Raw genomic sequence first — 144179 nt, 5'->3', positions numbered from 1 at the left:
GTTGATTTTTCTGTCTTGCCATTTTCAATTTTCTTTCTTTGTTCTCTATACTTTATGTTTTTGTATATTATGTGATGTGAGGAGTTTATTTTCTGGTCCTGTCTATTTGATTTTTCTTTTTCTTTTGCTAATAGGTATCTTTCCTTGGATTTGGGACATTTTCCTTCATGACTTTGATGGAAATATTGTCTGTACCTTTGACCTGTGGTTCTTCTCTTTCTTCTATAACTATGATTCATAGGTTTGGTCTTTTTAGGATGTCCCATGGTTCCTATATGTTTATTCTTATTTTGATTTTTGGTTTTTTTGGGGTTTGTTCATTTTGTCTATAGAGTTTGCATTTTCTTTGTCTAAGTCATTTGTTTCCTCTACCTTCTTTTCAAGACTTTATATTCTCTCTTGTACTTGAGCCAATCTATTGGTAAGACTTTCCTCTAAGCTTTCTGTCTTATAAAAGTTTGTCACTTTGTATATTATTTAAATTTGGCATTTCTCAGATACTCCATATTTTTCAAATTTCTATTTTCACACATTGAATTGCTTTTTAGTTCATTCACCTGTTTATGTTTTCATAATCTTAATTATGACATTTATTCATATCCTTTTTGAATGTATGTATAATTGTTATTTTGAAGTAATTGTCTTGTATATCACTTAAGTTTCTTTTCTTGCAGAATATTTTGATGGAGGAGTTATATTGTCTTGATTGTTCATGCTGCTTGTATTTTTGTAATGGGACAGAAAATGAGAAGTGTTAGATCATTGCTAGTGTTTTATGGTGTGGATATCTGATCACACTTTTGTTGAGTGGGTGTTTGGATCTTTGCTGTTTCCCCAACTTGTCAGATTGTGAGCCAATTGAATTATGCTTCATTTTTCTTTCTTGTAACCACTCTGTGTTGAAATGTGAATAGGTGTCAGAAGTATTCTCAGCTCATTTGAGGGGTAGGTGCAACTTCTGGCCAAGAGTAAATTCTTTGTCGGCTTCTACTGCCTATGTTCATAAGTCTATGGTGGGCTTACTGGGTCCTTCAGATGGTCCTTAGGTCACAGAGGATGGGACCACAGTGTCTGCGCATAGATGGTATTCCATAGGGAAAGGGCACAGGATGCTGCATCATCCTCATGTGGAAGGATGGTGTGGAAGCCAGGCTAGGGTCTCCTTTTAATGTCACAGGACACAATATGGGCTAAAGCAGTATGATGGGTTGGGATGGTTGTCAGGCTGGGAGGAAAGACTGGGTCCTGGTAGCCTACTAGATATTCTGAGTCTGCCTTCCTTATGTCTCAGAATGGTGTTTCAGTCAGAGTGGCTGACAGATTGGTGTATAGACCGATTGGGTCAACGGTTTCTACCAGGCGTTATCTGGAAATAGTTCCAGATCTTTGTGTTTCTCCACCTTAAAAAAAAAAAAAAAACAACCCAGGATATCTCTTAGTGAACCCATAAATCACTAATTAGCTACGTTGGCTAGACAATGTGCTTCTTCAAGAGAAGACTTCCTGTCTCCCTTTCACATACTTGAGATGCAAGTGAACACCAACATGCCTGGCTTTACAGGGTGCTATGGATCCAAACACACTTGTGTAACATGTTAACTGATCTATCAATATAGCCTTCTCTAGATATTATGGAAGCCTTGAGAAGCAGGTAGTAGCCATTTCATTACATTTGGGGGAGAATCTGCCCAAGAATTAAGTGAAAAAGGGGACAGAGTTACTGTGATGGAAAGGGGACAGAGTTACTGTGAGTAAGATGGAAAGAAGCCAGGTACCACTGAGCTTATCTGGTGCTATGGCCTCATGCAGCTATTCACTCCTACCAGAGCCTTTAGCAGTGTAGCCAAGCATTCATTTCTGTTTAAGCCACTTTGAATTGGAGTTTGTAACATTTAAAACCCAAGTCTACTTAGAGTTGTTAAAGTAAAAGGCCAGACAAGAGACTTGAATTAAGATAGCATTAGTATAAATGAAAAGGGAATGAACAATTAGTTGAACTGGGAAATTAATAATGTGAGCTAGCTATGGTTAGCTTCAGAGGAAGACATAGTAGGATTGATAGAATTATCTTGCCACAGATAACTTACCCTGTTATTCATTTTTCCAAGTTTTATGGTAATAGATAATTATGACATTGACTATCATTAAACTTATAAAGCAAGCTACAACTATACATACAGGTAATATATTGGAAGGATAGATTTATGTATATGCATAAAAATCTGGAATACTATGTGCAGAAATATTTATTTACACTGCTTGTCATTGATAAGTGATATCACGGGTATTATCATTCATGCATCCATCTGTATTGCACAAATGTTGTTTAGTGGCAATGCATTATTTTGTAATAAAATAAAAATAAAGGCTTAGCATAGCCAACAATGCTATATTTTTCTTCCTAGTGACTGAAGAGAGCAAGTACGGATCACAATAAGAGACAGAAAATTCTCCTAGAATTAATCACCTGGGTGGATGTCATGGAAGGGGGAGCAGGGAGAAAGCCTGCCTCCCAGGATCAGGAAGGAGGGCATAAAGAGTCCCAGGCTTGGGGAACACAGTCTGAACCAGGAAAATTGATGTCCTCTCTTCTATTTTCCTCTCTTGAGATGATGATTATTGTTATAATAGATTGTGTTAACTTCTCATCAAGGAGAATTAAATAAAGACTTTAGAAAAAAACTGAATGCCAGAAAGGTTTAAAATGAAAGTTGTTCCTTTTCTCAGGTAAAGTCAGATGTCTATGTAGCCAAGATTACTCACCCCTGTGGTTATGAAGACAGCTCTTGATAGCTGCTTGTATAATGCAGCTGACCAGAATCCATTCATTGTGCTGGTACATGGCTCCTGTTGCTTAGCAACAGGAATAGAATTGCTATGTGTGCTTCTCAATAGCTGTAAAGCCCTGTTCTTTATTCTCTCTATAAAAAAAAATAAATAATTAGAAGAAAGAAGGGGAAACTACCATAAGAAACAAAAGTAGGGAAAAGAGCCAACTGGTCTTCTAGATGCAAAGTACACGATTTGTAACTTTAGCTAGGGAAACAATTGTCAAAATAGTTTTATCCCCCAGTAGGAATTGATTGACAAGTGAAAGCTCCCAGGTCAGCCTTTGATTGGGCAGTGTGGAAGAATGTTGTTTCCAGGAACAGCAGCATTTCTCTAACAAGTATCCCTCTATGTGCTCGTGAAGAAGGGAAGCTGTCTCATTTTATCTTGGCGATTTCAACTCTTTGTTTGAAGGACCTCTTATTGAGATCGATTCTAGACTCTCTGGCTCTCTTTTCATCTCTATGCAACTCACAATTTGACTTTTTTTGCTTTGTTTTTTTTTCCAAGACAGGGTTTTTCTATATAGCCTTGACTGTCGAGGAACTTGCTCAGTAGCCCAGGCTGGCCTCAAACTCAGAGATTTACCTGTCTCTGCGTCCCAGATGCTGGGATTAAAGGAGTGTGCCACCACCACCCAGCACAATCTACAATTTGTATTTTCAGATTTTGTATCATTAAGGATGGTGAATTCTTTCAGTTTCTCTAAACCAGAACCATATGGAAGAGTTCCTAAGAGTAACACCTAAGTGAACTAGCATGTATGTAGTCTAAAATCACCCTAAAAAGTTCCTGAAACTTGCGATATATAGTCTGTGCAAATGAAAGCAAAGATGCTCTCTCTCTCTCTCTCTCTCTCTCTCTCTCTCTCTCTCTCTCTCTCTCTCTCTGTGTGTGTGTGTGTGTGTGTGTGTGTGTAAGCCCCCACACTCCATTGTTTTAGTGTCAGTACAAATTCCCCTTTCCTTTCTTGTGAGCTGTATGCAACAATTGGCAAGTGGCAAGTGCTTGGAGAATATACGTTGTTTGAAATTTTCAATATGTTACTCTCTGACTGACAAGGGGAGTCCCAGTGTCTGTATCCAGTGATGGCAATGGAACTGGGCTGGAAGAAGACACAATAGATACCAGATCTTGTCTCATCCTTATCTGGGAACCTGAGATCCTTCAGTGAATAGTGAACAAAATTGCCTGCAGCATGACAGCGTCCTCTCTTGGGGTCAGTTAATTGAGTATACAATGCACCACTCTGATAAAGATCCCTGCCTGCTCTCTCCAGCATCTTACTGATTTTTAGGCTAGGAGAGTGTCCTACTTTTATCAGTCAATAAATCAGTCAATAAACAATTACTCATGGTTATCCCATCTCTTTAACACAGAACTGAAACACTGAATGCTTGAACTGAATCTTAAGTGGGTGGACACAATCCCTACATGACATATGACTCACAATACAATGCACATTTTTGAGTAGCTGTATTGTTCCACTTTCTACGTGTATTCCAGGTCTACTGTGATCCTTTGTTTCCTCTTAAGTTGTATTTTCTTGCCACTAAGGGCGAGGTCTTCCCTATCTTATCACATGACTGACATAACATCGCTACTGACCCTCAGACTAGATATCACTTTCTGAAGGATAGCCTGAGCTAACTGTCTTTACACTGACATATTTCTTAAATGTTTTAAATGATACCTCTCATTTTAGTACTTATGAGACTTTATGCCCAGGTTTTCCTGCAAAGCATTATAATATTTAAAGATAAATGCTCTCATGTTTTACCCAATTTCTTAAGGTAATATATGCTCAGCAAATATTAATTCAGTGATGGCTGATGTAAACGACTTTCACTATTGGCTCTAACATAGCTTTATATACATAAATGGTTATGGGTACCGTCTTTCCTCCAGTGTGTATTATAACTTCTTTATCAGAAATCAGTGGTGGTAGAAACATGGATTTATGCCTCAGTCTTCAGTTTTATTTCATTGATCATTGTGTCTATTTGACACCAATACTATACTATTGTTATTACTCTACCTCTGTAGCATACCTTGAAATGAGGGTTGGCGACACCTCCAGTAGGTTTCTATTCATTTATTAAAGTTCGACGTCGTTTGGGTATCCTGGGCCTTTCATGTTTCCATATGCATTGATTTTTTCCAATTTGTGGGAAAAATTGAGTTGGGATTGTGTTGAATCTGTGAATTTCCGTATTGTGCCATTTTCTACGTGTTTTCCATGTGATCATTTTCACAATATTATTTCTGCTAATCCCTGAGCATGGAAGGTCTTCCCATCTGGAATGCTTTTCAATTATTTTCTTCAGTGTTTAAAAGTTTTCATTGTGTAAGTCTTTACTTTAGAGTTGTTCCAAGATACATTTGGAGGTCTTTGTGAATTAGATTGCTTCCCCAGTTTCTTTCTTGGCATGTTTGTCATTGGTTTCTGGGAAGGCTGTTGATGTTTGTGTGTTGATTTCATAAACTGCTATTATGTAGAATATATTTATCAAAATAGGTTGTGGGAGATTTCAGTGGGCTCTTTATGAGTCTTTTGTATATACAATCATCAATTACCTGCAAATACAGATATTCTGAATTTTTCCCTATCTGTATCCCCTTTCTCTTTTGTACTTGTTCCATGGCTTTAGTTAATTAAGATTTAAGCACTATATTGACATCTATTATCTCCTTTGGGGTGTGGTTTGTTCTTAGGTTTCAAAGGCTGCCTGCAGATGCAGCATTAAATTACTAAAATGAAGTCACTCCATGGTTTTGGTGTAGGCACTTTGTGTTATAAACTTCCCTCTTAGGGCTGCCTTAATCCATCTCATAAATTTTGATGTGTTGTGCTTTTTTCACTCAATTCTAGGAGTTTCCTTCTTGATTTCCCTCTGGGTCCACCTTTATCCAGCTGTTTGCTAAGTTTTGCTGCATTTCTTCCATGAGTTTGTGTACTTTCTGTTATTTGCATTACTGTGGACATCCAGATTGATTCTGTTGCAGTGAGATAATACACAAGATGATATTTCGGTGTTCCTATGTTTATTGAGACTTGCTTTGTGTCCTAATATGTTCTTAGCTTTGGAGAAAGTTCTGTGGGTTTATGAGAAGAAAGTGTCCTCTTTAATGTTTGAGTGTGGTGGTTTGTATATGCTTGGCCGAGGGAGTGGAGTGTGGTGGTTTGTATATGCTTGGCCAAGGGAGTGGCACTATTAGGAGGTGTGACCTTGGAGTAGGTGTGTCACTGTAGACTTGAGCTTAAGACCCTCATCTTAGTTGCTTGGAAGTCAGCCTTCAGATGAAGATGTAGAACTCTCAGCTCTGACTGCACCATGCCTGCCTGGATGCTGCCATGCTGCTACCTTGATGATAGTGGACTGAACCTCTAAAACCTATAAGCCAGCCCCAATTAAATGTTGTCCTTTGTAAGATTTCCCTTGGTCATGGTGTCTGCTCATGATAATAAAACCCTAACTAAGACAAGTGGAATATCCTGTAGTTGTCTGTTAGGTCCATTTCAAAAAATGATATTATGATGTCATTTAGCACAGGAGTTTCTCTGTTTGGTTTTTGTCTGTATAAACTGTCTATTGATAAGAATGTGGCATTGAAGTCACCCACCACTGCTCTGTAGGGTCATTTTGTGATTTTGGATATAATATTTGTTTTATGAAACTCTGTGCCTTGCATTTGATGCATAAATGTTTAGAATTATAACATGTTTTCAGTGAAATTTTCCTTCAATAAATATGAAATATTCCCTGTCTCTTCTGATTAATTTTGCATTGAAATCCATTTTGTAGGAGATCAGACACCTATACCAGCTTCTTTCTTTGTTCCACTTGCTTGGTGGACCATTTTATCTCTTTCTACCTTAAGGTGGTATCTACCATTATTGGTAAAATGTGTTTCTTGGGGGGTAGACAGCAAAAAAAGATGGATCCATTTTACTAATCCACTTTGTTAGTCATCTTTTGTTGCAGAAATTGAGACTATTAGTATTGAGAATTCTTAGTGCATGCTTACTAATTCCTGGTATTTTGTCATGGTTGTATTCTTTTCTTCAACCTCTTTATGTTAACTGTTCTGGGACTATATATTCCCTGGGACCTCTTGGGTATGTTTATTATTCTCTTCAAATCAAAATATACTTTCCTCTGTAGAGATGGTTCTGTGGCTGTAAATTCCTTAAATCTGCTTTTATGTGAAAAATCTTTCTTTCTCCTTTGCTTTTGACTGATAGTTTGTTGTGAATAGTTGTCTGTATTGGCATCTGTGGTCTGTTTTCTAACTGAATATGTAGAAGCTTGCCTGAGTTTTGAAGAGATAAAGGTGAATGCCACCTCTAGTGCCCTCCCCAGACACTGCAGTGCCCGTGTTGCCTATGGAGCTGGAATTTCCTCTGAGTTGATGCACAGTGCTCTTCCATGGTTTCATAGTTAGGTGCCTAGTACCTGTAACTGTCCAAGCTTCCTAAAGAGTCCAGAACTGACTAATTTCCTTCAGGGAATCTTCTTGATCAAGATAGCTTAAAAATGCATTTTGGTATTGTGAACAGAAGTTACAAATGCAAGCTGATTCTCCCTGTGTGGCCACATCTGTTTTCTCATATTTTAAATTGTTCCTATGAAAAAGAACAAACATTGCTTTCTTACGCCAGGTGGGTTTCTTGAAGAGCTCTATCTTTTATATATTTGCTTTTATTTTTTTTTCTATTATAAGCATTCGGTTTTTATGAGCAGGTAGGGAATAAATGTATGGGAAAGCTTGTTCTTTTATAACACTAATCCATGTATGAAACATGGAAAATGGAAGCTCATGTAAAGGCTTTTTGAAATTGAATGGAGATTGTTGTAAAGGGCATTGCCATAGCTAAATAGAAATGGTCAAGATCTGGATTTGGTCTAGCTTTGTTCCTGACTGTGTGTCTTACTTAGGGTTATTATTGCTGTGTTGAAACCAAATGACCAAAGCAAGATAGATATAGATATAGATATAGATATAGATATAGATGATATAGATATAGATATAGATATAGATATAGATATAGATATAGATATAGATATAGATATAGATATAGGATAGATAGATATAGATATTACATGCTTTATTTATTAATTCATTCTGTGTACACTCACATGCACACTGAGGCCAGAGGAGGATTCTAGATGCCCTGGTCTGTTCACTCTTTGCCTTACTTACTTTATATAGTACCTTTCTTTAAACCTGGAGCTGGGCTGGTAGTGTGCCAGCCCCAGCAATTCATCCCAACATTGTACACAGGTTATTGGTACATCCTGCCATGCTTAGTGTTTTATGTAGGTGCTGGGATTTGAACTCTGATCCTAATGCTTGCACAGCGAACACTTTTAACTCCTGATCCATACCCTAGCCCTATTATACTGTTAGGTGAAATGTTTCAAATGAAGGTAATTCCCACATTATTTAAAAGTAGAATATTGTGCCCACTGGCCCCTGGTATACTTGTTCTGTTAAACATGAAGAAAAACAGTGTTAGTACCAAAAAAGATGGGGTAATCTTCCATGCTAAGAGATTTGCATGGAAAATAGATTTTAAAGTCAGATTAATGATTTTTTTATGATATATAAAATATCTGGGGTGACTTCAATGGATTTAAAAAATTGAATATTTGAGATATTGTTCATCTGGAAGCATTGTGGGGGTGGATTAGAAAGAGATAAAAAACCAAAGCCATATCAAATTGCCAGTGACTATGTATTTTAATTTTGAGTTTGGGATTTACTTGGAAGACCATGAGGGTTCAGAATGGAGTTTTAAGCAGCTAAGTGGTGTGATTGATCTCATTAGAATATCAAAAACACTTGGCTGCAGTCTAGATAATGATTTACAGGATGTCAAGGTTTTAACAGAAGAAAGAACTAGAAAGTTTAAGTCTAGTATGAGATTTCAAAATTACAATGGAGCTGGGTGATGGTGGTACACGCCTTTAATCCCAGCACTTGGGAGACAGAGGCAGGAGGATTTCTGAGTTGGAGGCCAGCCTGGTCTACAGAGTGAGTTCCAGGACAGCCAGGCCTACACAGAGAAACTCTGTCTCAAAAAAACAAATAAACAAAAAATACAATGGAAGCATGTAAGTTAGGAGAAGAAGACAAAATGAGGAAAAAGATATCAAAGGATGCACATGGTAGCCCTCAGACTTTGGAAACACTAAAGATAGTGTGAGGTACCCAACATGATATTGCAATTTGGATCAGCAGACTGGACTCAAATCAGGAAGTTTGGTGAAATATGAATAATAAAGATCTCCATTGTGAATATATATTTGAAGTTCAAATTTACATTATTTTCATATTCTGGGAACCCTAGTACACAACAGAAGATTGGGATATTGCATACAGCACATGTTCTGCTTTTTAAGAAATGTCTAGAGTCAGGCCCTGCAGAGCAGAGGATCCAGCCCTGAGGCCTCTGGTGGGAGCCTTCAGGCCTCCACTTTGGGATTGGGAGCAGCCTGGGCCACTGCACCCAGTCTCCAGGCAGTGCAGGAGGTCAGCTGTGCACCAGGAGACCAGCTGGGAAGAGGAAGCTTGCACTGGTGAGTCCAGCATTGACAACAAGACCAACTAACACCAGTGAGAACTAGATGGCAAAAGGCAAACGCAGGAACATTACTAACAGAAATCAAGGCAATATGGCAGCATCTGAACCCAATTCTCCATTAGCAGCATGTCCTGGATACACCAACACTCCAGAAAAACAGAAATGGATTTAAAATCACTGGTCATGATGCTGTTACAGGATCACATGAAAGACATAAATAAATCTCTTAAAGAAATTCAGGAGAAAATGGATCAAAAGTTAGAAGCCCTTACAAGGGAAACACAAAAATCATTGAAAGAAATTCAGGAGAATTCAGAAGTCAATAAGAAGGAAACGCAAAAATCACTTAAAGAAATACAGGAGAATTTTGGTCAACAGACTGAGGTCATGAAAGAGGAAACACAAAAATCTCTTAAAGAATTACAGGAAAACACAAACAAGCAAGTGAAGGAGCTAAGCAAACCCATCCAGTATCTAAAATAAAATAAAAAGAAAAAACAACTAAAAAAATCTCAAAGGGAGACAACTTTGGAGATAGAAAACCTTGAGAAGAAATCAGGGGCCATAGATGGAACTATTAACAACAGAATACAAGAGATAGAAGAAAGAATCTCAGATGCTGAAGATACCATAGAAACCATGGACTCAACAGTTAAAGAAAATGCAAAATGCAAAAAGCTTGTAACACAAAACATCCAGGAAATCCAGGACACAATGAGAAGACCAAACCTAAGAATTATAGGCATAGATGAGAGTGAAGATTTATAACTTGAAGGGCCAGCAAATATCTTCAATAAAATTACGGAAGAAAACTTCCCTAACCTAAAGAGAGAGAGAGATGCCCATGAATATACAAGAAGCCTACAGAACTCCAAACAGACTGGACCAGAACAGAAATAATCCTGTCACATCATAATCAAAACCCCAAATGTACTAAGCAAAGAAAGAATATTAAAGGAAGTAAGAGAAAAAGGCCAAGTAACATATAAAGGAAGACCTATCAGAATCACACCAGACTTCTCACCAGAAACTATGAAAGCTAGAAGATCCTGGGCAGATCTCATGCAGACTCTAAGAGAACACAAATGCCAGCCAAAACTACTATACCCAGCAAAGCTCTCAATCACCATAGATGGAGAAACCAAGATATTCCATGACAAAATCAAGTTCACCCAATATCTTACCACAAACTCAACCCTACAAAGGATAATAGGAGGAAAACTCCAATACAAGGAGGGAAACTTCACCCTGGAAAATGCAAGATAGTAACCTTCTTTCATCAAACCCAAAAGAAGATAACCAATCAATTATAAAAGATAACATCAAAAATGACAGGAAGTAATAATCACTATTCCTTAATATCTCTTAACATCAATGGACTCAATTCCCCAATAAAAAAAACATAGACTAATGGACTGGATATGTAAAGAGGATTCTACATTTTGCTGCATATAGGAAACACACCTCAGTGTCAAAGACAAACACTACCTTAGAGTAAAAGGCTGGAAGACAATTTTACAAGCAAATGGTCTCAGAAAACAAGCCAGAGTAGTCATTCTAATATCAGATAAAATTGACTTTCAACCTAAAGTCATCAAAAGAAACACTGAGGGACATTTCTTGCTGGTCAAAGGAAAAACACACCAAGAAGAACTCTCAATCATGAACATCTATACTCCAAATGCAAAGGCACCCTCATTCATAAAAGAAACTTTACTAAAGCTCAAAGCACACATTGCACCTAACACAATAATTATGAGTGACTTCAACACTGCACTTTCCTCAAGGGACCGATCAGGAAAACAGAAACTAAACAGGGACACAGTGAAACTAACTGAAGCTTTGGACCAATTAGATTTAACATACACACACACACACACACACACACACACACACACACACACACGCACACACACACACACACACACACACACACACACACATATATATATATATATATATATATATATATATATATATATATAAACATTTCACCATAAAGCAAAATAAAGCAAAAGAATATACCTTTTTCTCAGCACCTCATGGTACCTTCTCCAAAATTGACCATATAATTGGTCACAAGACAGACCTCAAAAAATATAAGAAGATCAAAATAATCCCATGCCTCCTAGCAGATCACTATGGAGTAAAAGTGGTCTTCAATAGCAACAAAAACAACAGAAAGCCCACATACACATGGAAACTGAACAATACTCTACTCAATGATACCTTGGTTGGGGAAGAAATAAAGAAAGAAATCAAAGACTTTTTAGAATTTAATGAAAATGAAGACACAACATACCCAAATTTATGGGACACATTGAAAGCAGTGCTAAGAGGAAAACTCATAGCCCTGAGTGCCTCCAAAAAGAAAATGGAGAGAGCATATACCAGCAGCTTAATGACACACCTGAAAGCCCTGGAGCAAAAAGAAGCCAATTCCCCCAGGAGGAGTAGAAGACAGGAAATCATCAAACTCAGGACTGAAATCAATCAAGTAGAAACTAAGAGAACCATACAAAGAATCAACAAAACCAGGAGCTGGTTCTTTGAGAATATCAATAAGATAGATAAACCCTTAGCCAGACTAACCAAAGGGCACAGAGAGAGTATCCAGATTAAGAAAATTAGAAATGAAAAGGGAGATATAACGACAGAAACTGAGGAAATTTAAAAAATCATCAGATCTTACTACCAAAGCCTATACTCAACACAACTGGAGAATCTGGAGTAAATGGACATTTTCCTAGACAGATACCAAACACCAAAATTAAATCAGGATCAAATAGATCATCTAAACAGGCCCATAACCCCTAAAGAAATAAAAGGGGTCATAGAAAGTCTCCCAACCAAAAGAAGCACGGGACCAGATGGCTTCAATGCAGAATTCTATCAGACCTTCAAAGAAGACCTAACACCAATACTCTTCAAACTATTCCACAAAATAGAAACAGAAGGAACACTACCCAACTCGTTCTATGAAGCCACAATTACACTGATACCAAAACCACACAAAGATCCAACAAAGAAAGAGAACTTCAGGCCAATTTCCCCTATGAATATCGATGCAAAAATACTCAGTAAATTCTTGCCAACTGAATCCAAGAACACATCAAAACAATCTTCCACCATGATCAAGTGGGCTTTATCCCAGGGATGCAGGGATGGTTCAATATAAGGAAATCCATCAATGCAATCCTCTACATAAACAAACTCAAAGAAAAAAACCATATGATCATTTCATTAGATGCTGAAAAAGCATTTGACAAAATTCAGCATTCTTTCATGCTAAAAGTCTTGGAAAGAACAGGAATTCAAGGCCAATACCTAAACATAGTAAAAGCAATATACAGCAAACCGGTAGCCAATATCAAACTAAATGGAGAGAAACTTGAAGCAATCCCACTAAAATCAGGGACTAAACAAGGCTTCCCTCTCTCTCCATATCTTTTCAATATAGTACTTGAAGTTCTAGCTAGAGCAATTAGACAACATAAGGAGGTCAAAGGAATACAAATTGGAAAGGAAGAAGTAAAATTATCACTATTTGCAGATGACATGATAGTATACTTAAGTGACCCAAAAAACTCCATCAGAGAACTCCTACAGCTGATAAACAACTTCAGCAAAGTGGCAGGTTATAAAATCAACTCAAGCAAATCAGTTGCCTTCCTATACGCAAAGGATAAGTAGGCCAAGAAAGGAGTTAGGGAAATGACATCCTTCACAATAGCCACAAAAAATATGAAGTATCTTGGTGTGATTCTAACCAAACAAGTGAAATGATCTATATGACAAGAACTTCAGGTCACTGAAGAAGGAAATTGAAGAAGGCCCCAGAAAATGGAAAAATCTTCCAGGCTCGTGGATTGGCAGGATTAATATAGTTAAAATGGCCATCTTGCCAAAAGCAATATACAGATTCAATGCAATCCCCATCAATATCCCAACTCAGTTCTTCACTGAGTTAGAAAAAGCAATTCTCAAATTTATCTGGAATAACAAAAAAACCCAGGATAGCTAAAACTATTCTCCACAGTAAAAGAACTTCTGGGGGAATTAGTATCCCAGACCTCAAGCAATACTACAGAGCAATAGTGTTAAAAACTGCATGGTATTGGCACAGGGACAGGCAAGTAGACAAATGGAATAGAATTCAAGACCCAGAAATGAATCCACACACCTATGGTCACTTGATCTTCGACAAAGATAGCCTTTTCAACAAATGGTGCTGGTTCAACTGGAGGTCAGCATGCAGGTGAATGCGAATTGATCCATTCTTATCTCCTTGTACTAAGCTCAACTCCAAGTGGATCAAGGACCTCCACATAAAACCAGTCACACTGAATCTAATAGAAAAGAAACTGGGGAAAACCCTTGAGGACATAGGCACAGGGGAAAAGTTCCTGAACAGAACACCAATAGCTTATGCTCTAAGATCAAGAATTGACAAATGGGACTTCATAAAATTGCAAAGTTTCTGTAAGGCAAAGGACACTGTAAAAAGGAGAAAACGGCAACCAACAAGTTGGGAAAAGATCTTCACCAATCCTACCTTGGATAGAGGTAATATCCAATATATACAAAGAACTCAAGAAGTTAGACACCAGGGAACCAAATAACCCTATTAAAAAATGGGGTACAGACCTAAACAAAGAATTCTCACCTGAAGAAATTCGGATGACTGAGAAACACCTTAAGAAATGCTCAACATCATTAGCCATTAGGGAAATGCAAATCAAAACAACCCTGAGATTTCACCTCACACCAGTCAGAATGGCTAAGGTTAAAAACTCAGGAGACAACAGGTGTTGGCGAGAATCCAGAGAAAGAGAACCATTTCTTCACTGCTGTAAGATGGTACAACCACGATGAAAATCAGTCTGGTAGTTCCTCAGAAAACTGGACATGACACTTCCGGAGGACCCTGCTATACCTCTCCTGGGCATATACCCAGAGAATTCCCCAGCGTGCAATAGGGACACATGTTCCACTGTGTTCATAGCAGCCTTATTTATAACAGCCAGAAGCTGGAAAGAACCCAGATATCCCTCAATGAGGAATGGATACAGAAAATGTTGTATCTATACACAATGGAGTACTATTCAGCAATTAAAAACAATGAATTCATGAATTTTTTGGGCAAATAGATGGAATTGTAAAATATCATCCTAAGCGAGGTAACACAATCACAAAAGAATACACATGGAATGCAATCATTGATAAGTGGATATTAATTAGCCCTGAAGCTCTGAATACTGAAGATACAATTAGCATATCAAATGATTTCCATGAAGAAGGAAGAAGAGGGCCCTAATCCTGGAAAGACTTGATCCAGCATTGTAGGGGAGTACCAGGACAGAGAAAAGGGAGGAGGAAAGATAGGAGAATGGATGGAGAGAAGAGGACTTATGGGACATATGGGGATGGGGGAACTGGGAAAGAGGAAAGCTTTTGGATTGTAAACAAAGAATATAGAAAATAAAAATATAGAAAATAAAAATATATAAAAAACATATAGTATGAAAAAAAAGACATGTCTAAAGAGACACTTCCTGAGCCCAAAATTTTCACAAAAATGAACTCCTTTTTTAAAACATATCTTCAGAGAGGTATAAAATTCATGACCCAGGAATCAAATAGTACATTAATGTGAGAGTTCAGAAAGTCAAGCATATAGAGCCTGAAAGTGAGGTGGTTTCCAGGGTCTGTGGCCTGGTGTGGAATCAGATGCTGGCTACACGGAGCAATGTTTCAATTACAGCAGAGGTAAATCATATCTGGAGGTCTGGCAGGCAGCTAGATGACTGTACTTAGCAAGAAATTATGTATCCTTGGGACTCATCACACACACTATGAGCATCGTAAATATGCTAATTAGTCAGACTTAATAATTTCCTAGTACATATGCCAAGACACCATGTCAATTTCCATAAAAATACATCATTTGTTTGCATTATCACCTCATGAAAGGGAAAATAAAGCTTTAACAAGACAAAATATGCCAAAGGAAGGCACAAAACACTGGCCAAGCTGGAAAAGTTGTTTGTAAACCTATAACCACCAAAGAATTAGTACCATGGGTATCAGGTAAACCCATAAGATCATTTAAAAATTGAAACAATCCAATCAGAAAATGAGAAACATGATAATCCTTAAAGGAAGGAAACAGAATGACCAATAGGTAAAATTTAAAGGCTCAGCTCTCAAAGAACATGTGGAAATACCAACCCTGACACAATGAGGTACAATCGCACACCCACTGTACCATCAAAAATAGATAAGCCAAAGCCACTAAGTGTTGATAGAATGTGAGGGAAAAGACTCTGACTCAGGAGGGAGTTAAGCGGTCTGAAGAGGACTTTGGAGAACTTTTCACTAAGTACTGTTTTGATGTCTGCTTTGAGGGACAGTTGAGGGTAGGACTACATACCCAATAACTCAGCCATTCCCCCTCTGGGTTTTCACACTAAAATAAACTCTTGAACTTTTGTATAAGATTGTCATTGTAGCTTGGTTATGACATCTAAACAGTGGAAATGAATTATGCATCCCTAACAGGAAAATGGATTAGTGAACTGTAGTTTTGTCCTAGAAGTCAATATTAACCAACTCAGTTCTACTCGCATATTACAGACATCTCCAGAAGATGGAGTAAAATCTCTGCCAAGGATGTTATCAGTGTGATGCTACTATTTCCAAAAGATGACACAACATGTCTTGTTCTTATGTATGTGTGTAATAAAAGACCCTACACTTAACTGACTTGAGTGTACCAGAAGGTGAGGGAGGGGAGACTCGGCCACATACAGTTCTTTCCCAACCCTCAGAGTCTAAGAACGTCAAAGTTTGTTCTTAGTTTACATTTCTTAGGCCTAGCTGTACTTTTTGGGATGTCTGAAATGTTGTTTTATTAGAAATTATTTCAAAAGATTTTACTGAAGCATTTCACCAGCAATTCCTCATGTTGACAGTGGGAAAAAATGTTGGTTATGTAATGGTAGATTGACGGAAGCTTCAGCTGGGAGACTCTGAGATACTTGGTGGCAGAGTCAGGATTAGATAGATTCAAATCTTCTGGCCTTAGCATTCCCCCCCCCTTTTTTTCCCTGCTTTCCAGGCTACTTTTCTACATGGTTGAAATTACCTTAAAGTTCCCAAAAATCTCTCCAGAAAAGTTAAGGGAGGAAATACCAAAGATGGTCACGCCCTTGCTGAGGCCAGCAAGACTAGAAGAGGACCACAGGGATGAGGGAACTGTCCAGAAATAAAGGGCTGGGAACTCTGAGAATGCAGCCTTGATCCAGGCTGCAAGGTTGAGTCTGGGTCACTGTTGGCTACTTCTGAACTAGATTTCCCCAGGGTTTCAGGTGGGAACACAGGGCCCAAGAGCAGCAACTAAAGAAGGAACACAACCTGATTGCCCTTAGCTCCACATTGTCAACGTTTTTTGACAGCTTCCTTAAGGAAGTAGCTTGGATCCCAACTAAGCCTACCTGGAAAGAATAAACAGTGGTTAGTTATATAAAGTGGAGGCAAGGAAAGATACAGGTACAAATTAGTTAAGGGAAACTGAGCTGCAGGTCCATCTTGATGTGGGAAAAGCAGGCCTCCTACCTCTTGGGCTTCTGATAAGGGAAAATGTCCAAGGAAGATGGGCTCAGCTCAGGAAATGCCCATCACCCGGGTTTCCTTCGACCTCAAAGAATTCCTGGCTTGCACCAAATTCACTCTGGTATTAGATGCCCAGGTATATAGTCCAATCCTAGTTGTACTACTAACTTACTCTATGACCTTAAATGCCTCCCCTCTAGGTGTCAGGTTTCCCAGCCTCAAGTGACAGCAATGGGCACAAACTATTTCGAATTTATTCCAGCTTTGATGTACTAGGGCACTTAAGTATCTTCAGGACCCTTATTCATTGCTACAGAATAATAACTTTGGTTTATTTGCTCACTGTTAGTTATATGCTAATCTACTGGTAGTACTGGTAGTTCTTCAAAGCATCCTACTCTTAATACAAAGGTAGCTTCTAAGGATCAAGGCAGTGACATAAGTTCTAGTAGCAGCCAGGGGTGTCATAGTAGCCAGGAATGATGGGATGGAGAGAGCACAGAAGAGTTGTACAGTGCATGTGTCCTCCAGAAGGATGGGCGTAAAAATGTCTCAGCCATACTGCAATAAGAGTAAGCAATGAGAATGTCTCATGAGATTCTGCAACCGTCATAATCAGCTTCTGACGGATATCAGGGAATGTGGGGTGAGAAAAGTAGGGATATTCATGAGCTCCCCTGTTATCTCTACCACCCGCACCTGGCTTTGTAGCAATTCAGACCATGATGGACCTCACTGCGGTCCCCATCTCCAAACATATTGGTAGAATTTGGTTATTTGTCTCCCGAGGCAAGTCTGGCTCAGCGCTTTCCTTCTGTTCCTTCTGAGTGCACTGTGGTAGCTTGGTGCTGACATACCTTCTACATTTTGTATTCTGTGAAATTAAAGAAAAGTGGTTTCAGGATTCATTCATTTCATCCTCTTAGCCTCAAAATAAAATAAAATAAATAAAATAAAATAAAGCCTGCCAAGCATAGCTCACAAATATTCATCAAGTTTTATCTCGGGAGCCTAGAATTTTAGGGCTAATAGAATCACACAGCATGCGGTTGACAAATATTAGGTGCCATCTCTGGCTCCAAGAATTGCTGTGTCCTGTGGAGTACAGCAATGAACAAGGCAGGAAGGTCTTCTGTCCTCCTAAAGAGCAGCCACAATAATGTGAGACTATAAAACATAATCTAGTAGCTTGTATGAACAATGAAGGAAGAGGAGGCAGCAGAAAAATAAAGATGAATTGCAATCATGACTGTTCAGTGCCAAACTCAGTAGCCAGGAGCGGGAGTGCCCAGCTGAAGGGATAAAATCAAGGTCACACTCTGAGGACAATAGCAGGGTGACAGAGGGTATCAGAAATGAAGTGAACACAGGGATAGACCTCAGAGAGCGGCCCACACTCTTATCCCTAGGCATGATGAGAACTGCAGTTGTTAGATTCTGGGAAAGAAGGGGTCAGTTTTCTCTAAGAGTGTAACCCAAGACTATTTCGGACAGCACAACTGCCTTTGAAGGTGTTTTTGCTTCTCGATTTTGTTTTGTTTTGTTTTTAAATGATAAAAAGTTGGGTAGATAGGGAAGAGCAGTGGGTGGACCTGGCGAGGTGGATCTGGCCAGAGTTGGGATGGTGAATCTGATCAAAATACATTGTTTGAAAGCCAAAGCTCTCAGCTCTGAAAACATATGTATGAGTAACATTATACTGGCTCTACAGGCTATATTTAGAAACATGAATGTATATAAATATATGTATAAGCATATATTTATATATATGTATAACAATTAGTGAAAAGCTAGGCTGAGATTTGAAGGACTGTGGGGATGGGTATATGAGAAGGTTTGGAGAGAAGAAAGCAAAGGGAGAAATGTTGTAACTACCTTTACTCTCAAGAGCAAAATTAATAAAAAAAACTAAGAAAAGTGAATGAGTGAATGAATATATGAATGAATGAAAACATTTGCCTAAAGGACTAGAGTAAACATTTCTCCCAAAATGAAAAAAAGTATATAAATCATCAATGGGCATCGTAAAATATGCTCAACATCTTTATTAAAAAGGAAATGAAGTCCAAACCATCATTAGAAGACTATTTTGATTTTAAAGATAGTGAGCACTGGCGAGGTTATAGAGAAACCAGAGCATGCGTGCTCTACCACTGTTCTGTGAATATGAGTGAGAGAATATTCAAGACAACTGATTTTTTTTTTTTTGGATTTGGTTTTTTGAGACAGGGTTTCTCTGTACAGCCCTGGCTGTCCTGGAACTCACTCTGTAGACCAGGCTGGCCTCGAACTCAGAAATTTGCCTGCCTCTGCCTCCCAGAGTTCTGGGATTACAGGCATGCACCACCACCACCCGGCTGACAACTGATTTTTATGTATCTGCTAGACAAATGGTAACTCCCACCAGTTAGCAATAAAGCTTAGTGCTGAGCTTGTTAATGAGATAGATCTTGCTAGAAGAGAAAATGGTGGTTTTTGGAGATGACTTTATTATCAGCACTTGTGGTGTGGCAATATGAATATAAACACATATCCAAACCCACAGGATATGAGAGGCTCCCAGGACCCAATGGGAATGACCTTAGCCAAAATGCCCAACAGTGGGGATATGGACCCTGAAGAGACCACCTCCAGTAGATAGACAGATCCCTAGTGGAGGGATCAGGCCAGCCACCTACCTTCAAAAGTTTTGTCCCAGAATTGTCCGTGTTAAAGGAAATGCAGGGACAAAACTGGAGAAGAGACTGAAGAAAAGACTGTCCAGTGACTGGCCCAATTTGGGATCCATTCCATGCATGCACACCAAATCCAGACATTCTTACTGATGCCATATTGTGCTTGCAGATAGGAGCCTAGCATGGCTGCCCTCTGAGAGGTGCTACTAGCAGCTGGCTGAGACAGATGCAGATACTTACAGCCAATCATTGGACTGAGGTTGAGGACCCCTATGGAATAGTTAAGGGAAGGATTGAAGGAATGAAGGGGATGGCGGCCCCATAAGAAGAACAACAGGATCAACTAACCTGGACCCCTCAGAGCTCCCAGACACTAGGAACCAAACAGCACACATGGGCTGGTCAATGGCCCCCGGTACATGTGTAACAGATGACTGCCTCGTCTGGCCTCAGTAGGAGAGGATGCACTTAATCCTGTAGAGACCTGATGCCCCAGGGAAGGGGGATGCTGGAGGTGTGTATGAGATGAGGGTAGGTGGGAGGGTGGAGGTAGCACCCTCTCAGAGGCAAAGGAGAGGGGGTGAGAAACTCTGGGAGGAGGAACTGGGAAGAGGGGCAACATTTGGAATGTAAATAAAATAATTTAATAAATTTTAAAATTAATTTTAAGCATGCAATAGTGGGTGCCATTGTGGCACTGCACACATGTTTATCATTATACTTTATTCTTACTCTTATCCTCTGTTACCCCCCTATTACCAGTCCTGCTCCTGTAAAAGTATGGTCTTTTCTATACCTCCTTTGTTCTTTATAACACAGAGACCTTTATATTTTTTTAGTATAGGTAGCACTAGATGGGCAGATTCTGAGCTATTCTGACTGTGCAGGCCTGACCTACTTCCCAGCCATGTGGCCCTTTACCTGCCATCTTGGTTTTGCTCTGACCTCCTATGTCTTCATGGTAACTGCCCTGCGCCTATCTGAGACCCTCTGTCTCTATTTTAGGGCACAGAAGTCCTTCCTTATCTTCTTCTGCCCATCTATAGGCTGATCAGCAATTTATAGACCAATCAGAAGATGATGGAGAACAATGTTTTACAAAATACTGAGTCAGGGAAATGTTTCATTTTAACGACAATCCAGACTGCAGTCATATCTCTGCATATAGAAATCAGCATTTGAATGCACAGTGCACAAAAACACCCCCCCCAACAGGCTTGATCCCTTCCTCCTTCCAAATAATATTCCTTCTGTTCTCAGGTCTTTGGTAGATTAGATAATAGACAGATAGGCAGACAGATATTTCAAGTTACTAGGTACAAGTGAATAAGGTCACCACAGATGCAAATTTAGAGTTAACCCAGAGAAGTCTAAGGAAAAGAAATTTCCTGCAGGTTACATGTTCTATATAAAATCCAGCAAAAAATATTAGAATGAAGTGGAAGGGTGGAAGGGGAAAAGGTTGGCCATGCCCCTGGGGCATAATTTAAAGAAAGAATGAGGATGAATGAATACTTAATATACTCCTCTAGTAGTCAGATTAACTTGGTAGTAACTGATCATTCTGCATATGAAGACTCTCCTGAAGGCAGGGAAGAGGACATTGGTTGGCTAATACCAAATGCTCAGCTCTGAGAACGTACACACAGGGAACATTATATAGACTAAGCAGGTCATATTTAGGGACAAATATGTATATACAAAACCATGTATGTACGCATGTATTCATATGTGTGTGTATGACAACAATTAATAAAAAAGCCATGAATAAGAAAGAAGGAAGAGTATATAGAAGAACTTAGAAAAAGAGGAAAGGAAAGGGGAATGTAATTATATTTTAATTCACCATGTCAGACATAAATTCCCTCCTACTGGGCAGGCTTTAAGCCTAATTAGACACCCATTGGTGACTCTCAGGCTGTATGTGACACTATTACATCTTTCAAAATATCTTACCATTCTGGTCATTGTGGTTTCTATGATTTGTACTCGAAAGGGTTATCAATTATGTTGCTTTCTTGGCAGTTTTCATAGCTCCTTCTGGTATTGTGAGATGTAGTTCTTAGGGAGAAATCTTCCAGATTGGTTCCTGTTCTACTTATCCTAATACTCTGTTCAAAAAACTGTACTCTCTTTAGCAATAGGGTTTTACCTTCAATTTCTGGTAGGCAACCAAGGGTCATCTCAACAGACTAATATATTGGGGGTGGGTCCCTTGCACTCACCTGACTAACAATTTAAAAGGGCATTTTCCAGGATACCTGTTTATATATTAATACACACACATATGCATGCATGTAATGGTAAGTAAACAGAGAATAATATGATCTCCCATGATCTTTTAAAGCTCCTTTAGGGTAATTTATACATCTTTACTTGCTTTGGGTTGCTCTTGCTCTCCCTCCTAAAGTACTCAAGGCAAGTCTCCCTCTCCCACCCTGTCTTTCCTGGTTCCTCATTTATATCAGCGGTGTTCTGCTATGCCCTCTCCAGAGCATTCCTGTCCCCATCACGGTCCCTTTTTATTTTCCTAAAACCCAGGCTACACACTCACATCTAAAAGTTCCGAGCTAGATCCACTCCAAGGAGATGTATTGTCTGTCTTCTGGCTCTGGGTTACATCATGGAGTCTAATAGTTTCTGGTCCCATCCATTAGAGGCAAATTTCATTTTTCTTTACAGCTGAATAGTAGCCACAGTGTTTATGTACTTCATTTTTACCTTCTCTTTGCCAGTGGAATGACCTGTAGGCTGTGTTTGTCTCCCGGCTGTTGTGAATGGAGCAATAGGGAATTGGCTGAGCAGTCGTCTGGGAAGTAGGATGTCGAGTCCTTTGAGCATTTGCACAGGAGTGGTATTGCTGGGCCACAGAGTTGATTTTAGGTTTAGGGTTTTGGGGATTTTTCCATTAACAATGAACTCCAGGGTGGCCGTATGAGTCTGCAATCCCACCAACAGTGTGTGTTCTTAGCCACTCTGACAGAGGTAAAGGTAAAATCTCAAAGTGGCTTTCACTTGCATTGCCTTGACTGCTAATGGCTTTATTTCAAATGTTCTTTGAGAAATTTCTTGTCCATTTTAATTCTTTTGGAGACCATTCTTTCCAGATCCACAGGTATTTTTTTTTTTAGGAAAAAAAATATGAATCACTTTTTTTTGACTCTTTGTATTTTGAGTTCATTTTTATACTTAGTATATTTTATATGTTCTTTTTATATTACAATATATTGATATTAACCCTCTGTCAGAGGTATGGTAGACAAAGATTCTCTTGCACTCTGTGGATTTCCTCTTCTCTTTGAGAGGTCCCACCTGTTGGCCTTGATTTCTGGGCAAATAAAATCCTAGTCAGAAAGTCCTTTCTAAGCCTCTATCTTGTACAATACTGTGTATTTTCTCTTTTGTTGCTTTCAGGTTTCTCATTGAGAAGAGTAGTCCTTTTAGAGTTTTTTTTTTTTTTTGGTATAGGGTGATAGATATATGTCTAATGTTATTACCTCATGTGGAAATCTAATTTTTCAAAAACCATTTGTTAAAGATGTTGCCTACTTGGCATCATTGTCAAATATAAGATGGCTATGGTTTCATGAACTTGTGTTTGGGTCTTTGGTGTTATCCCACTGACCCAGTGACCCACATGACTATATTTTTATGCAGTACGTACCTGTTTTTATTACTATAGTTTTGTAATATAGCTTGAAATCTGTCTAGAATTATGTTTTTTGCTCAGGATTGCTTTAGAAATCTAGAGGCTTTTATGGGTCCATATGAAATGTAAGACTTTTTGCCCTATTTCTTTGAAAATTTTTGTGGGTGTTGTCTTAGTCAGGGTTTCTATTCCTGCATAAACATCATGACCAAGAAGCAAGTGGAGGAGGAAAGGGTTTATTCAGCTCACATTTCCAAATTGCTGTTCATCACCAAAGAAGGTCAGGCCTGGAACTCAAGCAGGTCAGGATATTGGAGCTGATGTTAAGGCCATGGAGAGATGTTTATTACTGACTTGCTTCCCCTAGCTTGCTCAGTTTGCTTTCTTACAGAACCTAAGACCACCAGCCCAGGGATGGCAGCAGTTACAAGGGGCTCTCATCCCCCTTGATCACTAATTAAGAAAATGCCTTACAGCTGGGTCTCGTGGAGGCATTTTCTCAACTGAAGCTCCTTTCTCTGTGGTAACTCCAGCTTGTGTCAAGTTGACACACAAAAACCAGCCAGTACAGGTATTTTGATTGAGATTCCATTGAATCTATAAATTGGCTTAGATAGAATAGTTATTTTCACAATATTAATTCTATCAATCAGTGAGCATAGAACATATTTCCATCTTCTAATATTTTTGTGGCTGGTGAAGCCAAAGATGCTAGAGGAGAATCTACTACTGTTTACTGTGCTAAAGACAGTGGAGCCTGGGAGAATGGAGTTGATAAGTGAGGCAGACTGAAGACTCAGGAAATCACCTACTTCATTCAGAACAGCTGGCAATTTACAGTCTCAGGGTTAAGAGAAATCACATGAGAAAAATGTTCAATCATAAGGCCAAGCCACATGACAGGCAAGCCACAGGTGAGGGACAAGTCAGGCATGGCAAAACCATTTTTCTTCCATAGCAGCATATAAAAAAGTAACAGCAGCCAGTAGCAATGAATAATCTGAAGTAAACTCACTTTTACCTGCTACACCTGGGAGGAACACAAAACCATAATCCAAGAACATTTCCTGTGTTTTTGAAGAAACTGAGGTCACAGACTCTTATTGTGTTGGTTTCTTTGTGCTCTTTTACAAGCACTCAGAAATCCCCTCACATGACTTCATTCTTGGTCCATGTTTTGACATACCTCTATCGCTTTCTTAAGCCAGTATAATTCTCAGCTACATTCTTAATTCTCATTCTTATGTCCATAGATAAGTATAGCCTTTATCCTCATTCCTCCCATCAAAGAAGCTCTTTTCAGCAGAAAGAGATCATTATAGAAATGTACAACTGGTATCTATGTGCAGGACAACTGACCACAGGGTACCTACCCATCCCTAGTTGATACAGCCACAACACAATGCCTACACCTAAGGATGAAGGAACATTATGACAAAAGAGGTAGAAATGTTTAAATAAATGAATCACCACACCATGTCCTGTGACACCGTGTCTTCTACACATGGAAAACTGTACCCATGAACTTGCAACAATGTGATCGCCTAAACGAGACCTGAAATATGACACTGCTAGTTGATACATCAGTGTGCCTGGGGAAATCTCACAATGCCCCATCCCTAAGTAAAGAGCTGTAGATAATCAATGACTGTTGAGAAAAAGAGAGTTTGTCTTCTTCAGGGATGAGCTCTTTAAGGTTATCCAAGCCCAAGTGGTCAATGTTAATAGATAGATGGATAGATGGATAGATAGATAGATAGATAGATGGATAGATGGATAGATAGATAGATAGACATATAGACACTAAGTGAATTTATCAGGTTTTGTTTATAAATTTTATGTATGCATACAAATGAATAATGATAATAATGATGATGAAGCAATAAATTTGAGAAGGATTGAGGGATACATGAGCAAAGTTTGAAAAAGAGGGACAAATGATGGGGAAATTTTAGAAAATTACATGTGTCTCTCTCTGTGTAAAGAGTGCCTGGAATTTGATCAAACACAACTTTTAGTTCAGAAATTAGAGGACAGGACACCACTATAAATTCTACACTGTTTGAAGGACAACTAGGCTAATTAGTGAGAAAAGGGCATCACGATTCTTCAGTAAAACTGCCATGCTTTCGACTTTATGTAGGAATTCCACTAAAATGGCCTTTCCTTCTGAGGCATAGATGGCAGTTTCAAATTGTAACAGCAGTTTTTGAGGGCTCCCTAAGTATTCTCCACTTTGCATTCTTTCCATGATCTTCCTCATATGATAATCAGACAAGCCCAAGAAGCTTACACTGTGGTGTCTGTTATATCAAGAGAAGCCCCAAATCCAGAAAGCTTCAATAACTTGCTCCAGACAAACACTAAGCATTGAACCCAAGGCAATTTGCCCCCAGAGGCTGTGTTCTGGTAACTCAATACCCTTCTTCTTGGGAGGGAAATACATTTTTCTTAAAGGGAGAGATTTATATACACAAAATTCCATCTTATCAAGTGAAAGTATGTGTATTATCATATAATGTAAGACACTTGCTTGAACCTATCTCTCTCTCTCTCTCTCTCTCTCTCTCTCTCTCTCTCTCTCTCTCTCTCTCTCTCTCCCTCTCTGTCCCTTTCCCTCATCTCTCTCTGTGTAAACCTAATTACCTGTAACAATAGACACCAAACAGAAGCTTGGAATCAGGTGTTGGATGGTGATCAAGGTGAAGTTTAGGTTTCTTTGAAATGCTTACATTATTATAAATGATTATATTATTAATTATATTCATAGATTATTTTGAGTTGCATATAAAGTAGGTCACAGTATCCAGTTTGGAAAATACATTTTTTCCTTTGTATTTATACCCACCCACTTTCCCAGCAGAGGTAACTGCACCCCACACATAGAATCTATTTTATTCCTGTGTGTTTTTAACTATTTTGAGCATATTACACATGCGTTTTAGAATGATATTTGATATTTTTAATGTTTTTAAATTTTGACTACGCAAAATGCTACTTATTGTCTTGGAACAGTATTCAAAATACATTATATTTTAAAGTGGAAATATATGTGTATAATATCTCAATATTGATATTTTCATCACTTATTTGTGAGGGTTTACTCTATGACAATGATTTTTTTATTCTCCTGTTAATAAATATGTGGATATTTCCCAGTGTTGTGCAGCTGCAGAAACATTTCCATGATCATATTACATTAGATTCATGTGTGAATTTCCTTGCATTTCTATGCCCAGCACTAGGTGTTGGCTGTGTTTACCTTTATTTAGCAGTGACAAAATTCTCTCCAATGTCATGGTGCACTTTCTAGATGTTTGCAGAAGCTCAATTGTCTCAGGTCTTTTAGGCATTCTGGTCTTCCAAGTCAATACACAGTCATTCTAGATTATTGCCTAGCCAATTTAATTAACAAGAAGAATGTGTTCATGTTTTACCCGTGCACGTAAAATGAAAGAAATGGGCAATGAAGACGAGGAGAGAGAGAGGAAGAAAAAAGAAATTAAACAGGAAAAGAAAGGGATCTAGATGAAGGGAGCTTTGTTGATTGCCCAAGGACTGCTGATCTTTCCGGTTAGTCAAACCAGTGCTAGAATTAGAACTTTAGTGGCTCTGAGCTAGAGGATGAGAAAGATACAGACAAGAGGCACTTGTTAGAGTCTGCCTAGAAGCTATCCTCAACAGGACCAGTGTGATCACTTGGCCATTCATCTATAGACGAGCCAGGGCATTTCCTAGAATGCTTGAAGGTTTACCCTTGTTGTTTATATATATTAGTTTTTTATAGAGTTTCTCCTTGAAGTTTGGATCAACCCTTCTATACTGACATTTCAGTAACAGAAACCAGAAATTTTACTTTATGCCCCGTGACAATAGCAAAAACAAAACAAAAATTAATTTGGTGGGTGATAGGACTTCGATGTAAGATGGAATACATAGAATGGGAACAGAACTGCCAGGTATTATAGGAATTATGATCCTTCAAAACCAGCATCTCATTACTAGCCCTGGCAGGAAAGGTGGTATTGTAATAAATTCAAGTATGAGGGAAGAAGAAAATACTTTCATAACACACTCACTTGCAGTGATTTTTGTGTTACAGTAACACAAAGTTATTTAGGGAAGAAGTAAATGAAATGAATCTTAAGGAACCTGAGTTTATCTGAAAACATCCCGCAAACCCCCTTCTCTTCCCCTGTCCTCCCACCCACCCCTTCCCACTTCCCCGTTCTGGTTTTGCTGAATACTGCTTCACTGAGTCTTTCCAGAACCAGGGGCCACTCCTCCTTTCTTCTTGTACCTCATTTGATGTGTGGATTATGTTTTGGGTATTCCAGTTTTCTAGGTTAATATCCACTTATTAGTGAGTGCATACCATGATTCACCTTTTGAGTCTGGGTTACCTCACTTAGTATGATATTCTCTAGCTCCATCCATTTGCCTAAGAATTTCATGAATTCATTGTTTCTAATGGCTGAATAGTACTCCATTGTGTAGATATACCACATTTTTTGCATCCACTCTTCTGTTGAGGGATACCTGGGTTCTTTCCAGCATCTGGCAATTACAAATAGGGCTGCTATGAACATAGTAGAACATGTATCCTTATTACATGGTGGGGAGTCTTCTGGGTATATGCCCAGGAGTGGTATAGCAGGATCTTCTGGAAGTAAGGTGCCCAGTTTTCGGAGGAACCGCCAGACTGATTTCCAGAGTGGTTGTACCAATTTGCAACCCCACCAGCAGTGGAGGAGTGTTCCTCTTTCTCCACACCCTCTCCAACACCTAGCAGCAGAGTTTTCTATAGGATAGTTTCCCAGTGGAAGACACTTGCCTTCTTTCTGTTTGTCTCTGGATACTGAGAATTGGCATTCTGTGTTATGAGTGTCATCTCATGACACCGTGATAATGGAGAACTTATCCCCAGCAGTCTTTTCAATATCACATTCCAACTGCTCTTCCTGGGGTCATCGCTGTAATATGAGAAGAAGAGTGTTATTGTTTCTCAGTTTGAGCTGAATTTTACCTTCCCCTAGATTACATGGATGCCCCCATTCACACTCTTCAGGGCTCAGTGATTGTGAGCTCTGAGTCTTTGGTATCCAGGATGAAGTTCCAGTTTCCTTGACTCTGTCATTTGTGATACATAAAACAATTTCAAAGTCTGTCCTGTTTAATATAACCCTCAGTGGTGCTCAAGTTGGTAAGGACGATTCTCCTTCAGGATAATTCTCAGCATATACATTGACCTCTAGAGCTTTACCTTTCATACTATCTTTAAATACTATTGCTCAGTGGAGGGTCGCTGTGTTCTAAGGTGAGGAGGATGAGGGTCAAGGCATAGACCATCATCAGAAGAGAAAGACACAGGAGTCACAGTGCAGGAGGGGCATTCTGGAGATGGAAAATAAGACCTGGAGGGTGGAATGTTTCAAATTAAAATGGCAGAGACTGTGACCAGTGGTAATAAAACTTTAGGTGTGAACACTGGAGAAAACCGTCTTAGAAAGTATGCAGGACAAGTCTGTTGTATGGATGTATGTCCAGAAACGCATGGTTCACAAAGAAGTTCTCAGAAACAAAATAAAAACAAACAAACAAAACCACAAGACCTTTATATTCATTTACATTTCCCTCTTATTTTATCTTCACAAATCATAAAACTAATAGAGACTATTATGTTAGGACGTCATAGAAATGAAGAGTTCAGACTCTTGGATGAGGAGAACCTGTGTTCACTTCCTGAATTTCCCCCTTTCCATTCTATGGCTTTAGACATAGTAGTTCAAGTCTTGAATGCTGCTGCTCCTACTGTAAATCAGATATAGTGACAGTGCCCGTCTCTATAGGCTTGTTGTGACAATAAAAATAATGAATGTACTAATAGCACTCTTTATGACTCAAAGTAGCATTCAATAATGAGAATTACTTTTCCTTATTTCAACATTATTAAGTCATAATGAAGCCTTGGGGATTAGGAAGAAGCCACTGGATCCCAATGGGATGCTCTGACTAAATTATGTAACAGTGTTCATTGCAGCTGGGCATTTATTGTCAAATCATCACACAAGATTCCTGCATCAGCAATATTTCTGGGGAAGTGTTTCTACCCTGTAACTTATTCTGGGAAAGGACAACAATAACACATGCAGGATTCCACAAATCAGTTTGCAAATAGCTATTTGGCAAATCAGATATTCATGTGATAATGAAATACAGCCTTTTATGGAAGATGTTTATCACAGCTGTCAAAATTCTTAAAAGACTGTGAGAGAATCTTGAAGCTAGAACAGATCATTCTAATTTTGTTGGTAGTAAAATAGTCTTTGCTTCTGCTTCAGTCTTTCCAACTGGGCCATCATTTGTAGCCAATAGTCAAGGCTGTAAAACAATGCACTGGATGTTCAAGAAATAGAACTTATCAAGATTTTGAAAACCACACTTTTTATCTCATTGTTTCTTACTTGAGAACGACCACTAATTTCCTCTTTTGTAAGATAACTTTGCAAATATCTCTTTATGATATTAAAGAGAAGTAGGTCGGTAAGTGGCTTAGTTTATTATGCACAGATTAAAAACTTCAATGTAGTTCACTAATTAGAATATTTAAAAATTTTAAGTAATTTATAATGTAATTACATATGTAATATAAATGCCCAGGTTTATCTAAAGTTGAAACAGCAGAAAGCCCTAAAACATGTGCATGTGAGGATTAAGTGCCCATGGATGGAACAACTTCCCACAGCCTAAGGCATGTGCTAGATTAGTAGCTCTACTACTGCGACTGCAGGTGACACATAGCAAACAGAGTGACAGCACATCATTCCTTCAATCTAGTTAGTGTAAATAAGGAGCTGTGTAAAATTCTTCATATTTCCATGTAGAAGAAGTTGAATTCTAGAGTATTTCATTTACACAAATGCCTGGGAATGCATGTTAGTCTCAAGGAGAATGGAGGATGTATTTTCTTTATGCATCCACTAAAAACCATGTTAGATGGGTATACTGATTTACACAGAAGGAAAACCTTTCACCTGGCCAAGGTCAGACCTCAAAACTCAACTGACTGACACACTCACTCACTCACTGCACTGTTGTTAACCCTGATACTCAAGATGGGGCTATATGATCAAGCCCTCTCCACTGACAATGTTCTTAAGTCAGTCTGTGGCTTCCCGCTGAATTGATAAGGCACAGCTCCTGGAACTCTCAGATTTGCCATTCTGATTTCATTCAGGTATGGTGCATCCCTCTACTCTCTGCACTCCAGTCATGCAGTTCTCTCTTCTGTTGGACCAAGGCAAGGGGGCTCTCACTGCTGCACTAGCAGCCTCGTTCCTGCCTCCTGCCTGCTTTCCAGCAATGCCCATTCTCCTTCCAATCTCACCTCTATGACTTCTGATTTCTCACAGGACCACTAAGGTCAATGCTTCTCTCACACTGTCCACAGTAGCTGCCAGTTTACACATATACAGTCTCTAGTTTGTGTCTCTCTTCCCTGATGGCTTCCGGATTCTCCAAGGGAAGAACTGTATGTGTTTTCTCTTCTTAGTGCCTGAGAGGCTACATATTTAACTACTTTGTTGGGTGCATGCACCCATGGACATGAAATGATTGAACTAGCAAGTAGACAAACATGCCTGTGACTAACCTCACATTCCTTGGCCAAACCTCTCTTTTGAGTCAGTGAGTTTGTTTGTTTTCTGCTTAGACTCTAGCTACCTGGAGAAATTAATGATTTAATATATGACCCATTTGGCAAGAACAATGTGTTAACCTTCTAGTTTTATGGGGGAAAAAGTTACCAACAGCTTGTGAGTGTGCAAAAAAATCCATGAGTTGATGGGTTTCACAAGAACGAGAGTCTTTCCTTTTTCTCCTGGTGAACACATAGTACATGAATATAAAAATTCTTAAAGCAACAACTTCCTTATGCTACATCAGTTCCTCGCATTAAAACTTCTGTTTGGGCTAGAGACAAGGATGCAGCAATCCCATTAAAATCAGGAAAGAGATGGATACTCAATATTACCATTCCTTTTTAATATAGTATTTGAAGCAGTAGCTCAATCAGTTAGAAAAGAGAAGGAAAACAAGATACAAGAGGAAAAAATAAGTCAAATTAATCCTATGCTGGGATTACATAAGAGATACTAAAAATCATCATAAAACTTCTAGAAATGGCCAATAGTTTCAGAAAAGTGCCAGGATAAATTATTTTTGCATATAAATAAGAAACACACCTAGAAAGAGATCATGAAAACATAATTTACACTAACCTCAAAAAGCATCTAAGAATAAACCCAACCAAGGAGATAGAAGACCCATAAATAAAAACCTTAAATCTCTCTACAGTGAGATTGAGAAAGACACTAGAAAATTGAAAGACATGATATCTTTATGAAAATATTTAACATTAACTGATATTGTGAAAATGATCACCACACCAAAAGCAATTTACAGATTTGGTTCAATGTTAATAAAAAAATCACAGGACATTCTTCACAGAAATAGGAACAAAAACATCCTAAATTTCATATGGAATCATGAAAGACTCTGGATAACCAAATAATCCTTTGAAAATAGAAGAGGGATTGCTGTAGCCAACTGAGAGATATACTATAGATCAATTGTAGTAAAAACAATGATACTGGCACAAACATCATCCTATAGATCAGTGGAACCAAGTTGAAGAAACAAATATGACTGCATGTAACTAAAGCCATCTGACATTTGTCAGAGATGCCAAAGATATATGCTGGAGGACAAACAGCATTGTCAACAAATGGTAACAGGGAAACCAATGTCCCCAGTAGAAGAATAATATTAGACCTGTAGGTATCAGCTTCAACAAAAACTGACTCCAAATGGATCAAAGACCTAAATGTGAAACATCAAAACAAATCAGTTTGGAGGTTCCTCAGAACATTGGACAGAGCACTACCTGAGGACCCAGCTATACCACTCCTGATGCTCCAACATGCAATAAGGACACATGCTCCACTATGTTCATAGCAGTCTTATTTATAATAGCCAGAAGCTGGAAAGAACCCAGAAGTCCCTCATCAGAGGAATGGATACAGAAAATGCGGTATATTTGCACAGTGGAATACTACTTAGCTAATAAAAACAGTGACTTCATGAAATTCTTAGGCAAATGGATGGAACTAGAAAATATCACCCTAAGTGAGGTAACCCAATCACAAAAGAACATATATGGTATGCACTCACTGATAAGTAGATATTAGCCCAGAAATTAGGAATACCCAAGATATAATTCACAGACCACCTGAAGCTCAAGATGAAGGAAAACCAAAGTGTGGATTCTTCGGCCCTTCTTAAAAGGGGGAACAAAATACTCATGGGAGGAGATACAGAGACAAAGGAAAAGGTATCCAGGGACTGCCCCACCATTCCATATACAGTTACCAAACACAGACACTATTGTGGATGCCAACAAGTGCTTGTTGACAGGAGCCTTATATAGCTGTCTTCTGAGAGGCTTTGCCAGTGCCTGACAAATATAGAGGTGGATGCTTTCAACCAACCATTGGACTGAGCACAGGGTCCCCAATGGAGGAGCTAGAGAAAGGACTGTAGGAGCTGAAGGGGATTGCAGCACCATTGAAGGACCAACAATATGAACCACCAAGTACCTCAGAGCTCCAAGGGGCTAAACTACCAACCAAACAGTACACATGGAGGGGCCCATGGCTCCAGATGCATATGCAACAGAGGATGACCTTGTTGGACACCAAAAGGAGGAAAGGCCCTTGGTCCTGTGGAAGCTTGTTGCCCCAGTGTAGGGAAATACCAGGACAGAGAAATGGGAGTTGGGTAGGTTAGTGAGCAGGGGCTGGGATGGGATAGGGTGTTTTTGGAGGAGAAATGGGGAATTTTGGAAAGAAATGGGGAAACACTCCTCTGCTGCTGGTGGGATTGCAAGATGGTACAACCACTCTGGAAATCAGTCTGGCAGTTCCTCAGAAAACTGAGCACAATACTTCCGGAGGACCCTCATATACCACTCCTGGGCATATATCCAGAGGATTCCCTAGCATGTAATAAGGATACATGCTCCACTATGTTCATAGCAGCCCTGTTTATAATAGCCAGAAACTGGAAAGAACACAGATGTCCCTCAATGGAGGAATGGATACAAAAATTGTGGTATATGTACACAATGGAGTACTACTCAGCCATTAGAAACAATGAATTCATGAAATTTCTAGACAAATGGATTGGAGCTAGAGAACATCATCCTCAGTGAGGTAACCCATTCTTAAAAGAACACTCATGGTATGCATGCACTGATAAGCGGATATTAGTCTAGTAGCGTGGAATACCCAAGACACAATCCACATATCAAATGATGTCCAAGAAGAAGGAAGGAGTGTCCCCTGGTTCTGGAAAGGCTCAGAACAGCAGTGTAGCAGAATACCAGAACAGGGAAGTGGGAAGAGGTGAATGGGGAAACAGGGGGAGGGAAGAGGGCTTATGGGACTTTCGGAGAAGGGGGGGGGATCCAGGAAAGGGGAAATAATTTGAAATGTTAATAAAGAATATATCGAATAAAAAAAAGAAAAAAAGGAAATCATCAACACCATTTAAAAAAAAGACTATCATTTTTAGCAATTTGGAGAACGCATATCAAAACAGTTTTGACAAAGCTCAATCAAACCATCACCACCAAATGTTGGAGAAGATGCAGAGAAAATAGAAACCTTATTCATTGTTTAGATTGCAAACTGTTGCTGCCAGTCTGGAAATCAGTATGGAGAACCCTCAAAAAAATCTAAAAATGAGTCTACCCTGTGACCCAGCTGTACCCAGAGGACTCAAGAGTCTACCCCACAGATGTTTAGTTGGCCATATTCATCGCTGCTTTATTCACAATAGCTAGGAAATGGAATCAGCCAAAATGACCCACAACTGATAAATAAATAATAAAAATGTGGTTCATATACACTGTGGAATAATCTTCAGCTGGATAGAAAAATGAAATTATAAAATTTGCTGATAAATGGACAGAGTCCAAAAAAATATCATATCGAGTGAGGTAACTTGACTAAGAAGACAAACGTCCTGTGTTTTCTCTTGTTTGTGATTCCAAATCCCCAGCGTTCAGATGAAAGTGTATATATAACCTGGGGTAATTGTAGGAATCAGAAAAGGTAAAGGAAACCATATTGGGAACAGAATGAGAGAGGAGCCAGGGGGAATAGCAGGGTACAAATTAAAGTGGAAAATAGGGAAAATGGGCAGGAGAAACATACCCAACTATGAAAAATCACAATGGCCCACATAGCATGCATGATATCCGTAAGTGGGCAAGAGTGGCACAAATACCTTGGTGGTAGCCAATATCTCTTTAATTATACTTAAGACCTGTTCAACAGTAGGGAAATCTCACCATGTACCTAACTACCTGGGGTTAGAGAATTCATGGATATTGTAAGAACACCAGCAAATAACACTTTACTAAATCAGTATAATCCCTAGCTACATTTTAAGTGCTTATCCTTATGACTCCAGAAGAGTGTAGTTCTCACCCCTCATCAAAGACACTTCTTTTCCAATAGACAGAGCTCATTATAGAAAACTACAGTGAAACCATATGACTGTGGTGCCTAGTAATAATTGATATATCTACAACACAACCCCAGAACCCAAGGTCCAAGAAGCACTGAGGAAGAGAAGTCAGAAAGATTATAAAAGCGAGAGGAATATAAAGTTTGTTGTGAGATTGTATCTCCTAGAAAGTCAGAGAAGCCACACCCATGCAGTCTCCTCACTTTGGTTACCGAAATAAGACCAATACCAAAAGACATGCTAAGATGGAAGGAGAAAAGCTTACAAGGCCTTATTCCTAGACAACTACAGGCAAGTAAGGAATGCTGAAAGGGAAAGATATAGTCTTCTCCAGGGTAGAGGCCCCACCCCCATCCCAATTGGTTATCTGATACAAAGTGGTCAGCCCCGAAATAATATACATACACATAACATTATATGGAATGAAAAGGTTGTATTTACATATTTATGTATGTAAATATTTATCAACAATTGCATATTTTACAATTGAAGTAAAAGGAAATCATAAATTTGAGAGAGAGCAAGAACATCACACAGGAGGATTAGGAGGAGAAAAAAGGGGAAAATTGATATAATATGTTTAAACATTGAAATTGCTATAAGCTATTACATATGTTTCTGTAACATAAAAAAGGAGAGCTTGGATGAGCTACCATTACTCTTTCCTCATCTTCCTCTGCTGTTTCCTTCCATGCCTTCTGTTAAGTCTGCATGCATGGTAGTGTATGTATATGTAGGTAGAGACACACATGTAGATAGTGAACTGATAATTTTGAGACTCTCCTTAAACCTTTATGCCACATTAAGATGTTGAATGCTTCCTGTTTTCTGTCACACACTTTCCCATTGAAGGCCATCATTTCCAGGTCCACTTTCTTTCTTACGAACTTTCAGCACCTTCTCCCCTTATCTATTCTATCACAACTTGGAAAGGCTCCTATATGTTCTTTTCAGCTCTTTGTCTAAATGCTATTTGTATTTGTCATTTCAACAGCCCTTAGTCAAATGACAACATCCTGTCTTAATGACCAATCACTGACGAGGCTGTTTTTCTTGCTATGGTGTGAGCTAAATAATCAGGACAAAGGTCAATACCATTTGTTCATACCTGAAATGAACAAAAAGTGTAAAGGACAGTAGCTAGCATTTATAGGTTACATGCTACTTACAGGATTTATACATACATACTACCACGCTATATTTTATGTCTTTTGTATGCATTTCCTTAAACTCATAATATCTCAGTGTCCAGGGCACATCTAGGACATATACTTCCAAATATTTCTGTTCTTCAGGTTATAATACTAGAAAAACTTTGTCTTCTCTGGAAGCTATAGTTATCTCTCCAGGTGTATGATGCCCAACAACCAAGAGTTATACATCTAAGAGACAATTGGTGACCTTCATGTACTTAACTCAAGAAATAGTTTATCCAACTGTTTTGTTTAATTAGGTCAACTAAACTACAAATCAACAAATTGATGTTAGAGCTAAACTATATCACAGATCAACTAGATTTTAACATGTATCTATAGAATACTCTATCTAATATAGGTACAGTACACATTCCTCTTCCTAACCACTGAAACTTTTGATAAAATCTATTATATTATAGGCCACAAATCAATGCTTAACAAATACAATAAAATCGACATATTTCTTTGTATCTTATTAGGTCATTGTGTAGGAAAAGTAGAAACCTACAGTAAAAGAAAACACAAAGACTCCGCACACACAAAGAGAAGTAACAATACACTTTTAGCTGAATAGTAAGCCATTGATAAAGCACACGAGAAATTTAAACATCCTCAGACTCAAAAGAAAATGACAATATAGCTTATCAAATGTCTGGGAGCTCAGACAGTTCTGAGAGAAAAGACTATAGTTATTATTATTAAAGTAAAATAATCAGATATTTCTCAGATAAATAATGATGAATCTCAGGGTCCTGGAAACAGAACAAGACAAACCTAAATGCAGCAGATAGCAAGACATAGTAAAAATCAGGGTGGAGGATAATGAAAAAGAAAAGAAAATAATAACATTAAGACAATCATACAATGGTTATTCATTTGCAAAAGTAAACAAGATGGTCAGTCCTCATATAAACCAAGAAAAAAAGAAATGGAGGACACAAATTAATAAAATGAGTGATGGAAGCAGGGAATGTTATAATGAATCCCAGTGAAATCCAGAAATTCCTTAGAAAATACCTTTGAAAAATTAAAAGGAAAAATTACTAAACACGTCTTACAGTCCGAAACAGAGCCACAGCAAGCAAGAAGACTGAAGCAGCAATAAAAAGCCTCTCCACAAGGAAAAGCCTAGGACCGGGAGGATCTACGGCTGAATTCTATCAGATCTTCAAGTAAACATTCACACTGGTGTTTCTTAAATGATTCTACAAAGAAAAAAATGAAAAGTAAAATACTGACAAACTTATTCTTTACTGTCAGTATTACCCTGATATTCAAACCAAATAAAAACACAACAGAAACGCAACCTCTGGACTTGTTTGCCTAGTAAGCACAGATGCAAAATTTTTCAATAAAATATTTGTAAGCCCAATTCAAGAACATGTGAAAAGAATCATACACACTTACTGGGTTGGTTTGATCCCACCGGTACAAGGCTAGTGGAATGTGCACAAATCAATAAACCTATTACAATATGTATAATAGACCTGAAGACAGAAGTTAGATGATCATCTGAACCAATAAAATGCTATTGAAAATGTTCAGCATACCGTCACGATAAAAGTCCTAAGGATGCTATACACAGAAGGAAGGTATCTTAATATAATAATGATAGTACACGCTAGGACTATAGCCAACACTATACTAACTGGAGAAAACCTGAAAGCATTTTCTCTATAATTTGAAGCAAAACAAGAGCCTCAATTTTCTCTATTCTTATTCAATATAGTGCTCAAATTCTGAGCTATAAATAAATAAATAAATAAGAAAGAATATACAAATAGAAAAGAAGTTAAATTGTCATTACATATGAAAATCAGTATTCTATATTCTGATAATGAACATATGTAGAAAGAGCAAACAACACTAATTACAATGTCTAACCAAGGGTATGAAAGACTTCTCTATGAAATTGTACAGAGGTCTAAAAGATGAAAAGATTTCTCAAGGTCACAGATTGGCAGAATTAATGTTGTAAAAGTATAAAATGCCAATATTACCAAATGCCAAATTAAGTATAGGTTCACATTACCAAAAGTATCTAGAAACGTAATATCATCTCCATACGATTGTAAGAAAAAGCAATCCTGAAATCTCCAAATAGACATGAAACATAATCTCAAATTATAAGCCTGTAGTAACAATAGCAGCATTGCATTCTAAACAATAATGGGTATGCAGGTCCAGCATAAATCCATACATAAATCCATATAGCTTCTACCATGTAATTTTGACAAAGGTGTTGCAGTGACTAATCTTCACTGTCAACTGAATTTAAAATCACCATGGAGGCACAACTCTGTATGTGTCTATGAGAGTCTTTCCAGGAAGGTTACAGTGAGGTGTGAAAACCCACCCAAATGTGGGTGGCACCGTCCCTTGGGCTAACGGAAATGGAAAGCCACACTGATTTCTCTCTGGTTCTTAACTGTGGGAGACAGCGTGACCAGCTCCCTCGCTTGTTTATCATGACACTCTCGTCATGGTAGACTGTGTCTTCAACTGTATCCAAAACAAACTCTTCCTTAAGTTATGTTTTTCAATTATTTTGTCACAGCACTAAAAAAACTTTGTCAAGAACACATTGGAAGAAACCCCTTTTAAACAAAGGGTGTGGGACACCTGGATCTTTCCATGCAAAAGAATAAAAGTAGATCTAAGTCTCTCATTTTGCATTAAGGTAATTCAAAATTAATTAAAGACCTTTGAAACTTTGAAGGGGCTAAAGGAAAATACTTCACAGTCTAGGCAGGGGCATGGATTTTGTGCAAAAGACTTCTCCATCATAGGAAACCGTCCAAAGAATCAACAGATAAAATTCTAAGAGATTAAAAAGCTTCCGGACAGCAAAGACACAGACTATGAAAAAGAATAAAGCAAATTTTTACCATCAGACAGAGAGTCTGTATCTAAAACACATAAAGAACTGCAAAAAAAAAAAAAAAAGTTTCCCATAACTTCAGGAACACAATTTACTCATTTGCAAAAGAACACCACAGGGGAATACAAGGGATTTACTTGCATGTAATGAAAAATTAGTTGGTGCCTTACCATAAAGAACATATTCTCAGTAGCTGAAACACAGGCAGCTTATTGTCAGAGGAATTAACCCTGCCAAAGCCACCATTCCCCAACGATACAATATTTTCCTCTGCTCCAGGAAAGTTTTTAATGTAAAAATAATGTGCGACCCTTATGATATAATTGCCAATATGCAATTAGCACCACACGTGGTAGACTTTGTAAATATGCCCGATTCGAATGAACAACTGTGAAAATTAAACATCAAAATAACTTCCAGTCAGTCAATCAATGGGCTGGTGAACTGAACAGACATTCTTAAAAGGAGACTATACATGGCAGATAAATATTTTTAAAAGGGTCAACTTCCTTAGCCGTCAGGGAGAATGTGATTTACATCAGTCAGAATGGCAACCACGAGAAAAGCAAGGGCAGCAAATACAGCTGGGGATGTGGGAAAGGGGGCGCTGTCATATACCGCGCATGGGGACAGAAGCCTCCAGAACCTCTGTGGACGCCAGTATGCAAAAGCTCTGCAAAACAACTAAAAGTGGAACACCGTGTTGTCCTGCTGTACACAGTCACAGGGTTATACCTAAAGGACTTCAGTCCCACCACAGGGGTTCTTACATGTCTGTGTTTATTCCTATATTATTCGCAATAGCTAAGAAATGGAGCCAGCCTAGGTGTCCATCAACAGACCGGTAAGGAAAATGTGGTACTCTACCTGGCAGCTACTTGTATTGAGTTTAAAGCAGACCTAGATGATGGTCTTAGAGAGTTCACGCCTGCTCCAGTCTATGATCTCAGCTCACTATTCTCTCCATTTGTTGCTCCAAGCACAGGCGTTCCCAGGCCTCCTTAAGTTCCCAGAGTGAGCCAAGCGCACTCTCAACTCCAGCTCCCTCAGAAGGTGCTGCCCCCTCACCCTATACATGGCACATAGATGAACTTTTAAATGTGGCAGAGGAAGGCCTTGTTGGGCATCAGTGGGAGGAATGGCCCTTGGTCAGGTAAAGGCTCAGCAGAGGCCCCAACAAAGGGAAACCGAGCGGGGGAGGTGGGAGTGTGTCGGGTGGAGGGGCATATATGTGGAGGCAGGGGGAGGGAGGAGGGTTGGGTGTCTTTGGGGACAGGGGAAATTGGGAAAGGTTTTACCATGGCAATGTAAATGAAGATGAAATTCTGTTTTTTAAAAAAAGGTATAAGTGGCACATATGTCCTTGATTTGAGATGAATTATTTATATTTAAATCTCTCAATAAATACAAAATAACGTTTTAAAAAAAGAAAAAGAAAAAAAGAAAAATGAAATCATGACACTTGCTGGAAAATCCAAGAGTTACCAGTCATCATGTTAAGCAAAACAAGCCAGATCTCAAAGATGAATCCCTCATGTTTTTCCTTATGGGCAGAACTGAGGTTTTAAGTTTATATATGTGGAAATATGTCCATGTGTATATGTGTGAAGAGGACATGAAAGGGGACCATGAGAGGAGAAGAAGAGGCAGGCAGACATAGACGGGACAGAGAGGGCACAGGAATACCTATAGATCGTGAAAGCAGAGGGGAGTTGATGGGAAGAGGTGAAGACATGAAGGCAGAGCAGCTGTCCAGGGAAGGCTGGCCTCGGCATGGAGAAGAAGAACACATGCATGAAGACACTGCTAACTTCTAAAGTTAATTTTAAAACACAACAAGTTGTGATATGCAATTACAAGGCCCTCCTGAAGCATACAGGACAGGAACAATATGGGAGTCATGGGTGACTGCCCAGCCAATAGGATATTTGATCCTGGACTAAAGAAAATGTGGCAGCTTGACAGGGAAAGGGGAAAGATAGGAGTGGCTGAAAGCAAATGGCACCTTAGGTGGGGGAGGGGGTTCTATATTTTTCTGTGGTGGAGCTGGTTATGCTGCAATGTCAAAAATAAAACTAGAGAGTTAACCAGGTCAGACTTTGGTGTTTTACCAAAACAACAATGGAAAGCTATCAAGGGAGTTTTAGCAAAGGGGGAATTAGTATTTTAATTTTATGTGAAAATTTCCCAAATTTTGACTTCAATAATATGACTTGTTGTGAAAAAGCAAGAAACCGGAACACTGAATTAAGAGCTAGCTCATTCGTTCATTAATTCCTCCTGTCTGTATTCCACAAATTCTTGTTTTACCGCTGATAGGATTTGTTCATGGCAGTGTTTTGGGAACTAGAAACAAATTAACATAATAAACCAAGTTACTGCTTCTGTTAACCCCATATCTGGTTCTCACTTGCCTCTCTGTCTCCTTCTGTCTGTCTGTCTCTGGTGCTCATGGGGAGGCATACCAGGCGACTGCTACAAATATCGATATAACACATGGCAAAGGGATTGAGAGTGAGGAGGTTTACTTTAAATGTGGGTGGCCAGACACACTCTCTGTCTGCAGAGGAGAATCTCACAGAGACCTGAATGAAGAGAAGAGGGTGCTGTTCAGATCCTCAGTGGAGAGATCCAGGTAGATAGGAAGCGGAGCTGGGGGTGAGAGGGCAGCGCCTTCTGAGAAAGCTGGAGGTGAGAGTGTGCTGGGCACATTCTGGGAACTTAAGGAGGCCTGGGAACCACTGTATCTGGAGCAAGGCACAGAGGGGAGCGAGCAGTGAGCTGAGAGCACAGAATGGAATAGGAGCATGCTTCCTAAGACCACCATTTGGGGCACGGCGAAGGCTTTGGGTGTGGCTCTCCAGGAAGTGATGGTCGGACATGTCAAGGGTGGTAAAAACAGAAGTGATACGTCCCATTTTTAACATTTTGCAAAGAGAATGGATGATTGCGCTGTGTGTGGAAAGTAGTAGAAACAGGATTGCCAGTTTGGGAGCATGAGAGAAACATGCAACCGTGAAGTTGGGTGCTACAGAATGAAAACTGATCAGAAGATGATAGAGGGCCACACGGAAGGTGATAGAAGGCCACACGGAAGGTGACATCTAGAAGACAGAGTTCTTGTCCTTTTTTTTGTTTGTTTGTTTTGGTTTTTATTTTTGTCTTTTTTTTTTTCAAGACAAGGTTTCTCTGTATAGCCTTGACTGTCCTGGAACACTCTGTAGACCAGGTTGGCCTCGAACTCAGAAATCCGCCTGCCTCTGACTCCCAAGTGCTGGGATTAAAGGTAGGCACCACCACTGCTGGCCAGAAGATAGAGTTAAAAGAATTTGCTGACATGTGTGAGCATTAGAGAACGAGGTCTATAAAGAACTACCCCATAGCATTTCCTGATCAACTAGAAAGGTGGGTTTGCTATGTAGGAGGCTGGAAAGCAGTCAGAGGCAAGAAACGCAAGAGTTAAATTGAGGCTATAATAGATCTCAGCTGACCAATGGGCAGCAGAGCAAATGGGTAAGAGGATGGATGTTTATGACAGACAAAAGGGGTTGACGGAAAGTTGGGGAGAAACAAGAGGCTGAGTAATAAGGTAGAAAGAGGTGTGACACTTTGTCTCTGGCTCAGCCAATAGGAAGGTGCTACTCAGGTAAAATGAATGACACAAAACAATATACACACACACACACACCTACCCCTTCACTGGCTCCCCTAATCTTATTGTTTCTACACAATATTCTTTGATATTTTTATTTATATTTTAGTATTTTGGGATGTGGTCTTCTAGCTGGCCTAGAACTCACTCTGTGGCCTAAGCTGGCCTCAAACTTAAGATGGTCTTTCTGTCTCAGCTTCTCAACATCAGACATTATACCCATGTGCCGCCACACCTGTTATCCGTATTCTTCCTTCCATTCAATTTCTCTCTGGTTCCTAAGGATGGAGGGCCATCAAACTCTTCTGCATAAGCAGCCCTAGAGTGCGTAGTTTCAGCTTAGCTGGCCATAAAGCTCCTAAATAATCATTGGACTCTGTCTATGTTGTAGGAAAGTCACCATAAAAATCCCTAAAGCCATGAAGGGTGATGTTTGTGTTCTAGTGAAAGCTGTATTTACGAAAATGCAGTGGACTGAACTTGGCCACCGCTGTTGTATGCCTGTGTCCACAGCGGGAGTAGCCTTAAGCAAGGGTGTATTTTGTTTTGCTTTCCCTTCTTTTAAATAGACTGGGAGCAGGTCATTAGCAGACTAGGGGAAATCTTCTCTCAGTTGAGTGCTTCTCGAAGTAAATGATTGACTATAAGACAGAGGCCACATACAGTTCCCATTCTCCTCAATCCCACACTGGCATTCTTACAGATAAGGTAATCCTTTCAAAGAAACCATCAGCCCAAAGCTGAAGAAACACCAAACGTTTAGCACAAACGAAGATATTTCTGTACCGAGTAGGCATTTCCCCAAACAGTTGAGGGTAAAGACATATTGGCAAAATAAGTCAGAGATTCTATATGGAATCCACAAATAAATATAAATGTGTCTCTGCAACTACTCACTTTCTACTTCATGAGGAATTTCTTAAAGCAATAGAACCGCTTTTATGGTCTAATTTATGAACACGGTCATTAAGCCTTTCATTTCCCAAAGGAATGGATCCAGGATAGTTAACTTTCTGCAGTGGAGAGGATCCGCTCTCCTGGATTGTTACCGAATCAAATCTGCTCTGGCTTTGGCTAACAGACGCATGCATGGCTCAGGGAACAGCGCCTTTGATCATGATATCCTCTGTATTTCTTCTTTCTTTTGTAATTTTTAATTCTGAAATGCTGTGTACAGACAGAACCTCTTTGAACTTTGAAGCTCTCTCATGCCCAGTATGTATGATCTTTGGTTTCAAAAACTCTATTAAGAGCTTTCAGGAGAGTGTCAGCTCCAGTTCAGAATTACCTGTCACCACACAAGTACCAGGTCCCTACTTCTCTTCAAAATCAGTGAGAATTATTTTATTACTATAAAGAAATTCCATTATATATAATTTCTATCTCATAGGACTTACTCTCCTTTTCCATACTATTTTGTATATCCAGCATGTTTTTTTTTTTTCTGGCTAATAAGCACATTAAGCTGTCACCATCAACCTATTTTTCCTAAGCTCTTAGACCAAAGCTAAACTTCAGCATGTCTTTTCTTTATTCAGTTCCAAATTAGCATGCAGGGAAATAGCATTGAACTTACAATCAGAATACATGGGCTTAAATTTCAGCTCCGCCATTTGACAGATGTAGGCTATTGTCTCAGAACCAGGTGGCTACATAGTGATATCAGATGGTGTAAGTGTGAAGATGGAATAAGCCAGCATAAAAGAGAGAAAAACCTTCCCTTCGTGCATCATCTCCCATATGGAGCCACGCAGGCGACCATTGTAAACATCTACCCTACTTCCGAGCAAGGTTCTCAGCGAAGAAGAAAAGCTCTTGGGAAAGATGAGAGGATGCAGATTCAGACCAATGGCACCTTTTCAAGTATTCAAGTCATGGTCCTCGGAGTTCATTTCACAAGCCAGTGGCATCAGCATCACCTGGGAACTGGCTAGAACTGGCCTCTAGCCCTAAAGTATCGAACTGGAAATTGTTATGAGTGGGCCCAGCAATGTGAGTTTTAATCAAGACCTCTGGGTCTGCTGAGGCAGAAGTGGAACTATGGGACGCCCCCCACCAGAAGACATCTCCCTCCCACAATATTAGCTATTTATTTGTTTTTTTTAAAGGCACCTGAGGAAAATCATTCTATGGAAAAATTAACTAAGAGACCTCAACATTTATTAAAACAACACAAAGTAACATACCGCATAAGAAATAATATCTCTCCCAGAAAAAAATTGCTAATTAAAAATTTTAGACTTACTTGTGACTGTAACATTATCTAGAATGTGGAAATAAACCAAGACTTAACAAAGGAGAGCACCGGGCTGTGGTGGCAAACACCTTTAATCTCAGCACTTGGGAGGCAGAGGCAGGCAGATTTCTGAGTTCAAGGCCAGCCTGGTCTACAGAGTGAGTTCAAGGACAGCCAGGGCTATACAGAGAAACCCTGTCTCCAAAACACCAAAAAACCAACCAACCAAACAAACAAACAAAGGAGAGCACACAGAGACTGTTCATTCTGAAGGTGCTACAGCAAGAGGGCCAGCCTCCATGCCTTGCATTTAGCCAAGACTCAAAGATAAGCCCAAGAGCAGAAAAATGCTGATTGGAGCAAAGCCTTCAGAGGTGTCCTGAGTGGGGACTGCGGGTGAGGAAATCAGGAGATGCACTTACAGGAAGCATGGCATCTTTGGTAATTGGCTTGGGAGCCTAATTGTCTTATGTTGTTAGTAAGGAGAAGGAGAAACTAGGGAAGCAGAGAGTTGAACAAGCCTTATGCCTTCAGGCGTGGATTCCGCAGATTTTGAGCTAGAATTGTATTTATACATAGACTGGTCATTGTAGGGTTGGTCTCTCAAGAAGCTGCAAGGAAAATATGCATTTGTGTAACAGAAATATACTTTTAAAATATACTTTTAAAAGATACAGTTACATTATTGCTTATGTTATTAGTTAACAATTACCATCTTCTTATGTTCTACTTATGTACTACTTTAAACTGGCGTTCTTAAAAGTAATTTACATGAGAAATATTTCTAGCACAAATATGAATAACTCTCCTATGCATAGTCCAATGGTCATAGATTTATTAATGGGAAATGCTAAAGAACACACATTACATAATTATAAAAAAATATGCTTTCAAAGTAAAAATTCAGAGGACAAAGTTATATATATATATATATATATATATATATATATATATATATATATATATATATATGTAGCTGTCTTTGGCTACTCTTTGGTTCTTTCTTTCACCCTCTCCAACCTTTTTCTTTCACCTGTTCGAAATCCTAACACTAGATAAGAGAAAAAAGGATAGAGAGGAAAGGGAAGAGATCATTGAATGAAGTCAGGAGTCAGAATCATTAGCTTACTTCCTACTGATTAGGGGCATCCAATTTCTTGGGACAAATTTGATCTTCACTATAAGTACAACTAATTTCTTCTTGTTTCCTCTTTATACACAGCTTAACAAACTGTGACCAACAATAACCAACAACCAACCAACAGCTCACCATATGTCTTGGGGATCCCTATTGTTTATATACCCCCTAAAAAGGCCTCAGTATTCCAAATGTCACACAACTACAGAAATTATCTACAGCTAGCAAAATCATGGCCCCTGCTGGAGCACGAGGAAACTCATAGTCAGCTGCTACGGACAATCTGAAGCCACTCCATATCCCATATCTAGGATTAAAATAAAATCATATTCTTATAACATTTCTCTGTTTTTTAAATAAACTAAAATTCCCAACTTGTCACTACAGGCATGGGTTATGTTTTCAAAGCTGTAAGTACAGAAGGCATTGTGTTTTGAACCCAACCAACTACATAGAAACTGAGGGCAGAAGGAGAATTTTTTTTAAATAAATTATATTCCAGAGGCTCTGCCCCTATCTGAGAAGGTATTGATTATTAATAGCTGCTTTGGGAGAGTGGGCTTTTATTCCAATGAACAATGGTTAATGCAGAAACTTATAGATATATCTGATCATAGTACTTTGAATAACTGATCATGGTGTGCTTCATAAGGAAGAGAAAGGATATGAAAACCAGAGGAAGGAAAGGAATACTAAGAAATGATGTCTTCTAAACACATGACCCTCAAACCTGTAGACTCACAGCAGCCATGGTTACTTGCCCAAGACCTATATAAGACTGGGCATTCGTGGATGACCAGCGAGGGGCTCATGAGTCCATACCTCTCCTAATGAACTATTGGCAGTTAGTGCCTGCTGGCCAAGGGAAGTCTGTCTTTTTAGTGGTATGATCACTGGTAAGTGGCCTGTAAATATAACCATTGGTAAGTGGCTCACACTCATGTTCTTGCAAACAACCCCACTTACGCTCAGTAGATCATAAAATAATAAAATTATAAAGACGTGGAAGTATAAGTGGGACTTACATAACTCCAGATAAAGTTAGAGATGCTGAGGCAGAGTAAGGGAGAGGGGATAAATTTGATTGAAATATATACACATATGGTATTGTCAGATAAGTCATTTGAAATAACAAAGAAAGAAAAACAATAAGAACAATAGTAACAAAACAACTACATCAAACAACATAACAAATCTAGTATTTGATATCTTAAAGAAAGACATCAAGAAAGGAAGGAAGGACAGAAGAAAGAGAAATAATCGGAATGTATGATGGTGTGAAGAGACAGTGAAATCTTAGGCTGTCTGAGCCTGTTAATTTGCTTCAGTCAAATAAAAGTAAGTTTCTAGTATTTTCTTGACAAGAGTTATAGCTTGGGATGAGGTACTTACCTGAGCTGACTCCTGCTCTCCCACAGGGTCAGGGTTGGATGCTCTACCTGCCAATGTCAGTCCTTAGCTTCAATCCCAAGACAATAAAAGATTTGTATATCAAAAAGAGTCATAAAAAGAATTTATAACAAGTTTTTTTGTTTGTTTGTTTTGTGATCTAGGAATAGAGAGATCTGAATCTAGGGAGAGGGAAGCAAAACAAAATAAAACAAAAGCCAAAATGCTATCTAAAGGTGATTGAAGGTGTGATGAAGATGAAAGCCGAAATCTACATTGCATTAAGCAGACTTGTTTAAGTCAGTATGTTTTTTGCATTTTTAACAGACTCACTTAAAAATACATTAAATGTATTTATTGTATTTAGGAATGCCCACTTGGGACTGGAGCCTTCTCCTGAAGGGAAAGAATTTTCTCTCCTTCTCTCAGCAGTCATCAGTTGACTGTAGCTGTTCACTGAGGGAAGGGACCTTGTGAGATTTCTCATCCCGCATACTGTTGTCACCGTCAGGCTTTGCTTAGGTAACCATGGATTGAGAGTCCATGGATCCAGCTTCCCTGTTGTATCTAGAAAATACAATCTTGTAGCAGCTATGCTGGTCTTCTGGAACTTATAATTTTTCAGGCCCCTTACACAGTATTCTCAGAGCTATAGGTGTATGGGTTTCAGTGTAAATGGATTATAGAGACTAGACACTCCACAGTCGGTTGTTCCATGCATTTTGATCAGGTGTGGCTTTCTGAAAAGCTCTATCTCTGATGCAGAACAAGCTGCACTGATGAAGGGTAAGAGCTATATTTGCCTGTGGACATAAGGGTAGATATTAAGAATACAACTGGGAATTTTCCTGAATTGGAGAAAGTAGCAATGGCCACACCACACCAACAATGGATATATACCTAGGTTTACAATACTGGGCATGGTTACCTCCAAGGTACATACCAATATTGAACCTTTGGGAATATCTTTTTCCCATTCTGTAGGCTGTCCAAGAGCTTCCTAATTTCATGAGGCCATTTGTCAACAGGTATTTATTTCATTCAGAGCTGGAAGAAAGTCTTTGCCTACGTCTTGAACCATCAGCCCTAACTTGTCCTCTGATATCTTTGGTTCTACATTAAGGTCATTGAAACATTTGGCAGTAACTTTTGTAGATAGTGAAGACAGGATTTAGTTTCATTATCTAGGTATACATGTCCAGTCTTCCTGGCACTATTTGTTGAAGTGGTTATCTTTCTCCCCCATGTACATTTTGTCATCTTTGCTAGAAATTAATAGGCATAGGTGCATGGGTTTATACCTGGGCCCTTTATTCTTTCTTACTGATGTACAAGTTTGTTTTTATGCCCAATACCAGGCTGTTTTTGTTGTTAGGAATCTATATTACAACTTAAAATTCTCTATAGTGATACCTACAGTATTGGTTCTTCTTACTCCAGATTATACTGGCTATTTCAAATTTTTCATGCTTCCATATGAATATTGCAAAACTAAAACAAAGTATTTCATTCGACAACAATGCATTTTATAACTGTCATACACAGTGGAAACAAAGACAATTTATCAATATTTTCAAACTCTTTGGAATGTTACTCTTTGAAATTCAGGGGTAATATAGTCAATTCCCTGCAATCTTCAAAAATTATTTTACAGGTAAAATCTTCATACTGTATGATTATTTGGTTAGCTAAAGTTCTTGCTTAAAAGAAAAAGTACACTAACATTCAGTGACAAACTAAATCATTCTGTTGGTGGCACTTCCCATGGCGCTCTGTATTTAGTTTATTGAATTTTTCATTTCCAGTACTTCAGGTTTTGTATCCAGTATCTCTGTTGCTATCAATCTCTGTCCTGACTTTATTTGACTCAGTATCTATTTTCTGCTGTTCTAGTTGTGTGCTAAAACAAGAGAGTTTTGCTGGCATCTTTCCTCTCTCTGCTGCAGCGACAGGCAAGGTTTGCCTTTTCTCTCTCCCTCTCTTCTTTTCTCTTTAAAGTCTCTGTTCCTGAGAGGGTGGTGCTTGTTTTCTGAGGCTCTCTCTTAACCACAGCTGTCTGGGCACCCTCTTTCACCTGGAGCTCCCCAGAGCATGCAGAGTGGACTCTGCATTTTTCCTGTTCTGCTTTTGTTTCTCGTTTGATTTGCTAGTGGACTAGAGATCTTTGGCCATCACCTACCTCTTGATTCAGCTTCGCTGAGTTCACGACTGTGTGTTCACCATCTTCTAATGTTACAGTTTTTGGTTGACTGCTGACAGGTGAAAGAAGGAAGTGCTGTTTTCCTTATCTGCATGTGAGTGCACCGAGATTGTGAGCTGGGGAGGGGTTAAGAAAGAAGCTGGATAGGAGCCTTTGAGCTGCCCAGGACCCTCTGGAGTATGCACTGTGTATTTTCAAAGATGTTTCCTCTGTATATGGTAATCCTAAGATGTGAATTAGCAGGCCCTTCCTCTGGCAAAGATTTTTGTCCAATGCTAAAGGTCTCTTGTCAGCATAATATTATTGTGATGGTCAGTTTGTAAATACATAAAAGAATTGTTATCTTGCCTGATCCATTCTCGGTTTTACCCCATAGTTATTGTACTCTGCTTTTCTCTATTCCTTTACACATATTCTCTTTGACAAGTTTTTTTCTGAAGGATACAGGTTAGCCTGGTTTTCGATGTTTTGATGCATCAGCCTCAGACACCTGGGGCTCTCTTAGACTATTTGATTGGTTTTCATTAGCCATTATTTTTTTATTTGACTTTCATCCAAAGCTGCCTCATATGTGACCACTGCCCTCACTTTCCACCTTTCTATTTACCTTTCCATCCCTCATCCCAGTTGCACTGAGATCTTCTTTCCTTTCCACCCATGCCCACAGCAACACAAACTGCTATCAAGAACCTTATTTCCCATCTTTCTTCTACGATGCCGCACTTCTCTGGTGCTCCGCAGATGCTTTCTGCTTGCTTTCTTCTTATCTTCAACTGCTACCATCTCTATATCATGTTTAGGTCAAGACTCTGACCCCTTCTTGGATGTTTACATTTCTCGCCAAGGTAAATCCCATATGTGTTTCCTGTGAGGCTATCCCCTTTCAGTTGTAGCTACAAGCACCTAGTTGCCTATTGAACATGTATACTTGCAGCTCTTCCCAATATTTCACACCTTATTTTTCCATCTAATAAAATTATAGCATCTTTCTATGTATGCATATTAGAAATATGGATTTGTTTTACTTATCACCATCACCCATGCCATTATTCTTTTTCCATATTAGATATTAAATAACATATATGTGCCTGCTACCCCTTTTGTGGTAAGCACTGTCTTCTTTGAATCTACCAATATGTTAAACTTCTTTTTTCATATTATTGAGATTATAAAATAGTTCCAGCATTTCACCCTTCCCTTCTCTCCCTCCAAATCTTCCCATATATCTGTGGTGGTGTGAATATGCTTAGCCCAGGAAGTGGCACTATTAGGAGGTGTGGCCCTGTTAGGATAGGTGTGGCCTGTTGGAGGAAGTGTTTCACTGTGGGAGTGGGCTTTGAGACCCTCTTCCTAGATGTCTGGGAGTCAGTCTTCTCCTGTTTGCCTTTGGAACAAGATATAGAACTCTCAGCTTCTCTAGTGCCATGCCTGCCTGGATGCTACCATGCCTTGATGATAATGGATTGAACTTCTGAAGATGCAATCCAACCCCAATTAAATGTTGTCCTTTATAGAAGTTGCCTTGATGATGATGTCTCTTCACAGCAATAGAAACCCTAACTAAGACAATATCCCTCCTGACTCTCTTTCAAATTCATGGCCTCTTTTTGCATTGATTGTTGTTGTATTCATAGACACAGACACAGACACACACACACAGACACAGACACAGACACAGGTACACACACACACACACACACACACACACACACACACGCAGACACACAGACACACAAACACATATATCACACTCATATATATGTATATACACACACACACACACACACACATATATATATATATATATATATATCCCTAAATATGATACTCTTAGTTTGTCTATTGTTGTATGCATGCTTTTTTTGGCTGACCATTTGGCACCAGACAACCAGTTCATCTTCTGTGGGAAGACCACCTCTCCTGTCTCAAATGAGTCACCCTCCTCTCTCCTCAGGCACATATGACAACAGTTGATTGGATCCCATTTCAGATGACTGTGAGTTACCATGTGGATGCTGGGAAATGAACTCAGGACCTCTGGAAGAGCAGTCAGTGCTCTTAACCGCTGAGCCATCTCTCCAGCCCCCCTTTCTCTCCTCATAGCTCCAATTCCACTCCAAGCACTGTGCCCTTTGACTCTTTGAGACTCACCTGACAGCTCTTCTGATTTGTTCTCAGGTTCATTCCCATATGACACTGTTCTGCTCCTACACTTTTGCATCTTCCAGTAGGGCATTAGCTTCCCACCAGGAAAGACCGGCCCTCAGAGTCTACTCCTTGGTACTTTTGTGGGTTCATTTCAAGTGCTTGACTCTCTGAGAGAGAACCCAAAAGGTTTTCCTGTCTCGAGGCATTTGTACATAATAAGCCTCACGCCTTTATTTCCTCTACGTCTGAGTCCTCTGCAAAAGTCATCTGAATGTCATCTGTAGACTTCCTGGACTACCTAACATTTTCCTTCATTTAATCACACTATACTACACCCTCGTGTTTATGCCCTTTAGAGTTTTGTAATTCATACGTCTGGAGAGATGACTCACAAAGATCTAAATCTAATCCCCAGCATGTACATTAAAATGCCAGGCATAGTCCCATGCACCTGTAATCTCAGCAGAGGTGAAGTAGATATGGGAGGATACTTGGGCTCTGTAGCATGTTATAATAATGGAACTGGTGAGCTTCAAGGTCAGCGAGAGAACCTGCTTCAGAACACAACGTGGCTGGGTGTTTGAGGACAGCATCTGAGGTCAATGTCCAGCTACTGTGCGCATGCACACCTGCATGCAGCTTCATCCTCCCTCCACAAAATAGAAGACAGCGTGAGAAGAGCATCCGTGTCACACAAGGTTAAAAAGCCAAAAGCATGTGCTTCACCTGAGAATTATAAAACCAGAATCTGTGTTTGAGAAAGGAAACTCGGTGAATTACAAACATCAAAGTGAGAGAAATACTGAGCATTTGTTCTGTGAATGTCCACTTCTGTCTTCTGTTTTCACCATAGTATGAACTTCTTGGGGACAAGGCCCTTGTCAATATCCAGCACAGCACTTAGTATGTAGTTGCCCCTCAGTATGTATTTGAGGGACGTTAAGACATTTGATCTAACTTTTGAGGCTCAGGGGAAATAAGTGAATGATTTAAAGTCACATGGCTTATTATTAATAGAGCCAATGTAGAAGCAAACGCCATCTGTAGCATAATCCATACCTTATGTTAGTGCATGCACAGACTTCTGCTATCTGTAACAATTATTTGTATTAATGTTGCTCTTTGACATTTGGTTTTATTTAAACTAATCTATATAGAGAACTCAGAGCTAGTCTTTCCGTTTTCTTTTACTAAGAACAGAGAAAATGTTAAATCCAGCCAGCAAGTTTATAGAATTTCTTCGTTAATGGGTCAAAAGATCATTGAAAAGGAAATGAAAGAAAAATTTCTCATAGGAAAAGCTGTCAAAGAAGCCATTTAGCATAAATGGCGCCTCTGTGGTGAGAACTGTCTAATTGTTCTTGAATTAGTACTCCCGCAGGGTGTCAGAGGCAACCCAAGGATCTAGCATGGATTTTGAAAGAGTAGCTCCTAATTTATTTTATTTATTGTTTCTGGAATTTATACTTATTTTTGCCTAATTATAAAAATTCTCTCTATGGTTAAATTGAGCTTATTACTCACAATTTAAAGTTTAGCCTCTTCCAGCTCCTAATTGGTGTGACACAAATGAACCATGATATTGAACCTCTGGCCCACATTCTTTAAACACATACTCTATGCAGCCAGAGGCATCCATCACAAACACTCTGAACGTGTTTTCTCTTCGTAAAAGAAGAAAATCAGCAAAACAAAAGTGGTTCTAGTGGGGAATGAGAGCTATGTAGAAAATGCACCTGCTAAGGGTATATTCCCATCATCCATTGCAGGTAAGAAAGTAGCCTAAATACCCAGCCCAACTGGCCACTAGCACAGCAGTCCTATACAGTAGCATCATGATGTATACTCATCCATATATTCTTTTTGTATTATAACAAAACACAGACAGTTGATCAGTAAAATGTTAAATAATGCCTATAATCAAACATTTCTGTAATAAGAAGTAATAATAAGTAATAATGGTGTCAAATTATTATCATCAATACTATTACCAGAAATTTTCCAGCAACCCAAAGGATAACTCTTACCTATTAAGTAAAAATTCCCACTACCCTGCAACTCCAGGCTTGAGGAGTTATTAATTTACCTTCTTTTCTTATGATAGTCTGTGATTCTAATATAAGCAGAATCACATATTGGCTCTTTTCTTTCTGGTTTGTGTCACCCAGTATGATATCTTCAGTGTATATCAATATTGAAGCATGTGTCACTCCTTCATGCCTTTTATGGAAACATAATAATATTCCAATACATATATGTGTTTACATATCTATTACATTCTGATTTATTTACTGCCTGTTCATGGGTATAAGCCACTAGATTATGTCTACCGGCATTTATCACTAATGCTGTTAAGAATGGGTATAAAACATTCTGTTTGTATTCCTGTTCTCAGTTCTTTGGAATATGTATTTACAATTGAATTTCTGGGTTCATGTGGTCATTCTGAGAACATACCGAGCCTTCTATAATCCCATCAGAGGTACATGTAGATCCAGATTCCTTTCATTCACGGTTACACTTGGTTTTGTTTATTTTGCTCTGTTTTGACTGTAGTCATTCTAACAACTGTGAGTTAGTCTCTCAGTTGAGCCAGGTGCTAAGTGAATTTTGTGTCAGAAATTCAAAGCCATTCCAGGAAGCCATTGCCGTTTCTCCTGGCAATGAGAAGTTCTTATCTCCTTCTTCAGTGAGCCTCAACCTTGGTTACAAATCAGAATAACTTGGAGCTTCAAAAGTTCTGACATTCACACTACAGACGAGACCAATTAAGTCAGTTTTCTGGGTGGGGCAACACCACCAGCATCTTAAAAATGTGTGTGTGTGTGTGTGTGTGTGCATTTGTACCCAAGGAGGTATAGGGGTGCGTTTGTGTGTGCTTATATGTGTGAGTGCATATGTATACACGCACATGCACATATGGTTTCACCTAGTAAATGCTTGGCATGGTGGTGCTGCCTATGACTGGAGGATAGACAGGTAGATTCTTTTGGTTCCCTGGCCTGCCAATATAGCCCAAGTGACAAGCTTTAAGTTAGTGTTAAACTGTGTCTCAAAAAACAAAACAAAACAAATAAGCAAAAATAAAACAAAGCAGATAAAACCCTAAAAACAATGGAGAAACAACTCTGCCCTCCTCACATGCTCACATAGGAGAGTACACTGCCACACTCCTGTGCACACATGCATGTTCCTCTTCAAACATGAAGATGGCAGCCTCCTAACCCCACAGAGAGCCCCATCTCCCTACCCTTTTTGGAACTAACACCACCTATTTTCTTACATATCTTCTTATTTTCTGCTTTATTTTTCTTATAGACACACTAGGCCCATATTAGAGTTGAATGAATAAATACATTAATCTACTCTTATTTCAAGTGGAATATTCATTCTGATAGTTAAAAAAAAAACCCTTTAAAAGTCTTTTTGCAGGATCGCCTATGTTTTAGGTAAGAGCACCTCTATTCTTTCAAAGGATACTTAAGAATATGAAGAATATGCCTCTATTTGTGGACTATTACATGCCTGTCACTCAGCAAATTAGCATGTGCCTACTCAGTATGCATTGCATATGGCTATGCACCACACACACTACAGACCAGAGACTTTACTGCCATTGGAAATTACAATGAAAATACAACCAGATGGCTCTGTGAGGGAGATTTATAGAACAATTCTGAAAGTTATGTCAGGCAGTCCACAATATGAAGAAGGAGAAATGTTGGTTGGTTACTGCACATCATCTAAGGGTTGAATTTAAGCATGTGGGAATGACAAGTAGCAGCTGAACAGACAGCATGTTCTGTGATGAGTGGGCACTGGCACTGCAGAAATGGAGCCCTAAAGTGCCCAACAGCTCTCCACCTTCAGTTTTCTATGCTGACATGTTTGGTTTGTGTCCAACAGTTTAAAAACCTCTTCAAACTTCTTTAAAGGATGTTTTTATGACATTATGAACATAACTGTTTCCTGCAGTTTCAGAGCAGCCTGCAAATACTGTGCTATTATTGACAAGGAACACTCCAACCTAATAAACAAAATCCTGAGCTTATACTGGCAAAAAATAATTTGTCAAGTCTAATCAGGTGCTGAAATTGTCAAGAACATGAATGTCAAAGGGACATTAGGGGTCATTGAAGCAACATATCATGAAGTAGAAGATGTCCCAGGGTCTTTTTTCCTGTGGGCTTCACAGAATGCTGAGATCATTTGTGAAATGTCACAAGAATACGTGTTGAGTATGGCTGTCCCTTCCTAGACAGACAACCTATAAACTGTAGCATTTGATCAAGCTAGAATAGGATATAGAAACACATAGCCCTTGTGTTCATGTAGACCTTGGTTCCAGTGACTTCCGTTCATTGATCACAGATCATCTCCTCCATCTGATAATCGAGAATCATGAGCTGAACACACCTCAATGAATAAAACAGCTGAGGTCTTCGTGTGATAGAGCTTGCACTGTAGATGAGTCAGGTATGCAACACAGAATACCAAGTACATACCTGATTAGTAGGCAAGGTGAGTCTCTGAAGGAAAACAAAAGATAAGCAGTCAAGGCTAGCTATTCACCTGCTCATCCCCCCCTCTTATTCTTCAGCCATCTGGGGATGCCATCAAGTGACAGCAGACCTTGGCAAGTTCAGGTGCATAATCCATGCTGCTACTGCTAGTTGATGATGGTGACATGACCTTCCTGAAGACTGAGGGAGGCAAATGAACGGCCTTTCCAATGTGTCTGATGCTCCCTCACATCTGTGCATTTTGTATTTCCTTGACCTCCAGTTCCAACGAGGGTTTCGGGTCCGTGGAGAAGGTCGTTCTGCTCACATTCCTGGCAGTGGTTATCCTGATGGCCATCCTGGGTAACCTGCTGGTGATGGTGGCTGTGTGCAGGGACAGGCAGCTCAGGTAAGCAGCACAAGGGGACCTCTCAGGAAACGTGGGTGTCAGGGGATCTCCCAATAAAGTTGGCTTCAAGCAATTCCCATTATAATTTATCATGATGATGAAAAACATTCATGGGTAAAGATTCTGAAAAACAGAAAAGGGATCACATATAATTCTACAATCCCAACATAGCCATAAGAACACTTTGGGATGCTTCCATGCTATCTGGAAACACACATACATACACACACCCACCCACACATACACACACACACAGGGATATATATATATATATATATATATATATATATATATATATATATATATATATATATATATGCTGATTGCAGCAGTTCAGGAAATAAATCATAACTAATGATTAATGATTGATTTATGGAATAAACACTGGATCTACCACATTTTGTACCTTACCAGCCTCAACTGTAGCTACAATTATAATCACCTAAAATATTTTTCAAAACAATATGGTATGGTAGTGGTGTGGCCTGTGTAATCATCTGGAGATAGTTATTTTTCAAAATTATCCATTGTTAAACATCAAATTTTAACTGGCCATCTTGTATCTTAGGTAGCAAAATTTAGTGGAGGAAGATAACATACACCCACATTTTTTTTTTTTTTGTCTAATTGATCTGAGTTGAACCCTGGGCACTGAAATTCCCTAAAATTCACAAGGTATTTTTAGTTCATGGCCTGAACTAAGTAACATCAGACCATGAAAGAGGAAGTGAGGCAGAGTTAGCCTGCCTCTAAGCAGGACATGCCCCGACCCAGTGAAAAGGCAGAGAAAAAACAACACAGAACTTTGCCTGGAGTCGCATGTGGTGGGTACAGAAGCGGTCACCCTAGCTGCTGAGAATGGTACAGCTTAACACTGTCTGAGGGCAACACCTTGAGAGGGCTCCCTGGAGTGCCCAAGCCGGGACTAAAGGAAGGGTGGACCCTGGCAAGATGAGTGAGCAGGAGAAAGCACAACTATGTGGAACCTCAGAATGGTTCTCAGTCTGCCCATGGCTGGCCTCTGCTCAGGCCAGAAGGGCAGAAGAGAGAGGCAGAGAGGGCTTTGGGGCATGGCAGGGGTCTGGAGAAGTCAGAAAGGCCAGAGCACAGAGAATCTTCTCGGCCATGGTGCAGAAGGGAAAACTGAGTCTCGTGGATTATGTTTAATGTGTGGTTTCTTTCCTCTTCTACCTCCCTTTGTTCTCTCCTTCCACTCTCCCTGATTCTCCTGACTCTCCCCACCTTCTCCCCACACCCTTCCCCCACCACCTTGCCTATACCTTTTTCCTCACAGGAAAATAAAAACCAACTATTTCATTGTGTCTCTTGCCTTTGCTGACCTGCTTGTTTCGGTGCTGGTGATGCCCTTTGGTGCCATTGAGCTGGTCCAAGACTTCTGGGCTTATGGTGAGAGGTTTTGTCTGGTCCGGACCTCTCTGGATGTCCTACTCACCACAGCATCGATCTTTCACCTCTGCTGCATTTCCCTGGACAGGTAAGAGCAGAGCAATGTATGGACCACATTCGACACTAGTGACCTAACAAATATCACCTGGGGTCTTTCTTTCCTTTCCCAAGTCATCACACACAATTAGTCCCAGGGAGACGGGTGCTGGGAGTTCAGTGATTCTTCACCAGGGCAGTCGCTGTGGAGGTCTCCTACTCAGCCAGGTGCTCTGAGAGATACTGAAGACCCAAAGGTTGGCATGGACTAGCCATCGCTTGCAAAGTGTTCTGTGGAGATAGGTATTCTCAGACAAGTTGATTTCCAGTTCTGTATTGATGGCTGGAACAAAAGGCTAAGGGGTCCAGGTGGCAAGAAGTAGTACTTCTGCCCAGGAGGCTGCGGGCCAGTTCAGAACGATATCACTCTGTTTGGACATGACCTCCTCCTAAAATATGCCTGTGTAGTAAGATCTAGCTAAGTTCATGGGATTGTGGGAATTTTTCCCCAAGAAGTTAAAATTGACAATTAAACCTCCAATAATTGGTTTTTTAAAATTCTAGTTTAGCGTTCTATCCCAAATGTAAATTATTTGTCTGTTTGTCTGTCTGTCTGTCTGTCTGTTTTTCATACTTTAGGGTACCTAATGGTTCCCCTTTGTTTCACTTGTTGCAGATACATGCTTACTAGCCCTCTCCAGTCTCTATTTCAGGTCATTTTCATTGAATGACAAACAAACAAACAAACAAACAAACGAAAATACTTTAGAAGTCAGATGACTCTGGGAGCATATGTGGCTTAAGGGCTAGGACCCAGGAGGAAAAGTGAGCTAAAACTTTCTCGAGCTCAGACTGTTGAGGGAAGTATCTCATTTTCCCATACGTCTGCAGACCTCCTTCCCCTGCCTTGGGAGAGAGGCATTTCTTAAACTGAGAACTTAGAAAAATAATCAGCCAAAGTCAGAGGATGTTATATCATAGAAAAGATTCACCTTTAAACAGTAAAATCGTTTCTTAGAAAATTATTCATATGAGGCAGGCAGGTCCTTAAGAACTGAAACCTGCTTGACAACAGCAGATTCACCTCCTGTCGCATGAGGGCGCTAATGAAACCGGCAGGTGTGACAGCCTCCGCTGTTACCACTGGCTCCTTGTTTTCCTGTCAAGAACATAGAGTTGAATTGCCTAGGTTCTGTGTATATATGTATGTATGTATGTATGAATGTATGTGTGTATGTATGTGTGTGTATATATGTATGTACATATGTATGTGTGTGTATATGTATGTATGTATGTATGAATGTATGCATAATGATACTCTACTACATGCGTAGAGAGAGGGGGGCATAAATGAACTGTTGGCCAACAGTAAGACCTACCACGTATCATAATTAGAAATTTGTGTGTCTTGGCTTATTTACAATTGGGCGTCAGCATATGAAAGGCATTTTAAAAACTGTATATGCTATATGAATTTCATATTTCATAAAATAAAATATGAGAAAATAGAAAACACGGGGAAATCCTAGAGGGTAGCCTGCGTATGAACATTGCTACAGTGATCCTTGAGATTAGACGTAGTATAATACTGACACTTAGAAAAAGACGAGGCTGGGGATCAAGGGAAGCTGGGATAAAGTGAGATTTTGGCAAAAGCCAGGGGAAGAAAATGAGCCATGCATGGAATAAAAATGGGAGATGTTTCAATTTTTTTGCTATAGAGAATAGAATCTGGCCATCCCCAGGGCAAATGTTAAAAGGTCTGCCGTCGGGGAGGGGTCAGCTTCAGATCTCCAGATCTCAGCTCATATCCCTCATGAACATTTCCTCAAGTAGGCTCAGGATGTAGTGAAGCAGTTAGGAATTGGCCATTAAATGCCATCTGTTTTAAAATTTGAGAGATTTAACTTTAAATATCAGCTCTGTCAGGTTTTTGCCTCTAAGATTGGCAGTGGGTTAATTATGCCTTTCTGAGTCCCCGTTTGGGTTTTTTTGTTGTTGGCTTAGTTTTTTGTGTTGTTTTGTTTTGTTTTTTTGATCTCAAAAACAGAGGGCAAAGAATCGATCTTGGAGGACTGAAGTTAGGGACAGAAGTTAATCTACCTGACCTGGATCATTGTCTACTGAGACACAGTACAGCTGGGATTGGGACTCAGCTTCTCTTAATACACCAGCACATCCTGTAATTGCTCTTACTTGCTGTATGCATCTATTTCCCCTTACACAATCAAACAAATGGCCGGCTTGGAAAACTGCTACTCTAAGCATTGCAACTTGCCTGGAACTTTTCAACAGCTACCTCTTGTTTTGCGATACCACCGACCACACTGATTGCTGTAGAGAATTTCTAAATTTAATTAACTTAATTTCCAATCCAACTTAATTTAGAATTTCATGCATACGTATTGTATTTACTGTATTTTTTATTGCACCCTTTCCCTACTTCAGTTCCTCCCCTTTCCTGCCCCCATGCCCTCCAGCACACACATCCAGCTGAGTTCATTCAGTGTTACTCCTATGTGTATGTGTTTAACCCTGATGTGACTCATCATTGGATCACCCATCAGAGGGTCATCTCTGGAGAAGCCAGTCTTATTCTCTCAGTCATCCCTGACTGCCTGGAGCTCTTCTTCTGAGGGTGGAGCCTTATGATATTTCCCCATCTTTGTTGGCATACCAAATTGGTGTTACCATATGTAGGTCTTCGTAAGTCAAATATATTATTGAGATTTCATGGGCGTAGTAGCTTCCCTGTCATATAGAGAAAACACGGTCTTGCAGAAGATATAGCCTGGGCTTCTGGCTCTTACAGTCTCTCTGTCCCCTCTTCTGCAATGTTCCCTAAGCCTTGACTATAGAGGTTGCATTTTAGATATCTCGATTGAGGTTGGATCCCCATAGCCTGTTACTTCTCTCCATCTTAATTAGCTGTTGATTTCTCAGTAGTCCCCATCTGCTATGAAATTAACACCGTTTTCTGATGAGCAGGTGAAGGCTACATTTATCTTTTTTCCTTATTTTATTAGACTTCTCTAATCTCAGATTTGTCCTGCCCTCATTCTGCTACGGTCTCTGAGCATCAGTGGTGTGTGTGTGTGTGTGTGTGTGTGTGTAACGAGAGGAGGCACAGGTATATCATTCATAGCTGAGCACTCCTTGGATACTTATTCTCTGCCCTCTGACGAGTTGTGAGTTTGTGTGTTAGTCGCCATCCACTGCACAAAGATATTTTTCTGATGAGTTGTGATAACGGAGACAATTGATGAGTAAAGGAGAAATTCACGATTTCTATCTCTATGCTGAGCTTCCCTTCACCCCCTTCGCTGGCCCTGTCTCCATGCTCTGGCCACTTTGACCTATCTTTTCTTCCATTGTTTTCCAGGCACTGGCTCCTCTCTGTGCCTGGAGAGTTGCTCCTTTGCCCACTACGTAACTGTCGGATTTTAGCTCAGTTCTATCTTCCCTGCGGCAGAAGTCCATCTCTAATCTTCTCAGACAGATTCTTTGTAGAACTCACTGCATTTTTTATTAGCTGTAGTTCTGTGCTTTCTCACACAAAGTCTCTTTTTCTCCCTTGTGTGAGGAAGCCCTGCTTGATGAACAAGGATGAGAGAATGTTTGAACTGCTGGAATTTGCATCTAATGACACTTTTGACAATTAAACAGTAGCTGCACATAAATATTTATTTAGGTATTTGGCAAGTTTTCATTTTCTTCCCCATAACTGACATTAGAAACTTCAACATCACAAGAAAGATGGGGACGGTTTTTGTCTTTTCTTTGTCTCTAGTCCTATCCCAAGTGATAGCCTCACAGAGTGGGAAGGCCCATCTGAAACATTACAGGCAATGCCTTGCCTTGAACAATATGTTTTTTTTTTAATAATCTAGCCTCCACTTTTGCAGTGTCCCTCTTAGAATCACATGTGAGGTGGGTCAAGGCAGAGATGGTGTTCCTTGGGCAGACCAGGGGCCCGGGAGCCAGATGATGTCCTTGTTATCTGCCTGAATCCTGACAAGACACAGTGCCCTCCCACTTCAAGGAGCTGTGAGTATTCTAAGAAAGGATAATGCCTTTCAAGAAGACTCACATTGATTCTTCATTTTTGCCTAGATTATTGGGTCCTGGACCCAGGAAAAATGCAGAACATCTTTACTATTAAAAGATCTATTTCTATATCTACAATTCTTATGCTTCTTGGTACTTTGACAAATGAATCATACTACTGAAAATTTAAAATAAGTTCAAAACTAAAATTAGTATGTTTCATATAGTTTGAGTCATGAGGTCAAACACTGTATTGTCTGAGATTCTATTGAGAATGAAAAGCAACCAAGTTGCTACTTTTGAAATGACGCCATTGAATCTCCTGACAAATAATATATGCTGAGAGATGTAGCTGTTATTTGAGAGAAAGTAAGTTTCAGGCTTAAATGTTTCTCACAATTCCATTCATAAAATAAGTGCACATATCTGAACATATAATATGAAAAAATATTATTGAAGGAGGGATGGGGAGAGAGACTGACTGAACAACCATGAGTTGAAGGTGTAGAGGTGCCTTTTGGAATACCCACAATCAGACAGTCTTATCCCCTGGTTTCCTCTACATTGACCAATTATACTTTGTTCTTCCACTAGATTCTTTTTTTCATTTTAATATTTTTATTTTCTATATTCTTTGTTTACATTCCAAATGATTTGCCCTTTCCCAGATCCTCCCTCCCCATATGACCTATAAACCTTCTTCTCTCCACCCATTCTCCAATCACCTCCTGCCTTTTTCTCTGTCCTTATATTCCCCTCCAACGCTAGATCAATCCTTTCCAGGATCAGGACCCCCCCCCATACTTCTTCATGGGAGTCATTTGTTATGCGATTTGTGCCTTTGGTATTCAGAGCTTCTGGGCTAATTAATATCCACTTATCAGAGATTGCATTCCATGTGTATTCTTTTGTGACTGGGTTACCTCACTTAGGATGATATTTTCCAGATCAAACCATTTGCCTAAAAATTTTGTGAATTCATTGTTTCTAATTCCATTGTGTAAATACATTTTCTGTATCTATTCCTCCTTTGAGGGACATCTGGGTTCTTTCCAGCTTCTGGCTATTATAAATAAGGCTGCTATGAACATAATGGAGCATGTGTCTTTATTGCATGCCGGGGAATCCTTTGAGTATATGCCTAGGAGAGGTATAGCAGGGTCCTCCGGAAGTGTCATGTCCAGTTTTCTGAGGAACCACCAGATGATTTCCAAAGTGGTTGTATCATCTTACAGCCCCACCAGCAGTGGAGGAGTGCTCCTCTTTCTCCACATCCTCACCAAAACCTGCTGTCTCCTGAGTTTTTGACCTTAGCCATTCTGACTGGTGTATGGTGAAATCTCAGGGTTGTTTTGATTTGCATTTCCCTAATGACTAATGATGTTGAGCACTTCTTAAGGTGCTTCTAGGCCATCCAGCTAAACTTTTAAAGACTTACCTGTTCTAACTCTGTTTCTTTGAACATGTTTGCAACCTATCTTGTATTTGGCTTTAAATACAATTACTTCTGAATGTCCATTTTACTTTGTTCTATCTTTCTTTGCTTTTCTTCTTTCTTTGCTTTTCTTCTTTCTTTCTTTCTTTGTTTCTTTCTGTTCTTCCTTTCTTCCTTCCTCTTTCTTTCTTTCTTTCTTTCTTTCTTTCTTTCTTTCTTTCTTTCTTTCTTTTCTTCTCTCTCTCTCTCTCTCTCTCTCTCTCTCTCTCTCTCTCTCCTTCTTTCCTTCTTCATTTTACATACTTATTCTCATCCCCTCTCCCACAGTCCCTCCTCCCATCCCCCCACCTTGTCCTCTGAGAGGGTGGAGTTCCCCCCCCCCCCACCTGTGTATCCTCCTTTCCTGGCACATCAAGGTCTCAGGGCTAAGCATAGCCTCTCTCTTTGAGATCAGACAAGGCAGCTCAGCTAGAAGAACGTACCTCACAAAGAGACAACAGCTTTTTAAATAGCCCCTGTTCCAGTTGTTGGAGACCCATATGAAGACCAAGCTGCACTTTTGCTACAAATGTGCAGGGGGGCCTAGGTTCATTTTGGGTATGCTCTGTGGTTGGTGGTTCAGTCTCTGCAAACCCCAAGAATCCAGGTTAGTCTTTCTGTATCCCTAATCTCTCTATGACTTTTAACATGAAGGGGTATTGGTTTGTTGTCAAAGGCTTTTTTAGCATCTAATGATATGCTCATGAGGGTTTTTTTTCTTTTAGTTTGCTTATATGGTGGATTACATTGATGAATTTTCATATATTGAAACATCCCTGCATCCCTGGGATGAAGCCTACTTGATCATGACAGATATTATTTTTTGATGTGTTCCTTGATTTGGTTTGTGAATATTTTATTGAGTAGTTTTGCAATGTTCATAAGAGAATTTGGTCTAAAATTCTCTTTCTTTGTTGAGTCTTTGTGTGGTTTAGGTATGAGGGTGACTGTGGTTTCATGAATGAGTTTGGCAGTGTTCTTATGTTTCTGTTTTGTGGAATAGTTTGAGGAGTGTTAGCAGTATCTCCTCTTTGAAAATGTGGTAGAATTCTGCACTAAAATCATCTGGTCCTGGGTTTTATCAATGACTGTTTCTATTTCCTTAGAGGTATCGGGCTGTTTAAATGGTTTACCTCGTCTAGATTTAACTTGGGTGAGTGGTATCTGTCTAGGAAATTATTCACTTCATTAAAGTTTTCCAAGTGCAATCTTTTTGTATCTGTTTAGGCTAGCTTTGTGACCAACTATATGGTCAGTTTTGGAGAAGGATCTATGAGGTGCTGAGAAGAAGGTATATTCTGTGCTTGGATGAAATATTCTGTACATGTCTGTTGGGTCTATTAGTTTCATACTGTTGGTTAGTTTCATTATTTCTCTGCTTAGTTTGTCTAGATTACCTGTCAATTGTGAGAGTGTGGTGTTGTAGGTTCACTGGAAATGGCACATTGCTCAGGGCAGCTGTAAATACCCCAGGGGATTCAGCAGGCAGGGAAGGTGGGTACAGGAAGGGAATCTAACCTGTGTGATTCTGGATCAGTGAGTCTGAAGAAGGTGGGCAGAGAGGTGGTGGGACAATGGAGTCTGCTCAGGGTAGCTGAGGGTACCACAGAGAACTCAGCATGCTGGAAAGATAGATGCGATGCATTAAGGGAGTCCCATTTTACTTTATTGAAGAGACCATTTCCTCTAAGGGCGACAGTATTTTCCTTTGCTAACTGTCTCCTGCCATCTTGAAACTTGATATATTCTACCTACAAAACCTTCCACAGCTCTCCAGTCCCAGGTTTGCTTTGAAACAAAGTTCCTTGTAAAACATATTCTTCTCACTCCAGGGCTGCATATTTCATCGTGTGCAAGAGATAAGTTGTCTTTTTTGCTTAATGATCTCCCTGAAGCATAACTAAATCGTGAATGTATAAATCAAATGTGTCAATCATTGTGAGCTTGTGTCGCACAGTTCCATTTGTTTTTCCAATATATATGAGTGACTTTTGCAAGGAAGGTGAACAAGTGTTTCTTCTTTTCATATACTCTTCCCAGACATGTCCATGCAGTGTACCTGTCACATTTGTTGAGTTGGATTTCATGGCACAATGTATGAACTATGATTTTTATGTTCATTTCATCAAATATTCATAGGGTGCTTACTAATTGCTGGGAGCCCTTCTGGACACTGGATTTATAGTGCTGAATGACAGGAAAGGCTCTGGATTGCAGAGCTTTTAGTGCAGGAACACAGTGATAGCAGATAGCAGAGAATGGTACAACTACAGACAGCTGAAGAACAGTGAGTCAATCCCTGGATCCTGAAGTGATCACCTCCTGTTGCTAGGCTGCACCCCCAGTGGAAGGATGAGGACATCAACCACCCCCCCCAACACACATACACACACACACACACACACACACACACCTCTTGACCCCAAATTTGTCCTGTTTACAAGAAATGCATGGACAAAGGTGGAGCAGAGAATAAAGGAATAGCCAACCAATGACTGGTCTAACTAGAGAGCTATCCCATGGTCAAGCACCAATCCCTACACTATTAATGATGCTCAGTTGTGCTTGCAGACAGGAGCCTCGCATAACTGTCCTCTGAGAGACTCCATTCAGCAGCTGACAGAAGCAGATATAGAGACCCACAGCTAAATAATAGACAGAACACAGGAAGTTTTGTGTGCAGGAATCGGGGGAAGGATTGAGGGACCCAGAGGTATAGGAACTCCACAGGAAGACCAACAGAGTCAACTAATAACCTGGACCCTTGGGGGCTCTAAGAGATTGAACCACCAACCAAAAAAATCACACACAGGCTGGACCTAGGCCCCCTTGCGTATTTATAGCAAATGTGCAGCTTGGTCTTGATGTCAGTCCTGAACATCTGGAATGAACAGCTGTACCTAAAGCTGTTGCTGGCCTGTGGAATGCATTTCTTCTAGCTGCATTAACTTGTCTGGCCTCACTGGGAAAGGAGATGCCTAGTCCCAACAGAAACATGACTTGCCAAGATGGGGGGGGGGGGGCTGGGGCAGTGATCAGGATTGAAGTGAATACATTAATAAATTAATGGAAAACAAAAACAAAATAAGTAAATCCCCAAAGCGGTTGGGGTATGTCACTCCCTATGGCAGGGAGGGTCTTCGGGGGGGGGGGGTAAGACTGAAACTAAGTCCTGACACATTAATTATGGACTAAATGTGTTTTAGCCTTTAATTCTCATTGTATTTGTTTTGCATTTGTATGGACCATTCATTACCTATAAGCGTGTCAGCTCATCTTGGCTTTTTTTTTTTTTTTTGCCAATTTCTCCCTATTTATGGATGCCAACAGAGCCAGTTTGATCTCATCCACTATGTGCTCTTGCTACAGACATATAAAGTAGCTGTCCCACACATGTTTGCCTGAACATAGGGTGCTCTGAGATGCGCCTTACTTTGTATTACAATTTTGGTGTTATTTTTCTTTTCTTTTGATAAATTTGGCTTAAGAGTGTGGCTAAGAGTGTGGCTAAGATACTGCCTAGCTGCATCCCAACCTGAACAAATATGAGTTTCATCATCTTGGAAAAGCTACTGGAATTTTCTGGAGTCCACCTAAATTGTAGAATTATGTTAATAACAGAAGCTTCCTCTGGGAGACTACAGGAGTTGAGGGACATAAATGAGTGAGTGTGTGTGTGTGTGTGTGTGTGAGATGTATAAGCAGGTACCATATACCCAATTCATCTAAATGATTTTAACCTTACTATTTGCTTTGGAAATTTTCCAAATCCAAAGTCCTGGTGACTTCTGTGAATGATGTCCTGGGCCTTGACTCTTCAGTCTGATAGCTATTCATTGTTGGAGAGTTAAAAGATTTCTCAGTCTCCTGTGCCTTCTCTCTTTCCTTTGAAGAATGTGTTTATCTGGTGGCTCACTTGAACTTTTGTTTTTGTTCTCTCAATTTACTTCTGGGCCCAAGGTCCTCTGTCTGTCTCTTAGGAAGAGTACCTGTTTCAATCAAACCCAACAGGTTAAAAGTGGAAATTTCCATCATGCCTTAATAATCTTTTCTACTTGTTACATCAAAGGATTCGAAGTATTACCTTGTAGTTACAGACATTGGATACAAAATAGAACCTGCTTCTCCTCACAAAATGTACTTGAGTGTGTGGCATATGCTGTAGATAATTGAAGTACTAGAGAAGAAAGCAGCAAATACAATGTAGTTAGAGAAACACCATGGAAACAGCAATGATACAATGTGCAGAAACGGGAAGCCCATCCTGGATCTGGAGACCAGCACACATTCAGAAAGCTGGCCTAAAACATGGCTGGACCACTGCATGGAGGAAGGGCTACTGCCCAGACACACACACACACACACACATGTCAGTGTGTGTGTATGTGTATATATGTATATATGTGTATATGTATATCTGTGTGTATGCATATATGTATATGTATATATGTGTATATGTATATCTGTGTGTATGCATATATGTATATGTATATATGTGTATATATGTATGTATGCATATGCATGTATATATGTGTATGTACAATATATGTGTATTGCATATATACGTATATATACATGTATATGTATATATATGCAATACACATATATATTCTCTCTCACACACACATACACAGGTATAGGTATTGATATAGATGATAGCACTGTTTATCCTTTTGTGATTAGGTATGAATATAGAACACTGACCCCAGAACTTATAAGCAACAGTATATATTGCATCTTATATGCAATGAACTCCATCATTCACAGTCATTTACAACAGCTTATTTACTGTTTTGTGTCTTAGACTCTCTCAGTACTAGAAGAGATGCCGATCCAAGTATTTTCTTATAATTTGGTAACTAGCTTAGTACATAGGTGTATGTGCCAGGAACTTCCTATGTTTTCAACATATTGTCCCATCTGTTCTCACAGCAAGTGGATGGTGTAGCATCATTATACCACTTCACAACTGAAGAAACTGTCTTGAAGAGGGTCAATAGCTAGCTCTAAGACTAGAAGGTATATGAGGAAGTCCATAAAGTAAGGACATAAAGGATGTCAGTGCCCAAGTGTGAGGAGACATGAGGTTGACTGCTAAAGTCTCTGCTGATTGTAAAATTCCAGGATTACTGGTTGGTCTGGGTGCTTCTCCTTTACCCGTGGTTAGAAAGCAGGGGAAGGAGAAGGTAGAATTTTCCTTAATTGCAGGAGTGGTGAAGACATTAGCTTGGGGCTTAAAATATACTGTCTTCTAAGACTTGTCAAAGTAAATTGTGTCCCCGGAGACATTTAAAAGCAATTACATCCCTCATTTGCATGTGACTGTGGTTGGAGAAGCTGCAGGTTGTCTGCCAAAGGGGACTTTCATGGAGTTTTGTGAGCAAACTTTGAAGTGTTCGCATAAGAACTTACTTTGTGAATTCCTTTGCTACATTCTAGTTAATTCTGGCCATCTGGAACGTAATTTACCATTAGAACATTGATTCAATCACTTTGTGAAAGTATTTTTTGGTTAACTAGAAAATGTCCTAGGAATGGCTAAACAACAGAACTTATATAGTCGGCTACTCCTGAGATAAACCACAATTCTGTTTGCTAAATAACATCCATTTAGCCTGAGAATCAACAACCCCTGTCTTTCTTGGTAGTAATTCTTTGTTAGAAGGACATGCCTGCAGGACTGACCTGGATGGGCATTTTCAAGTTTTGTGATCTCTTCTACATTAATAAACTCTTTTAGAAGAATTACACCACTCCTTCTTTTCCTGCCTCCTTCAATTTTTGTGTGTTTAGTTTTTGAGATGAGACTATCTTGAAACAGATGTTCTGATCCTTTGGCTCCTACAGTCTTTCTGTCGTCTCTTCTCCTGTGTTCCCTGAGCCTTTGATACAGGGTTGTGTTGTAGATCTATCCACTGGGCAGGCAGCCATAGCCAGCTCTTCTCTATAGCTTGAGCAATTGTGGTTTTGTGTTGGTCTCCATCTACTGAAAACAGAAGCTACCTTGATGTGGGGAGAAAGCTACACTTATCTGTGGGTATAAGAATAAGGACTTAAAATAACTTGTGTTCTCATATTAAATAAATAAATGTGTTTTAAAAAGAAAGGATAAGTACTTAGAATGCGGCTAGAAATCACACTGCTTTGAGAACATGATAACAGTTCTTTTCTATGTTTCATGGCCTCACCAGTTCTTATTTCTTCATCTTTGAAATGGATACATTTGTGTATTTTGACCTTTGAAAACCTCATGAGGGGCTGCTAGAAAGTTATTCCAGTCACTAAAGTCACATGTTGTGCTCGCACAAGGGCTTAAGTTCAAACATCAGAACTCATGTGAAAAAGCTGGGCATTGTGGCACACACCTGGAATCTCAGGGTTGGTGTTGGGTTGGGGGTGAGTAAAGACAGGCAGGCCCCTGGGGCTTGCCAGTCAGCCAGCTGATACTATTTGATGAGCTCCTTCCTTTTCCCATGAAAGGCTCTTTAAAAAATAAAAACAGGTGAATGGCAATTAAGATTGACCTCTGGACTCCTCTGCAAACATATAAATACAGACACACCTACAACACACACACACACACACAAGTTATGAGTGTTGTATAATATTTTGTAAGTATTGCCTTTGGTGAGGACATGAGTGGTAGGGGTTACAATCAACTCAGTCAGTATATTAGGTAATCTCAGAACACTTGCCAATTTGACTAGCAGCTTCTCACTTATGATGCTACCTAGCGAGGATCCTGTTATACCACTCCTGGGCATATACCCAGAGGATTCCCCAGTAGGTAATAAGGCTACGTGCTCCACTATGTTCATAGCAGCCCTATTTATAATTGCCAGAACATGGAAAGAACCCAGGTATCCCTCAACGGAAGAATGGATGCAAAAAATGTGGTATATATACACAATGGAGTACTATTCAGCCATTAGAAACAATGAATTCATGAAATTCTTAGGCAAATGGATGGAGCTGGAGAACATCATACTAAGTGAGGTAACCCAGTCTCAAAAGATTAATCATGGTATGCACTCACTAATAAGTGGATATTAGCCTAGAAAATTGGAATACCCAAAACATAATCCACACATCAAATAATGTACAAGAAGATTGGAGGAGTAGCCTGGTTCTGGAAAGACTCAGTGTAGCAGTATAGGGCAATACCAGAACAGGGAAGTGGGAAGGGGTGGGTGGGGGAAAAGGGGGAGGGAAGAGGGCTTATGGGACTTTCAGGGAGTAGGAAGTCAGAAAAGGGGAAATCATTTGAAATGTAAATAAAAGATATATTGAATAAAAAAGAATATACCTAATTAAAAAAAGAAAAAATGATGCTACCTAGCATATTTTAGAGGAAGATAGTAATATAATGAGAAAGTTTCATTAAAAACAAAATAAAACACACAAAAAACTTTTCTAGAATTTTTGCTTGAAATTGAAGATTTTATGATATGAGGAAAGATACTCACAATATGTCAAGTGGACTTTTGAGAGTTCTGCCTTGAGGGTACAAAAAAACCTTCAGCATTTATGTCAATGTTGTGAGTTTTAGGTAAGAATTTCATATTTTGTCAGGCAGTGATGGCATACATCTTTAATCCCAGCACTCAGGAGGCAGAGGTAGAGGCAGATCTCTTAGTTCACGGCCAATTTGGGCTACAAAGTGAATTCCAAGGCTTTTTATTGGGGCATTGAGTCCATTGATGTTAAGAGATATTAAGGAATAGTGATTGTTACTTCCTATCATTTTTGACGTTATTTTTTAAATTTGATTGCTTAACTTCTTTTGGGTTTGATGAAAGGTTACTATCTTGCTTTTTTCAGGGTGAAGTTTCCCTCCTTGTATTGGTGTTGTCCTCCTATTATCCTTTTTAGGGCTGGGTTTGTGGATAGATATTGGGTAAACTTGGTTTTGTCGTGAAATATCTTAGTTTCTCCATCTATGGTGATTGAGAGTTTTGCTGGATATAGTAGTTTTGGTTGGCATTTGTGTTCTCTTAGAGTCTGCATGAGATCTGCCCAGGACCTTCTAGCCTTCATAGTCTCAGGTGAAAAGTCTGCTGTGATTCTGATAGGTCTTCCTTTATATGTTACTTGGCCTTTTTCTCTTACTGCCTTTAATATTCTTTCTTTGTTTAGAACATTTGGTGTTTTGATTATTATGTGACGGGAAGTATTTCTGTTCTGGTCCAGTCTGTTTGGAGTTCTGTAGGCTTGTATATTCATGGGCATCTCTCTCTTTAGGTTAGGGAAGTTTTCTTCCATAATTTTATTGAAGATATTTGCTGGCCCTTTAAGTTGTAAATCTTCACTCTCATCTATGCCTATAATCCTTAGGTTTGGTCTTCTCATTGTATCCTGGATTTCCTGGATATTTTGGGTTACAAGCTTTTTGCATTTTGCATTTTCTTTAACTGTTGAGTCCATGGTTTCTATGGAATCTTCAGCATCTGAGATTCTTTCTTCTATTTCTTGTATTCTGTTGTTGATATTTGCATCTCTGTCCCCTGATTTCTTCCCAAGGCTTTCTATCTCCAAAGTTGTCTCCTTTTGAGTTTTCTTAGTTGTTTCTACTTCTGATTTTAGATCCTGGATGGTTTTGCTTAGCTCCTTCACTTGCTTGTTTGTGCTTTCCTGTAATTCTTTAAGAGATTTTTGTGTTTTTTCTTTCATGACCTCAGCCTGTTGACCAAAGTTCTCCTGTCACAGAAAAAAAACCCTGTCTTAAAATACAAAACAAATCAACAAAAACAAAACCAAAAATCCTCATATTTTTTGTCCCATGTTACCAGTTAAAATACTGTTATGTTTATTGTAGAATAAAGACAAAATTTAAATCAAATATGAATCTCAGCACAATCACATGTTTCCATTGTATATAAACTAGCACTCAGGATTTCACCAACCTAGTTTAAAATTAAATACAATAATCTCCCCTTCTTTACTATTGTTAATATTTTAGTGATAAGGAAGAATTTTTCTATTTTCCTTAATAATCCATGTTTATGAAAGCTCAAATGTCCATGATTGTCTGTCTGTACAGTGGCCATCCATGCTTACAACCCTAGCCCCCTGATGATAGAGCTGTCCAACATCTGAGCTTCAGTTATCCATTTCCCAGGATGCTGACTGCATCCTGACTGTATACTTCAAGTTGTATAAGGGTATGGAAAAGTATATGTTAGATCTATAGCATCACTCTCAACATTACATTTTAAAAGGAATTTAATATTTCCATTTGTTCTCTGAGTCAGCAATATATATGAATCTATAGCAGTGCCAGTCAAGGCATAGGACATTTGGATAGGCTGGAATAACATGAGAATCAAGTCTGGAAGTTAGAGTTGAGTTCATTTGTGGAGGAACAAGAAATTTAATACTTTAGGCACAATGTAAGAGGGTGAACAGTTAATTCCAAGAAAGACTCTTATCATAGCAAATAAGAGGAGAGTACTTTCAACACGTTGGCAATAACTAAGAGTGAGATGTTTGCAATTTTCTATTCCTAGCTTTAGAAAAATAATTAAGTGGTTACTGTCAGAAACAATGTATTTGAATTCTACTTGCAGCATTTTAGCTTGAGCATCCCATGATATCAGAAAGAAGCCAAGAAGTACATGTACCCCTAACAGGGAAATAAGTGGTACTTAGCTGAGGTAGTGTTGACTCAGAAGTGAAAATGTGCACTCCAGGGGGCCACCCAGCAGGCTGTGATTCAGGAGACCCTCTGAATCCACACACTCTTCTCAGCTAAGCCTACTGAGGGAGAAGAGAGGAGAAAGGGTAAGCCCAGACAACAATTTAAGGAGCATAGAAGCACAAAAATCTCAGCACAGCCCTCAAGAAGAAGAGAACAAATCAGTGATAGTTCAAATTATAGTTACAGAAGCTAAAGGTACCGGTGTATAGGGGTCTGGAAGGCTCAAGGAATTTCTCAATTCCCAGAAAGTAAAACTGTGCAAGGCAGAATAGACCTTCCTCATGCTTCTCAGGCTGCTTAAGACCTCCCGTCACATAATAATCAAAACCCCAAATGTACTAAACAAAGAAATAATATTAAAGGCAGTAAGAGAAAAAGGCCAAGTAACATATAAAGGAAGACCTATCAGAATCACACCAGACTTCTCACCAGAGACCATGAAAGCTAGAAGATCCTGGGTGGATCTCATGCAGACTCTAAGAGAACACAAATGTCAGCCAAGACTACTATACCCAGCAAAACTCTCAATCACCATAGATGGAGAAACCAAGATATTCCATGACAAAACCAAATTTACACAATATCTTTCCACAAACCCAGCCCTACAAAGAATAATAGGAGGAAAACTCCATTACAAGGAGATGAAGGGAGAAGTGGAGCCCATTTGAGGCAATGACCTTCAGATGCAATATAAACATAATTTATAAAGTAAGAAATGTTTCGGCATGTGTTAATATTTAATTGTATAATTGCCTTTACTCTTCTCTTTGTTCTCTGCCCTTATTCCCTTCCTTTCATTTTCCTCCTCCTCCACCTCCTTCCCCATTTATTGCCAATTTTGTCTTTCTGTTTTACTCTTTACCTCCTCCAATTCTCCTTTCCTCAATATTTCCCCTTCTTTTATCTCTTTTTACTCCTCTTTCTTCCTTCTCTCCATTGTCTACTACGATCTTTCCTCTCTCCTCATTTCCCCCTGCCTGTGGCCCACCCTTAATTGTTCCTCCAGGTACTATGCCATCTGCTGCCAACCTTTGGTTTATAGAAACAAGATGACCCCTCTACGCATCGCATTAATGTTGGGAGGCTGCTGGGTCATCCCCATGTTTATATCTTTTCTCCCCATAATGCAAGGCTGGAACAGCATCGGCATAGATGATGCGGTAAGTATGCATAGAAAACCATGGAATTATGATCCACTCGGGTTTGCTAGGCATTTTAGATAAGCAAACACTACTAAGCCGGGTAGCTATTTTAATAGATATAATGGTCTGAGCAACATGTTTAAATGCCTATTGATGCCAAATTTTAATCAAGATCCACTGAATTATCTTCCCGATGAGAACTTGTGTTTTTAAAAGTTTATTTATGTACTATTTGAGAATTTCATATATGAGCACAATGTATTTAGATGTCATGAAACCCTGAGCCCCAGAGTTTGCATTGGCATGTCTGTCTTTGATTCTTTTCCTATACAATAATAAAATACCTTGACAGAAACAACTTAGAGAGATGGATTATTTCAGCTCACAGTTTAAGAGATCCATCATGGCAGAGATGTCAAGACAGCAGGAATCTGAAGCAGTGAGTCCCTCAATGTCCACAGTCAGAAGAGGACTATGAAACTGCTCAGTTTTGCTTGTTTGTTTGTTTGTTTTGGCTTCTGCATTCCAAAGCCCCCAGCCTATGGAAAGGTCCTATCCACAACTAAGATGGATCTTCCCACATCAATTATCATACACAAGATAAAGCTCTTCAGCTATAGCCAGTGGCACTTCTTGCAGGTGATTCAGATTCTGTCAAGTTGATAGCTCCCTCTAACCAACACAATGTCCAACTCGGCATTGCTCAGTTTCAGCGAGGCTGCTGATGAGTTGATTTATCCTGAATCCCCCAGGACCAGGCATTTCATTCTTTACCTTCCCCAGATTATGTCTGATCGCCTGGCTTGTCTTCAGCAAGAATCCTGCTAAGTTGACTTAGCTAGAATCCCACTTACTCCTCCCATTTACTCTTAATAATTTTCTGTTCAACCAACTCCTTGGCTATAAATCCCCACTTTTTTCCTTTGGTGCTTTAGAGTTGAATCTTATCTCTTTCTGCAAAATCACCGTATTTTGTCTTATGAAAATAATGTGGAATAAAGGCTCCTTAGCAAATGTTTCAAACAATTGTTTAACATTACTGTAAATCAGACAGGATGATTAGCACTTTATATATAATCACAAAAGAATACTTTAGGGAAGAATATAATTATGACCATTTTAAATATGAGCAGGTTAATTTGCATTCCCCATGACACACAGTTTTCCTGTAGAAAAGAATTTTAATTTAATTTATTTTATATATTTATATTTTTATATTTATTAAATATTTATTGATATTTATAAGTCAGTTCCAGAACTTGAGGCATATCATATGTCCTGAGAAACCTTCATTCTATTTCATATTGAGTCTGTAAGGTTTACAGTGCCCAGGGAAAGACATACCAGGTGAATGGACTCTGCCAAGGAATGAGGAAAGTCTTAGGCTTAAAGTCAGGAAACTAAGCTGTGAGCCCAGCTCTGTTAATGTCCAACTTCCTGAGAGGTTGTTTTAAGAAGTAAAGTTGGTGCTGACTGAAAAATTATCTCTAATGTGAGTCTAAGGGGAAATGTGCCACATATGCCATGCACTGTCCAAACTCTGGGTATTGTTTTCCAGAAGTGTAGAACCAATAGGACGTTTGTGTGCATATGTTCATCTGTCTACCCATCTATCTGTCCATCTATCTATTTATCTATCTGCCTATCCATCTGTCTATCCATCCATCTATCTGCCTACCCATATATCTCTCTATCCATCCATCTATGTCTATCCATCTATTTCTCATCCATTATCTATCTATCTATCTATCTATCTATCTATCTATCTATCTATCTATCTATCATCTACCTTTTCCTTGTCACATATCTGTTCATCTAGCTACTTATATATTTAAAGAAAAAGAGAAACAAAGATAGACATATAGACATATGTAACTGGCTCACATTGTTGTGTAAGTTGACAATTCTCAGCAAACTGGAGACTCAAGAATGGCAATATTTCAGTTCATATTCAGACACAGGAAAAACTGATGGCCTTCATTGAGTCAATACAACAGTGCCCTCTTATTTGGTTATGTTGTTATATTAAGGCCTTTAATAGGGTTAGATGCAGTGCTGAATTGGAAGAGAAAACAGATTTATATAATCTGTTCAGAGCTTAATCACAACCCCAAATATTGTCATACTCAGAACTGGGTTTTACCAAATATCTGGATACCAATAGCTTGGTTACACTGACACATAACATTAACAACCCCACTGTCAAAATCATCCATTCTAGCATTCCAAATTATAATGGTGATTTAAACGGATAGTTCAGATTCATTGTCAGAAGTATGTATTTCTAAAGGAAGATGGCATATAGTCACTTAATGCCAGTCCTAAGATCTTGCTAGATGTGGAGAAGGGAACAGAAAGAAGAGATTGCGAATGAAGAATGAGTTCTGACCCAAATGGACCAGAAAAAAAAAAGAGAATTTGCCTTCTTCTCTCTACACCTAAGGATTTTAATTTCACTTTCAAATGAGTCCCATGGCCAGAAAATTTCTGAGCAAGAGTTCTTGAGCTTCTGAAAAAATCTAATAGGCAGGGAATAGAGAGATCTGGGCTCCACCCTGGAAGAAGATGCAGATAAGCTCCTGAATCCCAAATCAGTTCTTTCAGTTTGTTGTTGTTTTTAATCTGGAAGGGAAATGAAATGCCAGTTTTCAACAAACACTAATATCCAAATAATAGTAATAATAATGGTCAACAGATATTTTGTACTTACTGTGCATCGAGCCCTATGTTAATTGGATTTCGGGGAACCACATTCAGGGACATTCTCTGTTCAGCTGAAACACTTATGCTTTAAAGCCTGGGCTTGGTAGATTGTTCTGCTTCATCCTCAAAGCTTACAAATGGTCACTGTACCAACCTATTGAAGGCGATTTAGCGTTGTGAACAAATGGTTGGCTACCATTTACTAAGCACTTCAGTCAATATACTAAATTCTTCATGACTTAATTCCATTTGATTCATCCAGTACTACCATGCTTAACATCCATTTTATAAAGAATCTCTTGATTTCAAAGTCTATGGGTTTCAGCGTCTCCCTACTTGTTCATTTAACCATTCAAGAAATGTTAACTGAAAGCCTATCACAATTTGTTGATTTCTTAATCAATTTCAACATTTCCACTTTTGTGGCTCTTAGGATCTACTTACTAAGAGAAATCGCACTATATTTCAAGTGTTGACTTTTGTTTCAAACAAAACTTCAAACCAAGTAAAAAGATACCAACTGATGACAAGATGTTGCTACTTTACCTAAGAATTTACTCTATTTGATAAGCTATGGCTGGAGCATAGTCTTATAGGAGGAGACAGAACAAGCCCCGTGCAAGCAAATGCTCATAGAGAATTTAGGAATCAAGGTAGCAACCGATGCAGAAGCCTTCAGTTAGGAGCACACTTTGCTGATTCTAAGAATGTCAAGAACAGAGCTTGGAGAGCTGGTCTTGAGCTAGATTCTTTTGTTTGTTTGTTTTTTCACTTTAAACAATAGAGAACTTATGAATTTTACTTTGAAACTGAAGGATTCAAGGCAAAGGAGGATTCAGAGGCATGACCTCTTTGCATTTCCAAAGAAAAGTTATAGCTAGTCTGCAGAAAATAATGATAAGGTGACACAAAATCAGGAAAGCACTGGGAAGGGACTGCAATGGTCCCGCTAATTGAAGATGGTGACCCAGAGTAGGATGGCAGTGACCTGAAGTGGCAAGAAGTTGTGAGAGTTCAGATCTTCTCCTACTTCTCATTTCTTGGGTACCTGTGTTTCTAGGTGCTAGGTCTGCATTGCTAAAGGGGGATGGTAATGATCCAAATCCTTGTAACTTTACGTCCAACCAGTGAGATGCAAGCAACACATGATACACTAAAGATAAGCAGATAGCTAGAATGCTAGGAGATAGTGACTGTGTTTTACTCCAACTTGGACTGAGGAGATGACTTATAAAAATATGAAGATTCTTTCCCAGTCTGTTAGTTGACGTTTTGTCCTTTTGACGGTGTCCTTTGCCTTACAGAAACTTTGTAGTTTTATGAGGTCCCATTTGTCAATTCTTGATCTTAGAGCATAAGCTATTGGTGTTCTATTCAAGAACTTTTCCCCTGTGCCCATGTCCTCCAGGGTCTTCCCCAGTTTTTTTTTTCAATTAGTTTCAGTGTGTCAGGTTTTATGTGGAGGTCCTTGATCTATTTGGAGTTGAGCTTGGTACATGGAGATAAGAATGGATCGATGCGCATTCTTCTGCATGCTGACCTCCAATTGAACCAGCACCATTTGTTGAAAAGACTATCTCTTTTCCACTGGATGCTTTCAGCCCCTTTGTCGAAGACCAAGTGACCATAGGTGTGTTGGTTCATTTCTGGGTCTTCAATCCTATTCCATTGATCCGCTTGCCTGATATTGTACCAATACCATGCAGTTTTATCACTATTGCTCTGTAGTAGAGTTTAAAGTCTGGGATATTGAATCCTCCTGAAGTTCTTTTACTGTTGAGAATAGTTTTAGCTATCCTGGGTTTTTTGTTATTCCAGATGAATTTGAGAATTGCTCTTTCTAGCTCTATGAAGAACTGGGTTGGGATTTTTATGGGAATAGCATTGAATCTGTAGATTGCCTTTGGCAAGATGGCCATTTTAACTATATTAATCCTGCCAATCCACAAGCATGGAAGGTTTTTCCATTTTCTGAGATCTTCTTCGATTTTCTTCTTCAGAGATCTGAAGTTCTTGTCATATAGGTCTTTCACTTGTTTGGTTAGAGTCACCCCAAGATACTTTATGTTGTTTGTAGCTATTGTGAAGGGGGTCATTTCCCTAATTTCTTTCTCAGTCTGCTTATCCTTTGAATATATAAAGGCTACTGATTTGCTTGCGTTGATTTTGTAGCCAGCCACTTTGCTGAAGTTGTTTATCAGCTGTAGGAGTTCTCTAGTAGAGTTTTTAGGGTCACTTAAGTATATGATCATATCATCTGAAAATAGTGATAATTTGACTTCTTCCTTTCCAATTTGTATCCCTTTGACTTCCTTCTGTTGTCTAATTGCTCTAGCTAGGACTTCAAGAACTATATTGAAAAGATATGGAGAGAGGGGGAAGCCTTGTCTAGTCCCTGATTTTAGTGGGATTGCTTCAAGTTTCTCTCCATTTAGTTTCATATTGGCTACCGGTTTGCTGTATATTGCTTTTACTATGTTTAGATATGGGCCTTGAATTCCTGTCCTTTCCAAGACTTTTAGCATGAAAGGATGCTGAATTTTGTCAAATGCTTTTTCAGCATCTAATGAAATGATCATGTGGTTTTTTTCTTTGAGTTTGTTTATGTAGTGGATAGCATTTATGGATTTCCGTATATTGAACCATCCCTGCATCCCTGGGATGAAGCCTACTTGATCATGGTGGATGATCGTTTTGATGTGTTCTTGGATTCGGTGGCCGACAGAGGGCTAATATCTAATATATACAAAGAACTCAAGAAAGTAGAACCCAGAGATCCAAAATAACCCCATTAAAAGTAGGGTACGGAGCTAAACAAAGAATTTTCACATGAAGATCTTCGGAGAGCTGAGAAACACCTTAAGAAATGTTCAACATCATTAATCATTAGGGAAATGCAAATCAAAACAACCCTGAGATTTCACCTCACACCAGTCAGAATGGCTAAGGTCAAAAACTCAGGAGATAGCAGGTGTTGGCGAGGATGTGGAGAAAGAGGAACACTCCTCCACTGCTGGTGGGATTGCAAGATGGTGCAACCACTTTGGAAATCAGTCTGGCAGTTCCTCAGAAAACTGGGCATGTCACTTCCTGAGGACCCTGTTATACTACTACTGGGCATATATCCAGAGGATTCTTCAGCATGCAATAAGGACACATGCTCCACTATGTTCATAGCAGCCCTATTTGTAATAGCCAGAAGCTGGAAAGAACCTAGATGTCCTTCAACGGAGGAATGGATACAAAATGTGGTCTATTTACACAATGGAGTACTATTCAGCCATTAGAAACAATGAATTCATGAAATTCTTAGACAAATGGATGGAGCTGGAGAACATCATACTAAGTGAGGTAACCCAGTCTCAAAAGATCAATCATGGTATGCACTCACTGATAAGTGGATATTAGCCTAGAAACTTTGAATACCCAGGACATAATCCACACATTAAATGATGTCCAAAAAGAATGGAGGAGTGGGCCCCGGTTCTGTAAAGACTCAGTGCAAGAGTATAGGGGAATTCCAGAACAGGGAAGTGGGAAGGGGTAGATGAAAGAATAGGGGGACGGAAGAGGGCTTATGGGACTTGCGGGGAGTGGGGACCCAGAAAAGGGGAAATCATTTGCAATGTAAATAAAAAAATATAAATAAATAAAAATAAAAATGAAAAAAATAAAATAAGAATATGCACAGCATCCACACCAGGTGTCTCACAACTGCCTGTAACTCCAACTCCAGGAAATACAACACCCCTGGCCTCCTTGGCAACCTGCTCACACATGAATATGCCCACATGTCGATGCACCCACCCACATACACACAATTTTCAAATATTAAATCTTTAAAAGTTGGGTTGTTAGCAGATTGACATTCTAAATAGGGAGTTAGAGTGGGCTCTATTGAGAAGGTGACATTTGAATAAAGACTTTAAGGAGACAGGGGAAATGTACTTTTAGGTGTCTTGGAGAAGCATAGAGCAGGCAGAAAATAGGTGACCAAAAGCTCTAGAGGCAAGATGTGACTGACAGGCTGTTACAGAGTTAATGAGCAGGTAAGGATGCAGGAGAGGAGCTTAAGAAATAATACAATACAATACAATACAATACAATACAATACAATACAATACAATACAATATAATACAATACAATAGGAGAGAGAGATAATGCAATGGTCTGTGCTCTCTACCTTCATCAGAGACACTTCTGTTTGCAGTAGACCATGACCAACCAAGTTACCCACAACCAGCTAAGGTGTAGAGAATAAGAGATTATAAAATATTCAACTCTAAATAAAACACAATAATAAATGTACCACACTTCCCCCCTCCAAACTCAGGGATCATTCTATATAGAATAGTAGAGTTAGGTGTTTGGGATGATTACAACAATATAGTGTCCTTTGAATACACCAGGGAAGTTGCACATATGACTCCTCAGTGGTCATGAAAACATGCACAAGATCTGTGAAAACTCAAGGCAGACCGAATCCCAGCACTGAATGGGGAGTTTAGGCATGAAGTCTCACTCCTGGCGCTGAAGGTGCTGGCAGTTATTAGCCTCTGTGAGAGGAAGGATCAGTGTTCTTTGAGAGTGTGGCTCCTGGTAACTCTGCTATGCTCCATTGGAAGACCACAATGCAAGTATATTTGGGAAATACAAATTGGCCTTGTTCGAAAGTAAAGTCACAAACTTGGGTGGAAGAGGAAGTGGGGTCTCTGGAAAGGTACAGGGAAGGAACGGTTAATGTTATCAAAATAAAGTGTATAAAATTCTCAAAGAACCAGCACAGGCACACACAACGTGGTAGGGGGGAGGAAGGAAGAGGGAGAGAGAGAGAGAGAGAGAGAGAGAGAGAGAGAGAGAGAGAGAGAGAGAGAATCAAGGAAATGGGAAGCATTTTCAATAAACCATAAGCAAGCCCACAATGAGGTACAACTATGTATAGACAAGAACAATTGCTGATGAGGATAAGGAGTTCCTGGAATGCTTCTAGCCAAGTGGCAGAAATGTTAATTGATGCAGCCCATTGGGAACCAGACGACTATATCAACAAAATATATGGTTATGACTGACAAAGGCATTTGAGAGACATCAGGGATGCCACTAACATTCTATACTTTGATCTGTATAATGACTGCATATGTATCTTTACTTTATAAGACTCATTCACCATGTACATTTAATATGTGGGACCCTGTATTTTATTTCAATGAAACATGTGTCTGTAAGGAAGGCTTGGAGGCTTACGTATATCAATATATTCAATAGCTGATTTAAAATAAGTGCTAGATTTGTGCAAATCTTTGGTAACTTTGATCATGGCAGTATGAATGGAATGACTAGGCTAAGAGCTAAGTGGAGTGGATTCAGCAGAAAATAAGGAGGAGGGATGCTCATCCACTAGGTGGAACATTGAAGACCCCTCGGGATTCCTGGAACCACTACATCTATACGATATATACATACAATATTTCCCTATACACATGCATAGTAAAATTCAATCTGTAAGTTAGGCACTGAAAAGGGCAATAACAATAATTACAATACAGTAGAATAATTACAACTACATGCTTCCATGAAATTTCACTGGTCTTGTGCTTTGGGCCACTGTTAAGTAAAATAAGGGAAAGTTGTAATCAAATACCTCAATAGTCATTCTGATGACTGAGAAGGCTACTAGGCAGTGAACAATTGTATGACATATATAATTCAGACATGCTGGACAGAGGGGTGACTCCTTTCCTACATAAGACAGAGGAGGGTGGTATATAATTACATAATATTAAGCAAAATGGCATGCATTTTAAAACTTAAGGATTGCTTATTTATGAAATGATTGAACTGGATGACCACAGGAACTAAAACACTGGTAGGTAAAACTCTGGGCAATTGGACGACTACAATGTTACATCTTCCATGACTGTAAAATATCAACCTTTTCTTTCTTTCATGCTCTAAGCCTCTCTTGTTCATGTCTCAATATCAATGCTTTGGATACTGTACTTTCTACATGGGAACAGCCTTCATCAGTTCATTCAGTAAGCAAAGAAACAAATCTGGAAAGAGTCCAGCATCCCCCAAAGATCTGAGATTACAAAGATAGAGGGTGAAGTTTTAAAATACTAACAAACTTAATTATTTTTAAAAGTGTCTGAAATGAACAAAGAGTGATTTTGATGCAGCTTATTTAGGTGTAGGTCAGAATCTGCACAGATGTTAAACATATTGATGGCATTGATCTAAGACACCTTATTAAGCAATACTTGTATGTTACGTACAACAACGAAGAAAGACTGGGAAGACAGAACTGAGAATGAATTCTGACTACATCTTCTGAGGCCTCACTCAAATAAACTCCTAGAACTCTGGGACATGTTCTTTTTCTACCATGAAAGTCCTATGTGCTATAGACTTGTAAGGAACTTAAAAATTTAATGATAAGCATTAATTTTTCTTTTCTGTTTCCCCCTTCTTTCACTCTTCCTTTGATCCTTTATCTTCTTTTCTTTCTCTTCTTTTCTCATTACTTGTTTTCCTATGTTTTCTTCACTTTTGCTCATTTTTTATGGTTTCCTCCCCATTCACCTTCCCGCCCTTATTTTCTCTCTCCCTCCCATCCTCAGATAAAGAAACGGAAATTCAGCCACATCTCTAACTCCACTCTAACATGGTGTGTCTTCATGGTCAACAAGCCCTACGCCATCACCTGCTCTGTGGTGGCCTTCTACATCCCATTTCTCCTCATGGTGCTGGCCTATTACCGTATCTACATCACTGCTAAGGAGCATGCCCAGCAGATCCAGATGTTACAACGGGCAGGAGCCACCTCTGAAAGCAGGCTGCAGCCAGCTGACCAGCACAGCACACATCGCATGCGGACAGAGACCAAGGCAGCCAAGACTTTATGTGTTATCATGGGCTGCTTCTGTTTCTGCTGGGCTCCCTTCTTTGTCACCAATATTGTGGACCCTTTCGTAGACTACACTGTCCCCGAGCAGGTGTGGACTGCTTTCCTCTGGCTTGGCTATATCAATTCGGGGTTGAACCCTTTTCTCTATGCCTTCTTGAATAAGTCTTTCAGACGTGCCTTCCTCATCATCCTCTGCTGTGATGATGAACGCTACAAAAGACCCCCCATTCTGGGCCAGACTGTCCCCTGTTCAACCACAACCATTAATGGATCCACCCATGTGCTAAGGTGAGTGCATAGGGAGGGGATCACTCCGGTTGGTTTGTGTTGCTCAGCAAGGGTTGGATCACTAACAGTTCTAAGCCTTAATTGTCCTTTTAAAAAAAATGGAATTGTAACCACTGTATGTAGATGCCAGGGCTTTTGTGAGCATCCAGTGAGCTAATTAATATGTGTGGTGCTCATAGTGCAGACCTTGAGTTCAGTAAGCTCTTAGAGAGAATAAGTGCAGTCCATTACTATTCACACATGTTTTAGGTAGCAGCTAAAAGCATGGTCTTTAAAAAGCAGGAGAGCCTTGATTTTGATCCTCCCAGTGCTTACTAACCATCTTCTTAATCTTTCTTGCATTTACTTTTCTTCAACTATAAAAATGTCAATAACACTACTACATTCTAATTTGGTTTTGTGACCATAAGAGATAATGTGTTTGTAGAACTTAACACCTAGTATGCTAATTCAGTACTACTAATTGTACTAATATTAGTTTAACTAGTAGGAATTGTATATTGCCCAAAAGCCTAAATGACATGATAAAACTAAAATAAATTGAATGATATGCGTGCAGTAGTAAATGTCATGTAACAAATGATACAGTGGGGTGTGGAGATCTATAATAGTGATCTGACGAGGAGGGACAGTGATTTGGCACATGGATAGACTTCACAGAACTGCAGTTTGTGAGAAGTTGAGATGAGGGAGAAAGACTCAAGAAGTCATTCCAGGCAGAAAGAGAAGCAGAGGGGAGAAAGAGGAAAACCTAAGTGTACCTGGGCAGTAGGGACTTACCAATGTCACAGGCTGATGAGGGCGGGGAATGACACTGGAGTGAAATGTCCATCTAAGGTACTTACCAAGGTTACGCAGGCTGGTGGAGGTCAGAGTGACACTGGAGTTTAGTGTCATATAGAGAGCTTTTAGGTATGATCTTGAATTGTTCTCAATCTGTGAAAAGTTACAGGCACAGAACCATCATCCTGTGGCAAAGATTAATTATCAATGATATACTGCTATTTGCTCTAAGATCCATAAGGATTTTTGAAGAACACTTCCTTTTTTGATTTAAGCATTGCTTTTTCTTTTCTGCTTTTTTTTGTTTTGGTGTCTGTATAATTTTATCATTTATTAAACACAGAATAGATATGCTTGTTTATTTTCAAATAACGGACACTTGTCGCAAGAGTATCTTCATTTCTCAGAGTTGGTCAATACCTCAATTTTATCATATTCAGTAACTGAGTGAGCACTTGTTGTTTTTCTGGTGATAACAATATGAAGTTGTTTTAGCAGCTGAGACTTGAGCGGTTTTCATTTATATTCTTGAGAGAAGAGGAGCAGGCTTTAATTGCTATGAAGTACAAACAATGGTCCTCAGAGGCTGCTCAGAAGCTCCATTCACCAGTGTGTGCAGACTTGCAGTGGCAGCCTAACACAGTGTTGGAACTGCAGCTGGGAGAAGGGCCTCGAAGGATACTCTGACAGCTCGGTGTTCTCTTCATTATTATGGAGAGAGTGTCACCAGGAAAAAAATCCAGCTATAGAATGTGCATATGAGTATGGAGAGCTTTCCATATTTAAGCTGCTGTTGCCTAAGTGCAGGCAGTTGGCAACTTAAAGCAGCCTGTGCCTCCAGAAGTACCTTTGCTAAGTCTGTTATTTCTAAAGTTGATGGCTTTCTAGCTCAGGTACTGTCACAGAAAAGATTTGGACACTCTGGGACAGCTGAGGATGGTCTGTTTTGCTGATATTGTACTGTTTCCCCCTCATCCTTTGGTTATCTGTGCAAGCAAAGAAACTGGTTTGGAGGGCTATAAATATACCCTCCATGTGGTCCTCCTTACACATTTTCACGGAATAAGGAAGAGCAGGAGGTTACTTAGGGTTGTTCTGTGGGGAAAAGAATCCTATAGAAATCAGAGTAGTCTATGTAAAGAAAATACATCTATTTCTGAACTGCGTCTACTATAGAGCAAGCCTTGCAGGTGCAAGAATCTACCTGTTTGGTTCACTGCTCTATACCAACCATCCAATGTCTTAGACACAGAAACTTAGGCTATTGATGACTGTGTGAACAAAATTCGTTCTTCAGATCCAGTTATGTTATTTAATGTAATGTTCAAAAATCAGCATTGCCTTAAAGATCTCACATCTAGAATGTCAGTGAATGTAGGCAAATTCAACAAATATAAAACTAAAATAAACTAAAAAGGAAATGGGCTTTTATTGACCACCCGATCTCTAAGCTGTCTCTTTCTCAGTGTCTTTATACACATTCCTAAAACTATATGAAGTCATAACTTTCTCCATCATTTTATATAACCGCCATGATTACAAACATACTTTTCTGTTTCCTGGATCTTGTGTTTTATCCTTTAACAATAATATATTTAGACATAACTACGCTGGAGAATTATGAACAGAACACATTCATTCCTGTGTAACCATCTTATTTACTTCTGCTCGCAGACCCATATGCATTTTCAGGATTTCAGGCAACTACACTATTTTTGTGACTTGGAATACATTTCTTTGTGCATATGCTGGCATTTCAGATAGCACCAAAGCTGAAACTTTTTATTTACATGAGTATCAATAATATGTTTACCATAAAATGAACCTCCTACCATATTATTTGAACAATTATTATTCCTATCAATTGGTGTGAGAAGATTATTTATCTCATCAATATAAAATATTATCCTTTTTATTATTTTGTTAATTAAAAACATTCAGTTCATTTTTATTTTCCAGATGACTTATTATTATTATTAAAATTATTAAAATTATTATTTTTTAAAATATTTTTATTTTCTATATTCTTTGTTTACATTCCAAATGATTTCCCCTTTCCTGGATCCCCCCTCCCCATATGTCCCATAAACCTTCTTCTCTCCATCTATTCTCCAATCACCTCCCTCCTTTTTTCTCTATCCTTATATTCCCCTCCAATGCTAGATCAATCCTTTCCAGGATCAGGACCTTCTCCATACTTCTTCATGGGAGTCATTTGTTATGCGATTTGTGCCTTGGGTATTCAGGGTTTCTGGGCTAATTAATATCCACTTATCAGAGATTGCATTCCATGTGTATTCTTTTGTGACTGGGTTACCTCACTTAGGATGATATTTTCCAGATCAAACCATTTGCCTAAAAATTTTGTGAATTCATTGCTTCTAATTGCTGAGTAGTATTCCATTGTGTAAATATACCACATTTTCTGTATCCATTCCTCCTTTGAGGGGCATCTGGGTTCTTTCCAGCTTCTGGCTATTATAAATAAGGCTGCTATGAACATAATGGAGCATGTGTCTTTATTGCATGCCGGGGAATCCTTTGGGTATATGCCCAGGAGAGGTATAGCGGGGTCCTCCGGAAGTGTCATGTCCAGTTTTCTGAGGAACCGCCAGACTGATTTCCAAAGTGGTTGTACCATCTTACAGCCCCACCAGCAGTAGAGGAGTGTTCCTCTTTCTCCACATCCTCGCCAACACCTGCTGTCTCCTGAGTTTATGACCTTAGCCATTCTGACTGGTGTAAGGTAAAATCTCAGGGTTGTTTTGAATTAGTACTTTTAAAAAATGTACTACTCATTTTAAAATGTAGTTAATTTTTCTTATAAGTGTACCACTAGACACTGTACAAACAGCATTGTTTTCAGTAATCACGGGGTCTGAATTTGAGTCTTGATTTTGCCTCTTAAAAGCTATATAGATGCTGTAGCTAGCATTGTGTTACTTTGTGGGTCTTCTTTCTTCCACCCGTCTCCATCCCTTTTCTTCTACCCTTTCAAGCTCCTAATACTAGATAAGAAAAAAAAAGGGAATAGAGAGGAAGGAAACACAACCCCTGAATAAAGTCAGGGGTCAGAAAGGGGCAACACTATCATTAGACTACATTCTGCTGATTAGGGGCATCAAGTCTTTTGGGGCACGTTTGATTTTTTGCTGTCAAGATATCTAATGTCTTCTTTCTTCTTCTTTGTGCATGACTACTTAACAAACTACAACCACAGTAACAACCAGGCAATGACCCCCTCACCTCTAGGAACCCTAACATTTATATACTCTTTGAAAAGTCCCCCAGAATTCCCAGTGTCACACGATTACAGAAACAATATGCAGCTGGCAAAATCATGCCCCTGCTAGAGCATGAGGCAAATCATAGTCAGCTGCTGTGGACAGTCTAAAGTAACCTCATATCCCACACAAGGGATTAAAGCAAAAACATATCCTCATAATATTTATGTGTTTTTTTAAAGAAATCAAAATTCTCTATACAAGATAACTTTTCTGAGTCTCTCTTTACTCACACAAAACAAGAGGAATAAACTGACTGGAATGGAATGGAATGCAATGGAATGGAATGGAATACATGACTTGCATGTATCCATTAGCTACAAATGATTAGTTAAGTAAAAGTTTAAATTAAGTTTATTTTAAAATACAAAAGGATCTATATAATATTTTATTAATTATTTAATCATCTCACACATGTAAACTATGTGTTTTGGTCACAGTCACCCCATTCTTCTCCTACTTCCTTTAACCCTCTATGAGCTCTCATCCCCTTCCAATTTTGTATCCTCTTTTTATTCTTGATAATCCACAGATATAATTTGTGCTGCTCAAATACTCACATGTGCAGGGCCATCTACTGTGTTTGATCTACCAGAGACCACAAACTTAAAGAAAACTAACTCTTCTTCCTCCTAGAATCAATCAATTTTCAATGGCTCCTCAGCTATAGTTGGGTGCAGGTAGAGGTGGGAAGCTGATCACAGACTATAGCTCTTGTGCAGGTAACCACAACCATGTGAGTTTATGAGTTCAGCAATCTTACTGTGCCTAGAAGATGCAGTTGTACTCAGATCCTCTGGTTTTTACAACCTTTATGTCCCCTCTGAGCCACTGGGGAGGACATATGCTATAATATCCTATTTGTGCCTTAGCATGGAGTAAACACTATTAAGGAGTATCCTAACTCAGAAAGTAAAGGTTAACAGCTGTTAGCAGGAAACAGCCATACTCTACTACAGAATGCATTCAATGCAGGGACAACCAGGCTAGCCTCATCCTGGAAAACTAGCTGTGAGCTGAGCAAGTTTGTCTAATGATGTATTTCAGAGGACAGCAGCAGACCTGCTGCCAACCCGGAAGGGTTTGGGCTGGTAAACCAAAAGCTGCCTTGATGGCCGGTTCTCCTATGATCATTTCTTAATTTCTTTTTGGTAAAACCAAAAATAGATTATTTTTAATACAATATAGTCTGATTATGGTTTTCTCTCCCCCAGCTCCTATTGGATCCTCCCCTATACCCCACCCACCCAAATTCACCTCTTTCTCTCATCCTCTCTCTCTTTCTCTTCCTCTCTTTCTCATACATATTTATAGGCATTCTAAAATAATAACAAATATGATAAAATATAAAACAAACTAGAATAGGATGAAGCAAACAACCTGGAACAAGAGATCCAAAGAAAAGGCACAAGAAACACATTCAGAATTTACACACACACACACACACACACACACACACACACATCCCCACATGCAGAAATCCCATAAAAGCACATAATACATATGCAATGACCTGTAAGGAAAAAAGAATAATGCCCAGATAAAACACTAAGAGTGGAGGAACTTTCCAAAAAATGGTATTAAATTTGCTGTTTGCTGTTCTGGGCATGGCATTCATCCTTAAGAGTGGTTTGTCTACCAGTGAGACTATTTAAGAAAGCAACTTTTTCCCTTGTGAGTGGTTATCAGTTGAGGATACTTCCTGGGTTAGAAATGAGGGCCTTTGTCTGCTTTTCCTCCCAGTGCTGGGTTCCCCTCTGGCATCTACATTTGCAGGGACTGTACATGCTATTTGTCTCTGCATTCATTTGTATGAAAATGTTATTGATTTAAAAAGCCTTTATTTCCTTGGTGTCATCCATCTCCTCTGACTCTTGCAATCTTTCTCCCTTCCCTTCCAGAGGTCTCTGAGCTCTGAGGGGATTTGATGGAGATAGCCCATTTAGGACTGAGTGTTCCAAGGTCTCCCCATCTCTGTACTTTGTGCCACTGTGGGTCTCTTGTGTTCCCCATCTCCTGTAGAAGGAAGCTTCTCTGATAATGACTGAGCAAGACACTGATTTACGAATAAAGCAGAATGTTCTTAGGAGTCATGTTACTGCTCTGTCCTTTTAACACAGAGGTTCTTAACCTCCCTAATGCTGTGACCCCTTAATACATGTCTTCATTCTGCAGTGAGCCCCAATCATAGCATTATTCTCATTGCTACTTTATAACTATAATTTTGCAGCTGTTAATGATTTATAATATATCTGTGTTCTCACATGGGTGTTAGGTGTAAAATCCCGAACATCATACTAAGTGAGGTAACCCAGTCTCAAAAGATCAATCATGGTATGCACTCATTAATAAGTGGATATTAGCCTAGAAAATTGGAATACCCAAAACATGATCCACACATCAAATGATGTCCAAGAAGAATGGAGGAGTGGCCCCTGGTTATGGAAAGATTCAGTGTAGCAGTATAGGGCAATACCAGAACAGGAAAGTGGGAAGGGGTGGATAGGGGAACAGGGGGAGGAAAGAGGACTTATGGGACTTTCGGGGAGTGGGAAGCCAGAAAAGGGGAAATCATTTGAAATGTAAATAAAAAATATATCGAATAAAAAAAAGGCAGATCACATACACAGGACATACATTACCATCCAAAGTGATGAAAGGTAACATAGTAGAGAAATGCCAGACCAGAGCAAGACCAAAAACCAGAAAGCCAAACCTGATGTCAAACTGCTCTCAGATCTTTTACTCCTTTCATCTTTGTTAACTGCAATGTATGTCTTGATCATATCCAACCCAACACCCACCTCTAACTCCCTCCCACAGGACCACCCTCATACATCTTGCTCCCAACATCACACCTTCCATTTAAAAAAACGTTAGTTTTATTTATTTATTTATTTTCAACATGATAAGATCAGCTAGTGCTGCCTATATGCTCATAGATGTAGGGTCACTGGACTGGCTGGTTTTGTGTGTCAACTTGGCACAGGCTGGAGTTATTACAGAGAAAGGAGCCTCCCTTGAGGAAATGGCTTCATGAGATCCAGCTGTAAGGCATTTTCTCAATTAGTGATCAAGGGGAAAGAACCCCCTTGTGGGTGGTGCCATCCCTCGACTGGTAGTCTTGGGCTCTATAAGAAAGCAAGCCGAGCAAGGCAGGGGAAGCAAGCCAGTAAGTAACATCCCTCCATGGCCTCTGCATCAGCTCCTGCCTCCTGACCTGCTTTAGTTCCAGTCCTGACTTCCTTTGTGATCAACAGCAATGGTGGAAGTGTAAGCAGAATAAACCCTGTCCTCCCCAACTTGCTTCTTGTTCATGATGTTTTGTGCAGGAATAAAAACCCTGACTTAGACAGTCACCCACTGGGGCATGAGAAACCTGCCAGTGCCTGCTTCCCCAAAGAAAATGGGCACTCCCTTCCAGAGCAGCCATCTGCCAATGGCTACTCAGCTAGGGGTGGGGCTTTAGTACCTGCTGCCTCTCCATGCTGAAAGTTTAAAATATGTTTTAATTAAAATATAATTACACCACTTTACCCCTTCCTTTTTCTTCCTCCAACCCTCCCCCAAGTTTCCCCCATCTCATTTCAAATTGATAGCCTCTTTTTCATTATTATTGTTACATATGTGTGTATGTGTATTCACAAATATATATGTGTGCTTATGTATATACACAAATATGTATGTGTGTGTGTGTATGTGTGTGTGTACATTTCTATTGGTGGCAGAGCATATATTGTTTGAATGCTGAGCACTCTTCATTGAACAACTAATAAGGAGGCTCATCCATGGGAGAGGCTAATTCTCCTTTTCCTAGAAGTTATTTGTTGCTTGAAATTCTTTCTCTATCGATGGGATTTCACAAAATTTTCCATTAGCATGTCCACTGATGTCACCACTGTTCTTATTTTACTTATGCAGCCATTTTTTAGGAGAGACTGTTTCACCACTAACTCCTGGCTCTCACCATCTTTCCACCCATTTTCCATGATGTTCTCTGAAACATATATGCAGAAACTGTGATATACCTCCATCTGTTGGAACTGGTTTCCCATGATCTCTTGATCCCCTCATGATGTACAGTTGTGGTGATTTTTGATGGTTTCCATCTCAGTAGAGATACTTCTCTGATGACAGGCAGTAGCCATATTTATCTGTGGATACAACTTAGAATGTATTAAAGGAATTATGCTGGTTTAGTAAGTCATGGTAGTAGATGCTTTCTAAGGTCTGTGACCTTATTAGATTGGAGCATCAGACCAGCTCTCCAGCACCAGATATAATTCCTATCCTGTTGAGCGCACCTTAAGTCTAAGTAGACAGCTGTTGGTTGCCATCAACACATGAGTGCCACTTACTGCACCCTGATGCATATCCATCCACAGTGGTAATTGTCATGGTTCATAGATGTTGCAGCTGGGTAGGACTGTTGAATTGCTTCTCTCCCTTGGCAGATTCCACAGTATTTTGTGGAACTGTGGAAGACAGACCACAAGAAAGAGACTTTCAGTTCAGATCCAGCTTGAATCATCTGAGTCCTGTGTTTTAAGTGTGATTTGTCGTTAGCAATTGGGGCCCTCGTTCAAACCCTGAAAGGCAACCAAGGGCTACTTTGATTATCCATATTGTTTGGGGAGTCACTTGGACTACCTTGACTAACCAATCAAAAGGAGGTTTCTTGTTCCTGGTACTGGTGGGTTTTTTGCTAGTTTATGGTTCTTGTGGGGGGAGCATTATCAGCAGCTTAAATTCCTCATATATGATGCCTTATAATAAATTTAGGCAAATATAAAACAATGCGATTCTTTGAAGGGTTATCAAACAACCTTGATTTTACTTGTCCCTTGTCCCTCCTTCTTCTGTATTAACCTCCTGGCTTGATCTTGTGTAGGTCTTATGCAGGCAAGCTAAACTTCGTGAGTGCAGTGGTCACATTACATCATCTCCAGAAGACAGCTCATTACCCTCTTCCAGCTCTTTCGGTCTTTCCACATCCTCTTCTGTGATGGACCCCGAACTGTAGAGCAGGGGAGTTGATAACAATGTCCTATTTATAAGCTAGCACCCAGAGTAGTTTATTATCAGTATTTCGAACAGTTCTAAGTCTCCACATTACTACTACCCTCTTAAATAAGAAGCTTCTCTTACCAAGGTTGAAGGCATCACAATCCTGTGGGTATAAACATAACTATTTAGAAAGCAGTTTAAACATAAATGTGGCCATTTAGCTAATAACCAAACAAAAACAGGATGTTAAGCCCTGCATCTTATAATATCATTAACCATGGGATTTGACTATATTTATAATACCAGGCATGTACTCCTCCTGTGGAACTGGTAGGGATCAGTTGGTAACCCCATAAACAATTCTGCCACTATTACACAAGTGACCACATCTTACCTGTCAGGTCAGTATCTTGGCATATGGAGTCCAGTGTTGGATAGGCCCATTGATCTCTTTTCTCCCCTGGCAACTTTCTCAGTCCTTTCCAGCACTATTAATACTAGCCAGCATGGAGATTATCCTAGTCAGTTGAGACTGATTTCTCTATATGCCACCATTAAAGTATATGAGGTTTGCTTAATGATTTCTGAGCATCTGTCATTGTCTTAGATAATAATTCTTCATTGTATTATTTTCCCATGTAGCTTCCCATCTTCTGCTTGGATTTTGACCTTGGTTAACAAAACAATGGAAGATTCAAGTTTTGAAAACCACATTTTTATTTGACTGCTTATACTCATTTTAGCCTCTTTCTTCAAGTATTCCTCCCACTCACTTTCCTAAACATTTCGATGTCCTGATTTACTTCCTAATTTATAGCATATCAGTAATTTCCTCACATACTCATCCTTTTCTCTCTGGGCCCGCCAATTCTCAGGAACTTATTCTCAACACTCTTGTGATTGACCCATTCATGAATCTCATTGCTTACTTCATTGCAATCTTCATGACACCTACTTTTAAAGATTAAGATTAAAAAAAAAAGATTAAGATAAAAGAAGACTTTTATCTTTAGCCATAGCTTCATCTGAGCTCTAGAGCAGAAGATCAAATTTGCTCGTTGGACAACACCATGTGAACATCTCTTAAAAGTCTTAAGTTTAGCAGAACCAAAAAGATTCTTAGTTCTGTTTCCCCACTCCCAGCCACATTGCCAGAGTGTTCTCTTTGTAAATGGACTCAGATTCTACCACATTACAGTGAATTAGGATGCTTTCTGTGACTTGGGGAGAACTGATATATTACAGATCAGACTTACATATTTTTAAAAGAAGAATGGACTGAAGTATGATCAATAGTTTAACTGGATTAGAATAATCTAATTACTTAGTAAAACAGATTCCCAGGCCCAACTCGGCAAATCAGGGTTAGAGTAGTAAAATGGTATTTTTACCAAGACAAATTTTCTGCAGATCCCCCAGGTTATGTTTGCATTGATTAGGATGTCCCGTGCCTGATACCATTGCTTTTATTTCAGGACTTGTGGTTATGACACATACTTGCAGTTCTTGGGTTCTGATAAAGTCTTCATAATGGTAAATATTAACTATACATTAACTAACAAAATGTACTAGAAAACTACCTTTGAAAATTTGTCTTGGGGGAGTCATGCTTCAAGCCAGATGTCTCTTCAGTTGAGAAACATGGTAGGAAAACATCGCTTTGCCTAGACCACAATATCTAGGTGACAAACGGTAGAGACAAATCACATTGATTTGATCTGAGGTTCCTTGGCAATTTGATTTTGCTAATGTAATACATGTTTACATGAGATAGCTCTAAGAGTAGACAGAGCTAGGTAACACAAAAAGAATTGTTTATGGTTTAGATTTAGAGATGAGCTGGCTGATCCACCAGGCTTAGATCTCTTTCACAGATTCACAACTTCAGGTACTGAAACCTAGGAGACTCACTCAGTTCTCAGTTCCTAGAAAGGTGGGAAACTTTTCCAAATTCCAAAGAACTTGCTACCTAGCTTGGTTCTTGGCTGTTATCTTCCATAATCTGGTCCCAGCATTCCTGGTAGATGGCTATCCATTGTCTACATATCTCTACAAATATATTAAAATTTTAATATTCAAAAAATGAAATAACAGTTTCCCTGGTGGTAAGGGCCCCATTCTTAATATTTATTAGCCACATGAATGGTTTCTGCATTGAATAATACAATTGTAGAATATTTCAAAGAATGGAGAAAATTCTGTTAGACACCACAATTTTAGAGGCCAACAGGGTTTCCTCTGGAAGGGGATACAATATATCTTTCTCTTATACTTAACTCATGTTACTGGCTAGAGCTTAAAATATACATATGATCTTATACATTTATGATATTTGGATCAATTAGTATATCAACCCTCTATATTTCTAAGCATGGGATTAGTATATGCAGATTTGTAGAACATCAGAAGAGAAACACATGAGGCCAAGGAGAAAGGGAAAAATGGAGGGGCAAAGAGAATGCAGACCTCAACCTTTCTCCATCCAAAGCAGAAAAAATTAAAATTCCTTGGAGTTTTTATCTCCTTTTGTTTCCCTTATAAACTATTACCAGAACTTATTTTTTTCTAAAAACTATTGTGTTTTCTATTAGACCACCCACCCCAAAATACTGTCACTATAAGAGGGTAGACAATTGTCTCTTTAATCCCTAAGTTTTCCCTAGGATGTAGATGTTTATCAGTATATTTGCTGGATAAATGGATATTCTATGGTATAGATAAATTGTATACTACGATAAAATTTTCACACATGTGTAGCTATTAAAAGAATTTTTTTTTACCATGAACCCACTTACGAACATTTGATTTCAACCTACCAGAATTCCTTGAATTCCTTTTAAAAAATAAAGCTTTTTATACTTTTGAGTTGGAAGAATTCCCTATCCTCAGATCAACAAATATTTTAGATTTGGTTTCTCTGAGATCCTGGAAGATGTCTACTAATGCTGGAAAGTTGTTTGGCATTTAAATGACATTTTTACGGCCTTTACCCTGAACTTTGGAGGTTACAATTAAAGTAAACATTTACTCATTGAATTGAGCCAAGATCAATTTAATTTGTGTTAAATCAAGGATGGATGTGGATGCCCTTGTGTATCTCCCTTAATCTTCTTCAGGGTCAGCGTAAGTTATAGCTCAATACAAAATGAACATATTGGACAACTGGTTCAGAGGGCAGGAAAAATTGTCATTAAAGGCACTAAAACATAAAGTCTTTTCATTCCATCTATCTCTGTTCTCTGGTCAATTATTGTCATTTCTTACTATGTATCTTTACATAGAAGAAAAATTAATTATTATAAAATTTATAGTTTTTTAATTTAATTTATACATACTATATTACATCATTTCCATCCCTTTCTTTCCTTCTCAAATTCATCATATCTCTCCCACAACTCTCTCTTGAATTCATGCCCTCATCTTTTAAAATTATTATTGTTTTGTCATACATGCATGTACACACACATGTATAAATAAATATGGCCCGCTGAGTCTCTTTATTACTGCTCATATGTGCATTAATTTAGGGCTGACTATTCAGAATTGGCTAACATATTAGGAGGCTTATCCCTGGAGAAGACTGTTTATCCCTCCTTTAGCAGCCTCAATTACCTATAGCTCTTTATCCAGGGGTGGGGTCTTGTGAGATGTCCACTGTCTATGTTGAAACATAATCTAGTACTGTCTTTTTGCAGGCTGAGTTGAAGCATGTGTGCTGTTTAGATTTCATGGGTTTAGCTTCCCTGTCATATATAGAAGATGCAATCTCACAGCAGATGTCCTGATCTTCTGGTTCTTACAATCCCTCTGTCCCCACTTCTGTAGTGTTTTTTGAACCTTAGGTGTAGGAGTTATGTTGTAGATGTATCAGCTGGAGTTGGACATCCAATGGTTATTTATTTTCTTCATTTTGACCAGTTATGGCTTCTTGCAATGGTCTCCATCTGCTGCAAAAAGTAGCTTTTTGGTGTAATGAGAGCTGCACTTCCATGTGGATGTAAAGAAAGGTTTTTAGAATGAAGCTGGAAATTTTACAGGTTTGGAAAAGTGGCAGAAAATCTCCTCTAAGGTCCATGAGCACATTATCAATGGGTCTGGATTTACAGTACCAGGCATGAATTCCATCATATTGAGTGGGTCACATGTCCAAGTAGACGGCTGCTGATTATCTGGTAGATATTAAGTGTCACAGTGGCAGCCTTAAATCTCTCTCACCATGCTGACATTGTGTGGTTCTTAGCCTTTCCAGCTAGTGGGACTATTCCTTTGTTTTCTCTGTGGTAAATTCCATAGCACTTTCAGACAATGTGCAGGCTAGTCCTCAGGGAGGAGGAATCCTGGTGAGTTCCAGCTCAAATCCTCCATGTCCTTTGTGTGAAGTGTGTAGTGTCTTTGTCTGTAAGATCTTACCTTCAGGTTCTAGAAGACAACCAAGGGCAATGATAATAGCCTATATATGCAAATATTTTGGACTCTATTTATCAACAACCTGACTGGTTTTTGATATCTGGTGCTCAGTTCTTTTGTTAGCTAGTATATTGCTCTCAGGGGAAGCATTATTATCCCACGTGACCTAAATTTATTTAAACTGTGTTTTTTGTATGTGTGTGTGTGTGTATGTGTGTAAACAGTATGTTTAAAATAGACATCAATGTATTAATTATTTTTCTATTCCATGATGGCCAAGACAATTTATAACAGAAAGCAGTGAAGTCAGCTTACGGTTCCAGAGTGTTATATTCCATAGTGAAGGCTCAGAGCAGGAAAACTGAAAGCTCACATTAGGAAACTACAAGCAGAATGCAGAGGGCATGCTGGGTATGAATGAGTCTTTGAAATCTCAAAATCAGCTCTCCCACCCAGCTTAGAAATCTCAGATCCCCAAGTTCAGGTATTCACATCTAGAATACTTTCCCAGTCCTCACTTTCCAAAAATCTTGGGACACCCCAGTGAGAAACCTCTTTCAACAAGGCCACAAAAGGCCTCCTAATCCTTCCTAAACAATTCCAGAAATGGAGGACCAAATATTCAGACATTTGAGCCTTTGTGGGATGTTCTCATTCAAACCACGGTGATAAAATATTTTCCTATGGCTTTTGCAGTCAGTTTGGGGATTGTTTATTCCTCTTCCTCCAGATTCCTCTACAACTATTCTTTCCTCCCCATTAAAGTCTGTCCATTTCCCAAGTCTAAAGAAATTTCCATTTCTTCATTTATAGCTCCTATGTCCTACTAACCACATTTCTAGAAATCCTGCTATGCCCCAACTATAACTGCTTTTATTTTCCTGGTTTCTTTGGTTAGTCCAGATTATAGTCTCATACCTAAAGATTAAGAGCAAAGAACCACAAAATGAGAAAGAATATGTGGTCTTTCTCAGTGTAGGTTACTTCATTCAGTCTATTTTCTAGCTTTACCTATTTACCTGAAAAAATCGTGCTTTCATTTTTTTATGGCTGAATAATAGTCCATTATGCATACATACCAAATTTACATTATCCGTTCATCAGTTGATTGACGTGTATGTTGTTTCTATTTCCTGACTCTTTTGAATAGAACAATGAAGAACATGGCTGCCAAGTGCCTGAGGAGTAGGATAGCCAGTCCTTTGTGTCTATGCCAAGGACTGGGGTAGCTGCACCATACGGTAGATCTACATCTACCGTAGACTCTCTGTTTTTGCATATTCTTTGGACATTCTGGATTCTAGTCCTCTATGAGATATAGACATGCGAGCATGCTCTCCCACCCTATGGGGTTCCTCTTCATTTGCTTGCTTGCTTCTTTTGCTGTCCAGAAGCATTTAATTTTCGTGGATTCTCTCTTGTCAGTTGTTGACCCTAGTCCCTGTGTGGAGCCCAAGTCAGAAAGTCCTTTCCTATACCTGAATCACATAAGCTGCTGCCTAGGTTTCCTTCTAGAAGTTTCAGGGTCTCAGGTTTTACACTGAGGTCATTGATCCATAGTTGACTTGTTTGCAAAGTGATAGCTTATGGGTCTATGCATGTGTGCCTTCAATTTTCCTGGCACCATTTGGTATAATGTAGTCTTTTCTCTCGTGGACATTTTGGCATAATTATGTGCACTTCTGTTTGGACCTTCTATTTTGTCCATTGGTATACATGTCTGTTTTTGTGCTAGTACTGTGATGTTTTTATTACTAGAGCTCTGTAATACAGCTTGGAATATGGTATGGCCATTCCACCAGCATGACTCTTTTTACACATTTACAGCTTTGGATATGTATATATCTGTATATAACTTCTGTGAAAAATCGTGGAGATTTTGATTCAGGTCACATTAGAATTGCACAATGCTTTTGATAGGATGGTCATTTCACATGAATTAATACTGATTCTTTCTACAAGAATGGGAGATATTTCCATTTTCTAGTGTCTTCCTCAATATCTTTTCAGATATTTAAAACTTGCACTATATAATTTTTTTACTTCCACAGATAGATTTATGCCAATCTGAGGAAGTTTGTTATGATTGGCAGTGTTCCTATGATCTCTTTCCTAAAGTATTTGTTATTGGTGTATGAAATGGCTAGTGATTTGTTTTTCTTTGCAAGTTGGTTTTGGATCATTAGCACTTTGTTGAAAGTGTTGATCACTTCGAGAAGCTTCTCAAGGAAGCTTTTCTTTATAATATCATGTCATATGCAAATAAGAATAATTTGACTTCTTCCTTTCCTGTTTTTACCTCTTGAATTTCCTTCTTTTACTGCCCTAGCTAAGTGCTTCAAGGGCTGTGTTGAAAAAGAATGAGGACTGTAGAAACCATCTCTTGTTCTTGATTTTAATGAGATAGCCTTGAGTTTTTCTCCATGTAAAATGATGTTGACGGTGTGTTTGTCATAGCTTTTGTTTATTATTATATTGAGGTGTCTTCTCTTCAGTCCTACTCTCTCTAGAACTTTTATTGTGAATTTGGATTTTGTCAAAGGCTTTTTCTGCATCTATTGAAATGGTCATATGGTTTTTGTATTGTGAAGATTGTTTATATGATTTTTTGACTTATATAAGTGGAATATCTTTGGGTCTCATGGACAGAGCCAACTTGAAGGTGATCTTTCTGATATGTGCATGCGTTCAGCTTGCATTTCACTGGGGGGATTTTTAATCTATGTTGATCAGTGATCTTTTCTTTCTTCTTCCTCCTCCTTTTTCTCTTCTTCCTCCTCTTCCTCCTCCATCTCCTTCTTTTGTTGGATCTTCACCTGTTTTTAATATTACGGCAATACTTACTTCATAGAAAGAAACTTGGAAGTTACTCCTCTGTTCCAATTTTTTTTTAGTAATTTAAGAAATATTAACTATAACTTTTCTTTAAAAGTCTGCTAAAACTGTTGTGAATCCATCTGGCTGGGGCTTTTTTTTAATTGAAAGCTTGTTTTTTATTATTACTGTTTTGATTTCCCATTTGTTGTGGTCGGTTTGATTGTTTCTTGGCTTAACTGTAATGGCTTGTATGAATCTAAAAATTAGCCCATTTCTCCTTAGATTTTAAAGTAATGGAGTATAGGTTTTTAAAGTCTTACCTTACAATTCCTTTGGTGTCCATTGTGAGTTCCTTTGGTGTCCATTGTGAAGTTTTCCTATCATTCTGATCCTATTTATTTGGATCATCACTTTTTGTTTTAACTGAGCCAAGGGCCTATCAATCTTATTTATCTCGTCAAAATGCGAGTTCATAGATTAATTGATTCTTTGTATTGTTTTATTTCTTTCTATTTAATTAACTTTTGCTTTGATCTTTATTTAATTATTCATATTCTACCTTTATATAGCACAAGAATTAAGTATTATCCTAAAAGTACCCTTTTTGAGACAGAATTTTACATTGCTGTTACATGACAAAACTGTTCCTGGGTAAAAACAACACATATCAATTAGCCCCAGATAGTGAACCCATGATGACTAAAGTTTGTATACTACCAAAATCCAACCTGGTGAATCAATGAATTTTACTAGAGTTAATTGCAGTAATATAGGTGAATGGTTTCAGGAGCAGAAATTACTCAAAGTCTGCCTCAACACCAAAGCCTACCTCAGCACTGCTGACAGCTCACAGAATCTGGGAATCTAGAGCACACTGCTTGCAGGCAGCTCAATATCTGGGAGAGCATCCATTTTGAGTTACTCAGTTGCTCTAAACCTTCCAGCTTCTGCCAAACTGGTCTTTTTTTTTAATTAGATATTTCTTTATTTACATTTCAAATGTTGTCCCCTTTCCTGGTCCCCCCGCCCCACATCCCATCCCATAACCCATCTCCCCACCTCCTGTTCCCCAATCAACCCTCTCCCACTTCCATGTCCTGGCATTCCCCTACACTGCTGCATCCAGCCTTCCCAGGACCAGGGACCTCTCCTCCCTTTGATGTCCAACAAGGCCATCCTCTGCTGCCTTTGCATCTGAAGCCATGGGTAACTCCATGTGTACTCTTTGGTTGATGGTTTTGTCCCTGGGAGTTCTGGGGGTACTGGGCGGCTCATACAGTTGTTGCTCCGATGGCATTGCAAACTCCTTCAGCTCCGTGGGTCCTTTCTCTAGCTCTTCCATTGGGGACCCTGTGCTCAGTTCAATGGCTGGCTGAGAGTGACCTTCTCAGTATTTGTCATGCACTAGCAGAGCCTCCCAGGTGACAGCTATATCAGGCTCTTGTCAGCAAGCACTTGTGGCATCCATGATAGTGTCTGGGTTTGTAGCTGTATATGAATCCCTAGGTGGGGTAGTCTCTGGATGGTCTTTCCCTCAGACTTTGCTCCACACTTTGTCTCTGTATTTCCTTCTGTGGGTATTTTGTTCCCCCTTCTAAGAAGGACCAGAATATTCACAGACTGGTCTTAGAGTCTTCTTTATAGCTATCTTGTCTGAGAATGACTCTCAGTTATCTTTACAGTTAACATTTGAGAAGGAGAAGCCTAGTCAATCTGGTTACAGTCTTTACTGCTTACACTTGAGAAGGAGTCAAGTTTCAGTGACTTCCTAAAACTGTTTTTGTTTGCCTACAATCTGTCTTAAAGCCCTCCCGCAGAATGGATTATTTCAATTCCCGAGGAAAATGCTACCCAGCCTGCAGGTTGGCCTTAAAGAGTGACCAATGGTGACCTTGAATTTCTGATTTTTGCCCCTGATTCCTACACTCAGGGATTACTCATGAGTACCATTGTACCTGGCTAAGATTAACCTTTATGTTGCTCAGAACGGGTTTTCAGCGTAAACGTAATGACAATTATCATGTTTGCAATCACTAAAATTATACAAACTGTCCTTTGCAGCTCATATATACTTATTTTTGACAGACCACAGCTCAAAAAGTAGCTTAACCTTTTTTTTTATCATTTCTTGACATGTACACATTCTCAATAAGTCAAAAAAATCAAACATTTCACAATTTAGTGAGAGCAGAGATTTAAACCCAGTGCTGTGTCTCTTTGGAATATCACTGGTCCCTGAAACCATAAAGCTGACCCTACCAAAAGCTTAACAAGAAGTAGTTTCTCAGAAAATACAGGGCCTGTTGAAAGCATACCAGGAAAGCATTGAAGGCAACTTCCAAAGACATCTACTTACCTTGTCAAAACCTGGGGCTTAGTACAATTTAGAACTCACTGCAGAATATGTACACCATTCAGAAGTTTTTTAATGAAATGGGTGAAAATTATTTCCAAGATAACCACTTTTGGACCAATAGACTAACTAGATAAACCCCATTCTTTTCACTGTGGTGTAGAACATGTTGCTGCCTCTGACTTGCTGGTTGCTGGAAGGTGACCTTTGACACAGAGCCCCCAAACACCCCAATATAACATGATAGATGCAGATGCTTGAATTTGGTATACCATGGCTTCAATCACATGCAATTTGCCATTTAGTGTCAACATGACCTGGAACATGTCACTAAACGTTTCTGGGTTTGTTTTCTCATCTGTAAAATCAGGATAGTAGACCCTTCTCAAAATGACTTTGTAACATTTCACATGTATAGAGCTTAGCCTAGTCCCGGCTAAGTCCTCTTGTATAGAAAGCATTCAATAAACAGGGGAGAGGGAATCATTATAATTGTATATGCAACAAAACACCTGTGTCTAATTCTCTGATAAGTGTCTCCAAGGAATGAGTTAATAAGTATTGCTCCTTAAATAGGAAATGTGGCATTTCCTCTGCTAAACTAAAAGCCAGAAATTAATTAAATATAGTTCTACTTAAAAGTAATTGTTTAACCAACCTGAGATAAAATTTAGCCACTGAGTACACCATGCCCTGTGCTGAACAATTGTGTATATTTTATTGAATGTCTTCTGGCTTCTCAATCACCTGTTGGCATTTCTTTGACCTGATATGAAGCATGCCAATCATTTCAAGCAAGCTGAGCACCTTCTGTGTATATTAGTTCTTCCTTGTTTGCATTGCAAGCATGCTTACCCTCAAGGTCCCAGAGTTCTGGGTAGCAACCTTCTGAGATTGATATCAACAATGAAGAAGAGTTGTATACGGCATTTGTGTGCAGGGTAAGCCCAAGACAATTATCATCTTGGGCATCTTCAAGTTTCCAAAGTGAAGGAAGCATTCAAGGGCAAAATGGACCCAGCTTGGCATGGTCCCCTGGTTTTGAATCCTGACTGCACATTAGAGATCCTGAGAGCTTTGAAAACCTACCTGGATTTGTATGTGCAAGATGCTAGCATGACTGACCTTGGGCAGCAGTGGAGGGAGGCAAAAATCTAAAGCTTTTAAGAGTTCTAACATGCAGTAGGCTGGAAAACCACTTGTGAACTACAGAAATCAGGAGGAATTGTTATCTTTTATTGATCACCAATCAGCCATTATTCTGCCTCCACACCAGTAAAATGAAGAAGTGGAATTAGATAATACCCTAAGATCAGGCCTAGATCCATTTCTTAGGTACTGAGATAATAATATGCATTTAAACTATCAGGTCTCAATGGTACAATTCTGCTTACCAGGGGAATGGCAACATGCATGTGTTCTAGCTGGGGTTTGCTATAGACAGTTCTTGGGCAGAGGTTAGGAATGATGCTAAACTTTTCACAGCACACAGGGAAGCCCCCTGTAGAAAGAACTCTATGGCTCTGAAGTGCTAGATAATCCTGAAATCAAATTTGCTTTAAACTTTGGGATTCACAACAGAGAAACTTCTTGTCCTTGCCAGGAGACAGCTGGAGAGTTCTTGAATAATGCTAGAGGTACAGCACCTGCAGTGATGACATTTCTCAACCCATGTGGTCTCAAGACAAGGAGAAAGAAGCCTTGTGGAGGGTGACTGAGATTTCTTCTGGGAAGAATCCTGCATGTCTGTGGTTAGGTGTTGGCAACCACCTTGCAGATAAGCTTCCTACAAGGCAGGCTCTATGCACTTGTTCTCTTACACCATGTTCTTGGCAAGGACACAGCCCTCTCAATTTAGTCAGAGCAGCTGCTCAGGAAGGGATTGCCTCCAAAGCACACTATGAAACTAGAGTCTCGTGTAAATGTGTGCTTAGCCCACAGGAGAATGGTATAGGTCTCTGATCCATTGAATTGATAAAAGCTTCATCTTATGCAAGGACTTGACAAACTAGAATGTTCCCCAAACAAGGCAGATATTTTTCCTATAGAATAATTCATTGTGTAGGAAGAACAGAGGAAGGAACAGAGAATTATGTGTACAGAGTAAAAGATTCAGCTCATAAGCTTTGTTTTTGTATATTTAAGGGACTAGTATGGTGAAAGGGTACATTTGAATTGTTCTTAATGGTTTGCGGTTTTATGACTATGTGTTACAGCATAGTGTGGAATGGATAGCCTTGCTTAGAGTGCTCCTGTAAAGCAGAAGGAAACAACTGGATGACCACTTAGCAATGTCCGCTGAGGGTCAAGTCACTGAAACCACCACATGATCATTTGTCAGAGTTTTTGAGGAGATGAGTGAGATAGTCTCAGACCATTTTCTTCCTACCGTACAGTGAAATGCAGGAAAAATCACAGTCCACTTCAGCTGTCGTGCCCAGCTCGTGCTGGAGAAGTGCTAAAGAAACTTTGAGTAAGTAGAGATGTGTTGCTGGTGATGGTCCATTCCAGGAGCGCTTTTGTTTTTCCTCAGTGATCATTCTTTTTTTTTTTATTCGATATAATTTATTTACATTTCAAATGATTTCCCCTTTTCTAGCCCCCCCACTCCCCGATAGTCCCTTCTCTTCCTCTGTCCTCCCTCCCACCCCTTCCCACTTCCCCGTTCTGGTTTTGCCGAATACTGTTTCACTGAGTCTTTCCAGAACCAGGGGCCACTCCTCCTTTCTTCTTGTATCTCATTTGATGTGTGGATTATGTTTTGGGTATTCCAGTTTTCTAGGTTAATAACCACTTATTAGTGAGTGCATACCATGATTCACCTTTTGAGTCTGGGTTACCTCACTTAGTATGATGTTCTCTAGCTCCATCCTTTTGCCTAAGAATTTCATGAATTCATTGTTTCTAATGGCTGAATAGTACTCCATTGTGTAGATATACCACATTTTTTGCATCCACTCTTCTGTTGAGGGATACCTGGGTTCTTTCCAGCATCTGGCAATTATAAATAGGGCTGCTATGAACATAGTAGAGCATGTATCCTTATTACATGGTGGGGAATCCTCTGGGTATATGCCCAGGAGTGGTATAGCAGGATCTTCTGGAAGTGAGGTGCCCAGTTTTCGGAGGAACCGCCAGACTGATTTCCAGAGTGGTTGTACCAATTTGCAACCCCACCAGCAGTGGAGGAGTGTTCCTCTTTCTCCGCACCCTCTCCAACACCTGCTGTCTCCTGAATTTTTAATCATTCTTGTGGTATGAAAAAGAACATGCATACTTTTCTCAGGAATTCATTCCTGAGTTCAATAAAACTATTGGATGCCTGAGATGGCTTTGGAGGAAAGCCTTGGTCAAGTCCACAGATCTGGAGACATTTCTTCACCTCTTCATCTTCGTGTCTCTCATCAGCTGGCTACCAGCTAATATGTAATGGTTTATGTGCAAATCATTGAGCTAAAGGCACTGTATGTATTGTCATATTGAGTTCTTAATCATCTCTGGGTAGGGTTTACTACTTCCATCAAAGAGATTAACTGATGACATTCTTGAAACTAAGCCATTGGGGGACATTCAGCATCCAACCTATGTCACCATACAGGAGAGAATCTCTTCTTCAAAGCTTGGCTGTCTGGATAAACTCCCAACACATGATAATCTTGGTATTATTGAAGGCTAGGAATCCTACAGTTTGAACAGCCCTCATGGTTGCAAAGTTTGGTTGAATTTTACTTGCCTGTATCGTAGCATAATATAAGACATGAATCTTGTGGGTGGAAATGGTTCTAGAATTCAGACTTAGTGGTTTGCAAGTTTGTTTTTCAGGTTTACAACCATTTTGCTCAAATCCATTCTTATTCAAAAGTGTGGCAATGCAAAACAAAGCCGTGGATTAAAGGAGGTGTTAGTATAGATATATGTACATAACCATGGCTCTCCCAGAATGGAGTTTGATAAAGTCCTAAAAAATCTTACATGAGATATGCTGCTGAGCTTAGTGTGTTATAGACAAGAAAATAGGAGACTCAGAACATTAGGAGTCAATAGTGGAATAAAGAATGATCAGATCTCAGGTTCAGAACTCAGGGGCAATTTCTCTCTAACTTTTTGGTTCATCTATTCATTCACCATCTTGCTATGACATTTCTAGTAGAGTTACAAGCAACATCCTAGTAGGTAGAGAATTGGCAGAGATCCACAAAGACAACCTACCTTCTAGAAAGGTGTCTTGGTGTTCATAGTTTCTCACTTACTTCTGATGGTTCCACTTTTGCTCCTGGATGCCACACACAAAACTAAAACAAGGTACTTATCCTGGGAAGCCTCTGTATTCAATACAGTGTTTTCACAACTTTCCAAAGAGTTGGAACTTAAAGCTCATCCTACATTTTGGCAATCTTAGGAGATTTTTCTCCTGACCACACAGTAAATTATATAGGTTTTATTTCTGCCTTTTTTCCACTTTTTGAACAATAAATAATATAGCTTAGAAAGAGACTCTTGTTTTTCATATTATCATCTGGATGATAGGTCATTCAGACATGTAAGATTTAAACTGCACATGCTAGGTGGATTGGGCTGTGATAGAACAAGTTTAAGTTGTTCAGTGTGACTTGCAGTGAGCTGAAGGTGGAAAGGCACAAAAGCCCCACTAGGCCTGACACAATCTTGTTTTCTTGCTTATTTCTCACATGTCAGCCACGTTCCTCTTCCTGTGGTTGGTGTATAATCTTGGTGGGTTTCCTCTAAATCATCCGTAGGTTTTCCTCCCACCAGTCCACTTGGGCTACCTTGACTGTTGTCTCAGTTTCCTTCCCAGCACAACATTAAGTTTTCCTCCAAGCACAGTTCCGATATGAGCTCTTTAAACTTTTCTGATCCCCAGCTCCTGATCTCTGATCAATAATTAATTACTTTTTCTCCCTGAAGGCTCTCTTCCGGTTGCTTCTCCTTTCCTGTGGAAGCTCAGAATATCCAGGGATCTTATTTGTGTGCCTTTTACACCTTTACTTACCTGCCCTACTTCTCATAAGCAATGTCTAGGGGTTTAGGGATCTGTTGGGAGACAGTTCACACGTAGTGATGCTGGTTGGGTGAGGCTCTCCAGTTCTACCTGGGTCTAGTTAGAAGGCCTCATTCTTTTGCCAAATAAATGAAGATCAATGTGCTATAATTCGTCAATGATTATGTGAGGCACCCATATTTATCTAGTACAATAAAGACAGCAAATGAGGGTTCTTTTTTCCCCCTAGAAATCTCAACTTTAAACACATGTTCTTCTAGGTACATTTAGATTTTTCTATTTGAAATGGTTCAGCAAAAACCAAAACAAACAACAAAAAACAAACACAGGCATATCTTGACCTCCACAGACTCAGACATCTAGTTCCTTTGCAATTTATAGATCATGATAGCAATGCTAGTGATGTTATTTATCTTTGCTTCTTCATGCTCACCACCACTTCCCAGTTGGAGTCCCCATTGTTCCTAATGCCCTCTAAGTAAGAGAAAAAAAATAAATGAATAAACAAACAAGCAAACTGGCAATAAATGCTGTTAAGAATTCGGGGAAAGGAGAACCCTTATTTACTGTTTTGTGAGCTTGCAAACTGACACAGATACCACGGAAATCATTGTGAAGAATTCTCAGAAAATTAAAAAGCAGACCTTCCATATTACCCAGCTATGCCACTTTTTGCTACACACCCAAAGGAACCAATATCATACTACCGAGATACTTGCTTCAACATGTGTGTCACCTTTCTGTTTACAATAGCAAGGAAACGAAAACAACCTAAGTGTGGTACATATGCACAACGGGATTCTGTTCAGCTGTAAAAACAAATCTTGACAATTTGATGCTAAATGGATGGAACTGAAAAAATATTATATTGAGTAATGTAACATAGACCCAGAAATTCAAATGCCCCATGTTCTCTCTTATTTGTAGCTTTGGGCTCTGAATATTTAATTTGAGTATATAACCAAAGTATGAGGAAATAATCAAAATATCAGTATATAATCAAAGAAATCAGAAAAATAGAATGGTACTATTGGTAGGGATGTTTCTATAAAGGGAGATAATAGGAGATTAAGTAGGTTTTCATTATTATTGCTTTTTTAATTATTGTGTTTCCTTACAACTTATTTGTTTTGCTCTCCCATCTGCATGACTTGGCCACTAAGCCTTTTTCTTTGTCATAAAAACAATGAATGTCCCTTCTCAGCTTTTCTCACAGGGATATTTTGTACTCATTTTACTGCTTCCATTCTAACCACGTTTAGAGCATCACTGACTGCTTCAGACATCCAACTCTGTCTCTGTGACTCATATTTTCTCTTTACTCCCCACAAGACTGCATTACCAAGCTGTCTCATAGGTATTAATAGAAGAGTTTAGTAATCACTTGTTCCAAGAACCTCATACTCTAGAGTATGTAAAAATCAGTTGCCAGCAGTGCAAAATTCTTCTTTCTCACCTAAACTCTGCCCTCCACTGTCAGAGGGCTGGTGGGAACCCCTGAATTCTCTTTGTTGCTTGTACATTATCATCATACACACAGTTGGAAGCCTTTGTGATAGATGACTTAAGTAGCATTACATTTCGCCATTACTCTCCTTCTCCTCCCCTTTTATAACTACTATAAATCTATTTACTAACTGTTAATATCAAGCTTCATCACAAAGTTCTTTCTACCACAAAAATGACTCCATGCTCCCCAATGGAGAGAACTTTATTTTGAGAAAGAGCATGAAAGGCAGAATTAGGAAGAAGTTTTGATTTATGGCATGGAATCCACAGTTAACTACTTGTATTACTTACTTTTCTGTTGCTGTAATAAAAAACCATCACCAAGACAAATTATAAAAGGAACGGTTTATTTGGGGCTTATGGACTCAAAGGGAGAAGAGTCCACCACCATCATGGGAAGGAGCATGCAGTCTTTGATCCATCAACACAACAGGAGAGAGAGACAACTAAGCATGGTGTGAGACTTTGGAAACTACTAAGTCCACCTCCAGTGACACACTTCCTCCGGCAAGAGAACACCTTCTAATCTTCCCTGGAGAGCCTCCAACCACAGAACAATTATTTAAACACATGAGCATATGAGGGCCTTTTCATTCCAACTACATTCTACTCCCATCCGTAAGGTCATGACCATATCATAAGGCAAAATGTATTTACTCTGATTTCAAAAGCCCCCACCCCCCACCTCAACACTATTTTAAAGTTCAAAGTCTCTTCTGAGATGTCTGGCAATCTTTTAATTTATTAACCCCTGTAAAATCAAAAAGCAAATTTCATACTTCCAGCATACATATGATCATTCCTAAAGAAAAACAGGGGGCGTAGTATAGAAATGCTGGACCAGAGACTAAACAACATGAAGGAAAATAGATCTAGTGTCAAGGGGATTCAATCCCTATGGCTTTGCTGCCTGTCAAATATATTGCATCCTCGGGCTGGTCCTACTCCCTGTTTGCAGGTCTCCTTAGCAGATATCCCATGGCTCTAGAACCTCTAATATATTGGTGTCTCCAATGCTTTGAATTCTCCAGGCTTCATCTTCTATGGCCTCTTACCCTCTCTGAGCTTCCATTCAGGGATTGCTCTGCCACACATTACCTGGCTTCAGTGGTCACAGCGGAAGATTCCATAACTCTTTTATTTGAGTATCCTCTGTGACTCTAAAACCAGATCCATGTGGGCATCTGCCACATTTGGCTGCTCACTTGGGATGAACCCTGGCCAGAAGTAGAAAATTCCTTCAACCCCGTTCTTTCACAAGTCTTGGCTTTGTTATTACATTTCCTGGTGCTCTTTTTCTCTTCAAACTGTGAATTTTGCATCTCACTTGGCCTACTGTTCTCTTTCATTGCAGATCTACACAAGAGTGATTACTATTACACATGCAGTGAAGTCAGCATTAGACTGTCTTGAAGCCTCTTCCAAACTGTAAATTAGTTCATTATTTTTCAATTCAGCCCCAGGGAAATTATTGGGACAAGGGCAAAACAGAAGCTAAAATATCATAGTAATGGTCTCTACCCCAGTTGTTGTTAAAGTTCTTGCTTCCCGGTAAGACCTCCTGAGCTGGACTTCCATAATCCATATAGTTCCTAGCACTGTCTTCCAGGCTCCTATTAGGATGCCTCATTAAAGCCTGAAACTCAACCACTTTCCTAATCCAAAGTCCCAAAGTCTTGCATAATCTTCCAAACTTGTCATGGTCAGATCTGTCGGAGCAATAGCCCCCATGAAATACTAGTTTCTGTAGTAGCTACTTTTCTTTTGCTGTGATAAACCACCATGACCGAGGTAGCTTATAGAAAGGAAAGTTTTGGTGTGACTTACCTCTAGGGTCCATCACCATTGTGCAGGGAGCACAGTAGCAGGCAGGCAGGACTGGCATTAGAGCTGAAGCTGAGAGCTCACATCCTCATCCACAAAAAGAAAGTAGAAAAAGCTAACTTGAAAGGGTATGAGTCTTTTGAAATCTGAAAGCATGTTCCCAGTGACATACTTCTTCCAATAAGTGTACACCTCCTAAGCCTCCACAAACAGCCACCAAGTGGAGAGCAAACATTCAAACCCATGACCCTATGGAGAACATGCCAATCAAACCTCCACACCATCCATCAATCCATATCTACTTTATATTTCCCTCCTCCTATTAAGTGGAAAGAAATACTCTGTACATCCCTTTCATATAGATTTGTGCTGAAGATTAAACATGGAGGAAGATGAAAATGTGCCATCCATTGTAAAGAGGCTCTGCCAGTTCATAAAGCAAAACCCTGCACTTTCAAACCGATCTGCTAGAATACTGGAGAATAATTATTTTTAATGATGTTTTGGGTCATGGATGTTTGCATAGCTCTGGCCATGTTCTTGGCCATGTCTGTGTTTGAGGACAGTCAGTTATGCCCTCACTGTATTTTGAACCCTACCTTACACCCTTCTACTTAGGTACACTTAACAGCTTTGGAGAGTGAATTTGCGACTCAGAAATTGATGACTTTTTGATTCTTTGACACAAAAGCAAAATTACCTTCCCTGGGTTTCCAGAAAATCCTCTTTCCTCTAAGTGGAATATAAAGTATCAAATGCTAACAATAGGATATTAAAAGCCAAATTTGAAGCAATTACCCACAGCTTTGCAGAACAGTCCCACGCACAACTGCTACCCAATCAAAAGGCCCATGTCTGTCACCCACTTTCCCTGCTACTCATGGAATCAGAATGTCAGGACTGCAAAGGATCTTATGGATTATTGTCCTCCTACTCACTTAACAAATGGGGGAAATGAGGCACAGAACTAAGTCTGTGCTGTTGGGTACATACACCGGCACACTAACACCACATTAGAACTCCCTGCGTTCTGTTTGCTGTTCTTATTGTTGCATTTGCTGTTACTCCTGCTCCTGACATTAACTGGCAGCAAAGTGGGTTCCTGGGATGGCAAAGCAGTGCACACTCAGTGTTATCTTTTATACCACATGCCATCTCTTCTAGTGTAATATAATCTTCCATACATTTTTATCATGTGTAAAAACTTTCAGGAAATTTGCACTAAAGTATTAACTGTTAATTGTGCTGGTATAATCATATAAGTTGAGATTATTCCAAGCCAGTGAAATCATCATACCACCACCGCTTTCCTGTTCTAAAGTCCCCTACTGCCTTCACTATTATGGAGAGGAAATGGTTGTATCTTCCATGGAGTTAGAGGCTCAGTCATTATGAAGGTTTAATCAATGGCAGATGAGCAATCCTTTCTTCCTTCTTTTCTTCCTCATATTCATATTTTAAAAATCTTTGTAGCTATATCAACAGATGAGATAAATAAAAATGTAGGGTAATGATGCCAGGGCATATGTTGAGTCATCTAAATATTAATGGCATTTGAAAAATATGGGAGGATATATAACCAAGAATGAATCTGAATCCCAAGTGTGTTCAGAGAAAGTGGCCCTCTCAGAAATAGTTTTATGTTACGATTTTGGGAAGAATGGGTGCATATTCTCTACAATAAGAGAATACAGTAACTGAAAAGAAAAGAACATTGTGGGGACATTGCCATTTAGATTCATGAAAAGACATACATATCTCCAAGCAAAGTATACAAGATATCATGGCTTGAAAGTTGACTGATGATATCCCCAAGTGGCTCTCTGGCAATACAAGTGAAACAGCAGAAGTTTTACAAGAAAGACTCTAGAAACTGCAAATGTGTGGCATAAAGTAGACTTCACTAGAATTCTAAGACATTTATTGTACAAAGGAACAAAAATAACTCAATGCAAGATGTGATCATAGTTTAATAGAATAGTTTTTAGTTAAACACTTTAATATATCACCAGGAAAGTCATGATAGGATGAGGCCCTGCTTAAGCATGTTGAAGTTTATGTGTTTATAGCATGGTGCACTGTTATACTTTGTTCTGCCCTGCTGTGTACTTTTCCCTGAGCTGAAAACTTAAAATTCAGATAACATTAAGCTGAAATGAGTAGGTACTGCCAACTACCTAGATTGAAAATCATTTGAAATGTTGAAATTTTTATAGCATGAACTCAAGTGGCAAAACTTTTACCAAGCCCATAAGATAGAGTTTAACTGAGATAAATTTCTCCATTTTAGCTCAAATACACAGCAATATATAATAATATAATAACATAATTATTAACTAGAATAAACTCATCACAACTTCAAGTATAGATACCACCTTAGAGCAAAAGGATGTAAAAAAAAAAAAGTTTTCTAGCAAGCAGGATCAGCAAGGAGCTGGCATTGCTATTCTAATAGCTGGAGAAATGGACTTCAGCAAAAGTTCATCAGAAGAGACCAATGATACTAATTCTAATTAATGCAATTACTAACTAAGAGGACATTACACACATATATGGCAAACTGCAAACTCTTGACTCACTCAATTTTATAAAAAGCAGCCTACTGTAAAGGTAAAAATCAACTCCAAAACAGCAATAATGGATTATTTTGATACCCTTTTTTCTCTAGGTCATCTGGACAAAAGTTAACAGAGAAACATAAGAATTAAATAATAGCAAACATCAAACATCTCTAATAGATAGCTACAGAATATTCTACCCAAACAACAAAGGATATACTTTCTACTCAATGGCCTGTGGAAGATTTTATACACTAGATGACATGATTGGGACACAAAACAAATCTCAAAAAATACATTTAAAACTGGAGTAATGTTATGTGGTCTATATCACCACAATGCAATAAAGCTGGAAATCCAAAGGATAAGAATCTCTAGAAATTCCATGCAGCTGTGGATATTTTTATAAAGTCAGAAAGAGAACAAATAAATGATTTACTTATGCAATTCAAGAATTTGGAAAACAAGAATGAACCAAACCTACATCCAGTAAATGGTAAATTTAAAAACATGACAGAAATTAATAAAGCAGAAACAGATCAATACAAGGAATTAACAATTCTGAATTGGTTCTCTGAAAAGATAAAATTGACAGTGAACCAAAGAAGGAAAAGATGACTCAAAACCACAGAATTAAAGATAAACACTTCACTAAACATCAAAGAAATTTAGAATATTATAAGGTAATACTTTAAAAACCTATATTCCATTAAGTTAGAAAACTTAAAAGAAACAGATAAATGTCTAGATTTTTGTAGCATAGAATTGAAACCAAGAAGGTATCAGCAACTTAAACAGAACCATAATGAGCAAGAAGATTAAAACAGTAATGCAAGATCTCATATTACAAAGCCCAAATTCTGATTGATTCACAGCAGACTTCTACCAGACTTTCAATAAAGAACTACAACTAATATTTATCAAATTAAAAGAAAGTACTTCAAAATACTTTCTGTTATAACCCCAAAACCTATAAGCCAATATTTCTGATGAACATGGATAGAAAAAACTCTCAATAAAATATTTTCAGAGCAAATACAGGTATATATGAAAAAAGATTATCCATCACAATCAAGTTGGCTTCATCCCAGAGATACAACTATAACTCAACATACAGAAATCAATAAATGCGATCTTATGCATTAACATTACAAAAATCACATGAACATCCTGATAGCTGCAGAAAAGAACTTAGACAAAATCCAACATGCCTTCATAAGAGGCAGATGCTCACAGCCAACCATTGGACTGAGCATGGAGTCCCCACTGGAGGAGTTAGAGAAAGGACTGAAGGAGCTGAAGGGGTTTGCAACCCCTTAGGAAGAACAACAATATCACCCAACCAGACCCCCCAGGGCTCCCAGGGACTAAGCCACCAACCAAAGAGTACACATGGCTACAGCTACATATGTAGCAGAGGACGGCCTTGTCAGGCATCAATGAGAGGAGAGGTCCTTGGTCCTATGAAGGCTTGATAGATGCCCCAGTGTGGGTAATCGAGGACGGGGAGGTGGGAGTAGGTGGGTGGGTGGTGGAACACCCTCATAGAAGCAGGATTGGGGGAAGGATGGGATAGAGGGTTCCCAGAAGGGGGGAGAAAACCAGGAAAGGGGATAACCTTTGAAATATAAATAAAGAAAATATTCAAGAGAGAGAGAGAGAGAGAGAGAGAGAGAGAGAGAGAGAGAGAGAGAGAGAGAGAAAGTCCTAGAGATGATTGAATTGGAGGAAACATACCTCAACATAAGAAAATCTGTATATGGAAAACATATAGCCAATAGGATCCTATCTGGCAAATAACTCAAAGCTATCCTCTTAAAGTCAGGAATAAGAGAGGGCTTCCACCATTCCCACTTCTTTTTAACACAACACTTGAAGCACTAGCTAGAGCAATATGAGAAGAGAAAGAAGTTAAAGGGATAAAATCAGGAAATGTGTGTGTGTGTGTGTGTTAATAACACAGTCAATAGTGTAAAGGGAGAAGCTAATAACTAAAATGTGATTCCCTAATTGTTTCTTGATTATGTCAATAAAGATGGCAGAAGCCAGTCATTGGGTGAAGGAAGAGGTGGGATTTCCGGGTCCCAAGGGGAAGAGGAGGGAAAGAGAGAAAGGACTTTTCAGCCAGGCTTTGGAGAGAGGAACATGAGCCTTGTAAGGTGTGGGAACTGATGGAGGCCTCCACCTCCAGCAGAATTTAATACAGGATAGCTGATGAGTTTAGAGCAATAGATTCTTCATCCCCCCAGCTGTGTTATCTGGCTGGTTTTAAAGTATTAAGGCTGTCTGGTGTTTTCCATCCATGGGGACTCAGGTGGGCAAGAGAAAGGGCATAGCCTCCTCTTGTTAGGGCGGTTGTTAGAGCATTGGTGAGCTAGCTGCCGGGTGGTTGGTTGGTGTAGAGTGATTGCAGCTCCTGGCATTTATGGGAAAAGCATAGCTGCTGGATACTGGGCAAGGAACAGGCATGGGTTTTAAAAACTACTCGCTGTCTTGTATCGCTCCTCAAACTTGACCTCGTCCTCCCGCCTGGCCTTGCATTTCAAAGCTGGGTCCCCAAATGGTTTTTCCAGAAGCTTCACTTTTAGGTATATTTTTGTTTTCATCATTAAGAATTAAAAAACAAAAAAACAAAAAAAAAAAAAACAAAAAAACAAAAAAACCTACTTGCAGTAGTGTATTAGCATTGATAGGAATGAGATCACTGTGAGTGCATTCACGTAAGCAAACTAATCATTTTGTCTGTATATGGGGCTGCTTTTTGTGCTTGAAGAGCAGGGCTCCTTTCAACTGCCTTATTTTAAGAGGCTTCACGAGAACATGTATTTTGTTCATAGGACAGTGCTCATTGTGGAATATGATCTGGAAGATATAACATACAATAAGCTATTGGGCTGGGGAAGAGAAAACTTGAGATATCCCATCAGGAGAGATTAGGATTTTGGGTGGGTCTGGAATGCATAGCAGGTCTGCTGGGCAGAAATGTTAGGAGGATAAATTTGGGCTGAACATTAATTATTTTTAAATAGTTAGTGTTGTCCAGGAATAATGTTGGCTGGTTGATTGTCGGGAACTCTTGGTTTGGAGGTTAAGCTTCAGCCCATGTGCATGGTGCATGGTGCATGGAGGCACGTGCTCTGCCTGGGCCTTCTCATCATCTCTTGACCCCATTCCAGTGCTTCAGCCTTTCTTCTTCTCCTCCAGGGATGCAGTGGAATGTGGTGGCCAGTGGGAGAGTCGGTGTCACCTTACAGCAACTTCTCCTGTGGTGGCTGCTCAGCCCAGTGATACTTAGGCCCCTGGGACAATGACCTAGAAGACAGCTGTGGTTTGAAACGAAGCCAGTCCTAAGCTGCTACTTGTGTGTCTGTGGCTGCCACGGGCACTCTCTTCTCCAAGACTTTCCAAGAGCACAAGACAATCCACACTGGACTTTCCCACCAGGATTCCAGCAGGGTGGTATTTGAGGAAGTCACGGGAGAGAAGCGCTTCCTCCTTCGCTTTCTGTTTCTCAACAATCCTTCTTCCTGGAGTCTCCACTCTTGCTTGGTGGTCTCTGAAGTCCATGACCTAGTCCCCCTTGCTGTTTCCAGTCTGTCTTGTAGACATTTACTGTGTTTGATTTTCAGTTTCCAAACACGCCTTCTTTGAAGTGTCACCTTACAGATATTGTTAAAACATGTGCCTGTCTTGATCACATGTCTTGCTTGGTCACATCTACCATAGCCATGTTCAGACACTACACCCTCTTCTTTGTTCTCTTCTCTGCTGGGCATTGTACACTTTCTTCCCTTTGTCTAGGTGTAGCCATGTGTCCTCTTGGCCAGCCCTGTGTCAGTCATGGAGCTCTGTTTGCTTTTCCTTGTGTTTAGTGTTAATGTTCTCTTCAGGACCAGCTCCATTCATTTGCCATTGGAGACACAGATGGGTCAGTGAGAAATGGTCTCTGCAGAAACCCTGGAGGGAAGCCAAAGGTAGCTTCCCCCACTGCCAGGACGAGATCTATCTCACCTGAGAGAGTTTACTGTCTGTTCAGCTTAGATAGAACACCTAAAGAGCCTTAGGCAGGGCGGGTGTCATCACAGGCATCTATTAAGAGATGTTTGGACTTTTCTATGAGCTTGTGGTGAAATACACAGTAGCAGCTCGAAACCTCAGAATATGGCTTTGCTGCTTCCAGTGGACAGAACTGATGGATGCTCATCATGTGGAGCCTTGATGCCCTTGCTATCTTCTAGGTGGAGAAGTACAGAGTCCAGAAATGCTAGTAATGAAAAAACAGAGGACCCAACTGTCAGCCCAGGCCCTGCTTCTAAATGCTGTGAGACTATGAACAATGTCTTTCCATCTATGAATTTCAGTTTCTACATTGCCAAATTTAACTTGGAGTAGGGGAGTCTTTAAGATTTCTTTCCATTTCTAAGACAATAGGATGCTGCTATAGTCTGACATCTGCTACCTCAAATAGCTCACAGCCTGCCTACCTGTTGGTTTTGTTTCAAAGGAATGGCCCTCCTGACTTGGGCTTTCTTGACTTTCTGACTTGATCATCTGTGCCCTTACAGTGAACCTGTTATCTTTCACTCAAAGCAGAGTCCATGGTTTGTCCCAGCTACCCAAGAGCAAATGTTCTCAGCAAGGGTAGCACCGCTTCTCAGTGAGGGAAGCACCGCTTCTCAGCTAGGTTAGCACCGCTTCTCAGCTAGGTTAGCACTGCTTCTCAGAGCTGGGTGACGGCTCAGCTTTCTCCGTGACTGTGGTTTGATTCCATCTCAGGACCATGTACTGCACCGTTCTCTTGAGCTTCTCATGGAATGACTCTTGCTATTCCTGTCAGCATTGACTTTCATTCTGTAACTGAACTTGGCAGGAAAAAGACTTTGGAATGAGGGAGAAAAGATTGCCCAAGTCAGTCAAATGCCAAAAAAAGAATTGTCTGTTATGTGAAGACTTAAGTTTTCTTGAGCAAAAGGAAATAGACCCTGAGAGAAAAGTCCTATATACTGCTGAGAGAGAGAGAGAGAGAGAGAGAGAGAGAGAGAGAGAGAGAGAGAGAGAGAAGCTCTGTGCTAAGAAATACTGCATGCTGAGATGGTTCATGTCCAGTGGAGCCGTTCTCACAGGAGGGAGGATTCTTCTTGTCAGCCACGAAGACAGTTGAAGCAGTTACCATGCATACTGGCTCTGTAGTGGGATCAGTCCACTTGGATTTGTAAGTCCTTGCTTCCCCTGCCATGGCTAAACTCAGCACTCATTTGGAGGCAAGCAGTGCTTTGAGGTTGGTTCTTTTCTAATACAAAAGATGAGATGCAACCAGCCTGCCTCGGCTGACCATATGCCCATCGGGCGATGAAGATGGTGGTGAGTGAGTGACTCCGGCACCGAGTCAATGATGGACTGGCTGAGCGGATGGAACTGAAAGCTAGATGGTGTGAGGCACAGAAATGCTTCCATGTACTCCATAACAGTTGATGTGGAGAGAAATTGTGCTTATGGGAACATTTTAAAAATCATAAAATGACAGTTCGTATGTTTGTTATTAGTATAGGTATTTTGAATTACTGTAGATGTGCTTCAACTCTCAAGACCATTTTATTTTTCACTAAGAAATGAGATCAGTTTAGAATGAGCTTTCTGTGTTGGAAACAAATCCCAAGAGCATCCCTTGGGTACCAGTACACCCCTGGGAACTCCTCCTCATTTTTTGCTCCTCATTGGTTGCTCAGACCACACATTTATACATCACCCTCCACTTAAAGGGATGTCTTTGTTCTCAAACAGGTGAATAGAAAAAGAGATTGTGGGCAAGTTTTGGTAAGAATGACTAATTTTATATGCAACTTCATAGTCTCATGAGCTAAGTTCATATACCTGCTTTTCATATAAAAATGTATCTGAATAAGGTTCCCTATCCATAAAATTAATTCCCACCTTATAAATAAGATATATACATAATATCTTTATTTAATATATATGCATTATATATACACATATATAATATATATAATATATGTTATATTAAATGTGGACCAATGTATGAATGGCAGTTGACAAGAATGTTATATGATGGGTCACTAAGTTACTGAACAAGGATAGACTTTGACATTTCCTGACCTGATGATAGTTTATGTAAGTAGCTGTTGACTACAGCATAATGTCATTTTATCTAATACCTTCATTTTGTTTACAGTTTTTCCAAGTGTAGTTACAAATGGGGCCACTTGTATCATTTATAGTTCAATGAAGCCTTTAGTGTAATCAATCCAATAAGTACATGTGTACCTGCTATTGAGAACATGAAGCTTAAATCTTATGATGTTAGGGGTTGGTGAGTTCTGACGATGGTGTTAACTTTGGTGTCATGAACTGGTTGCCTATATCTGTGGTTTTTTGAAGCTAATATCTTTAAGGTACTAAAAGACCCAATTATTACCTAGTTTCCATAGAAAGCATTCTTGGTTTTATGATCGATCCTTTTTGATGCAGTTTTCAAGTATATGTTCTTGAAAAACACAGGGACCTGCACAGGTTTTTTTTTTAACTGATTAATTATATTTATTGATAAAATATCGACATATTACACATGTTTGTATGGCTTCATCTGTACATGTTTAAATAAATTATACATTAAGACAAATCTTAAGTCATAAAGGAAATAATCGAGATTTGAGTATTCAATAAAATGCCAAAGATAACCCATGCGTGCCAAGACTGTGGGACATCTCTGTAACCCTCAGAACCAGGTCATCCCTTGGGAGCTACTGTCAACTGGAACTGGATATTTTCTCTCTTCAATATCAGTTCTCCTTAAAATAAGCCCAGAGGCCTGGGTCTCTTAAGAAATGTGGTTCTACCTGCCTGTCTGCCTGCCTGCCACCTTTATTATGGCCTCAAGCACCAAGATAGATCTCTGCCATATTCGTCCTGTGGTCATAGTATGGGCATACAGCTCAGACATAATAAAGACAGGAACTAAAGGGAGTCCTTCACAGCAGTGTGTACATGATGTATGCTTACATGCTGGATTGAAAGTATTAAGCATGTGCCTTCTTGCTTAGAACATGTTTTAAATACAAGAAACCAACCTAGAACCTGACCAGTTCCTTTCAAGATAAGTTAGTTATATGTTAATAAAACTTTAGTCCCATCTTTTCTGGATTATGACACTGAAAAGACTTCCAAAAACTTGGGCAGAGTGTGGATAATTCCCAACTCTTCAACTCTTGGGACTTCTGCCTTCTGATATACAATGTAGACAATGAAACAATAATCAGGTTTTCAAGTCAGAACCTTTTCTCCATACAAAGGGTTTTCAGAGTCTTGTTGCATAAGAGATTCGAGGAGTTCTGTAATCCTGAATTTCCCATATCTGCTCATTTCAACTCACACACTAGCAGGACACTTGTTGGGAGCTAAAGCCTGAACTGGGCCTGGTGGATGCAGGCTATTCTTCTAGGTGCCAGTCCGTGGCCTCAATTCTCATCTCCCCCTTACTTATAAAACCTCTCCTTGCAAACTCTACTACCTGGAACTTCCTGGAATTAGAATATAAGCCAGTACCAAGTATGGAGTATCTGCTATGTTCAGATGAAGTTCTAGGTCCTAAAACTGTCCTGCAGGAGGGACCAACCCAGCTTTTTCTGTCCATCCTGAGACTTAATCCGTCTAATAGCACTACAGGGTTCAAAGGAGCAGTTTTGAGCAGACTATGTATCAGAAGCCTATCGATACTCACCACTGACGATCTTTCTCTTCTGTCAAATAGATAATAAGCAAGAAGACACAAGTATGTGAATTAGATGGGTTTAGATGTTGGTGTGCTCTATAGAGAGCATAAATAAAAAGTATAGCCTAAAAAGGATGATGTGCCACTATTGCCTGGCTCATGGGGAGGGTATAGAGGGGAGTTCAGTGATCAGAGACAAGAAGTGGTGGGGATATTATATAGGACAAAGAGAACAGCCAATACCAGTTCCCTTGGGCTGCAGGGAGCAAGACATGGGCAGCTGGAGTTCAGGGAGTGTGGGAGTGTTGCAGGAGGTGGGCTCAGCGAAATGTGTAAAACCTGATGCTAATTCACACACTTATAGTGTGGCTCTTCGTTGACTTTAAATTAGCTGCTTGCTAATAAGATCCTACTGAAGAAAAAGAAAATAAAGAATAACCATCCAGAAAGAGGTTTCCTACTAAAACAACCCATATTTTCAGAACTAAGGGACATCCATGGAGTGTGTAATCAGTAGGTATTTTCCACAGCATTTCTTTGCATACATCTTGACTGACACTGTTCTTCTGCAATTAGCATTACCTTTTGTGTACAGTGGGACATTAGACCCTAATATCTGATTCTGCACTGCCATCAACCCATCTGAACCCTTCAAAGGCTCCTCCCTAACAAAAGCCTAGGTTTCCTACTGTTTCCTGATACAAATGCTTATGACATCACTTGTAGTTATTCCTCTTCATCCTGGCAAAGCAAACAAGAAGTTTCACTCCTCCTACTGCTCCCGGCTAACTTTCCCCTCTCCCCCTCCCCCATCTCTCACATGCTATATCTCAGATGCCACCTTCTACTTAATTTTTTCCAGCATTCGTGACAGCCTTTTAAAAAACCTTTTCTGTCCAATCTCCAATGCTTTATTCTTCTGACATTTTATATGCTTTTCAGAGTGATTATTCATGATTCCTGGGCTCCCCTAGTAGTTGTCTCTAGTGCCCAGAACAGGGGCTTGTGCACTGAGGCTGCTTAGCAACTGAACTAAATTCGCACCGGTGGAAGGATTCAGAGCTGTTCTCTATGACACAACGCCACCCTTCTCTCTCCCTCCCTTCAGCCCCAAACTTCAGTGTCACTCTCCCATTTAATATGGCACCCACTGCAAAAGCTGCAGCCTGCTGATAAAAGGAGTTTTACTTTCTGTGACAATGAAATCAAGATGCTTATCATATTTCTCCAGAGTCTATAGGGATGAGCCTTTTAAAATACCATTATTTCTCTGGTCTACCACAGGTTTCTTTTCCTTTTGTGTGTGTGTGTGGGGGGGGGGGGTTCATGTCTGTTTGTTGAAAAGGAAATTGATCTTGAAGTTTTATATTTTTAGAAAGCAGTGATGAGTCAGGCTGAACGGAAGTGAGTTACCTGACCTTACAAAGGTCTAAGGGACATTGGACAACATGTTACCGATAATGGCATTTATTGAGACAACATGAACTGAAGAAAGGGTAGGTTGTCATATAAGATATGGAATGAACATGGTAAATTACTCAGGCTAGGATGTAACCGATTGCGTTCAAATGGTGCCAGTTTCTAGATACAATTTCTCAAAACCTGATTGAAATCAAATAACTTAATATCCGTTCAGTGCTCTTGACAACCATGCCCTTTCGTTCCAGCCTTGGTTCCCTGAACTGCATGACAAACGTTGCTTTATGGCACTCTTGTCAACAGGGGCCAAATGAGGCTTAATGATCAGATCCTTGGCCCAAACACAGGCCCTCTCCCTTCACCCGCATTCATTCTCTAAAGCCCTAGAGCAATCTCTCCCATCACCCTCAGGCATTTATTTGCCAGGGGACTGGGTGGGGAATGAGTCATCAGTTATGAGCCTTCATGAAAGGGAACTTGAGCCAGGGTTTCATAATATCAAGTGAAAAGTTCCTGGTGGTCTGAGCTAAGGCAGCATCTGGAACCTCCTGTCCCAAATCTGCTGGAGGTCAAGAGGTCAAAGAAGTGAGTCAATGTTAGTAGCCAGGTACCCTTACCCTTACCAACGTCACCTTTGCCATTGACTGAACACGGAGCCTCTGGCTGCACTAAACTGCTTAAACCCAAAGGTCCAACTCGTTTCTCGAATTCAGCTTTGTCTAATGGTCTCCTTCTTGGTAGACAGCAGTCTGTTTACTTTCTGACAAGTGGGCATTTTATTGCTGCTTGTATATTGCTATTGAGGCTGATATTTTCACTACAGTAGAATGAATGATGCAAAAGACAACAACAACAAAAACCCAGAAAAATGTGGATTCTGAGTTTATCTTGCATTCCACCTTTTATCAGATGAGTAAACAAACCCTGGCAAGCTCTGACCCTCCTGGATCTTCCATTTCTTATGGTACCCTACTGAGTGTACTCATGCATTAACGTTCACTGCATAGACGCATGCATAAGCTTTGGTCAGTGGGCTTTGATGACATCTGTGATAACAGCAGGGGAAAGATACAGTCACACACACACACACACACACACACAGAGAGAGAGAGAGAGAGAGAGAGAGAGAGAGAGAGAGAGAGAGCTAGACAGAAAGTGGTAAGCACAGTGAGCTTAATTGAAATGTTATTTTCTAAAGTGTAGAGGGGTGGGCAACGAGTTCAGAATGAGACTATTAAAATCGCTGCTTTTCTAGTGTTCCAGGCGGGAAGTCACTTCTGACCTCTGTGCTGTCCAGTTTTCTCGTATTTGGTCTTCAGAGGCTCTTAGTTTCCATTTATCTGGTCTTGTCTCTGGTTTCACAGCCACTTCTCAGCGCTTCCTCCCCGTCAGTTCATGCTACGGCATCTGCCTCTACCATCTCTACCTCTTCTCTGCCTGGAGCTGTACACGCCAAGTAGGCTGCTTTTGAAATGACACATTCACGAAGGACAGCAAAAACAACAAAATAGAGTAGCATCTCTTTCTACCAACCATTTTCAGTTTCAACCGTGCTAGCTCAGACCGTCTAAGGGGTTCCTGATGGGTCACTGATAAGTTGTCTGCATCCCCAGCATAGTGTCCTGTTCAGACTAAAATAACGAAAGCTGTATCAATCTCCACCTCCTCTCCTGGCTCTCTGGGCCTTCTGTGACTTCTCTCTGCTCTGTTGCAGTGCACTAGCCATGCCTTCTCCCTCTACTTTCCTTGTAATACCGTGGCCTGTTTCAAGGACAGTCCTTTTTGTGAGAACTAAGCCAGGCTATTCTGATCTCCTTTATGCATTTTCCACACGCCCTAGTTCTCTGAGGACATCACCCATGATCTTCCTGGATACTCACCCCTACATACTGTATTGAAAAGAGAGCCTTCATTATGTAGCTATCTCAACATGAACCAATCACTACCGGCAATAGTATAAGGTAAAATGACTCTCTGTGAGGACAGAGATAAGAGAACTGGGACATTGCTGCTACTTTCTTCAGGAATTTAAGGGATAACAATGTTTATACTCCTACAAACAAACTTTCAGTTTGCACCCACTGTGTGCTGGGAATAAAATTAGATATTAATGATGCAAAACAATAGAATTTGTTGTAGCAGTCTATGGACCTGACTGTGAAGCTATGTACAAACTGGGACAGACCCTTCACTGATGCATCGTGTATATACCTTGCCCAGGGGATCTCCTAAGTGGTAATTGTGGCTACTGGCAATATACTTCTGAGAGTTTTACTGATTGAAAAAAAAAACCCAAAGTAAACAAAAATGTTAAAGTCTCTACCACAATGTGACATTATATAACATTCGTTTGTGATGAAATCTTTCCTATTGCTGTGCCTCCAGTTTGTGACATTGATTTCAAAGTCATACTACACATCCATAATGCAATTTCTGTCAACAGAGTGAGTCATATCAGGAGCAATATTTCTTGATGTAAAATTTTCTTTTCCTCAAGATAGTTTTATGGCAATTATTCCATTACTTTCAACCAAGTATATATGATCTTAATTAGAGAAATATTGCCTTAATTCACTTTCAAACTCTAAATCAGTGGTGCACACTTTTGATCCCAGCATTCAAAGGGCAGAGCAGGCATAACTAAGAGAGCTTGTTATTGTTGTTATAAGAGATGGTGATTTTCAGGCCATCTGAGGGACGGCTACTGAGTGAAACCTTGCTGAAAAGTTTTAAATATAATCAATTATTTCACTCAACAGAAATATATTTATTATATGACTCTGGTGTCAGGCTTGGTATTTATCATCAGGACTGCTAACTCAGCATTTTGTTTTGTTTCCAAGGCAATTCCAGGAATAAAAGCATACTTGGTTTGGAGATTGGGGCAGGAACAGAATTGGGCTTTCCGTGATGATCTCACATCTTAACAGATGCTACATGGGTTGACGCTTTTTCTAACAGCAAGGAAAATGGATTTAGAACCTTCATTTCAGAACTTACTAAATTATCTTAGGCAAGTGACATGAGCCCTTGATCATTGGTATTCTTATCTTTAAAACTGAATATATATATATGTATATATATATATATATATATATATATATTTAAAACCTTGAGACAAAAATGGATATTATGTTTATAATAGGTTACAAAACAATACAATAATGACAGAATTAAACCAGATTTACCAAGAAATGCAAAAAGCTTGTAGACATAGAAGCCCAGCGTTACTGGAAACTTTTTAGACATTAGAGTTTGGTAAATTCTATCTTTGAGTAGAGTGCCTGTGTGAGTCCCTGTGGCCTCCTCTGGTGATCTTGAGTAAGTTATCTAAGTTTTGTGTCCAGTTTTCTTCATGTGCCAAATAGATAGTGGTCTATATGAAGCATTTATGAAGTGGTGTCCTTTGTTGTCACCCTTGTTGCTATGAAGCTAGCTGTCTTAGTTAGGGTTTCACTGATGTGAACAGACACCATGACCAAGGCAAGTCTGATAAAGGACATTCAGTTGGGGCTGGTTTGCAGGTTCAGAAGTTCAGTTCATTATCGTCAAGGTGGGAGCTTGGCAGTGTCCAGGCAGATGTGGGGCTAGAGGAGCTGAGTTCCACCTCTTGTTCCAAAGGCCACTAGGAGAAGAGTAGCTCCCACATGGTTAGGAGGAGGGTCTCACTGCCCACCCCCCACAGTGACACACTTCTTCCAACAAGGTCACACTTACCCCAGTAATGCCACAGCTGCAAATAGTGACATTCCATGTGTCAGCCATATTAGAATCGCCATACTGGGTCTTGCTATGCAGCTCTAAATGGTGTGGCACTCCCTATATGACCAAGGCTGATCTCAATATCATTGCAGTCCTCTTGCCTCAGTCTTCCAAGTACCAAGGTTACAGGCATGTGCTCCTATGTCTATTAACCCTTCTTCTTCTTCTTCTTCTTCTTCTTCTTCCTCCTCCTCCTCCTCCTCTTCCTCTTCTTCTTCTTCTTTCTCTTCTCCCTCTTCCCCATCATCATCATCATCATCATCACCATCATCATCTCTTCAAAAGGAATGTAAATTAAATGAGATAGTGCATACCCTACATCAGATACCTGGTATGGTGCTGTGACATGGCATTTACTCAACAAATATCATTTATTTGCTGTCTCTATCACCATCATCAATGTCACTATCATAGTTGCAGAGCTTTCACATGTATCCTCTCATTAGAAGGGTGCAGCAGCATCATAACACCATGACTTGTGTTATGATTCTCATCCAAGGACCAAGAAATTGAAACTTAAGTGTACCAGAGGTAGATGCCAAGACTCAAAGAGACAGAACACAGGCTCACAGCAGGACTTTTGTAGTCGATAGTAGTCAGTCCCTTCTCACGCTGCACTGCCCCTTCATTGAAATCTCTGATGATCTATCAATTGCTAATGTTCTTCCAGGGTTATCCTTTGAGTCCTGGGAGCTTGAGTAGATAGACAAACAAGAGTATTTTTCCTTGGCAGAGCTCTGCAGACAGGAAGCTAGGATAATTGCATCCCTGTTATGTGGCCTTGGGACTGCATTTGTAACTAGCTAACTGCTGATGGACAAGCCTGATGGAAAAAAAGCCCTGAACACACAAGCACAAGCCTTGTAGAGTGGCTCATTGTTTATGCTGCAGTGTGTGCCCTGTTAGCAGCAGCCAAACGCTTACTAATATTTCCTGCCCAGAAGAGCATTGGCTTCACAACCTGCCAGATTACAACATACCAGCAGGGAGAGGCAAAGGCACCTGAAGCATTCCGTGAGGAGCCAGGGAATACTGACATCAGAGCTGCTACGAGCGGACCAGAATTCCCATTTTACTTGGTTTGGACCAAAGACAGAGGCAAGCTTCCTTTGAGTGAAGCACTTTCAGACTGGTGCTTAACCAAAAATAATTAAGAACAAGTGATCTAGCACTGGAGTGCATTGATTATAAAAGTGGGAATTATTTTTAAAGATTATATAAGGTTTCTGAGAGAGTGAGACCAACGGAGCCATACCGAGGTCAAAGAACCAAGTTTTATTGAGGTACTGGCTGCCAGGCTATCAAGAGAAGAGGGAGGAGTCATGCCAAAAGAGTTTGGGTGTTATCGGATTGTTTAAGTTGGACAAGAGAGTGCTGGGAGAGCATTAGGGAAGGGAACTGCTGTGAAAGGAACTGTCATAAGCCGAAGTCTTTCTAGAGGACCTTTGGTTAAGATAATAGGATTCTGTAGTCATGCTTCTCAGGCTGAGAAAAGGGTCAGGTTCCTGAGATACATAGAACATGTAGTTTCCATTTCATGAATGGACAGATTCTTGTGGGTCATCCTTCTTGGTGTTTTCGGTGGCTCTGTCTGGGCTAAGGACTTGCCCAGTCTAACACCCCAGACTTTTATTGGTGATAGAGGGTGCCAATGGTCTCCTCTAGCTACTTCCTTCTAGACAGGGATGATCTGAGAGCAGAAAAGCTGTGGATGGTCAGTTCAAGTCATAGAGTTGGCCTCTGTTTCAGTATAGCCTAAGGGATGATATAGGCAGAAAACAGATGGGTTAGAAGATCTGGTTAGAAATCTGAGAAGTGATTTGTTTACATAATGTTTGGTGCATTCGAGGAGGCATGAAGCTAGGAGGGGAGAAAGATTCAAATAAGGGGTCCCAGAGGGGCAGGGACCATGGCCAGATGCTACAGAGCTACCAAAGACATTCCATGGCTCAGAAGGCCAGGGGTTTCTATTGAGCTATAGACTGCTTGCTATGGTTTGGAGTTTTTCTTAGTTTCTACTTCTCCCAGACCTAACTGACTGATATGAAGGCGGCATTCCTCACAGACAGACAGGCTCTTCTTTTTTCTGCTGTCAAGAGGGTAACTTACCAAGCCAGAGAAGAGAGCTGCTCCTGTGGCATTCAGTCGCCCCTAGCTGAGCTCTTGGTTTCTGTTATTAGTTCTACCAAGAGCTGGCTATAGGAGGTCAGGGTATGACCCATTCCTCCCCGCCCCTGCCATCTCCTGCAGCTGCCAGGTGACACTGACCATCACAGTGAGCCTGAATGGCTGGCTCCCAGAAAAGGTAAAGGAAAAGAAAGGCAGGGGACCTGAGCAGACAAGGAGAAGAAGGCAAAGAGCTCTTCAAAGAGAGTACAGGAGGAGGACTAAAGGTGAGGAGGCCCACGAGGAAGAGGACAGTGATGACAACAAGGAGAGTGATGTGGAACAGCGTGAGGTGGAAGGTGTGGAGGGTAAAGAAGGTGGAGTAAAAAATAAAAGTGTCTCAGGACTGGTCCTGACCTGAGAGATGGCTCACAAGAACCAGGAGCTGAAAAAAAAAAGAAATCCCTGGGTAACAAACAGGCATCCCTCTTGGAGGCAGAGGGGCTGTGAGGGTAGCAGCACTGGCATGGGTTTTTGGCTAGAGGTAAGGCTTTGAATTACAGGCCAACATGGAAGGGACACTTACTGAGATCAAAGAAGCAAGAAAACAGGCAGACGACATCTAAATGAGAGGGGATTGCTAAGGCTGGTGACAGGCAGGGGGCTCATGGCACTCGGGGGCCAGAAGAGCCGTTTGGTGATCACGAGAGATGGAGAGAGAATGCAGAGACAGTGATTCGCACTCCTTCCAGGTTTCAGTACTAGATGTAAGGTTTTAAAAGAAAGTGAGACCATGGGAGTCACATTGAAGCCAAAGAACAAAGCTTTATTGAAGTATAAACTGCAGGGCTATCTTTGAGAACAGAAAGCAGATGTACCAAAAGGGAATTTTGGTTTTTAAAAGGCAGTATAAGTTGTGAGGGGAAATGGCAGGAGGAGATTAAAGGGGAAAGGGACTGCTGTGTGGTGGTTTGAATGTTCTTGGTCCATGGGAAGTCGCACTATTAGGAGGTATTGCCCTGTTGGAATGGGCGTGACCTTGTTGGAGGAAATGTGTCACTGTCCTAGTACTCAAGCTCTGTACAGTGCAACAGAGAGCCTCCTCCTGGGCACCTGCAGAAAAGAGTCTTCTCCAGGGTGCCTTTGGATCAAGATGTAGAACTTTTACCCCCTTCTCTAGCACCGAGTCTGTCTGGATGCTGCCATGCTTCCCACTATGATGATAAAAGACTGAAACTCTAAAACTGTAAGCCAGTCCCCATTAAATGCTGACCTTGATAAGATGGTGCCTCTTTACAGTGGCAAAACCCTAAGATATGCTGCAAACAAAGGAAATCTCACAAGGGGAAGCCTTTAGTCATTAGGGAACAGGATACTGTGGCCAGGCTGTTCTTGCTAAGATGATGGTCAGATTCGTGAGATATGTAGAGCGTGCAGTTTTCATTTCCCTATGGCACTGGTTTCTATGTGGATCAACCGTCTTGATGCCTTGGATGGCTCCATCTTGGCCTGGGAAATTGGGCCTGTATAACAGTAATCTCATGTTGTATGCCAACTATCTTTAGTTGAGAAAATGTCAAGATCAACTTAAATAGGCTTTAATGTTAGTTAACTGGACCATTTCTGGCTTATGATGATGGTGCTGGGCTTTCAGAATGACAGGATAGTTTAGAGCCCCGATGTGTGTGACCCACAGACCTAGTGCCCTAGATGCTCAGTCACCAAAGGTTGACAAAGGACAGTAGCTTGTTGTCTCATGCCGCTGAGGATAAAGGACAGAGACAGTCACAGGAGTTCACAATGCAAGCTAAGTGATGAGAATTAAAACAAAGTGAGACATTAAGGGGGAAAAAAAAGAGAGAAACTCCTGAGAGTTGGAGGAGTTCCCAAGAGAGCACAAAAGCTGTCAAACTTCTTTGTGCTAGGTTTTTATAGGACTATGATAGAAAATGGGCAAAGGCTGAGGTAACTGCTATGGGACTGATTAATTCTCAAGGATATCATGGATTTGGGCTGAGCTGGTGGACAGCCCACACGTCTCCTTTGCCCAGCTGGGGATAGTCACATGCTGTCCTTATGCTTCACACTCAGGCAGGGATGGCTGAAGCTCCCCTCTATCCACCGCTGAGTTGTGCTTTGTTACCAACTAGTTTTGAGTGTCTGCTAGCCTAGTCTTTAACTCTGGCCAATGGTGCCGTGTCCGACACTACAAGTGTCTTCTTTGCTGTTAATTTAATAAGACTGTACTCTATTTCATTCCTCGCATTAATTGGCCAACTTGTAGCTTTGCCATGCTAAAGTTAACTTTTAAAGTCGCAGACACCAAGACAGAGATGCAGTCTTCCTTGGTTACCTCACATTCCACTCCTTGCTCTATAGGGTGGAGCAGGGTAATCTCACAATGAGAAACTTCTTATTAGAAGTGATCCTTACTTAGAGTTTATTCTGATAAACTAGCTTCGTTAGACACAAGGATGTATGAGAAGATAATATTTTCTTACCTATGTTCCTCCAGGGCTTTAGTGCCCCGTCTCTTAGCTGATTAGCTTGATTATCCCACCCCCTGACTACAAGCTCTTTTATTCATCTTCCTCGGTGACCCACTCTGCCACCTGGACCTGTAATCTTCCTTTCAACCCCAGGACCTGCTCTCATTGCAGCGTATGTGATCAGTTTATGGTTCACCATGAACCCTTTCTCCTTACTACCTAGAGACATCCTGCATCAATGAGGTGGAAGAACCAATCATTAAAAGCACTCAGATGCACTTTAGACACATACTGGATGTCCAGGGTAAAATAGGTGAAATATACGCTGGGCATAGGGATTCACAGTGGTAGGCTAAGCAACCAGCATTCACTACTGAAGATGGTGATGAGTATTGCTGAGAAATAGCTCTGAGACCTGTGATTATTTAAAGTTTGCTCCGCTCTCTGGACAGGGATAGGTTTAGGGTTTGTGACTAAAACTGCCAACCTCCTGGGTTTATGATGTAGATAGATACTCTAACATTTGCACAGGGGCCATGGAGTTCTCAGTGTGAGAAAGATGATGGTCTCCCTGTCAAGGAAGAAACCGATGCAGGTAGCTAAACCCAGTGGCCAAGTTGGTCTTCTATTCTGAAGTGGTGGCAAGCATATTTAAAGTATTAATATTTGTGCATAAGATCTTTTTATACTTCTGTGGGTTGCTACAAAAAAAAAGGTGTGACATTTGATGCACTGTGAGCTGATAGACTAGGACTCCAGGTCTCCATCTGACCTCCTGCTCTGCCTTCTCTCTATACCTTGGCTTCTTGGCACTGAGTTTTTCTAACACCTGCTGCCACACCCAGTAACATATCAGCAAATAAGGTCCAAGCGAGCCATCCCCACCCTGTTTGTCTGAGATCTGCCACAATTATGTCTCAAGCTGACAGGCTTACACCTGCCTGTGATAAACATCTTTGGACACACAAAATGTAACACTGACCAGATAATACAGGTTCCTGAGGACATTTAAAGTTTTCTATGCTGTGTGAGAAGGGATGTGTCCAGGATTTGTGACCCTCTTCTGTTCAAACTCTAAAACCACAAACCTTCTGAGTTTGTGGTGTAGAAAATATAAGGTATTAGATACGCAAAGGTCTAGAACACAAAACTAAATGGCAGCCTCTATAGGAAAACTTCAGATTCAACTTGATGTGTTTTTCACATGACAAGCCGTTTACCAAAAACTCAAACAAGGATATCAGGAAAGCTACATTGTTAATCCAGAAAGGTTTACATGGACTATAAAAAAGCTGTGTACTTAAAGTTGAAAGTATTTTGAAATCCTGAGCTTTTGTTATAGGAGCATGTAAGTCTTGTCTTAACATTTCTTCAACATGTAATGGTTAATATAGCCTATTTTAGTGTGTAGTAAAGAAAAAATATTTATGAACATTATATCTTCTGAGTTTTCTTTTCACAAAGCAATATTGATGTTTCCCTATACCTTCAGACACATTGCTTTCAAATATTCAGTCATATCTCTAATTAATATTAGAATCAGAAAAAAATTACTAGATGAATTTTCAAGAAAATATGCAAATGTAGTAGCCCTCACCACAAGACCCAATTCCTGTAAAAAAAAAAAACCTCCAGCCCCATAGCTGAGGACCAGGTGGAGTATTGTGCATCCCTCAGATGCATCTCCCTCCTTCTCTCCTACCATGACTGAAGTCTGGCTGCCTGAGGTCCATGCATGAAGTCCTGTGCACCTCCCTGAGGTAACAATCCCACTGCACAACAACTTACCCACACTGCCTGAAGACTGTACTTGTGGAGCTTCCCATACTCTCCTAGGTAACACGGTTTGCTCCTAGTGCAAGTCCAGCTTGTCCTATGTAAGGACCATGTGTAGAGACTTATGAACCTTCCACACATTTCTGAGCACCAGCAATAAGTCTTCTAACTCTACAGAAGGTTTGCTCCAGGACCCAGAGCTATACCAACCATAGCTGACTCAGGAAAACTTCTGACACCCCATTTGCACATCAGCACTAAGTGACCCAAAAACTGAAAAGCAAGTATCATACAGCTGGCTGAAAACACGATGGGTTGAGGTAACAGCAAATTCAAATTTAAATGATATTCAAATATTCACTCAGTAACAATAAAAGTGGGATGGATAGCAATACCAAAAACACCACTCAATTCTTCACCCCAGATGCCTAGGTTCCATCACATAATCGTAGGTAGACAACACAAATAACTGTGACAATGTGTGTTATCTCTAAAAATTAGTGCTCCCTTCATAATGATCCCTGATAAAAGCAACTCAGAGTACCCAGAAGACAATTGTGTCCAATTATAAATACGTTTAAGGAATTTTATGTGGAGATGAATATATGCCCTTCCTGGGGATCAGGAAGATATACAGAGTTTAATAAAACAGGGAAAACAACTCAAGATATATTAAAAAACAAAAATTAATAAAGAGTAAGAGTTTCTGGGAGAGGGGAATCCAACTAAGATAAAACTTGAAATGAAAACTTATCTCAATCAAATAAAAAACTGAATGGAAAAATCTCACTGATAGGATGGATCAACTGTAAGAGAAAATATTAAGGCATGAAGACAGAGCAGAAAAATTGGAAAATTCTGTCAAGGAAAATGATAGATTTAAAATACAAATAACAATGACAAAAGTTCTATGAATGGAACATTCAGGGACACTATAAATAGGACAAATTAATGGATCATGGCTTGAGAAGAAACCCAGATTAAATGCACAGAAAATGTTTTCAACAAAATCATAGAAAAAACATCCCCCACGTCTAAGGAAAGAGATGTCTACTAAGGTACAAGCAGATTACAGCTCATTGGACAGACAGGGTCAGCAAAGAAACTCCTCATGCTATATAACAGTCAAAACACTAACCTCTGTCAAACAAATGAAGGATATTAAAAACTGAAAAACATATGTAAAAACCAAGTCACATGTGGAGAGAGGCTCATCAAAATTACAACTGAGTTTTCAAATCAAGAGAGACTTTTAAAGCAAGAAGGGTTTAGACCCAGATTATATATATATTATATAATATAGATTATATATTATATATAGAGAGATTATATATATACACTATCAATTATAAACAATGGATAAAAAACTCTCCACAATAAAGGCACATTAAAGGGATTCATGACCACCTAGTCAGCTCTAATACTTCAAACGGAAAAAGGGATAAACATAACACTAAGAACCAATAGTGGAAAAGAACATCAATCTTATGTCACTGGATAAGCAAAGGAAACCTAAGGGGGCGGGGTAACGAGACCACAAAATCAGCAAAGCGGCAGGAATCAACACATATCTTTTAGTAACGATGTTAAACTTCAATGTCTCAACATCCTAGTCAAATGACACAGAATAGCAGACTGGTTTACAAAACAAGAGACACCCTTCTGCTGCCTCGAAGACAAACCTCACCACTAAAGACAGAACTCACCTGAGAGCGAAAGGATGAGCAAAAGTGTCTCAGTGAAATGAAACCAGAAAAGAAGCAAGAGGTTCTACTCTAATATTTGATGATAAGACCTCAAATCAAAACTAGTAAGAAAAGATGTTATTTCATATAGGTCAAGGGAACAATCCATCAAGAAGACATTAAAACCCCACATATATGTGCAGCCATATTTATTAAGCAAACACTGCTGATGCAAAGCAATAAATTAATCTACCACCAACCCATTAATAGCAGGCGACTTCAATGATCCATCTTAAACAATGGATAAATACGCCAGGCAAAATATTAACAGGGAAATAGAGCTAAATGATATCATAGATTAAATGGATCCATAATATCTACAGAACATTCTGTCATGATACTAGGCAGTACACGATCTTCTCAGAAGCTCATGTATTGAATTGGTAACAAAAAAACTTACCAACCAAAATCAAACAAACAAACAAACAAACAAACAAAATTCCCTGGACAAGATGTATTTGCTGCAGAATTCTACTGTACCTTCAAAAAAGGACTAAAGTCAAGAGTCCGCAAAGACTTCTATAAAATAGGAGAGGAAACAATGCACCCAACTTCCTCCCATGAAGCCAGCATTACATTTAATCTGATATCTAAATTAGACTAATAAACACAACAACAAAAAGAAAATTATAAACCAATCTCCATTATAAACATAAATACAGAAATTCTCAAAAGAATCTACTTGTATGGCAAATTCAAAATAGCAACAAAGCAGTACATCATCCCAGATATGTAAGGATGGTTGGCGCAATTAATAAATGTAAACCACCACATAAACAGACTCAAGAACAGAAACCAGATGCTCATTAGATGTAAAAAAAAAAAAAAAAAAAAAAAAAAGCCATTGACAATCCAATATCCCTTCATGATAAAAGTCCTGGAGAAATTGGAGCTACAAGAAACATATATTGACAAAAATAAGAGATGTCAACAAGCCAACATCAGAAAAACTTGAAACATTTCTGTTAAAATCAGAAACAAGAAAAGGATGTCTATTATGTCAACTCTTGTTCAACGTGGTACTTTAATCTCAGCTAAAGATGTTGAACACCTTTTCAAGTGCTTGTTGATCATGTTTATTTCTTTTTTTGAGAGATGCCCACTTACTGGTTGGATGATTTGGGGGTACTGGTGTTGAATTTTTACAGTTCTTTATATGAACATCTCACTGACTGTGTAGCCAGTAATGAATTTTTCCCCATTCAGTAGTCCATCTGGTGACTCCGAAAATTATTTCCCTGCTATGCTGAAGCATCATCATTTCATGTAGTCCTACTTTGCATATTTTTGGATTATTTTCTGTTCTATGAAGTCAGAAAAAAATTTTTTCTACACTCATTTAGGGAGACTGTACTTCTAGAAAGTGAACACATGCATTTCTCAGCCCCTCCCCCACTGTATTCCATGGAACCCTTGTCTGGAATGGACAGGAGTCCATCCCCCCTCCTCCATCACTCACTCAGGCAGCATGGTTCCCCCTGATCCTAACCTTATTCAAATAACAATGAAAACAAAAATGTGAGTGTTTGCAATTTCCCCCTCTCTTTCCTTGTCTGAAATGGAGTGGATGTTTCTGTTTCTGTGAGAACCTGGCTGAATCTCCAGAAGGTAAAAGCTCTGGGAGCTCCCACAGCTGGGCCTCCTGGAGATGTTCTCTGTCAGATGCCACCTGAGCCTCCATCAAATCTGTTGGCTACAGCCAGGACTTCCCACCTGTTAGCATTTTGTCTAGGTTCCAGCCCACAGTTACCTGGCAACAACCAGGTGTGCCTGACTCACTACAAAAGGGGCTGCTAGACCCTTCTCTCCCTCTAGTCTTCTTGCTCTAGCTCTGCCCCCTTGCCCTTTCCTCCTCTCTCCCCACCCCCTCTCTCTCTCCACGTGCTCATGGCCAGCCTCTACTTCCCTCCTCCTTCCCTCCCCTCTGCCTCCCCCTCCCCCTCCCCCTCAGTCTCCCTCTCTGTTTCCACTACCCTCTCAACTCCCCTCCCCCTACCCTGAATAAACTATTCTATAGTGTACTGTCCTGTGGCTGGTCCCTCAAGGGGTGCCTCAGCATGGGCCAGCAGAGGCACCCCTTACCCCCCCCCCCCACCTTAAGGCACCTCCAAATGCATTCCTTCTCTCTTTTATTTTTTTTTTATAAAACAAACCACCACCCATAATTTCCACATTTCCTTGACAATGCCCCACACTTCTGTCTTGTGCACTTGGGGTTTGGCCCTGTGACCTCAGTTCAGTTACTTCCATTTCTAGGAAGAGTTTAGGGATTTGTTTGTTTATTTACTTAAATTTGTGGAACGTTTCACTTCTCAGGATAGATCCATTACATGTAAACCAAGTAGAGCATTTTCCCCAGGTTTTATAAACACTTTTGAAATTTTTTTTAAACAACTTTATGTCCATAGAGAATAGAAATTGTTTAGAAACTGTCTTGCTTTGGTTTATTGCCTCTTTCTGTTAACATTTCATATAGCCACGGTACATTTATCAAAACTAGATAATTACCATTAACAAGTACTTTCAATGGAACTCTAGACTTTATTTTTATTTATCTAGTAGTATGTCGGTTTGAAAACAACTTTGTTCAATGTTGTCATTTTACATTTCAATTAAATTATCACGTTCTAAAATAATGGCCTAGGGAGAAATTTGAAATACTCTCTTTCTAAAATGTGCTAATTGGCCCAAGTTGGTTTCCTGTTGGCTTTCTTTACAGTTTTATTTCTGTCAGGATACATCTCATGCAGTCAGCTTGGTGACTGCTCCTACTGCAGACTCCTCCCCTGAGGACTGTCTTCATTCCTCAATGGTGTATCTTATGGGTATGCAAATCAAGTCTAGGCATTGCCAGAGGGAAAAAGCTGAGGGAGACAAGAAAATTCTGTTTTGAAAACAATGTTGTTAACTCAGTTCAAGTTTCTGGAAATCAGAAATCATGGACCAACTGTTGGCTTTTGTTGTTGTTGTTGTTGTTGTTGTTTTCAGGGCTGGGGACTGGGCTAGAGCCCTCCTGTTGCTAGATAAGACTCTGCCACTGAGTTACAAGCCCCTGCCCAATAACTGACCATTGTATATAGGAAGCATACGTAGTAAATGATGGGTAGAAATCTACAAAACACACCCCAGAATTTCCTCTGGAAGGTTTCCATAGGAATATCTCCTCCCATGATTCTTAGTGCTGAGAAACTTTCCCAGTCTCCTTTTCAGAGAAAGGCCAACACCCAGAAATAGCCACATCTGAAGTCTTTCTGAGGAGGTGTGGAGTAGATTGCTCTACCCAGTCCCCACCTGGAAGGATCCAGCACTGCTCACTGAGCAATGGTGGACACTCATGCTCTGGGTGCAGAGCTGTGGCAATGGGACAGCATGAGAAGGAAGCCTGGGGGGACCAACAGGAGACTGATTGCCACTATCCTTCTATCCTTTGTGATGCGTTCGAATGCCAGGCAAGGCTATTACCCAGGTAGGAAGTATTTCCATAGATGCTAATATTTTTCATCCTTTGTGAGGCATCAAGAGCTATATATTCAATCCTAAAAATGAGGCTGGGGAACACTAAAAATGCAAAGTGTTCTGGATTCTAGCAGGCCTAGGTTGAAATCCTTGAGTGTCTAAGGTGAGTCTGAGTTTGTAGCCTGGACACATCAGTACTCCTAGCTTCACAGTATAAGGATGCTCTTGGGATACTCAACCTCTCCTTACCTGTGCTCTGTGCTAGCCTTTGCTTTTATGTCTTTCCCCTGCCCACTCCTGGGTGTAGAGCATCCCACTGACACCATCAACCCCGGAATATGGACAGCTTCTGGTGAGACCCAGTTTGGACTAATGACCCTGTAAAACATTACATTTATATTATTTCAAGCTTCTCTGTTTGGGGTAATTCGTTAGCAGCCACAGAAAGCTACTATAGCTCCTAATGTGTTAGTGTCCCAATCCAGCCTCACTCCTACTACAGACAAATTACTTTACAAAACACGAGGTCCTCCCCTCTGGCTACACCCTTGTCTGGCTCCTGGTTGCTATTAGGATAAGGACAGCAGTCCTGAGCATCACCCTGGGTCTCTGCCTGCAGCATTCCTTTTGGTCAGTGAATGTCCCTCTTCCTTTGCTCAGCCCCATAACTGTGGACAACTTCCTCTTGCTCAGATGTACAACCTCTTCCCCTTGGCCTGGTGACCCCTTTCCTGCCTTGAAGATCTCACCTCCTGTCACTCTTCTGATCACACTATGCTGACACACCAACCGGTTCATGTCCTCCTCATGTGCTCAGTGTCACCGATTACTGTCTACCTCTAATAGTTCACGTGTTCATAAATTCCCATGTGACCCTGGGTCTCACAGCATGCCACCAACTCTTCGTGTCAGAAACTGTGTCATGTCTCCACCTCAGGTTTTCCCAAGGCTTGGAACAGGGTCTGGGTCACAGTGGGTACCCAGAATGCACTTTAAAATGAGTGGCTGGATTAGTAAATGTCTAGCATTTGAAAATCTCATTCTTTTAAAAACATAGAAGAAATAGCCCCACCCCCTAGGTATTTCAGATACCAAGTAATTCCAAAGGCTCAGATTTGCCTGAGGTTTGATCATTTTATACAGAACTACTACTCATTTTACAAGCATCCCCATCGAGAACAAGCAAGTGCTGTTGCCCAGAGGCGGCCTGAGGCCCTATGTTACAAAATCTAAGCATTTCCCAGTGGTGCCAGCCTAGGCTTGGAGAAGAACCTCGGTTATGCTATTAATTATTGCTCTATTCAGGCAGCTCCAAGTTTGATACTAATTGCTCAGCAAACAAATTGTAGATTCAGATAATCACCAAACCTAATGTGGCTCCTGTCATGTTCGAATAAATTAATGCAAAGTAGACAGCTGCCTCTATGCTGCTCCACAGCAGTGACTTTTCCCAGGTCATGAAACTTGTAAGATATGACTGCTCACTCACAGGCGCTGGCTGGTCCACTGGGGTAGCCTTATGGGCAGAGCCAATACCAGAGCTTGGGGGCCTTCATCAAACTGAGGGACGATGACTCCCTCCCTGTGTGTGTTCCTTTTTCTGCAGTGCCATCCTGAAAGTTTCTTTCATCGGTGTGGTCAGTTACTAGTGGGCAAACATGCATCAGTTACTGTGGAATGGTATTCTGCACTAAACTAGGAATTAAGTATTGGGTTCAAGCCCTGTCCTTAGACATCTTATAACGAGAAGATCATTGTTGCATCTTATTCAATATCTGGCTGTTATTAATAAGTTTCATAGGAATCATGTCATTTAATGTTCATAACTCTCCAGAGAATTTGGAAACAATTCATGTAATCAGTGAGAGATGGAGAAAATGTTTGAACCCGAGCATTCTGCCTCAAGAATTCTTAAGTTCCCCATTCATCAATTACACATTCTTAACTGTCCTATATGTATCTACTTCAGCTTTGGGAAAGTCCCGTTCTGTGAGCTCAGTTTGTTTGTTTTTTTTAACCAGTGAAGATTTATCCACCCACTCTATGCCCAGCATCATGATAGATGTTAACTTTTACCCTTTCCCCAAAGGTGTCAGGTACACAGGGATAACTGGCTTGGTTGGGTCACACAAAAAGTAGATAACAGGTTTGAAGCTTTATTTGCTAGCAGTATGGGCTCCCTTTTCTCTCCACACTTGTTAAATCTGAGGCTGTGAGGATGTGTGGATTTCACAGGTATGCTCACAGGCAGCTGGGGTTGGGACCCTAGACTTGGAGAAACATTGAAGAAACTGAGCCATGACCTCTGGCATCTGCATGGATCTACATGCAAATGGGAGCCTTGAATTCAGGCAGGGTGAGTTTACTGGGTGGCCATTCAGATTCTTGCAAATGGGTGTGTTCATATGGTGTATTTTCCATCAAAGAGAAAACACATGTCTTAGTCAAGGTTTGGATCCCTACACAAAACATCATGACCAAGAAGCAAGTTGGGGAGGAAAGGGTTTCTTCAGCTCACACTTCCTCATTGCTGTTCATCACCAAAAGCAAGTCAGGACAGGAATTCACAGAGGGTAAGAACTTGGAGGCAGGAGCTTATGCAGAGGCCAAAGTGGGGTGCTGCTTACTGGATTGCTTCTCCTGGCTTGCTTGCTTCTAGAATCCAGGACTACCAGCCTAGGGATAGCACCACCCACAGTGGGTCTTTCCCCCTCGATCACTAATTGAGAAGATGTCTTACATCTGGATCTCATGGAGGCATCTTCTCCATTCTCTGTGATAACTCAGCTTGTGTCCAGTTGACACACAAAACCAGTCAGTACAACACTTAAATTAAAATTGTGTAAATCATAGAGACTTGGGAATACACAAGCCATGGGCAGGACCTCCATAGGCTAAAATGTTTGGGAGACTTCTTCCTGGTTGGCAAGGGAGCTGAGTCTCCTTCATTTTTTCAGTGTTCAAAACCTACCGCAGCCTGTAAGGTGGCTGGGCTAGTTTGTTTCCTATTGCTGTGACACACAGAACAATGATCAAAAGCAACTCAGGGTTTCAGGAAATGGTTTATTTAGCTTACAGGCCCTGATCACACTCAGTCAATGAGGAGTCAGAGCAGGAACCCGAGCATTAGCAATGGTGGGAACCGTGGAAGAACTCTGCTTATTGGCTTGCTCAGCCTTCTCTTTTACATAACTCAGGACCACTGTGGCACCAACCATGGTGGGCTGGGCCCTCCACCATCAATCTTTACTCAAAAAAATGCTACCCAGCCTTGTCTACAGACTTGGTGGTCAGGACCATGGAAGCAACTGAGATTCCCTCTTCCCAGATGATCCTGACTTGTGTCAAGTTGACAAAAACCCAAATGCCTAAGTAGAAAGTGTGCCCTTTGACTCATTCCTATTGCTAAAGAGTGTGGTGGTCTTCCAGCTGGCCGCTCAGGGCAAAGTCAGCACTGGTTTCAATCTCCTTTCTAGTTATCCTGACAGGTGAATCATTAGTTCCTATCACGGTTATCCTTGATTGTCAGCCTGGAGGGAGTGAATCCCAGGAGGTTAGGAGAGCACGCCTCTGGTGTGTCTGTGAAGGTTTATTGAGAGAGGATAAACTAAGGGGGAAAGAATCACTGTGAATGCTCAGAGTACAGTTCCACAGGCTGGAAAAGAGAAGACTCTATTTCCTGACCATGCATGTAAGCCACTTTGCTCTGTCAAGGCCTCCTGCCTTGGGAGACTGAACCCTCTGTAACCCTGAGCACTTGTCCATATCTCCTCAGTTAGGGGTGGGGGGACATGAACCCCTTCCCGACTTCACCAATAACACTTCCTCTGTGATCCAAATACCATGTTCCCGTCACATAGGGACATGCTTTTTATACGAGTTCCATTGGAAAAGTGCCATTGGTGGCCAGTGGAAGTGTTCTAGTTCTAGGGAGCAGGGCAGAGTTTGGGAATGCGCTTTGAGTTTAGTATGGTGGCATTACACACACTGTGACACACTCAGACCAGTAGCTCTGAGCCACTTTTTTATTATTTGTTTGGTTGTTTTCATCTGTGAAATAAATTGGAGTACCCAATGTTTACAGTTGTGAAAAATAATTGTGTAAATGAAATCATGTATGTCATGACTAAATATGGTTCCAAGCACCTTTATCCATCAACAAATTGAATAGATGATTTATTATTATTATTATTATTATTATTATCATTATTATTGCTTTTTTGTTTTTTTCTGCACAGGAATCTATGTCAGGGAATCATACCTCAGGTATAGAGCATAGCTGTTTCAGAGCTACTTGGTTCTGAGCCACTAACCCATGTTACTCCATTCAGCAAGGCTGTACATGAGTCAGGTCAACAGGTGTGGATCTGACATGGGTCTAAGCCAGGCCCTGTCACTTACTTACCATGTGTCTCAGGATCCCCGACGTCAGCATCTCTGGGACTCATGGTTCTCCTTTGTATAGTTCTGGCCTTTTTGCCTGCATGGCATGACCTGCCAAACTTCAGTGTTTATCAAAGGGCCTGTGGGCCCAAAGAGCAGTAAATACAGCACAGAAGTGTATGCTTGTAAATCAGGTGTGCAGTTTTCACAATGGAGGAAGAGAAAGCAAAACAAGGAATGCTCTAGGCCTTGAGGTCTTTTAGGTGTTCCCAACAAAGGAAATAAGGGAGGAAAATACCTCAACAGTTTGCATCTGTGTACAGATATGACCACCAGCATGTATGCTCTTCACTTTTTGAGCTATGGAAGAGAAGATGTATTTGGAACCATGTTAAATTTGCATATTGAGCTTCTGGAATGTGCTGGTCTGGTACTTTGTGCTTCCTTCTCTATGCAGTGATTCTGTGAGACATATTTCCTACCCTTCATTTCACAGGAAAAAGGAGATGCGTAGTGAGGTGAAACAATTGACCAAATGTTAGTCAGTGACTGGCAGGGCCTGATTGGATGCTGAGTCTGTCTTAGCGTGTTGCACAGCACAGCATTTCTAGATGGTAAGATACACAGGCACAGTGTGAGAGATGTTCCAAGGGTAAATCCAGCAAGATGCAAAGTTACATACTACTGAAGGTAATGTCTCTGTATCCAGAATCTGATTGCTTCTCATTGTCTGGGTCACAGCACCATCTTTCTTCTCTCCCCTGAGTTGCTGCTGCAAAACATTAATTCATCCTGCAGTCCAACATCCTTCTACCAACTGTCACAAGCCATATAATGGCATTTCAGTTGCTGATGAGTCATGTGGATGGCGTAGTACTCCCACATATTCTACTGAAACTGGAAAATTCTCATTTCTTGCTGACCCTGTACTTCCTGTGTGTTCTAGTGTTCAGTGCATTCTGCACAGGCTTTTAGCCCAGTCAATGGCTGTACCATAGAACTTGGAGTGTGGTAAGGTACGGCATCTCGTCTTATATAGATGCTTTCTATGGTGTTTGCACATTGATTACATTGCCTAATAATACAGTTGCCAGGATGCATATCTGTCATTAAGCAAAGAATGAGTATACTCTCAAGAGAGCACTGTGCCAGAACAAGCCTATTTCAAGGTTATTTAGACCAGTGCTTTGTTCAAATGTCTCCAGGTAGTAAAAAGCCAGAGGATCTTACAGGGATCCACCTCATCCCGATTCTGGTCCCGAATATTTTTCAGATATCATCTTCCACTCCTTTTTCCCTCTGTTCCCTTGCCCCATGCCCTGACCTAACCCTTGCTGTTCTTCAAAATGGCAGC

The 144179-nt window shown here is 39.8% G+C and overlaps 1 protein-coding gene across 1 annotated transcript; it reads left to right on the top strand.

Annotated features, from left to right (window-relative positions):
• The first annotated feature begins 53114 nt into the window (after positions 1 to 53114).
• Positions 53115 to 117258, top strand: Htr4 (5-hydroxytryptamine receptor 4). Its single transcript, XM_052155286.1, has 6 exons — positions 53115 to 53128; positions 56574 to 56699; positions 57994 to 58194; positions 74367 to 74520; positions 83827 to 84401; positions 117168 to 117258. The coding sequence occupies exons 1-6, from the start codon at positions 53115 to 53117 to the stop codon at positions 117256 to 117258; spliced, it is 1161 nt and encodes a 386-aa protein (XP_052011246.1).
• The last annotated feature ends 26921 nt before the right edge of the window (positions 117259 to 144179 follow it).

Source organism: Apodemus sylvaticus, chromosome 13 (assembly GCF_947179515.1).
Source record: "Apodemus sylvaticus chromosome 13, mApoSyl1.1, whole genome shotgun sequence".
NCBI lineage: Eukaryota > Metazoa > Chordata > Mammalia > Rodentia > Muridae > Apodemus > Apodemus sylvaticus.
Note: the sequence above shows the minus strand (reverse complement) of the source record. Positions and strands in the feature narration are given on the sequence as shown.

What these genes read in the sequence shown, in the direction of transcription:
- Htr4 (XM_052155286.1), top strand. An exon ending in GCATCGGCATAGATGATGCG is followed by an intron (nt 74,521 to 83,826) that starts GTAAGTATGCAT and finishes TCCCATCCTCAG; the next exon opens with ATAAAGAAACGGAAATTCAG. An exon ending in GGATCCACCCATGTGCTAAG is followed by an intron (nt 84,402 to 117,167) that starts GTGAGTGCATAG and finishes CTTCTCCTCCAG; the next exon opens with GGATGCAGTGGAATGTGGTG.